We start from the raw sequence: 118739 nt of genomic DNA on the forward strand, positions 1-118739 counted from the left end.
CAAGTGCCGCTGGGGAAACAGCCCGAGAAGGGTGTGCGCGTGTCTCTGAGTGTGTGAGAGCCGCCCTGGGACGTTTTACTGAGTTTCAGGTACGGCTGTTGGGCACAAAAAATGCTTCCTCTCTTTTTCAGACCTTGCCTTGCAGATATCCTTGCAGCACTAGGACCACCACGTTGCTGTTCCTCAGATCCCAGCAGACAGAAACTGGCTTCCCAAAGACACCAGAGCCAGACTGTAGGGCCCTGATCCTCCAGGTCTCTAAAGGGGTGGCAGCATCCAGAAGGCCCAAGCAGGACACCTTTTGGACAAGTGGAGGAGAAAGTCCACTCTGTGCCTTGGGACTATCAGGAGATGAAGATGATTCCCAGAAATCTGCTGTCCTACACAGCAGCTGTGGGTTGCAGGGGACAGCTGAAGGCCCTATGAAGGCCCTGGTTGGAGTCAGCATGTAAGCTCTGACCTGAAGTGAAGCAGATTCAATGAATCAGGGGATGGGCAGTGTATCAAACTAAATATTAATGATGTAGCACTAGTGATGAGCTGTAGCTCTTGGTTGCCTTAAACTTCCTTCCTAGAGGAGGCTGTAGCATCTCTACTGCAGAAGTAAAACGCCCAAATGTTAGTTTTTTTTATATATATATATATATATATATATCTTCCTTTTTATTTTCCTATGCCTCTCTGCTAAATCTGTGATAATGTCAGGTTGAAAACACACACAAACATAACTGTAAATATATCTCTCTGCTTATAAGAAGATTCTGCTAGGTTCACCTTTTTGTATTCCAACTAGAGGCAGAATTTCCTAGCATTTTTCCTCGGGTGCTATCTTTCTTTCCATTATTGGAGGGTTGTAAAACAAAGATGGAAACAAGTTCTATGCACTGTAGTAACAAACTGCCCAACTATTTCTCAATAAAGAAAGCAAATACATTTTATGTGTCAGGAAAGCCAGCCAACTTAATGAGCTTGCAAACTGATAGAAAACTGCTAATCTAAATGAGGCCTTTCTATAACCTATTGCAATGGCTACAATTACAGCTTCAAATTTGATTATTGACTAAAATTATAATACATCTTGTCATGCTGAAATACTAACAATTTTATTCCCTGTGTATAATTGTGTTCAACTAAATAAATGTAAAAGCCCGTATCTGTATTAGATTTACTGGGTTTTTTTTAAATCATAACTTTCACAGTAGTTGAGAATATATTGTCTCTGTGGATCGTTTCTTTTTTTTTTATCATGACTCAGTGTCCCCATGTTGTTGTATACTATCATCCAGTGGAGTACAGTTGGACAGTGGCTATCAGAATAGCCTGAGGAAGTAAAACATGATTAAACGGCACCTTTCCAGCCAAGAACCAAATGGAATTTTTCACCCAAGTTTGAAGCAGGGAGACAACTGGTGCTGAAATTACATCTTTTGGTGACCAAAGAGCATGGAAACAAGAGCCAGGTTTTAGAAGAGGTTTTTTTTTTTTCAAATTTAACTGTAATTCAGTGACAAACATAGCCATGGTAGATTCCAGGAAAACAGGCTAGGTTGTGCCTGCTAGATGGACTTTGATCACACTTATCTAGAGACTGCGTGCTGCAAGCTAACTGACTAAGAGATGCTAGTTCCTTTTAGAAAAGCTGTCTACATCTCTACAACGACCTGTTCTCACAGTGTTTCTTTAGACATAAGCTCTCAATCAGCCAATTTTGCCCTACAGGAATAAATGCCTATGCTGGAATGGAAAGGGAAGTCCTGATTTGAGTTGCAGCATAATTTAGGATATTATACCTTGAATTGTTTTCTAAATGGAAGTTCAAGAAACTGTATGAAAGGGCTGGAGGCTGAGCAAAGTCTTGTAACTCTTCATGAAATATCACCTGGTTTGCAGCCAAGGAGATGGCCTCAGCCAAGGAAATGATGCTTAATTTTGGACTTTCAATTTTTTCACCTTTTTAAAATTTTGAACTTTTACAGCATAAACAGAAGGGCATTGTTTTCCATAGCTAGGCAGCTCACATGACAGTGGTTTTCTAAAGTCAGACTGAGTAAGCCATGGATACGGCGAGTCTGGTCCCTCAGCGCATACAGCAAGGAGAGTTCCAGGTAATTACTTCTCAGCTGAGAATTAGAATGCTCATGTTTTTATCTTCTTTTTTTTTTTTTTTTTTTTTTTTTGAATGTAGCTAAGTAGAAAGCAACTATTATTCTGTCTGGTAATCTTCTACACAGGGGCTAGAGCGCTCTCCACTATTCCTAAGAGTGTGCTACAATGAAACTAATAAATGAAATTATTTTTGTGTCTTTACCTTGGTGGTGATATCTTAAAAATAATTGGCCTTGAAAGGAAAAATACATAGTTTTCTGTAGCTTATTGGATTTAGTCTGAAAGTCTTAGCAAATGTGGATTCCCAGAAGAGCTTCTCAGAACTGACACTGATTGATAGAAAAGATAGATGATACTGCCATACTGATACATCTGAGCTGCCAAGGTATATTATTGTTGATTTCAACAATGACACATTAGGGACACCTTATTAAATGTTTCAACAGAGTAAATCAATGAATGTTAATGGAAGGAGTAGGACTATAGAGAAAGGGTGAAGAAAAGAAAGAATAAAATTAGTACACTTTTTGTTTAAAATATCACTTAAGAGTTGTAAGGAATATGGAACTGGAAATAAATCAACCAAAGCTGATATAACTGAAATCAACTGTAATTTAATGAACAAAATTATAAGAAAGTCATATATGCTGCCCACCTACTTACTCCTAGAAACAGGATCCAATTAAGGCCAGCGTGCAAAATGGGCAATGATAGCAAAGGGCTTAAGCAGTAACAAGAAAATAGTCTACTAGCAGTAAAAGGCAGCCCAACCAACGCTCAGTACAGAAAATTAAGTACTCAATACTTCTGTACTTCATCTTTCATTTGAAATTAAAGGGTCTCTGATGCCTAGCAAAATTAAACACTTCTGGCAACTTTGGCCAGAATTAGGAAAGACCAGGATACAGAATACTTTTATCAACTGAACGTTTTTGAATCCACGACACCTAATGAAATTATCCTTATCATATTAAATAACTATATAAAACAATCTTAAAGCTATTAGTAGACACCCATATTTTTTGCATCTGTTAAGACTGGGACCAAATCACCACCTGGACAGCCTTGCTTCGTGTCTCCCATCCCTGAGTATCTTTCTTCATCCAATCCAACATCTTTCTTTCCAGTAAAGGCAGGCGTTACAATCAAGCTGCCATCTTTTACGCAACTCTACTGTCCTTATATTTTGATGAAAACTGTCATTCTGTCACCAAGGCAAAAGGGTTTCTTTTGGAATTCATTCACTATTTCCCATCGGCAGGCCGGTGTTCAGCCATCCCCAGGAAAGCAGGGCTCCATCGCGCTAACGGTTACTTGGGAAGACAAACGCCATCACTCTGAACGTCCACCCTTCCTCCTTCTCCCCCCAGCTTTATATGCTGAGCATGATGCCATATGGCATGGGATATCCCTTTGGTCAGTTGGGGTCAGCTGTTCCTGCTGTGTCCCCTCCCAGCTTACTGTGCCCCCCCAGCCTCCTCGCTGGTGGGGCAGCCTGAGAAGAAGAAAAGGCCTTGATGCTGTGTGAGCACTGCTAAGCAATAACTAAAACATCCCTGTGTTATCAACACTTGTTTTCATCAGAAAACGTGATCAGCAGAAATGAGATCTTCCTGTTGCATGGTAAAGCAAACATTTGTTTGCCAGGATTGTAAAAAAAAAAGTAAAAGTCTTAAAAAGTAAAGGTATTCCAATGGGTAGAATGAGTAACGAGTGAAATTTCTCAGGCGAGCACAGTAATTTAGAGGAAGAGTTACATGAAGTTGTGGTGGGACTTAAAAATACGTTTCTGATGTGGCAATAATGGCGTGTGGCAGAAGACAAAGCAGTATTGGAATCGGAATTCAAAATGCAGGAATTGATGCGTGCATATTTAAACAACTGCAGAAAAGACTCACAAAAATGTTTTTTCCAGGAAATGAAGAAAATGGCTTAGAGTAAGACAGTTTTAGACTATTTTCTATGGATAAGAGCATGAGATGACCAGATTACAGCATGAGACTAGTTTTGCAGGTAGATAATATGGGGTACTAAAGAGCAATTAATCAAGTATAAAATCACTGATTGGATGCCAGAACCAGATGAAGAGCTATTGGCTCAGTCCTGGGGGAAATTAAAGGCTTCTGAAGTACATCAATCTGGGCAAAATCCAGTAGTTTACCCTGTAAGCTTAAACTTCATGGATTTAAAAATCTGTACAGCAACCTCTATTCCTACTACTTTTCCTTTTCTTTGAAGTCTGCAGCCATTTTTGCACATAACAAGAAGCTATCATCTTGATTTATGCATCCATCTACCTAGTGATCTTTTTTTGTTTTATTTGGGAATAGTTTCTTTACCAATTATTTTAAAATGTCTGGAACCAGATTCATTTTGTGTAAACTGGAGGGATGCAAGGGGACCATAGTGAAAGGGACTTTAGATTTTATTTTTTCTAATCTAATATATTTGTCCAGAGAGCTATCTCAGTCAGGTCTTCCTGATGGAGATACAGCCTATACTGGCAAAAGAATACTTTGGCTGATGATCACTTAGGACAGCATCCTAAATAGAACAAGTCATACTTACAGAATATACTTTCTCTTAGCTGGTTATACTTTTATGTAGGAATGGGGGGGGGGAGGCAATCAAATCTCTGCCAAATGGTGTCAAAATTTAAACGGATTAGATATAGGAGGAGATTAGATAGGATTAGAACAAGGAGACCGAAAACCTCCTTAGCCAGAGTTGATTTTTCATCCTGTCAAAGCCAGGGAAATAGGCAGCAGCAAGTCGTATCAGAGAACGGAGTCAGAAATTGCTCAATTAACTCAGAAACTGCTGCAAGATCGCCCTTTAAACGCAGACTTTGTGAAGACAACCTGCCCTCATGATTGGACAAGAGAAAAATAGAACATAGGTGGAATAAACTACCTACGAGAAAGATTACACAGGAAGAGATTGGGAGGAACCAGTTGTCATCATTGTATACAATGTGTTTGGGCTTGAATGGACAGAAATGGGTGACTTCCTGTCTAGCTGAGAGAATGGGAAACCTGGAAAAGCTAGGGAATAGATGCAGCCTTGATCTGAGTGTGGGCAGAGAAGTGCTGCAGCTGTGACTATCACATGGTCCCTCTGCAGTTCAGTGCAGGGTTACATCTATGCCCTTCCTCTGGTATTGCTGAAACATGTAGATTCCACCACTTTTTTGCAAGGCTAAAAGCTCTTTTTCAGCTCTCCTCAGTGTCATTTGACCCTTAGTCACATCTCAAGCTCTGGAACTTGTTTCTTTATATGACTTCTTCACAGGGCTGAATTTTGATCAAAACCAAACATAAGAGTCCATAGAGTATGGCTGCAACCAGAGGGGTTCACTGCCACATCCACCTGTGTGACCTGCCACTTCTTTCTGCTAGCATATTCTCTATTTGTATCTGTTTCTAGATCAGTCCACTGCACGCCATTGTTCCATAACAACTCAACACAGACATACCCCTCTCTCTTTGTACGTAGTCTGCCAGGCCAGCCCCATACCATCTTTGCTGTTTCTATTTAACTTTTCCACAGCCAAAACCCCACTCCTTTACCAGGTGATACCAGGCTAATTTCATTGGAACACGCCAGCTTTGCCAAATGTATTCTTAGCTGTAACTGAAAAATTGTATCTCTGTCCATCTTGTTTTCTTTTGTTTTGTCTCCTCTGGCTGGGCTTTATCTGCATCTGGCTCATGTCTGACCTCATTCTAGCTGCTGGAACAAGTTAGTACACTGCCATCCTCTTCCTTCCTAAACTACTGAACTGTGTACACCTTTCCCATTCTTCCTTACTGATTGCTATGTGACACCATTGCAAGACCACTGTATTATAGATTGTCCACAGATTTTACACTGTTCAGTTGATGTAATCTTAGCAGTAATAATAGCAATCTAAGAGGGTGGTGCCCCTAACCTTAAAAGCATAGGGGAACACCAACAACTTAGAACATTCAGGAGGGCTATGCCCCAGTCTTAGGAGGCCACTAAGAAATTCCCAAGCAAGCCCTGCCCCATGCAAAGAGGCTAATCCTGTGAGTCTGACCAAGAGGTCCGTACACCTTGACCCAAGCTACCAGGATGAACGTGGCAGTTCCTGGGGCAGCATTTGGGCTTTGCACTGTGCTGCAAGGTACAGGCAACATTGCACACAAAAAAGAGAACAAAAATGCCAATTTTGGGAGAATGTGTAGGTGGGGACCATAAGCGTGGGCAATTTGGTGCTGGCTAAGGAGTCTGCAAGCTTCTTAGCAGACTAGAAGCTGGGGGGGGGGGAGGGGAAGAGGGGATGGGGGAACAGTATCCTGCTGTGGTTCTGCTGCTAACTCCATGGCAAAAATGTCATTTGGGACATACATCCCTGTTTTCTGCATACACTTTATGTCATCAAAAACATAGCCCTTCCTTGCCTCTAGATTTTTAACATGGGCATGAAGCACAGGTGCTGGTTTAGATTACAGATCTATCCATAGCACATTCCACTCTTCTGGCCTTCACATCTGTGATGCTTTCCATGCAGGCTTTGCATTTCTCACAGAAAATCATAACCAAATAAACAATTTATTTTTCAATAGCCAGGGCCTTGTGCTTCTGCAAACATACCCAGACCTGCACATCAGTCTGCAGCTGGGGCATCGTACTCTTACATCCACGTTAACTTCACAGTTGTATGACAAGCAGAGCTGGCAATATGTACAGTCATGGACGTGATTACACCACCTATGACAAACACAGCACCAAAGCTTCTTGCCCTAAATAACTTTCTGACATCACTTTGATAAGCTTGATCATGTGAAAGGAGGAAGGGATATCTATGGTGATTGTTTGGCTTAAAAATACCCCAAATTTTTTTTCCCCTCAGAATGGAAGATGATGCATATATAACATGCAGCAGGTCTTCAGGCAAGGCAATATCACTCCGTATGACCTTCCTGTGCATAGACTTCCCCAGTTTGTGAGGCAGCTCTTCTGCACCAATTAACAATTGTACATTTGTCAGATCCCTCACTGCTCTAAGTCCTGTGAGACTCCCAGCAAAACAGAGGTTATAGTTACCATTATTTAGATCAATTAACTAGTACCAGTTTTTGTCTATGATTGTAGAATGGCAGATACAACTGTAGGGTTCTGTGTCCTATGCTCCCAACTGCTTTTATAGTAATGATAGCCAAGGAAAGTCTGATTAAAAACATAGCTCTTATTTACTCTGTAGGAGAGTACTGATGCAGTCTAAAATTCTCTCTGCTTTCATATTGCTTAAATTAATAGTGGGAGAATATAAAGGGTTGTGCATGCTGACAGTTTCAAGATGGAGCAAGGCATAATCACCAGGTTCAAACAGTTAGCATGAGTGGTTAAAACAAACATTTCATACAGTTCTTGTAGTGACACCTGGCCTAAATTAACAAATCTGTATTCTTCTACATATTGCCTAGCTCCAAACCCCTGGATGTGCCGTTACCATTGCTGCACATCCTCCATGGATGCCTCCCGCTTTACCTCCACTGCTACATTTGGGTGTAGAGGTAACACTGCACTTTCAAATGCCCCCTCAGAACTTGGGTGTGCTGCCAGTGGCCCCTCCTGGTAGATGTCCTTATTGTGAACTTGTTCACAACGGGCACAGCCCCTTGTTCTATAGGGTGAGTGCAGTATCAAGGATGTCGCATCCAGGGGATCCTCTTCTGTCCTAGCGGGACACATGTCCATTGCCCAGCAGACTCAGAAAAACAGTTTACACTTGCAGGACTTGTGGTTGCCATAAGCACTCTCTAGCAAGATGCTCATAATAATGCAGAAATTGTTTCACTTTACTAATGAGCAGTCTTTGTTGTAACAGTGTTTTCTGTTTTGCTCGGCCAAGACTTATCTGCAACACCAGCAATTTTATGCCCTCCACCTTGCCAGCTACTCCTCTGGACCCAATAATAACCATGGTCTTCAGCTCTGCAGAACCCCCAGTGTTTTTTTCTGGTACCCTTGGTCTTTCAGCCATAGCTGTGGTCTCTAAGATCACGTGTCTGTAGGCTGCATCCCAAAGCCTGGGTCTTGCTGCTTCCACAGTAATCACGGTCTAACAGCACAGTCTTTATTTCACTCTTAGTCTTCTGCTTTTCGTTTGTAACATCAGCCTAAGGATAAGGAAACACAAGCTTCCGACCCAACAATTAGTAGTTTTACAAGTTGCTGTAAGCTCCCGCACAGCTATGGGTAAAGGATGCTTCCCCGCAACCCACATTCTCCGAGTGAAACTTACCTTGAAATTCAGTTTACGGCCCGGCTCATGCGGTCTTTTACAAGAAGCCCTTCGGGCTCAGACTGCTCACTAGCGTCTCATAAGGGCTTCTCTACAACAGACAGTTCTCCTGCGACAGGCTGGCTTTTTCAGCCGGGGGAAGGCGCAGACTGCTGTCGTAGCAGGTTACTAGCGTTACTACCTAGCGTTACTACCCTTGGCAGCCAAACTAAAGCATTTCGCAGGATTGCTAGTTCAGTGCAACTGTCTCTCTTCTCTCATTCCAGTACTAAGAGTGAGGAATTTGTCCTGGGGCTTCCTGTGTCTTCAAACAATACAGCTGTCGTCTTTTCTGCTAGCAGGAATCTGCTGCCCTGTAAATGTCAGAAGTCCAGCCACAATCCTACTATGCTGCACAACAAATGGAAAGTCATTAGGACAATGCATGACACAGCAGTCTTTTGAATTTGTTCATTCTAGTATCGGGCTCATCTGCTTTGAAGACTGCACAAGCTGTTGAGCAGCCACTGTGCCTGGCCTTAGAACTTGAATCTCAATAGATTAAAATCACATGGGGTTTACCAGTAGTAGTTCAAAATGTTAAGTTAATATATTTTGTAAGCCATGTTCTACAACCACAGGAACATATCACTGAAGATGCTGAGCCAAAGAAACAATACCTCACAGAGCATAACAGAGAATCCATTGTGTCATCTCTAGCTGCTCTGCAAGAATAGAATAGAATAGAATATATACATACATAGAATAGAATAGAACAGAACATATACATGCAGTGTGGTGATCAAACAGGATTCACTGGTCCCTTTAATACTTATTGGTCTTAAGGATGAACAAAACTTCCCATCTAAGTGGCAAATTGTCATAGAATGGAGTGATTTATTTTTCCTGTCCCTTGATAAGTTGTAACTCCATGCTATTACCTGGCACCCTGTCCACCTTAAAACCAGGAAGCTTTCCGACGCTTAACCCAACAAGCACATCTCCTGGGCTAATCTGTCAAAAGAACTCAGTGCCCACTGCAAAATGAACTTCTCAAGTCTCCTGAGTCTTCAGTATATTGGCATTCCCATCCACTCCTCTGTGACTATGCTCACCCTTTAAAGCAGGCCAAACTCTGGTTGAGGGTCCACCTCACATTTGACAGGGAAGGGGAGGGAAGTTTCACCAATGCTGCCTTTTGAAAGTGTAGCAAACATTATATAAAGAGCCTGAAGGAACAGATCTCAATCTCCCCCCTCCCCACATTGCCTACCATGCAAAACTTCTTCACTTGTGAGCTTTGGTATAATCATGAGCTTCAGGCATAACCCACCTGTTTCTCCTTTGATCACTGTCTGCAGTCATTAGCTCATATTTGCCTAAATCTCCCACTCCTATTTCAAGCAGTTTTGTCCCTCAGTGTGCCATCAGAATGGTCTGCCCACACTTTCCAAACGCCTGGATCAGCTTCATTTGTTTTCAAAGAGTATTGCTGGTTGCTGTCCAGGTTGCAGTATGCTCAGGAATGCTGTTGAGTGTATGTGTCCCTTTCCTCATTTTGTCCTGCTCTGCTGCTCTTTTCCCATCACTGTGAGACTGTTTCCACCCATGTCTTATTCCAGAGCCTGATTTTCTGCCCTTTCAGCAGAAAATGCCCGAGCAACACCTTCTGCATTCCATGTCACTAGCTTCTCTGAGTACCTCATGATCGAAAGGCGTGCTAGAAGACTCTCCACACCTGGGCTGCTGGAGTGACAATCCCTTTGTTCCCCACCACATATACTAGCCCCCCCTGCTTTCTTCCTCCCATATCTCAGACAAACCTGCTGCTTCCTAGCTGTCTTATGCCTTTAGACCTGTCCTTGGGAAGCCAAGCTCAACAGCACAAGGCATATGACTCCAACCCAGTTTCCAGTGTCATTCATCTACAGTGGTAGATGTATGCTACCTTCCTTGCTACCTTCATGTCTTCAAGCATAAAGAAAGAAATCCTCCACATACCCCTCCAGTGTTCTCCATCTGTTTGGCACCCTTATGACAAAAGACTGCCAGCTGTAATACAATCTTCGAGAAACTCTGGAATGAAAATCCCCAGTCGTTACCCGAGTCCATGCCTTTTTCTCTCTCCTGCCCAATCTGCTTTTCCTAAAAGTCCTCCTGTCACAGATTCATATGGGGCTACTCTCCCACTCTGCACCTAGAATTGCCAAACCTCCCATCTAGTAACAATCTGGGGGTTTAGTACCTAGAGAGGGGAAAGATCATTACTGACTCGGCTGGAGGACTGAACTTGAACTGAACAACCTAACAGGGATCAGTAACTGACTGGAGCCAGTGGGCTATAGAGTAAATCCAAAATTGCACTCTTCAGCTGTGACCCTGGTGGGAAAAAAGGGAAGTCTTAGCTCTAAATGTGCATAATTCTAAAGTATTTTTTATTTATATTAGCTTCTTTCACATTAATATTTTCAATTTGTAGACCTGGATAATGTTTTGAAAAACATTTTACAGGGTGACTGGTTTTAGCTTATATTCACTTCAAGAGTAACACATCAGCCACTACTCAGCTAATTCTTTAAGGTATTTTTTGCAAATCCTTTTGCTTCTGAAAACAAACCTTTTCTATAAGTTTTTGATATAGCTGGTAAGATGTCCATTCGACAGAATCAACTGACTTTAATAAGTTTTTGATGATAGAAGCTGTTTGGCCATTAAAAGTATTTGCATCATTAAGGAATTAAATATCAGGTAATACTTAAAGAATGCTTTATTAATCTCAGAATAACAAGAGCTCTCTCTTCAAGGGTGGCAAGAAAAAGCCAATGCCTTTCTAAATTATTTTAATTTTAGGCATTCTTTGATGCAAAACAAAACTGTTACGAAGCACCGAAATATTTTCATTCACTTAAATCTCCTGTTAAAAATCTGCTGTTCTTAACATTATTATCCCCCAAATTAATATTTGAATTTAACTATAACCATCTTTGAATTTGCAAACACTGTAGTAACTGAAGGACTACAGCCGTATCATAAGTGAGTTACAAAATTGCATATACAGCTTATGGGATCCTAGGAAACCATGGAAATTTTATTTCCTTTCATTTAATCCATTCTGTTCTATCAGAAGATATTCTATTCATAAATGTGTAAAACTACCGAATGGTAGACATTAGAAAAGTGAAAAAGCTGTATCAGAATAAACAACAACAACAAAAGATTAATAACTATCAAATTTGGAACAAAACCACCATCAGAAGCCATAAGCATTGAACACTTCAATGTGACTGCAGAATTACCTCTTTTATCAATTAATCAATCATGATCTTTTTGAAAAAGTATAGCATAGATGTTAGTATATTGATAGAATTGGTCATGACTTCTGGACACTGTGTGCAACATTCAGAAAGATGAATAAAACAGACTAAGATAATAATGAGAATCAACAGCCTGTTCAAAAGGAAACTTAGGGAGGCCAAGACAGCCAAGAAGTCTTTGCCCAGCAAAGCAAAGACATGGAGAGAATTTGATTAACTGATCTCTATATACACTTTTGACAACTAACATTGTATGTAGAAAAAGAACTATTAAAGCTCAAGGAAAAAATTGAGTCAAGAGCATAGCTTGTTTAAGTCGACCATGAATTGTAGGATCATATTGGTTGGAAGGGACCTCAGGGAGGTGATCCAGTTCCATTACCTGCTCCAAGCACATCCAGAAGGTTGCTCAGGACCTCACATAGTTGAGTTTTTAATGTCTTCAGGGAAGAGGATTCTGTAACATTTCTGAGCAAACTCATCCTGTATTTTACCACCCTCATGGTAAAAGTTATTTTGCATGTATCAAGTGATAATTTCTCATGTTTCAACTTGTGTCTATTTCTTCTCATCCCTCTACAGTGCACTCTAGCTCTGTCTTCTCTATACCCTCCCATTAGGTAGTTGTGAACAGCGATAAGATCTCTTCTTAGTCTTCTCTCTTTGAGGCTGAACAAATCCAGTGCCTTCAACCTCTCCATGTCCGTCATGTACTCCTGCCTCCTGACCAACTTGGTGGTCCTCTGTTTGACTCAGTCCAGTCAGGTCTTTCTTGTACTGGGAGGCCCGCAGCTGGACCCGGTACTACAGAAGTCATCTCAAGTGCTGAACAGAGAGGAGTAATCACTTCTCTCGACCTGCTGTCTTCGTGCTTTCTAATACAGCACAGTAGGCGGGAGGCTGCCTTTGCCACAAGGGTGCACTAACTCACATTCAACTTGCTGCCCACCAGGACCCCCTGCCCCCCAGGTCTTTTTATACAAAGCTGCTGGTTATTCCATTCCAGGTGCATGGCTTTGTGTACATTTAGGCTGAAGACTAAAATAACTTCTCATAGTCAGGACTGGAGAAAATGGAAGAACCATGGGATAAAAATTTCATTGATTTCATATAGGTCTTTATCAGCTACTTCTTAGTAAATATATTACATTACTTACTGAGTACTTAGATGTCAGCTAACAGGTAAGATGTAGCACTTCTTAAATGCCTAATAAAGTTATCAGAAATACACCTTAAATAGAAATTCATTAATGAATTATTTCATTGATATTTCGGTGGCATCAATCTAATAGCTGTTTAATCACTGCCTACTTCAATAGAATATAATTAGAATTGCATAAGCCTTTGATTGAAAATGCTGAACTGTCCTTCCTGAGCAGTCACACAGACACATACTTAATTAGAAACTCTGGCACCTATTTATTTGATGCCAACATACTGAATTTAAACACCAACCTAAACCAGTACTTACCCCAGGAGTTACTGCACTGACTGAAGACTTTTAATTAATGCTTCCTGAAACAGCATTTATTAATATCTACTAAGAGGTCTCTAACTTATTGGGTAAGCAGTAAATTCTGAAATTCCTTAAATTGTTTGTTAGAAAAAGATAAGCTCTCTAGGTGCCTTGAATGGACAGAATGTACCTTCCTGACTGTATTGTTTGATAGGCAACTATCCAACACATCCCACTACTCAGTTTTCACCAGAGCCTTTTATTTCCTAGAACTTAGATTTATAAAAAAATGCTCCCTAGTGAAACATGTAAGCTTACCCTACATACACAATTTTGAAAGATAGCCCTTTAGTTCCTACCTAGTATATAAAAAGTGTTCTATTAAGACGAGTTTTTCTTTACAGTGATCATGATTTTTAGTTTAGTTTCTTACAGCTCCTTACAAGTGAAGCCCTCTAGTCCTTTGACTAGAATAAATTCCCTACACTTCAAGGGAATAAATGTGGATGTAGCAAGAAGACTGGACATTGGAATAAGCACACCTTAAATCCAGTAGAAAGCTGAATCATTTACTAGGTGGCAGCTCCTAGACATCATTTCACAAAAAGTAAAGTTGTGAGGGGCAAGCAAAGCAGACCTTCACACAACAGACACGTTTTGCCCCCCCCTTCCTCTCACTAAAGAGCTCCAGAGCAGGCAACAGTAGGTCATACAATGATGGAGCCTAAACCAGTTTACAGGATTGCCTGAAACACCAGAAAGGTGCTATGCCTTGGTCTGTGCTCTGAAAAAGATTCTTTCAGTGGCAAAAAACATTTTCTGTTGTGAAAGAGACCTGTATTTTCCACAGAAGTGTAAAATTGGACACCCTGACTTAAAAAAAAAATATACGGTGCTGGAAAAAGTAGTTCATGGGGTGGCAGAACAAGACTTAAGTCTAGACTGTAGAAGGGCACCTCACCCATACCACAGCCCTACTCTAGAAGGAAGCAAAGCATATTCAGCAGCAGATTTCACCCACTGAACATAAAGGCACACTCACCTATCCTTTGGCTGGAAGCTGAAAGGATCCACATTTTGCTACCTGCAACAGGGTCCTGTTAACACCAAAGTATTCCCAGGATCCTTCTGGGACCTGGCTTCTACCAGGATAGCAGCAACATGGTCTCCTTCCCTCTGCTTAAGAAGCTGCACTCCAAAAATCCTGACACAACTAAGACTAAGAAACCTAGTCTATAGCTCAGGAGCATCCAAAATACAGCCTTTCTAAAGATACCCTTTCTAATGTCTCTGGCATTCTGGTTCATGGCTAAATAACAAGTGTATAGACATAAAAATTTGCACATCAACCATCTTATGAATTCAGCATCTTAGTAAAGGATGAGAACAACATTTGTTAAGTAGCAAGGCTTCCGCTGGGAATTCAGCATCTACAAAGTCTAAAATACTCAAAACCCAACATTATTTGAACAGTAGTATCTATCTAAGCTTTTTTTTTTTTTTTTTTTTTAACCTAATAGGGGACTGTTGTGACCGTGTCATGATTTGAATGACTATTTCCAAATGCAGACAAGGTAAGTGAACAGAAAGCAAAACTGATTTGTCTCTTTTGCTGCCATTTGCACACACTGATAACAATGATGTTTGGTCACCTTCTAGTAAATGACAGTCCTGAACTGAATTGCAAGTATCTTTTTCAAGCAGGGATTTCCAGTTAAGATCTGATTTGCAATGCTTATATACCTGCAACATGCCATCTTCATCCTGCAAAATATCCTGAAAAGAAAGTCCAAACTTACTGGCAGTCGAGGTAGTAAGACAAAAGGTTTTCACCTGTCTTTCAAGAACTCTTCAATTTCAGATCATTTCTTGAATTTCATTGAGCCATCTTGCTCTCCATCTGAAATATCAGGTCAGGCCGTTGTAATTTTTTGCTGCTATTCTTCATTTCTGTGGCTTTTGCTGTTGGAGATGCATTACTTGGTATTATAAAAGTTTCAGGAGGAAGCAGTTCAAGTAATTTCAAACTTCTGATTTTCAGACTGTTTGCTTTTTGAGTCTCCTTGCCATCTACCGAACTGTGCTGGCAAATTTTTTTAACACCCCGCCCATAACATTTGTCATCCTGTATTTGTTAAATCTAATGCCTACAGGGACTTTTAAGTGACATTAGTCCTCATTTCCCCCCCACCCCACCTGCTGCTGCCCCCGCCCCATACCACTCTTCTTTACAGTCCCCATTACAGTTGAATAGTGGGCAAACAACAATGAAGGGACAATGAGTTAAAATCATACATTTTATTGCCAAGTAGCATTTAGGCTGACATAGTAAAGGGTTTTTCAGATAACCAAAATGTACATTTTTATTCAGATAATCATCTCTCCTGTATTTCTGAATCCCAAGAAGGGAGCAGATAATCCTTACTCTCCATTTCCTGGGGAGTCCCTCTTTACTTGCTTCATTTTCCTTACAGCATTCATTTAAAATCACTTCAAAAAGCAGGAAATCATACCTCATATTTCAAAATTTAATGAAAAGGACTCCCCAAACTTCCATTTAAATCTTTATTCTCTGTGATATCTCAGTCTTCCAACTTTGGAATACCAAGACAAAGCTTGCAAACAATTCCAAAGCACCGAACTTCCGACTTAGATTTATTTCAGGTTTATAAAGAAAGTAATTTTATACCAGTAACTTGAAAAAATCAAGTCAAATATAAAACTTACAACAAATAACTTAAGTGTTGTAGAACAATTTAACTTTGCTCATTTCATTATGCGGCAGATATTGTACAAAACTGCCACAGAAACAGTGGTATTGAAGTCTACTTACACATCTTACACAATTTTAGGTTAAATCCAAGCACTGAATATTCAGAGCACTTTAAACATGTTAAACAATATAGATAGGCAATAACACAGCCCAAATGCAAAAGTATCTGCCTATTTTATACACAATTGTAAAAGCACTTCATGAAGTTGCATGAATTCCAACTGACATTACATAATTTATTTCAAAAGATGCTTATTGCAGAGTACTTTTTTCAAATAAATTTACAAGAAACAATATTATTCTTAGGGCTGTGGAAAATGACTAGCATATCGAAGCTTAAGTCTTGGTTCCAGTGATGTCAATAGGATTTTTGCCACTGACTTCACTGATGCAAAGATTTCTTTTATCCACTCATTCTTCTATTAGATAAAAGGTGTAAAGGCCAGCTCAGATTTACAAAATAGCTACTTGAAAAATACTTCCATGAGGCACACGTGCAATATGAAGATGAGTTATCACAGATATCAAAACTACAGCCTTTAGTACTATTCCATATGAAAGTCACAGATTGCAGCAAAAGCAAACCAGAACAGGGAGGAGAGCACCACTGCTAAACGTTGCTGAGCTCCTTCTTAAGGCCATGTAACTGTGTTCTGGGAAGAAAGACATCAATACTTTCTTTTTGGTATCACTTTCCCAGGTAAATGTATGGTATCATGTTTTTAAACAAGTTATTAAAATGCATTTCAAAATAAATCTTTCTGTACATGTGACTTGCTTCATAACTACAGATACACTCCAACAGCCATGCTTTAGAGATATGTAACATACAGATCTATTAAATATTTTAACATTCATGTAGTGAAGAGGTTTAGGGATGAGAATTATGATTTCTCACTATGAAAAGATTCAGTAATAATTATTAGTCTCATCTTGAGAAGCTGAAGATTACTTGGGTTTTCTTATTAAAAGCACTAGCAGAATACTTGACTGCTGAAGTGCATCTCACCAAAGTTCATATTTTTAAACGTTAAAGCCATAATCTGATACAAATTCCAAAGAGCAGAGCTAAATATAATGCTATTAAAACCATTTAAGTTTTAAACTTCAAATTAGAGGTGCAAATGTGAAGTTTTAGCTATATTCATGTGAAACTGTGTGAAAAGTTAATAGGCTTCAGCTTTATTCTGTTTATTATCAACTAAATCACTTTGGTTTCCTGTAACGTTAGGTCTACCTATGGTATACCAACTGCATGTGCTCCAGTGTACGTGCATCTAACTTTGTACTCTCAGCTCACTGAACGTGTGTGCGAGGTCCTGTCCAGAACCTACTTTTGCAGTATAACTACGTACGTTCTCCCTAACAGGTGTTACTAGCTTGAAAACAGTGCTATATTAATGTAGTTCTGAGTTTCAAAACCAGAATTAGCCTTTGTCTGGCCACATTGAACTGGCACTTGTCTGCAAGCACTGGAATAGATACACTCCTCACAATGAAGGGATTGAAGAAATACTTTCCTGGAAAGATGCCAAGCAACTTACTTCTTCACCTGAACTTAGCAAAGCAGTACACCTTGTAGAATCAAACATTAATTTGCTTAGGAAATTAAAGGGCAATATAAGCTATGCTAATTTATATTTCATTTCTGTTCACAAAATATTACACAAAAAAGGTAAAACCAATTTAAACCACTACATGCAAATTAAAAGCCTGAACACTCTTGAGGGTTGAGAATCCTTCTGGTAACTGTTTTACCTGAAGCATATGCATTTCAAATGTTTAGAAACATGTAAGACTGCATTTTTTTTTTGAAGTGAAATAAGAAGCTCCTACAAAAATAGGCAACAGCATGCATTTTAATTTTCAAAACATTTTGGGGGACAGATATGGAAAAATAAATCAACAACAGATGACAAGCCTTCTGCTAGATTTGTTTCTTCACTATGCTAAACCCCTTTTAGCAGTAGCCGCTGATGCTGTACTCACCTCTAGTGCCACATGTAGCCAGCCACAAGGAACAAGAAACAGGGTGCATCAATGTCAGACTTATTAAAGTTATTAATTCAAAAAAATCTTCTCCTCAAGTGAACAGATATGACTCACAATTCAGAGCCGTGCCAACCTCGTCTGGTCAGACCTACAATCTCCTCTCCCAGATTGCTACTCACCTACCTTAACTCATCATCTGGAAACAATTCACCATCTATGAAAGCACTTCGGTGTCTTTCACTGTTTAAATCATCAACCCATTTTGTTTATCGCATTTCCCGTAAAACAAAGATCTTCCATTGCCAAACAGTTTAGACAGATGGTCTTATAAATTTTACAAATATTGTTCCAAATTCATAACATACTTAAACCAAACTTCACACATTCACCTTAAGCTTGCACAGCACAGAAAAAGATTATAAACCCCCAATAAAACCATGCAACCCCCCCACAGAAGACCATCAAGCTAACATATCTAAATACAAATTAAACCAAATAGAACAGCAAAATAATATATAAAGTCTGCTTTTGCTCAAGATCTTGAATAACTAAGGATTAATAATTTTCTTGTGTTGGTGGGGGTGGGGTTTTCAAGGTTTGGGTTTTTTTTTTTTTGCGGTTTTGGTTTGTTTTTTGTTTGGTTCCCCCCCCGCCCCCATCGAAATCTGAAATAAAGCAAATTAAGTTTTAATTCCCCACCTTCCCCAAATCCTGGTTCTTCAGATACCAAAGGAAGCCTGTGCTCTTAATGGGCACTTAGACTAAATTTTGTATTTCCTTCCATGTAGAAGAGTAACTCAAATTCCCAAATTTACCACATTAACACAAAAGTGAATTAATAAAATATGAAAACATTTTAAGAATATTCCCATCAGTCATTTTGACACAGATTATTTCTAGTCCATTTTAAGTTGTGTGAGATATGTCAAAATAAATCTTTGAGATTTATCGTTGTTCTTACTACCCCCAAAATATATTTGATTACCCGTTCTCTCACTTGAAAGGCATCAATGGAAATCTACATCATTCTGACAGCACATTAGATAAAAAATTGCACTAAACCCAGGTTTAAAAAGCTATACTACTGTTAGGTATTATGCAGTTACATAAACTGTAAAAATGCATAAATTCTTAAAGTATCACAATCAATCTAACTTTAGATGTTAAATCATGAATATGCTGAAAAACTGATCATTTGACAGATAACCAAAAAGCGTCTCACACAATAACTTAGTATCTTCACCTCTAAGCTTCTATATCATAATTCTCTATCAATCACTTCAGTCCTGGACATCAAAGTAGTCAATTACTGGCTCTTCTTTTAATGGTTTAGATAAACCACTGTTTCCAGTACTCCTGAAATTATAAGAATAGTAGATGTTACTCACCCACATGAAAAACAAGATACAAAGTAAACTGAAATCACAAACTCCCATTATGTCTGCATTGGTAAATGGCATGCATTTCTAAATTATGTTTTATGGAAGTACCTTAATGCTCCAGAAAGCCTTTGTTAACAGATTTTTGGAAAAAACATATACTTTATTAAATTAATGTACATCAATGTGTGGCTGAATTGATACAATTTGTTTTGGGGTTTTACTAGAAAATACCATTTACTGGTAATATTTATTACAAAAAAAATACTGTACTAATGTACAACTCTGCTAGATGTTGACTAAATGTTCAACATGCCTTTTTAAAAGAAATAGCAAAAGAAATACCAAATCCAAACACTGTAAAGATTTTTTCCATAAGATAGTATGAGATCTTCCAGAAGATTTTGTAGAATTAAGCACTTCTAAAGAAATTTCACTTCTAGTAATTAAAAATAAATGGGTAAAGCCCTTTTTTTTATTTAATTTTGCCACATAACCCCCTTTCATTAGGGTCACTGAAGGCAGGAATCCCACAGAAGTAAGTAGAAATAAAGAGTAATAAACTTTTTAAAATTCACATTGAGTTACATCGTAAACAGTCATTTTAGACATGTGTTTCGCTTAGTTCTGAAACAATTTAAATTTTCTCAGAACAGCCTACTTTGTATTTCAGCAGCACCTTAAACACCCAATAGCTACTGCAATAGTTACTGTAAAATTAAGCTGTCCCTTTCTGCAAATGGTACTTCACAGAACATGATTTCAAATGCTACTTTGGAAATAACTTGGGGGAAAAAAGTTCTGAAAGGTAAACCCGAACAAAGAAAATAAGCCATCCATTAAAAAAATTCATAACTATGAGATGACTACAGGTACCTGAAGCTGGCAGGTCATACAAAGTAAAGACTGTTCTATTAGACTATTCATCAAGAAGCCTTATATATCCTATCTTCAGTAGTTTTCACTATCTAAGAAAAATGGTAGTTCACGTTTAGTAAACTGCGTAGTCGTATCTACACAAGAAAAATACATTTACTACCTGTCTAAATAAATCATTTTATGCCAGTGAGACATTACCCTTTAACATAGAACAGTTAAAGGTAGAAAATATCCCCAAAACTCCAAAACAGCCACCTCTTCCCAACTATCTAATCCTTATTAAAAAATAATAAAAAAAAACCACTCCACAATATTTGTTATATTACTACTCCTATACCACATAGTCAATCCTACATTTTCTTAGAACTTCATTTCAGGTTTACTTCTGGGGAAATTAAATCTTAGTGCAGGCTGCAAGTTCCAAAGCTGTGTGTGGGCTGGGAAAACAAAGAAACAAGGAGAATAAAGTTGAAGCTCAGGAATACTCTCCTCAGGTAACTCAGCACAAAATTGAAGAATACGGTTTTAAAAACAAATTCCTTACTTATCTGTTTGTTTGTAATGAGGAATAGGAGGTGGAGGCCTGCTCTGCATTTCTTTATCGAGCACAGAAGTTAAGGTGTTGCTTGGACAAATAGATTTCCCTCTAGAGAAATAAAAGAAAAGTTATTCAACTCAATAGGAAATTATATTACTTAAGAAGTTAGGGCAAAAAAGGTTACATTTGTAAGTAGCAGTACTGGTGTCAGAGTTCATACTTGTATACTTAAATCACCTATTCAAATATTTAATTTTCCAACCATGGAGACCAAGTGTGCAAAGTCCATTTTCATTACCAAGAACAAGATATCCAGTATTCTAAATGTCTTGATCGCTGTCTATAAAAGATGCAGAAGCAGCTTACTGGATTTGAGTGTTGGTGCCCAGGCTCCTTCCTTTCTGCGTGTGAGGTGCACAACTCCTTTTTACTATGAAGTGCACAACATGATCAACTGTTAACATACCAAAAATGCAATACTTGCATTCTAGGGCAACATATATCTGATACAAGATCAGAAGCAACAACTTAATAGCTTAACTTGGCATCATGGGAACACAGTTCACTGCATCTTTACAACATGTTATCTAATGTTTTGGAAACATGTTCTTAAACTCTGGCAGTAATTCATGTTAAACTTGCTTATCACTCTGCACTGAAAGCAGGCCTGCTAAGCAGCACTCTCCCAGGAACAATGCAGCAACACTACCTCCTCCTTGTCAGCTAGCCCAGGTGAACAAGATCAGAAAAATAACATTATGCATTTGTGGGGCAGGGGAAATCAGCTCCTCCTGCCCTCCACACTAGTTACAATCTATTATGTGATCATGACCACACAATGAAGCATCCCACTTGTGCTTGTCCCATCTGCAATGCAAGGGCCACCCTGTGGCTGTGGTGCAGGGCAGTATTTTCTCTCTACAGGAGGACAAGTGTACTTTAGCATGTATATTTATATGCTTTAGGCATATATTGTCTGTGAATCACACTCAACTTCAGTATGGCAATCCATGTTCAAAGACTGCACTGGCTGGAGAAAGAGGAAGGATATAAAAAAAACCCCCACACCCAGAAAAAAAAACCTAGAAAGATTGTTCCAAAAAGGCATCTAATTAAAAAAAAAAAATCCAAATAGTTACCAAACATACTATATCTCTAACAGGCTGTGGAGATGTCTTAAAATTTCCTATCAATTCATGAGCCACTTTCATGAGTGAGCTTGCTTTATTTCAGCTTCCAGTCACTGTTATGATTTAACTGCAAGACTGAAAAACCTTCCACTATCAGCATCTTTTCCATTCACAGCTTCTTTTTGATCTTTTCTGGGGCAAATAAGCTGAATAAATTAAAATTCTTAAACCTTGTCAAGGTCAATTTCTTACCCTTCTTGCACTTTCCTATAAACCCATGCTACTGACATTTTAAGACCAAACTACTTCTGGTACACTAAACTGCATTGCTTTCCTATTTCTATCTGAATGGTTTATATTGGATATTAGGAAAAATTTATTCACTCAAAGAGTTGTCAAGCATTGGAACAGGCTGCCCAGGGAAGCGGTAGAGTCCCCATTCCTGGAGGTATTTAAAAGACATCTAGATGTGGCGCTTAGGGACATTGTTTAGTGGTGGACTTGGCAGTGCTAGATTAATAGTTGGACTCCATGATCTTAAGGGTCTTTTCCAACCATAACGATTCTGTAATTCTATGTCAATCACTAAATAATGTTTCCTCCTTGTTTGTTTTATTCATGAATTTTTAAATAAACTCCTCCCAGAGCAGAGTCCTCTAGACCATGAGATTCTCTGTTTACTAATCACATTAAATACCTACTTTCAAGTTCATCTTGTTCCTTTCAAAATTACATTTCGAATAGCAAAAAATGCTGCAAAACAATGGCTTGTGTATTGTTATAATATCAGAAATGTGTATGTGTTAAGAGTTCCATTCATTGTCACATACTTGGTAATTCATATTTTTTCCCCACCTCCCTCAGAGCTCTAAGCAGTTGAAATCTCACATCAGTACACAGATGAACACTAGTTCTATTTCAGAGCTTAAAAAAAATTAAGTATTCATCTTATTTCCATCATATTTGTCTTGTTTCCATCATTTCTGAAAATATAATGGCCAATTCCTGTGATATTGTGGCAACACAGATGAAAAACTCCACAACATTCTCAAGATAAGTCAGAAGTCCACTAAAATATGAAGTGATGATCCCTGACCCCATTTCAGTATTGTTTTAAACTGAGTACTGACAGTCTGTTCAAATGAATTGCAAAATCTTGCAAACATAGGTCACCAATTCAAAAACTGTCCCCATCTCCCCAACACTGAAAGTGTTCATTATTTGAAAAATAGTTACTTGTCACTGACCATAATTTTTTCAAGATTATATTACATTTACATGTACACTCTACAAGCAAGTATATTAGTGTCCTATCAGTTGACAACAGCTGATTTTCCCCTCTTGTATAAAATGGGTAAAAACTCCTTTAGCTCCAAGCCTGGCATATAAAGCCAAATGCTCCCACTATCATTTCAGTTACCTCTTAACTGTAGAGCTCTATCTGAAAAGACTAAAAGAGGACAAAGGTACATGGGAGAATATCTTGTTGTCTTCTTTCATTTTTATAAACTGTGGCGTGCAAAAACATAGAAACCCCATTGACTGGTGGTAAATAGGAAAAAAAAAAAAAGGCTAGGAAGACCTTCACCAAGTAAGGTGTCTGTCTTTACTCTAAAACATCAGGCTAAATCTCACTTGTGTGGTAAAAAAAAGAAAATAAATGACAGTTCTGGAACGCAGGAAAACAGAACACTTGGAAGAATACATGTGCACTTATTTCTCCAATTAGCTAAAAAAAAAAAATTCTTACTAGAAAAGAGAATGTTCCCAACTTCCAAGGAAGTAAATATAGCGGCTCTGCTCTGAAGTGAAATGTTCCCAGGATGTAGAGGGTTAATATATATAATAATATATACCTTTAAAAATGAGGGATCAAAGCCTTGTGGACAGTTAGAGGAGATCCTGGAACCAAATTTGCTTTGGTCACATCAAGGCCTAGCCCTGGTTTTGCTTTGACAAGATTTAGTGTGTCTCAAAAAAAAAAAGCACAAGAGAGATACAGTAGACTCTCCAGCCATGAAACCAGAGGCTTTAGAGACAAAAATCTATCAACTCACACTCAACCAAAATGTACACCACTTCCTGTATACCTTGGTGACACACAGGACAATACTAGACTGACTCCAATCTCCCCAAAATTCTGTGTATATTTCTATTAATTGGTTTAAAAAAAAGAAAAAAAAAAGAAATTAAACAGCCAATCATATTCAGCTCATCTGGAAGAAAACCAAACAACTGAATTCAACTAAATAGGTGTGCCATGGGAAAAAAGCAGACCCTCCCTTCCTGCTAATATAAATCTTGGTTATCTATGATCAGTTGTAATAGAACTGTGGAGATGGAACCAAAATGGCTCTGCAAGTACTTTGGACATTTTGATATGAAAGTTGCCATTCTTCATTCTATTAACTTATTCTCAAAGTAAGCAAAAAAGATAACTGCCTGCCCCAAGCAACAAAGATGAGATGACAGATTTTTAGCAGCACTCCAGAGAAAAGCAAGGAGAATATAAATAACTATCTGCTGACTATAAGGCACTGGTAGTGCTGACAGGATGGCCTGTTGTATAAAACCCAACTGTGGAAATCGTGACTCAAACTTATCTTCTCCTTAAAGACTGGAAGTTCAATTTTCATAACTCCAGGATGGATCAGCATTGATGTGAACTACTACAAAATTCTTTGCCCACTGATCTGTCCAGAACTGACTCCATGTAGCCTTGCAATAATGATCCATCAGCTTTCAGACAGAGCAGGTTTTTGTGAGAAGTGCCTCCAAAAGCTGATACAGTTTGGGTGGAATAATGAAGCAAGTGGCTCTCAAACAATCTCCTGGTTGTGTAGACTTCACACATCCTATGTCATAAGCTGTCAAGAGGCAACACATACTATTCTCAGGGCAAACGATGTCAAGATTGAAGGAAAAATAGCAAGAAAGATGTAGCTCTTTTCTGGAGCAGGACTGCTGTTAAAACCACCTTGGCTGGTGACATGTAGCATTATTTGTGCTTAAATTGCTCAAAAAGCCTTAGAGGTTAGAGGTGTTGAGAAGCAGTAATTGGAAAAGGCCTTTGTGACTGTAAACGGAGTGGGAAGAAAGTTAGCTTCTTCCTCATGGCAGAGGAGAAAATTCATAGAGAGTGAAAGGTAGAATAGAAGTCCTTAAAGCGATAGAGTACCTTCAGGAACTCATCCAAACTTCTGTCAAATTGGCAGTGAAGTTATTCCAGATATCAGAAAGGCTGCAGAGACAGTTAACTTATTAAGTAAAATGAACTTGTACCTGGAGATCAAATACTGAATGTGTCCAGAAAAACTTAAAGAAGCCAGAGAATAATTCTGTTTCCTGCTTAAACACTGGTCACTACATAACAAGCAGCAGACACCCCTTAACAGGCTCTGGCATCCAGAGTTATTCGTTGGAGGAGGAACTTCATATGAGTAAAAGACTTAAAGAAACCACTGACAGGTACAGTGAAGCACATGTGTCAACTTGGAGAGGAAAGCCTTCCCCTTTTCACCATACCAGCCTAGATGTTACCTTTCAACCTGGTTCAGAAGGTATTCACTGAAATAAGAAACATTGTTATGCAGCTGAAGAATATTCTTAGTAGACCACTCTGTTGGAGTGGCAGAGGTGAAATAGCAGCATGTGCATTCTGCACAGTATGCTGTTCCCTGAATAACACAAGGGAAGGAGCAAGTGTGTAATCTCTCCTAAAACCCCAGAGGAAGGCCTCCCATTGTCAAGTTGCAGGATACGTCTTTGTTTTTAAAGCACAGCCATCTGTCCTGCTCCTTTCTCTGACACTTTATCCTCTTCACTAATTTCTCATCCCGCCCCCCACCCCATCTATTTCTTTTTCTTAAATAAGCTTTTTCAAATATGATCTCTCTTCTCCCCTTCCTTTACTAGAAACAAAAAGAGTATCTTAAATCGTTTCATGGAAACAGAAAGGGGTATCAAAGTGGTGTTCCATCTCTCTATCAAGATTGTAGCTAAGCTACTAACCCATGAACAGGCTCAGGAGCAGCTCATGGCACTCTAGTAGAATGGATGGTGTCAGGTTTTTCTTTTTTTTATAACTACAGTCGATATCTACAGTTAAAAACAACTGGTTGTCAAAGAACCACAATTTGACAGTGCTAAACTAAATATGCTGCTCAGTGAGCAGCAGAATCAAGGAAGCCCTGATACCTGATTTGGGAAGCCTTCCCATACTATGTCTCCAGTGCAATCACCTTGCTCATCCCTCAGCTATATTCCCTGCATTTCTTTCTCTAACATGAACTGCCTTCTGTGGGTCTTCTGCAAATATTCCAGTTTTGCTTAGAAATCTCGTCAGTTTGCAGTAATTCCAGATCGCTCTTTGTCCATTAAAGAGGGAGTATACTCTGTGGCAGGTTCAGATAGATGGAGAACAAATAAGTTCCAATACCAGATTTTTTCAAAGAAGGTGCAAATTTAGGTATGACTTCTCAACCCAGCAATTAATTTTCACAAAATTTTATGACATTTATTATCTTTGATACCTCTATCAAATTTAGCTGATGCCAAAAGACAAAAAGGTACTGCTAAGATGTATGGAAAACAGCCTCGCAAAATCTTTTCTTAGCTTTTTAATTTCTAATTGCGTTTTCTTCTCTGAAGATTTACTTGACTAGTGGAAATAGAAGCCTATGAAATTATCAATTTAAAAACTGCTTTAAAAAAAATTTCTACTGGAAGTTACTGCATGTTGCAAATTACATTGTAAATAAACTCATTCAAGTAAGTGATAAAAACATCCGATTATTTAAACTAGAGTTAATAGATTTGAAAATAATAATGAATTACGTACTTCACTGCAGTGATAACAACATTACGCTTTGGTTCGTTGTCATAGCTCACACTTTCAATGCCATAAACCTGAGCTAATTCATGGATGATTCTGCGGTGATCTCTGTTCATTGGTGGGTAACAATGGCTCTTCTTTGTATGCTTGCCCTGAATTCAAGAGAAAAGGTTTAAAAAAAAGAAAAAAGAAAATAGAAAGGTAAAGTTTTCCTTGGGGGGGACAGGGGGAAGAAAAAAGGAAAAAAGTGCTTCTACCTCTAAGATTTTGCCACTATGACAAAATTAGTACCATAAATTGGTAATATCTCAATATTGACAGAAAACTCGTCTAAAAATGTCCATTTCCCAAAAATTAAAGTATGCATTCTCTATTGTTTCCATCACCTCAAAGTATACACACACACATATACAGGTATCTTTTAAATTTGAAAATACTGAATGTATCCATTCTTACATCCCAAAGAAGCAGTATAAAATGATTTTTTCTGAATTTTTATTTTTCAGAAAGATCTGCCAATTTTGAATCAGATCTAATTTTATTTTTCAGACTGGCTTTGCAATGCACATATTGCAGACAGCTACGAAGGTGTCAGATTTATTTACCACTTCCTTCTAACAAAGAAGCTATTTATCTGCAAAATCTGCCATGTAATGGCATCAATAGACTTTTTATTAAATAAAATTGTAGTTTTAATTTCAGTTAACAAAAACTGATAATGCTTGATTCAACACCGATTGCTAGATAAACAGTAAAAAAAACCAACAAACAAAAAAGCAGGGCCCTATGAGCCCTGTCCTAATGGGTTGGGTGACTTTGTAACAGCAAATGCAGATGAGGATGAGACACTCAGTGCTTCAGTCTGCTTCAGGGACTCAAGACACTGCTTCAGCTTTTGCCTTGGTTGTCACCAACAAAGTCTTTGGGTCTACAGACAGGGTTCAAGGGGAAGACAAACTACCAGTAGTAGAAAAAGTTTGAGCCAGGGCTTTCTAGAGAAATCCCAACCTACACAAGTTCCTGGGACTGCAGGCAGTGCATTTAAGGGCACTGAGAGGCCAGGACGATGGCCTCTATCATCTCTGAAAGATTGTAGAGAATGGGGTGGGAACCCAATGACTAGAGAAAGGTAATTGTTGCAACTATGTTTAAAAAAAAAAAAAAAAAAAAAACAAACAACCAAAAACCACAAAAAAAACCCCAAACAAAAAAACCCCGACAAAACACCACAACAGAAAAACAACCCAAGAACTACAGGTTGATCAGCCACACTTCAAAGCCTGGGGGAAAAATCATACAGCAAGTCCTTTTAGAAGCCGTTTTTAGGTACATGAAGGTGAAGGTCCCTGGGAGTAGTCAATGTGGATTTACAAAAGGTCAGTCACCTAAATTAAAGACCACCACATGTAATACAGTAAGATACACATCAGAGGTATATTGTAGCTACCCTGTAAATAGACGGTTAATATCTGTCTCCTCTTAGATTGCAAAATAGCTAAATTATTAATAGTAACTGGACCAGAAACTGTGGTCAATCATTTCCTTTCTTCAGGGAGATCACATGCTGTCAGGATATAATCTTTACTTAAAAATGAACAATAATAAACCTCCTACCTATTACAACACTTCCAGCATACAGACAAGCATTTGAATGATGAAAACTCTACAGATTCTGTACCTATTTATGATGACTAGTAACGTTTGCTTTAAAAATGTGGCAACAGTTCCACACTTAGAAAAACATCAGAATTTCTGCCCATATGCAGACAGAGCTGGATGATATGAATTGTTTCCTGTCTCGTCTGCTTACATATATCAACAATGACAACTCTGCTATGTTAGATGGATACATACTGATTAGTCTAGGGGAACAGATGTTCATGAGGCAAGCAAAGTCATATGAAGTCCTATACAGCTGAACCATATTGATGCTAAATCTTTTAAGTATCAAAATCCTTTTTATTACTCATTTATTCAGTTAAGCTGAAATATCTCCAAAGGTATCTCCAAAGGCATGGTGCAAAAAAAAAAAAAAAAAAAGTCAAAGTGAAATGTGTAACCATAAGTAACATGAAAGACATAGTAACTATGAAAGACATAATACTGATATAGGCAGAGCTACCTGAATGCTTGATAGACTGGCATGCAAAATACTTTTAATACAAATATACAGTAAAGCTCTACATCTAGAAACAAAGAAAATAAGCCACATCTTTAGTCAGAAAGGATTTAGGAGTCATGATAAACAGACAACTGAACACAGACTCAAGCATAAGAACGACTTAGCAATCACGGCAAAAGAACAACTAAAACCAGTCTCCTTGCATAATGCCATGTCAAACATATTAATCCAATCTTTGGCTACATAAAAAGGGGGAGTTGACTTGGTCAAGTTGGACATAGGCCTGAATGACCAACACTGATAACACTTACCAGGTAGAGAGACATGCCCAAGACAACATAAATACCTGTGGGCTGCAAGATGAAACATGACTCTTATAAGGGAGAAAATAAAGCCTCTTAGACTTCCAGAAATAAAAAAAGTATGCAAGAAGAAGAATTGAGTAAAAGAGAACAGGTCAACTTTACAGTGCAAGGGACATGTTCTCTTTCACACCATACACACCACCATTTTGAAGGAAAAGAAAGTCAGAGCATGGCTTCCACACATGCTGTCACTCCTATCTTCAAGACGGGCAAGGAGGACACACAGAACTACAGGCCAGTCAGCCTCACCTCGATCCCTGGGAAGGCAATGGAGCAGCTCATCCTGGAACCCATTTCCAGGCACATGAAGGACAAGAAACTCCTCAGGAGTGGTCAGCATGGCTTCACCAAGGGGAAGTCATGTTTGACCGACTTGATAAACTTCTACAATGAACTGACATGCCTGGTAGATGAGGGGAGAGCAGTGGCTAGAGTCTGCCAGGCCTTCAGTAAGGTCTCTGACACTGTCTCCCATAAGAGCCTCACAGCCCCTCAAGCTGTTTCTGCAGGGGCTGGATGAACAGACAGCAAGGTGGATTGAAAACTGGCTGAATGGCCAGGCCCTGAGGGTGGTGATGAGCGGCGCAAAGTCTGGTTGGAGGCCAGTAACTAGCGGCGTACCCTGCGGGGAGAGGAGAGGGACCGCGTACTCGGTTACTCAGTCCAGTCCTGTTTAACATCTTCGTGATGTTCACTTCGTGTTCTTCATTAGTGATCTGCACGACGGGGCAGAGCATACCCTCAGCGAGTTTGCCAATGACACAAAGTTGGGAGGAGTGGCTGATAGGCCAGAGGGGCGTGCTGCCATCCAGCGTGAGCTTGACAGTCTGGAGAAATGGGCTGACAGGAACCTCGGGAAGTTCCAACAAGAAGTGCAAAGTCCCGCACCTGGTGAGGAACACCACCACACAGCAGTATATGCTGGGGCCCACCCAGCTGGAGAGCAGCTTGGCAGAAAAGGACCTGGGGGTCCTGGTGGACACCAAGTTGGACACGAGGCAGCGATGTACCCAGGCAGCGAAGAAGGCTACTGGTATCCTGGGCTGCATTAGGCAAAGTATTGCCAGCGGGCTGAGGGAGGTGCTCCTTCCCCTCTACCCAGCGCTGGTGAGGCCTCCCCTGGAGTATTGTGTATTGGGGAGCCCACAATGGACAAGAGAGACATGGACACACTGGAGAGAGTCCAGTGAAGGGCCACAAAGATGATTAAGGGACTGAAGCATCTCTCCATTGAGTAAAGGCTAAGAGGGCTGGGACTGTTCAGCCTGGAGAAGAGAAGGCTCAGGAGGGATATTATCAATGTCTATAAATACCTGAAAGGAGGGTGTAAAGAAGATGGAGACAGCCTCTTTTCCATGGTGTGCAGTGACAAGAGGCAATGGTCACAAACTGAAACACAGGAGGCTCCTCTGAACATCAGGAAACACTTCTTTTACTGTGAGGGTGGCTGACCACTGGCACAGGCTGCCCAGGGAGGTTGTGGCCTCTCCATCCTTGGAGATACTCAGCAGCCATCTGGACATGGTCCTGGGCAACTGGCTCTAGATGGCCCTGTTTGAGTAGGGGGGGTTGTACAAGATGACCTCCAGAGGACCCTTCCAACCTCAAACATTCCGTGATTCTGTGAAACAACTACAGCCTCCTCGTGTAGCAGGGCACAAGTCAATCTACTGTTACTAAATGGGCTGATGTGCACAAGCACAGGAGTTTGTAAGCAACGTGAATAATGCAAATCTAGAATGGGCATCTAAACAGAAAACTGATAATCAGGAATATAAACATTTCAAGAAGGAATCTGACAGCCTTGTGAAAGTTAATATGTAATTAAATAGAGAATTTTTAGGGACAGAACGTTGAGATTGTCATGGAACTCCTCGGGTAACTGTTGGGTTTGCCTACTGAAAACTTCATGAAAGAAGAATGATTTCTTATCTACATTTGCATTATAACATATGGATACCAAGCTTCAAGGCTTCTGTCACTTGCCTTTGGTGTTTAGAAAGAAATCTCTTCCCCTTTGAAATATACTTTGACTTCTGGGGACTTCTTGTACCTTATGGAATAGCAATTCCCAACAGCCTGCGGGGCAGGATGGTGCAGAACTGATCCTTGAGATACTGAATTGTCATGTGGGCCTAACTCGTTCATCCTGACCATGATAAAAGCTTAAGTAACCACTGGGTAATTCTCCCTTTAGGTCAGACAGGGAAAATATTGTCACATCTGCTTTGTTTTCGTTTTTTCATTCTCTCCTGCAATGTAGATGCTCTTTAACAGACACCATTTGTCTGCTTTGTAGGATCATTTTTTAACAAATAGATGGTTACTGCTGAGAACTAAAGTACTGGTGATGCTGTTGAGCTCTATGGTTCTCTTGGTCTGTCATATTTCATGTCACTAATTCATTGTATATTGCAAAATCAAGACCTGTGGTTGCCCTTCTTTTTAATATATATTACATATCTTGGTTTGATATTAGTATAGGCATATACATGGGTATACACAGTTATATATATAGAAATATATATGTGTGCACACACTCATGTACATACGTGTGTACAATAAAGGCAATATATAAAGGTATATGTAAAATAGAATAACCACAGGCAACACAACACTGGGCAAATTATTTTTAGGCGATAACAACTGTTCTATGCATCTGTTACCACGTGTCAGAGGTTGGAGGGACCTGAACATAATTAGACACAGATGGCCCCCTTTTAGACTTTCATTCCAATGTGGAAAACAATGGGCAAGAACATTAGACAGGTGGACAAGGACAAAGATTGTTTAAGAAGCATCATACATAAGGAATAAAGTAAAGTAATTGTCCTCAGGGGGCAGAGGGAAGGAAATTAATGCTTTCTACACAAGGTTAAATCTTTCTAGAGCTAAGGGCAACTGAGGATAGTATTGTTTACACTGTCCTTCGAACCACATACACGAGGTCACGAATGGTGCAGCAGCAAGCCAGGAGTATGCTAACCTGACAGGCCTGAAGGCAGAATTCTACTTTCACTGAAAAACCTATGGTTGTGTCTATGGTGTCAACATCTCTAGGTGTATACTGGAGTCTGCCAAACAACTGTGGCTGAATCAGAGTCTCCTTATAGAAGGAGGAGGACTACCTCACACCCTGGCAAATGCAGGAAAGTATCCACAAATTTCTGAGCAAGTTCCACTACAGGGATCAGAAGAATCTAGGCTTTCCTCCTCAAAGTCTGAACCTTTAAACACCATCTTTGACAATTAATACGTTATTAATGGAGATCCAAAAATTAGTACTAATCCATTGATGCATTAAACCCTAGCACTGGGGGAATCTTTAAACAAAGCTTGGCTGTCACCAAAGTGATCCTGAACTACTATGTCTCCTAAAAATTTTGTTCTGTTTATAATTAAAATGTGCACTCTATTGGAGCCCAAACATATCTATTGTCAACTCATAACTATTAGTATTAATAAAGTTTAGTAACATCAAATTTCCCCCAAACTAAACTGTTTCTTATAATAAGTCATACAGAATATCTGAATACTGACCTTATTCACAGCTTCCACAAGCATTCTCATTTCCTTCTCAATGTCACTGACAAATTTTAAATCCTTCCTGCAAGAACAGCATTCTAGGTAAACGAGGCAAGAGAGTGTACAAAGATACAATATCTTCATCTTTTGTAACATTATTTTCAACAAGAACAAAATTAAAGAACTCAAATGACTGAAGCAAAAGCAGTAGTGAGAGCACACTTTGATTTACATATTACACTATTTACATTTTAAAAATGTTAGTATGTCATCACTATTACAAAAATCATGAATTATTTTCCCTTCAACTCTTGGAACCCAGCATAAAATTCTATGATACAACTCTACTGTCTGACAATATAATTCTACATTTTCAAATGGATAATGTGGATTTTAAAGTTGTCATTTCAGTGTTTTTAAATTAAGGCAATTCACTTAATCATTAAGGCATTTCACTTCACTGTCATTAAGGCAATTCACTTAATTAGAATACATGATTAGACACAAAAATGGGGATTGGGTAAACAGAGTGGAGTTCTTTTCCAAGACAGTATCTTTCAGAAATACTTAGAACGTCTCTCAGCTTCAAGAAATTCCAAGATAGTCAAGACTGGAGTACTCAAATAGGAAGACAGAACAGAAAGCGGGGGGTGGGGTGGCAGCAGAAATTAACTAATTAAATGTTATTTCCCTGTAGGAAAAGGTGAGATGAACTGGAGTAGATGAACTGTAGAGAAACTAATTTCATGGCCAACACCTAACATCCATAGTTCCAATGACTCTCTAAAGAGCAGAAACAGGATCTTACTCCCTTTTGCTTGTAACATACTACACGATGCCAGAGTTGTGACTACCCATATGTGTGTTCAAAGACGAGGCAAGTGTTTTATGTGCACTTTGTACCTCCAGAATCTTCCATATAGAAGAACTTCATGGAAGGGCAACCCTCAGCCACCTGATGATCTGAGTGAGCCCCAACTTACAGACTGTACAGACAAGAACAACAAAAGGCAGGCCAATGCAGTTGGTGGGAGAGACAGAACAATTGCTTTTTCTTTTTCTAGAATCATCAAGGAGATTCTAAGGGAGCATAATTTGGGTTGAGGAATCTTCAAGGAAATGGTGGACTTCAGTATTCCTTAATCTGAAAGTTTCCTTTGAAAGAGGTATCCTCAACAAACATCTGGATTGCCCTAGAGAGTTCTGGATGCATCAGTGAACAGCTAAGGCAATCCAACAGGAAGATGCATCTTCTGTATCTAGACGTTCAGAGTGAAGAATAGTACTTCAGGCTGTTTACTCCTCTGTCACTAAGGCTGACAAAGCACAAATAAGATTTTCTTTACAGTATCAAACTTTGATATCACCAGATGGGACAGTGAAGAAAAAACAAAGTCTCTTTTCAACAGTGTGCAGACTTTCCTTTCCAAATTTGGGAGCAAACCTCATTGGACTGCTATGACATAAGAGGAGGGGAGTGTCAGGTCAACATGCAAGGAAGAATACTCTTTATTCCTAGCCGTACAGAAGCATGAACCCACACTTCACTGAAGAGCAAAAAGAAGCCTGCAGTGGCAAGCTTCACTGTTAGCAAAGGTCTTGAAAGGCCAAGGGTAACAGAAACTATCTATTAAGATGAGGAAGAAAATTAAACCTGTTGTAAATCATTTCACAAGAAGATGAAAAAAAAAATCCTGCAGGTTCAGTAGTCTTCTCTGTATGATCCTGATCAGATACCTGGGTAAGTAGGGACAGTAAGAACTGGCTACTGCTTATTTCTCACCTGTACTTGTCTCTGGTTCAGGTCTTGCAGTTTTAGGTTGCTTGTTTTGGTGTCTCATCAGCTTGCTCATATCCTGTTTGGGGAATTTCATTTGTGGTCGTCCTGAACTGGAATTCGCTTGTATATTTATAAATTAACCAATGTACCATTCATACAATTCATGTCCTATCAAAAACCAAATGGAGTGTCTCCATTTCCCAGAATATCGATGCGTATCTATTACCTGACTGAAGTATTTTCTCAAATATTTTTAATTCTTTTGGGTTACTCATCTGAGCTCTTACAATCACAGTCCCTGGAAGTATTGAAAAAACATGTGGATGTGGTACTCAGGGACATGGTTTAGAGGTGGACCAGGCAGTTGGGTTAACAGGTTGGACTCGATGATCTCAGAGGTGCTTTCCAACATTAACAACTCTATGATTCTAATAAGTTTTCCAAGTTTTGCCAAGTGTGCTGTTTTGTTGTTGTTTTATTTTAAAAGGAATATCATTATTGCTTACTAGCACAGAAACCGTGATTTGCACACGATTACTTTCAATTAAGCTATTTATGACTGGTTATGGCTAAACAACCAGCAAACCGCCCATTGTGAGCTCCTATGTTCTAACCTGCAGGAGACACTGCATGAAAAACAATGTACAGTAAGGAAATGAAGTGGTTCTTTGAATGAACACATCTGATCTGCAGAATTTCAGTATACCCACTGTCAATGTGGGATTTAAAAGTCTCTTTTTCTGTGCAGTGTCTGTAAATGGTGTACATTAGGCTTCTCCTTACCTCCTTGCATTGCATGTAAGCAGGAGCAGGCCTACTGCCATTTCAGTTCCTCTCAACCACACTACTTAATAAGAATGTTCCGCATTGCTTGTTTTTTCACTGTAGTTCTTGCTGTATATTTTTTGCTTTCCCCAGATTTTGCTGCCTTGGCCAAGAATCTCCTTATTCTTGCAACACTTGACAGTGCAAGATTTTGCCTCCAAGTGACTGACATACCAGGCTTGCAGTTTGCCAGTCGCGTGCTTGAGAAGCTGCCCTCACTGCACCTTCCTGCAGGCTTCATTTCTTGTTTAAGAAAGCTACAAAGTTCTCCTACCCCTAAACCTGTACATTGCTCCTGTTGCCAGATCACACACAGGAGTGCTTGGCTCTGCCTTCATTGTCTACAACAGCATGTGGAGGGTTAACTCTTGGGAAGACTGGCTAAGACAACACTTACAAAGGACCCATCTCCCTCTGTGTCTCTCTAGACTTAACCATTTGATCCAAGATTTCCCTGGTCCATATAGCTGCTGTGGGGTCTTGCACAGCCAGTGACAAAATAAGAAAATTCTCTTCTGTGTAGCTCCATGGGGCCAGATATTCCAGATGTCCTCCTCTCCTTCTCCAGTAGTCTTAATTCATCAAATAGCAGCCTTAGCACCATCCTTGTCAAAGTGGGCATTGATACTTGTGCCAGTCTACCTTCCAGCTTCATGTCAATGGGCCAACTTGAGCATTTGCTTGCTCTCTATGTCTATTTCTGGAGCCTCTTAGAAAGGTCATTGCTGAAGTGTCCACCCAGTGGATCTGTACCCCCTGATATGTGCTCAGTTGTGCTGGTACAGTCATCTCCATGCTAGAAGATGGATTCCTCTTGGCAGCAGGATATCTCCTCATGTACAGCTGCACAATGTAGAGACTTTTCTTCTGACTCCTTGTCAGATTCTGACAAACATCAGCAAGATCAGCATTGAGCAGCATTACCATGCTATTCCTGGTGCTCCCTTCTCCTGTCACTCTCCCACAAAGAAGAAGTATTATCTTGGCATGCTTCCACTTACTCATCTTCTTCCTGTTACCTGGAGTTGTACTGCATCTTGGAGCTTTATGGTTCTGTAATTAAAGACTACAGCTCAAAATCAGGAGTTTTCTCACAGCTTTATCAAGTTTTCTCATTAATAGACACGCATTTTTTTCAGCCCTTGACAATGTGTCATCTTCACAGATCAATGGATTGCCTAAACAAGATAATATTGCAGCATTCTACTCATGGTTTTGGCAGCTGCTTTCTTCTTGAGGCATTGACCCTGCATGCACAGGAAGGCAGCTGTGGTATTTCTCATCATTCTCAGATCCCATACATAGAAGTATAACTTACGCTCTGCAGAAAACCACAAGCCCTGAACTCTTGCATTACTGGGGTGACCTGCTCAAGCAAGAACAAATGCACCTGTCAAAACTTATACAGGATGCTGAGCTACCTGAAAAAAATACTGTAACAGATACACTTTGTAGATCCTGCCATTATGAGGGAAACCCAGATCTTTTGCAAACTGCTGCGATAAAAGATCATCAAGAGCAGTCAAGGAAGTAAGTTCATAAAGCCATAGCTTTACAAATTGCAGACTGCTGCTCATGTAAGGAGAGACATGTTAATAGAGGGAGAAACTCATTTATCTTGAAGACTAGATAAATGAAAACCAGTAATTGAATGTGCAAAGTCATTGACTTGAGGACAAACAAAAAAAACCTTTTGCTTTAAGCTGTAAATCAGTAACAATAGCCTGGGTGTATTAGTTTATTGTGAGTTACCCATATACAGTGGCTACAAAGGAAATGCAAGTAAAATCACAGCACAACAGATTTTCAGAGAGAAGTTGTCCTGGTTTCAGCTGGGATAGAGTTAATTTTCTTCTTGGTAGCCGGAATGGGGCTGTGTTTTGGGTTTAGGATGAGAACAATGTCGATGATACACTGATGTTTTGGTTCTTGCTAAGCAGTGCTAAGCTGTTGCTAAATAGGTGCTAAGCGGTGCTCACACTGGTCAAGGACTTTTCAGCTTCCCCTGCTCTGCCGGGTACGGGGGGGGGGGGCGGGGGGGGGCGGGCTGGGAGGGAGCACAGCCAGGGGGAGCGCTGACCCAGACTGGCCAAAGGGCTGTTCCATACCATATGACGTCATGCTCAGTATGCATCAGCTGGGGGAAGAAGAAGGACGGGGGGACATTGGGCATGAGGACGTTCGTCTTCCCCAGTAACAGTTACACGTGATGGAGCCCTGCTTTCCTGGGGATGGCTGAACACCTGCCTGCCCATGGGAAGCAGTGAATGAATTCCTTGATTTGCTTTGTTTGCGTGCATGGTTTTTGCTTTGCCTATTTAACTGTTCTAATTTATTTTACTTCAATTATTAAACTGTTCTTATCTCAACCCACGAGTTTTCTCCCTTTTACCCTTCTGATTCTCTCCCCCATCCCACCGGTGGGGAGTGAGCGAGCGGCTGCATGGTGCTTAGTTGCTGGCTGGGGTTAAACCCCGACAGAAGTGTAGAAGCATTAAGGCTATTTTTCAAGGTATCTCTTAGATTATCTGGAATACAAGTGCATGATTCTGGTCAGTTCTGTTCATGAAAGATGAACTCTGCTCTATGGGTAGAGAATGGCTGACAGGAAGGTGAGATTGGACTATACTCCAAAAAAAGAGAAGGGACTACACACAAGATATTCAACACAGTAAGGAAGTGAAAATGTGTGTTTTGTTTTCTGAAAGAGGTAGAGCAAAACACATTCTATACACACTTAAGAAAATAGTCCTTATAAAGTACCACTTTTAAGTGTAAATACTAATAAAGCAGTACCGCCACAATGAAAACATTCAGTTCTTATCTTGCAGTAGGCTAATCAGTTGGAAGTAAAGCAAGAGGCGATTTACTCTTAAATTGTATGGCTATTTATGTAAAATTTTCACTTGTCTCAACATATCAGCAAATTAAATAAAGGATTTTCAAGTAGAAAGCATCCTCACAAAAATATGAAATTTATGTATCATTAGGATAGTGAAGCAAGAGCAAAACAGATTCAGCTGCTGTAAAAACTTAGAGCTGGTAAAAACTAATGTCATGCCTACAAACACACACACACACACAAGTAAAAACGTCTTAGGTGACACTTATCATTTAAGCATCTTTTTAAAAATGTGTCTGATCCCTCTTTGTCATTCCAGATTGTGTGGTATTTATTAGTGTCATGCTTTTGATATTAACTTGACTTTCTACTGCCTCATTTTCAGATGTTTCAGTCTAGCAGCCCTCTTTGCAGTCAGCACTGGCATAGGCTTAGCTCTGCATCAATCAAGTGTTTTATTAATTCCATTTCTTTATTTTTAAAATAAAGGCAGTAAGGCAAAAAAATAAATGAGATTATTTCCCTCTGCCAATGTCAGAATATAAGAGCATATTTCATTACTTAGCTATCACTTTTGTCTTTGTTTTGAAAAGTTTACAAAGAGCAACAAGATGGGGGTTGGTTATATATAAAAGCAGCAGAGATGTGAGAAGTACAGGTACTGATTTGCAGTGAGAAGAATGGTGGAAAATTATGTTCCCATTATAAATCTGGTCCTGTTACAGAACAAAGCAACCCGTCAGGCACTTTTTACTTTTCAGGTTCACATTCTGGAGGTCTTGAGAAGTGCACATCACCTCCTTTGCCTCAATCATCACCTATTGCCAAGGCTGGAGAAAAAAGAGTAAAGATGGGCATTTTTACAAGAGTAAATAGAACTATTCTGCATTTCCCATCTTGCCCTCAACGCTGTTTACTTATGACACCTGGCATCATTAGAACACATACCTCGCATCTTCTTTTAAAAGGTCACTGTACTTTGGTCCAGAAGAACGGATGTTAAAAGGATCAGAATTATCATCTATTTCAAGAGCCTCAGCAAGACGTCTAAATTTGAGGGTAGGAGGGAAAAAACAATACATAACAAAAAACAACTAAACAAAACTAAACACACAAATCCCCCCAGCCTCCCAAATACGTTGTCATTGAAGACTAAAAATATGGGTTACTAATACAGATGAACAGCTTGCAAAAGATACAGTCTGTACATTTGAAACTACTCATTTAGGAATAGAATATTCTAGTAAGATCTCGGATCACTCAATATAGATCTCTGCAACACAGGAATCATCTCCACATTTATCAGTTCTCTAGGTCATGCAGGAAAGGATTTTTTTCCACATAACATTAACTTTCTGAACCTGGACTACTTCTGAAAAAAAGCAAGCAAGTTCATTGCTCACCTGTTCCTCTGAAGAGCTAAGCATTCTTCATCACACTGCAACCTGAATGATGAAAGAAAAATACAATTGGAATCACTGCTGCTACTCATACTTTTCAAACTGTAGCTTTGTTGGTGTCATATCATTATCACAGCCTAAACAAGTAAGAGGAGTATGTGAGAATTGTTTATTATATTAGATCAGATAATACAGCTAAAACCAAACAAAACCCAATCAAAGATCTTTGAGCACACAAGCCTTTCTCCAGGTCTTGAACAGAAGCAGCAATTACCAAAGCCATATAAAAGCTGACAAAGACAGCTTCTGAATTAGATTTTATTATATTGGTAAATTAGATCATTTGAGAAAAAAATGCAGTTGATATCAGCATTGAGGGGATGCTATGAAGGACAGAAAGTTAGCAAAGGAAGACGTGACAAGGTCACTTACTGCTATGCATCAGAAAAAATTATCAGCCAGAGAAAACAGGAAAGTTAACAATGCATATGGAGGATTATGATGCACCATAAAAATCAGTATTTCAACTGAGCCCGTAAATTCATAACTCTACTGACACTAGAAGTGAAGTTTTCTGTCTCATCTTTGAAAGCTATTTTATAATTTTAAGGGATTAAAATGTCAGAGAAGGATCAAGAGTTCTCCAGAATTTCACAGTGGCAGTTACAAACTTCTGCCCCTTAGACTGCATACATGAATTGATTCTGTTGATAATAGTTCCTCGATTTCAAACAAATAATTTCTACAAGGGAAACTGGTTCATTCAGTGACATGTATTATGTTTGGAGACACACAGCTATAAGATTCAGAACTTCTGGTGGTTTTCTCAAAGGAGGCAGAAGAAAGCTAACGTACTTGCACTCTAAGATCAACCTGGTACTGTTTAAAGTCACTTGCTTGAAGAATAATTTTCTCCTCCTCTAAAAGAGGAATGTAGCCAATTTAGAGAAGCTACTCTAGGACTGACCAAATTTGTCACAAAAAAAACCCAAACCATAATAAGGAAACCAAACTAAAGTACAAAATGTCTACAGACAGGACCAGAGAGAGAAACAAAGAAAGGAAATCTCTGCACAGTTTACATAAAATATTCTCCTGTTGTAAATCAATGAAGCAGATTTGTAAGATACTTTGAAAATACTGGAGTTTGACAATAAACTAAAAATTTAAGAATAAGTATTTTATATGCCATCATCTCTTTCCTTCCCTGCTCTGGTATTTGGTAGATGAAGAGTGGGGAAGGGAGAATACTTCCTCTGACTGTCCTTGAATAAAGGCTACCTGCCACAGTTCAGATATCATATTAGGAAAGATTTGCACAAAGAAAAGTTCTCTCTGGTAATTTCAACTATTCAAGGACAGGACAGTGTAAGTCTGTCCACAAAGATGTGCAGCAGTGACTACAACACAATTTATATTACACATTGCAAAGGCTAAGACACCAACAGAGACACTGGTGTCTTATTTGCTCTCCTGGCAAGTATACAGCTGTTATGACAGACTTGCAGCTTCAGTAGCTGAAAAAGTCGTCCCTCCCTCCTCCTTCTACCAGCCCAGACTCCCATCCTCCCCACCGAGTTCTAGCACTGCCAAATGGTTGCTTTCTTTAAACAGTGACTCTTTTTTTGGAGAAGCTGAAGTTGGCTTCATATTGTTGAGTATATTTGTATCTGGTTGGCACTGTGATAAAATAGGAAGAAAGTAGTTAAGGCTCAATCTGGGTAAAGCAGAGATTATTCTACAGTAATTCTAGAGACAAAAATTAATTGTTATATTGTACATTTCTGAGCATTCAATTAATTGAAACAAACAGGGTAGGCTAAAAAAAGACTCAGTTACTGTTTCCTATTTGTGCCTTTCTTATACCATGCTTCTAACACCACGCTCTTTAAAGTTGCATGCAGGAATCAGTATGGCTCTCCCTCTTTCACCTTGCTTTTTACCTCAACTTTCTTCTGAAGTATGACACTGGCCCAACTAGAACAAAGCTGGAGAGTGGGATGAGCAGGTGCTCTCGTGTCATTTCTGGTGTTAGTTCATCTTGCACATGCATTCAGAGTTAAAATTATTTCAGTGTAGAAAATTATCCAAAGGGATTTGGTAATAATGTGCTCCAATTTCATAGACATTAAACAAATAAACAGAACAGAATGATTAGGAAAAGTTCTTGAAGTATGCTGGTATTAGCTTTTGATACAGGAAGTCATTAAGCAACTGTATGGGAAATTTCACTATTTTGACTTTACACAATATAAAGGAATATTAGATTTTAACACACAGACTGACTCGGAAATAATCAAATTCACAATTAAGAGAGGAGAGATGGTAATAGAAAATAAACTAAAAACAGAAATTAGAGACTTCAAGGGCAAAGACTTCAGGAAGTCAAGTTTCTGACAGAAGGCTGTTGGAGAAACTTGACAATTCCTTGAAGAAATGACGCTAAAAGTAAAAATATAAGCTATTCCAATCCTGAGGAACAGAAAATCACCAAACTTAAGTCATAAGTGTTTTTGTGACTTAAAAGCAGATTTGCAGTGCCAGCCAGTATGAGAACACAGAAGCGCCAATCAAACTGAGACAAAAATGTAAGAAATCTAAAAAGGGTAATAGAAAAATATTATAAATAGTAAGACTAGGGGAAAATATGCCCTATTAATCATCCAGGAAGGAATGCTGGATGCTGAAACAGAAGCAAAAAGTTATACTGTCTAGAAATCTGAAAAGATCCAGAGGAACTCTAAGGAGTTTGCTGGTAGAAAGAAACTCTGAAACCACAATTATATTGTTCCATACATAATTATAACAACAAACCAGCCAATGATAGAGAACTCATTCTACATGAAAGCAAAACCATGAACTGCTAAGGAACTGCAAAATACTCTTTTAGCAGTACTGTTACAGCAGAGTCAAGCTATTTTAAGTCTTCCTATTTTAGCTGGGATTTTGCTCACAATATTATGTGTTTTCCACATCGCCTATGTTTCAGGTACACACAAGGGTTTAAAACATGTTTCCACATGTATCTTCTTACCTGGCCTGCTTCATTTCTTTTTTCGTAATAAGCCTACTGATTTCCACTGAATCCCCAAGCTGTAGATCTGTTAACTTAGTGGCTATAGATATAGCAGCTATTCTGAAAAAGAAGAGCATTAGGATTTCATTTGAGGCAACACAAACCTTTGAAAAGGTGTATAAAGCTGCAGATTTAAACCTCCAGGTGGAAGAAGTAAGACAGACTGACCGTTTCCTCGTCAGATTACAAAATGGGTCTCTAGTTCAACATCACCTAGTTTTAGGAGTCTAATCTAGCTATCTAAACTAAGACGTTACTTTCTCTCATCTCCCTCAAGTGACTTGGAGCAAGACTAACAAATGGACATGCTTCTTCAGGGCATTTTTCAGAGCATCAATTCTAAGCAAGTCTAAACTAGGCAATGGGAATACTCTTCCTTCTCACCTGCTTAATATTCAAACTACAGCTGACGATATAGCTTTAATTGCCTTTTCAACTATCACGTGATTCTTCCTTAACTGTGTGCAACTAAAACCTGTAAAGTGAATTTATAAATTACTTAGAAATTTGCTTAGAAAATATGGGTGATACAAGCCATAAGGAAAGAGCAAAATGCCTACTGAGACTGTTACGATTTTCTTTATATTCTTCATCATTCCCTTCAATAACAAGCCCTCCCCTTCTCATTTTCTTGCTAAAATTTCTATAACTAAAATATACAGCAAGTTTTTAGTGAAATATCCCACACCATTCTCAAACAAAATCCTGAAAATGGAACATTCTATCCTCTGAACCATCTTTTCTGTTAAATTCAGGTAAAAGGATATGTTTGTCTCTATGTTTTGCATCACATTCAGAGAACTAATCACCTGTCAGGAAGGAAGATAATATTATATTACAATAATATAACATATTATAATGTACATATATTATATATAATGTATATGTATATTATAGATAATAATATAATATAATAGGATGATATATTATATAATAATAATATAATATGTAATAATATTACATAAAACCAAAAAGCACTGAGAGGCACCATTAGCTTCATATTTATCAGGTGGTGACAAAGTCTAGGTAATGGGCCATCAGATGATATGACATCATCATTTGTATCATGTGTATAGATACAGCAGCACACTCCCTTTCCTGCTCCCTTGGGCATTGTTTCACCAACATTCACTGACAAAGCTGTTTCATCACTCCTGTAACGTTTTTGAAAAAACTTCGATACCCCATTAACTGGCTGACCTTTCCACAGCAGTACTACAAGAGTTACTTTCTTGTGTTTGGGTTTTTTTTGTCTGGTTTTTTTTTTTTCTGTTTTATTTTTTTCCTCCCCAAGTGTGTAGACAGTGGAGAAAAAAGCCAAACCTAATGCATAAAAAATCAGAATATTTTAATCTTTCAGCAACCCGAAGAGTTGGAATTATCATAGAAACTTAGCTAGCATTAAATGCTGCTTTTGTTAATATCACACAGGCCAAGAGTAATTTGTAAACATCTATGAATACATTTGAACAAAGAGATACAAACACTTGCTTTAAACTCAATGTTTCTTTCCCCCCTTCTTGACTTGGGCTCTGACTAGATAAATAAATATACATGTGTTCAGCTTATGCATGCAAGGACTCCCACTGCCTTCAAAGAACCATTTTCTTTGCATGAATACTTTTGCAGTGCCTGAGCTACAGGAACAGTGGAGAAATAACAGCCTTCAAAAATTTGGACTTCTAATTACATTACTTTCCCAGCTTATCTTTAATGACAAGCATGTGTCAATTTAAACTGGTATTTCAAAGTTGAGTCAGTCTTCTGATTTGTATTCAAAGTGAGATAGATCTTAACAAAAAAACCCCCTTTTTTTCTAAAAAAGAAAAAGTGATCACCACTAAGTCTATCTTGCATTCAACTTAGTATTGACTACAACTGTTCTCAACTGTTTCTGATTAGCACATTTTTCTCCTCATTTTCATTAGGTAGTATTAAGCACCGACTGCATAGATGCTAAGCCATCTTCTGTCAGAATTTGAATCTGGGCAATGTTCAGTAGGAATAAAGCAGCATATCCTAAACTGGGGCAGTATCAGGCCCTCAAATAGCAGTTCCAAATAAAAACAATCATTAGGAAGCTTTCTTTGAAAGCCAAGAAGAATCTGTGACTGTGCTCTCCTATCAATTGAGCTGCAGAGCAGAACTCTGGCTGCATAACAACTCTCTAGATTAATTTTTTGACTCCCTCTCAATCACAGCCTCAGAATAATATTTTTTTATTCTTATTATTACTGTTTTGCTATTTTCAGTTTAAAAGTTCCAAAGCCCTACTTTTCTTCTTTTCCTTGTCCCTTCCTTGCCCTCTCTCATAAGAGAGAAAGAAAAATAAGTTTAGAAATAGGATCCGAAGACAAATCTATTGTAATAAATGGAATTGGGTAGGACTCAGTTTGCATATTAAGAATGAAGATTTAGATGCCAAAGCTCTCCTGCCTAAATTTAGCTATTTCAGAATGACTTTAAATCAATCTTTAGCTTCCATCATCTGTATTGACTAGGTCCCATTACACATTAAGGGAAACTTAGACAGCAACTCACACATGGACTGCTATATGTAATCACCTACATTAAGAAGCCTGAATCTGGACCTGCCCAATTAGTCTGTATCTAATTGCTCTGTGTGGGTAGAGCAGAATTCCACAGGTGGGAGATTTAGCCTTTGACACACCACCACAGTTAGACTAACAACAGTGAAAAGAGGAATATGTTCTAGTACAGCACAGCTGGTATGAAAGCTCAGGGGAATACAAAAAAAAGAAGCTGTACGTGAAAGTACAAAGCAAGTGTGAAAAAGCTTGTGAATTAAATATATTTAGTCAAGCCTGAAATTTAATCGAACTGCAAAGAAGTAAGTCCAGTAAGGAATTAAAATAATTATTACAGTACAAACCTTTGATATGTATTAGATGCTTCTGAGCAAATCATACTCTCCTTTCTTCTTCCACATTCACATTGAAGATCAACCTGTTGTACCACAAAAGAGAGCAGCTTTTTGAAACTTTTGTCTTTTTATGGCCATAGAGGGGTGTGAAAGAGGTAAATTTACTCCTTTAAAAAGTCCCATTTCAGTGGAATAATGACTAATTGAAAGTGAATAGTAGTTTTTTAAAAAAAATTCTATATTACAAGTTTACAGAAAAAATGTCATGCTATGAATTATACAAACATGCCATTTTTTGTCACAACTGTTACTGGCTGACAATTAAACCATACAATTCACCTGTGAATTTGCAGTGAATTTTCTTTGGGTATCTAACCTTTGCACAGCAGGATGTTGTCGGGCAGGGTGAAGAAGGATGACATGGAGCCATACAGGGATGATTACAATATAGCCTTGGAATAATACATGGCTGTTTACACTCTTCATCTATAAGACATTCTCCTTTATGACAGATTCTTTTACATTTGTGCATTCCACATTTTAACATTTGATTGCAGCGAAGTCCGCAGGAAATATCAGTGAGATGACAAGGAATATTACTTCGCAGCTGGAAGAGGGGAGGAAAAAGATGACAACTAAAAATGAAATATTATAAATGCAAACCTCAAAGTACTTTCACTGTTCACACCTTCATTTGGCACTGTCCATGCAAAAATTGTAATACTGAAATATCTTAGGACAATGACCGAGTTTTTATATCATAGTCCAATATAGCAGTTGCTGAATGCGTATGGCACAAGAGACATACTTTTCTAATTTAATCACATTACACTCAAACTCCAGTAACATACTGCATTCCAAAGAGGCCACAAAAATCTAAGCCTACAGTTCTAGAACATTATGTAGTATTCAAAAACATTAAGTGTCCAGACTTACTTCATGCTTGCCCATACACCATTTCTGAGTGAGATAGGTACAGGGTGGACATTTCTCCTCGCTATGACAGGAATGGTACACTGCAGTCACAAAATGATAAAAGCCAGCACAGTTTTATTAACATACTTCAGTCAAATGCATTAAAAGAGACAGTAAAGACTATTAAACATGAGTTTGCATTTCAGAACTACACAATTTATGGGAAGTATGACGCTTCATGCAAGGATAATTTGTTCTTTAAAGTACTCTTTAAAAATTATGATGGCAAGTTTTTAGGTGAATATTCTTCCATATTTTCTAAATTTAATAACAGAGAATTTTGTAACTTCTGAGCAGGGTTATACTACCAGGCAGAATTTGTCAGAAAGCATATCTGTTTGACCTGTGCTATATTTTTTGCAATCAGCCAACGTAATTCCAAGGTACACAGAAACTAACTGTTCATTAAATGATCCTACTGGTTTCAACAGAGCACTTAATCTTTGGAACACAGCATTTAACGTGCTGTGACTATTAATAATGATCAGAAAAAATCCAATGCTTTTACAAGTCAGAAGTACCACTACTAGTATTCATAGCAAGTTTTTAGTTGGTTGGCTTTTAAGTGTAGACTTTTGGAAATATTCACAAACTACTGAAAAAGCATCTAATAAAAAAGCAAATGTATGTTCAAACAGACCTATATACACTTTTCCACATTTTGATTAAAACAAAACAAAAAACCCAAGCAAAACTGAATGGCCTGACTTACCTGGATGATCACAGTCATGGGGCCTGGTGCATGTTTTTTTACACTCTGGTGGCTGAGTGCCACAGGGGACAGGGGGGTAAATGACAGATTCACCACAATAACAAGTTAACTCATCAAAACCTGAAAAAACAAGTCAAATATATCCCAATGGGTACATGTATTTGCACTTCTCCACAATGAGAAATCTTTAAATAACATGCAAATGTTTTACTCCAGCTTTGTTCTTCAATATTAAGCACCACTGTAGTGAATTTATTAGCTTTTACGGCTCCTACAAGAAAACTGGACTATGATCACTTCATTAGGCATTATGCTTGCTTTTAGAGAGTAGTTCTTTGATGGCAACATTTTGAATTGGAGCAAGAGAAATGCTCATGTCAAGTTGAAAGCTGTTGCTGTTCTATCCTTGACTTAAAAATTGGGAGATATCTCTTGAATTCCCTTCCAGAAAGCACATCATCCAAATCTTGTGCTCCAAACTTCGCCCCACCATCACTTTTTCAGATCAGTGGTTAGATTTTGTCCTTTTGCCAAGCCCTGCACATGGTACTGGGAAGATTCCAGAGAAAATGACCAAAAGGCCACCAGTCTGTAGACTTCTTCCTATAATTTCTTCTGTATAGTTTTTTTATGTCATTTAGTATTACGTGGATCTTCATATGCAGCTTATGAACCTGTCCAAATACTTCAAAGCCAACTTTGCATGTCTTGGAAGTTCTCTGTCTCAGGCAGTATACTTTCCTTCCCCGCCCCCCACCTCCTTCCACATCTGGGAAACAGATTTTAAACTCTTATCACAAGATTCCAAATCCCGGTGATAAAATAAACAAAGGAATAGAAATACTTACATACACCATCCCAACTAAAACTTAACACTGCACAAAAATTAATACAGTTCACTGCTGTTTTTCAGACTCTAAAGAAACTGGGAGGGAACTGATTGGAATGCAAATTACAGTTCAAACAGGTAAATCCTTAGAAAAATAGGATACTAAGAGAAAAATATTAACATCAGAAGTAATATAGAAGGAGATCTGACAACAAAAAGAGAATATGATTGGTCTATAAACCAATAAAGAGATAGTGGATCAGGAAGAACAAGAGAGAATGATGGAGGAGGTAAGAGAATAATGAGGCAATAAAAATACAATACAACAATTCCAACTTGAAAAGATGATGAGTGTGTTAAGGGAGCTGCTGAATTCAGCAAGTTCTCTGAATCTGGGAATCACAGGATTCCTCCCTTCCTAGTCTACCAAAGCAAAATCTGTTGAACTCTAAAACCCCAAAGGGTCCTACTGTCCCACTTCCATGGATATGATGGCTGCTGGACTAATATGCAGGTCCGGCCAGTAGCAAGTCTGAACACATATTCCAGAGAGACAAGACACACAATACACATGATAACAACATGACCGGACACACAGACTAACACAGAGCCAACTGAACAAGATTCACGTACATAGGAATACCAATAGCCAAGTCCTCTTCCTCCTCTCCAGCTCATCAGGATTGAAGTTCACACACACACACGCATACACTCTAGATTCACAGGCACACCACATTCATGGATCTCAAATATTAGCATAGGCACTGTCTAATATCCACACCTGGACAGACCCCTCACCCAGTCACTGGCTAAAACCTTGCATATTTCCAGAGGCAGATCTCCTCTACCAGCCAGCCAGTCCACCTTTGAAGCAAGTTCATTAGCAAACTATCTAGACATACACAGGCACACACAGGACTGAAATTAACAAGGGAATCACACCCCACCCCCGATCTCTCCAGGTGCCCCCCCCGGACCAAGGGGCACCTGTAACTTGTGATCCCATTCTCCAGCTGCTGGCATACAATTTAAGTCTGCCTGGTCTCTCCAGCTGCTAGCATAGAGACTATGTGCTCCCATGATCTACAGCCAAGTCTCCAGTTGCTGGCACTTAAACCTCTCATACACAGAACAGAGAATGAGATTACACTGAAAGATACTAAATCTTAACTAGGACAGGATAGATAGTTGTCGTCAGGTGCACACAGATCTACCAGAGAAGTACACTGACCAGCAGCTTCATTTGTGCAAGTGGTGCCTTTCATCTCTCCTCCTCTCCATTTTCCCATGCATCCACCTTGATTCCTCCCAAATAATCTACAGAAATACATTTCTCCTCATTGGTCCCAGTTTAGCTACATCTGTACCCAAATCTGCTATTTCTGGTGTCATTAGCTAGGTCATCCCAGCATCACACAACTACTTAAGTTCTCTTGGCCTTGCAATATTCCACTCCCAAAAACATTCCCAATACCTTCCTCCACCAATTATCTGGGAAGCTCAGTCATCTCTCACCCTTAACATCTGTGAAATCCATTCATTCCTCATGGCACTACCTTGAAACTTTTGTCAGCTTTTCACTGTGCTTTTTGTTATGTTCAGAAATTTCTCATGTCCAGTTGTTTTTTGTGGTCTGTTCAGTCAGTTAAATCTCAGGCCAGGTCCTAGTCATTTGCCCGTGTATCTTAGAGTGCAGCAGTTAGTAGAAAGGATCATAATTTTTGTCTAAGGAGACTTAGTTACAATAAATTCCAGCAAACAAGAATGCTCGGGAGAACAAAACTTTGAGGGTTAGAAGAAAGAAGTAGAAAAAGCTGAGAAGTTTCAGAATGCCCATCGATTTTCTGTGGAAAGCAAGCATGGGAAAGTGTAGGGCTTTTGTCATCCCTCACTAAAGGTCTTGAAACTACCTATAACCCTCCAGGCTTCAAAGCCACAAGTCTTCCTTGGTCCAGGAAGATGAAAGACCAGAGACCAAGGTCCCTGGAAGATCTGAGTGTTAGACAGCTACGCTGGCTGCTTGTTGTTGATGAGAAGCGATAGGTGAAGAATCTGAACTGTAATGAAGGTTCCTTAAGTAGCACTAATCAGGATAACAGGGAGGGAGTGCAGAGAGGTCTGATCTAAAGAGTAGAAATACAACTTAAAAAAAAAAAAAAAGGCAGCTGTCTAATGCTGACATCATTTATTTTTCCCAAGAGATGTATTGCTGTCTTGAAGTAGACCAGGTGTGTATAAAGAGACCCCAGCATAGAAAGGAACCTCACCTCTCATCACGGAGGAAATGACACTGGAAAGGTACAGTACCTGGGAAGCACACAGAACCACAGAGGTGAAGATGCACAGGAGTATTGCATCTTGATGCCAGCGCTCACCATTCCCAGCAAAAACAGTAGTGGAGATGAAAGCAGGGGCAAGAAATCCAATCTAATGAGACCATGCCATGGCCCATGATACCATGGCTGATGCAGCCCAACTGCAAAGTGGTGGCTAGACAAGTGGATCAGAGGCAAGGATGGACTTCTTAGTGCTGAGAAGCACTCCCCATCAACTACAGGGTCAGAATCACACAATGATCTGAAATCTCAACTAGCAGCATCCAGAGAAAGCAGGTAAGAAGTCTCTGAAGATGCTGCTTAGCTGATTTACCTCTGGACAGATTCAGAACGGGAGACTTCAGGGACACAAAGATTTAAGCCAGATCATCATAAGTATCTGGTTCCTTGAATAGGTAGCTGCTTTTCCTGTGCTCAGAAAAGGGCCTCACTGCAAAATTTCAGCAGTGAAGTTTGACCTCTCAATTGCATCACATCCAACAGTGGAACAATTTACAGGGGAGGCAATCATTAGGTCTCTCCAGGCTAAGACAGGCATCCGAATCTTAGGTCTGAGAGTGAAATATAATCGTCAAAAATACTACAGCAATGTGGAGAAGTTTAATGATCTTGAAGATCAAACCCATGAAATCCAGTGAAGAAAAACAACCGCTCAGAAAAATCTGTGCATTCTGACTCAACTAGACCAGAAGTTACTAACAGGACCTTTGAGACGGTCAGATTACTATTTTGCTTTGTCGACATTTATTTTTTTAAAGAGAGGTACAGTCAGCATGCATGTCATACTCATAGGCTATTAAAACAGATTACAACTATTTCAACCACAGTGAGCTTTAGAGACTCAGGAACTGGCACAGCTTTTAATAGAGTACATACCTGTCTAGCTATTGAACCAGCTTAAGTCTTTTGTTCAGCTGTCCTAAGAAAATTAATACCTGCTGGCTGTCAATCTATTTCTAGCAATTCAGTACTAATTTTCACCATCCAGAATGTGACCAGAAGGCCTAAGACACACATGACTGACATCTCTTATTTCTTCAGATTGTCCTGTCCAGAGAAAAATCACTAGTGTTCCAAGTTGGGAAAGTCTGAATTCTAAGCAGCTAAACAAATTCTGCTACATACCTCAATATCTTTAACAGTTACTACATTGTTAAACAAGAGTTCCCTTAACTTAGAAATTATCTTTCTAAACTGCTTTTTTTTCCTTGCATGATTCCTCAAATTCTTTAAGTGATTGCAGATCAACAAATATAACTGAATATATTTCACTATAATTCAATTTTAACTATTAAAATCCAACACTTAGTAAACTCATCTAAAATGAAATAACTTTCTCTTTCATGAAAAAAAACATACAATCAAAATCAACTGCATATTCTTCAGGTTCTGGTCAATTTGGATCACATTCTCTGTCCAACTCTGGCCAGTTAAGTGAATAAATTTCTATAATACATAAGAAATAATGTACTCTTGCACGTAACTCACTTGTTTGCCAGCATGTCTGACAACTGCCCCGATGACAGGGTTCTTCACATCTGTGAAGCCCACAGTTGAGTTTACGACCACAAACCAAAGAACACTTATGTTCTGTGTCCTAGGGGAAGGCAAAAAAGAAAAGGAGAATTAAACTATAAACCCCATTTGTTTATTTTTCTCTGTGAGGTCACAAGCTACTAACGGACAAAACTGTATAGTGCAAAAAAATAGCTTAGGCCTGATCTATACAGTCGCTGTATGGATACACAACTTTTAAAGTGGATTCTGTTAAGACCTCTGTTGCAGACATAGCTACATCGCAGCTTATGCTTCTTGTATTAAGTATCTTGTATTAAGTATTCTATTAAGTACCTTGCTTCTTGTATCCTTCCCCTCCCCATTCACCCTGGAATCACTGCGTTGACAAAAAGCACCTTTACACTGATTTAATTGCATTTAGGCTGGAACATGGTTTTACATTTATAATGATACCCATAAAAACAAATGCTGCAAAATAAATGCACACACATGAACTTTTTGAGCTCGACCAATACTGCAAATAGAGACTGAAGATGCACAAAAATGGAAAGATACAAAAACAAAAAAATCTTTTAACATCACAACGAAAACCAAACACACACCACAATGAATAGTTTTATAAAACCACACATAAACTTACCACACAGCAAACTTCATTACACTTGTGTCGTCCACATGATCTTTTCTTGTTGCATCGCTTGTCACACATGAATGTAATAGCAGCTATTAAAAACAAAACAAAAAAACCAAAACCAGTCACAACTCGTACAGCTTTGCTTATGCTGAGAACAAAAGCTGTGGTCACAATATTATGCTAAGGCTGTTGCAGAGCATGGTCTAGAAGAGACTAATACAGAGTAAGTCAGCAAACTTAATTTACTTGCTCTTCCACATTTAACTCCCCATGTGAACACTTGGCTTCCATTAAACAAACGTTTGCTCAGAAGGATTTTGGAGAGCAGAATACATGAAACTAGTTTATTTCACATTAGTCTTTACACCATAAACTCTGCACAACAGAACACAGAAAACAGGATATCCTGATACACCGGAGTACCACAAACATCCAATTTAAGACTGCTCAAATTAGTAAGGCAGTAAAAGTCAGCTAAATACAACTACTGCTGATATGCTCATGAAACTAGTGCTAACAAAGAACATCCTTATCACCATCCACAGGTAACAAAAGCAATCACTTCTGGATTCTGAAAAGGAAAGTCTTCATAGAGAAAAGCTCAAATTAGGAAATATGCCTATTACTACCTTATATATCTTGTAAATAAGTACCTCAGTATGACAGGGGTCCATCAAGTAAACATGTCACTGAGGTGAATTTTGAAATGCTACATCCAGAATACCAAGAACTGCCGAATGGGAACACTCGGCCAGGCTCAGATGCAAAGACCAGCAGCATACAACTGTGAAGCACAATCAAAGCTTGTATTTCCCCAGGAACTTAGATAAGAGCAGAGCAAAAGCATTACTTTGCATCTGAGCTGTGCAAGCTGACCCAAAGGCATGCAGGATGCCAGGGGGTAACCCACTGAATATGGCAGGTGGCATAAGAAACTGTTCAAATTGAAACAGACAGCTTGTCTGGAATCTTCGAGATCAAATGCTGAATAAGTCTTTCCTTATATAAAAGATGGATAGAAATCAAAAAGGTTTATTTCAAACCTCTTCCCAAAAGTAGCAGCATCTCAAGAAATGACCAACTTGGCACAGAAGTATGGATAAAAGAAGCAGTACAGATCAGAAGTTCCCCAACTTCATTAATCAACCCCAAAATTAATATGAGCTGTGTATCATTTTTAAAACAATTTCACATTATATATGTAACATAATATTGTACCTTTATTTCTGAGGAGAGCACATGGGACTTCCTAGGAAGCAAACAGGGAGCCATTAGGTTAAAACAGATAAAACAACTGAAACTTACTTATCTAGAAAACACCTAGTCACATGATACAGAAAGAAGCAGCACTCTCAGTTTTCATGTGTATAACACTTCTGTATACAGAAGTGAAACAAAAGCTGGGAAAAAATCCTCAAATCTTTTAAACGCAATACTTTTTCCTTAGAGGTTCAATACCAATAAAAAAAAATTGTAGCTTTGTGTTCCCCACTTAATTCAGCAGATAATGCTGTGAAGTGACAGAAACATGTTTGTCCTAAGAAACCAGAAACTTGCATGGCAGAAACCAAAAAAGAGAGAAAGTGAAGTCAAATCTCATGATCAAAGACGTTTTACCTAGATTAAAGACCTCAACATGAAAATAAAAGGTGATGTATGGAAAGAACATTGTTGATCGACTACATTAATCTTCAGTCATCACAACTTTACATTCTGAGTTGTCATTTCTGAGCATCACATTTTTTATGACTGATTTAAATTATCACTGTAGTTCACTCATACTTTTTCAAGCAGCAGCTTTCTGGTGTCCAAGAAGCTGATTAACTAAACCCCAAATCTCACTACTTCGTTTCAGGCCTCAAAATGAAAGATAATCTGAAGCCTTCTACCCCATAACTACCTTCAGCAAACTTGCAGGAGAAATCTGTTCCAACCTCAAGCAAAGCTTCAGTCATTTCTATGAACTCATAGACATATATTCAGAAGCCATCTCTGCTTATAGATGATATATAATAGGTCAGAAAAGTCATTAAGGCTCCTGCGAGAGTAGCCAAAGATTTCAAAGCTATGATCACAGAAAGTAGCATAGTTGAAAAATATACTAATTATTATATAACAATTGCTGAGAATCTGCTGGGTCACTATATAAATGTATGAAGAATGGCGATGAGTGAAAACTTCATATTCTCCCCAAAAAATTCTACAACAAATCTACAAGCTATTACTATAAAATTTTAGTTAGCTTTTTATGTTAGGCTACCTTTCTTCTCTCAGTTTACATAACTCTTGGTAAAACTACCATTCTTTGTGCTATATAAATACTGCAGGATAATACAGGACTTTGCAGCCAGCATAAACAAACAGAATTCTGTGTAAACTCTGCAAAAACACTTCAAAAAATTGCCTTCACAGTAAGTAGCCTATGTTAGCACTTCACAGTATAATCTAGTTAGCATCTATCAGTTAGTATACAATGGAGGTTCTTGCAACTAAGGAGCACAGCACTTCTTATACTTCTTAGCTTTCTTTTCATCAACTACTTCAGCTCCTTTTTCTCCACAGCTTTAAAAAACAACAAAGATTACCTGTTTCCATGGTCAAGCTTCATAAACTCACCTTTTTTTTGAAGCCACACCTACAATAAATATTTGATGTGTGAGAACATGGTCTACAGTCTCCTTCATGGCAAAGGCTTTCACATGTATGAATGAACTCTACCAAAATGAAAATACAAAGATTAACAATTAATTAAAAAAAAAAAAAAAAAAAAAATCCATGACCTGGAACTTCATATTTATTAGGAGCACCACCGGTCAAAGATTATGTGTAGCTGGGTTTCCAAACAAATTAACTATTTTAAGTTAAATGTGCATTAGATTTTGCTATTATTTTCAACTTTGTAATCCTGAATCTATAGACCAGAGTTTCAGGTCTACAATTAACTTTGAAAATGCATACATTTTAAATATTTTTTGCATTAACATATGGGGGGGGGGGAAGAGATTTTGTGTGATACTATCTTACCCAAATTCCAGGAATTTTAAGTAATTTTTTCTTCCTTTTCAGCCCAAAAGAATGCCTTACTATGCATATCTTCATATTTCACTTAACTAGGTTAACTGAAATTCAACTAAAAGCAGAATTACTCATTCCCTTTCTACTTGTTGACCTTGGAGTGACAGAATGCATCAGTCATTAATAAGAAGCCCTCATCTTGACAGCATTGGTCTCTCTCCTCTCTAAAGTCTAACAAATCACAATTAAATATGTTGTCTGTAAAACTGGAGCTTCACACAATCTCACAGTTAAATACACTTCAGTTACCTAATGTACTTATTGCAGTGTCAAATTGCTTCTGCTCATAACTTTCTCCAACCTTCCAATGCTACTTTTTACTTCATGACCCTCTTACCTTCAGTAAATACTCATTTTCTGCTGCTGTATCTGAACAAAGTCATTTATCTCTACCAGTCTCCACATGAAAGCCAAAAATCTAGGTGGGCTTTTAAAAGACATCAGTACCTACTACTCTCTGGAAATTCCTACAGCTCTATTGCTCTGCTGATATAGGAAACATGCATGCAAACAAAATTTAAAAGGCTAGCTAGTGTTAGTGCTTTCTAGACAAATATATTTCCTCATTTTAAGGTATCATTATAAACAAACGACCAGACTGCAGGCTCTGCAGTGGCTTTTACACTCAGTTTGGTTAAAACCCAAAATCACTGATCAAATATTTATTTCTTGAAATGAAACAGTTAAGGATCACTTTTTTTTTAAAAACAATGAGATAATTTGAATACTCTGATGCAGAAAGTTCTAATTACCATAGCTACCACAAGAAAGGGGTTTGCCACATGTTTTTCCACACGATGGGATAGGGTCTGTGCATATTTTACGTTCAACACATCCTAGTTCCAGTAACTTGCTGAGAGGAGTCTGACCACAGGGACAGCGATACACTACTTGTGGAAGTCGTGGACAGAGCTGGCAAGGTTGAGGATGGCATACTTGTGTACAGTTGTGCCTCCCACAATTTAATTTTCTGGAAAAAAAAGAAACAAAAAACAAAACAAAACAAAGAAAAAGGGGAGTTATCTAAGAGTATCATGATCACTGAGTGTGAATAAAATGACCTTTTTCTTTTCAGAAGCCTAAATTATAGTGACCTTACTTGCCACATATATTCTGACATGAGAAATTCCCAAATCCATCTGAGAATTCTTCCTTTGTCCCACACAATACTTCTTTAAAGCTGCTTCCACAGTAACACACTGAAAGAAAGCAATATTCCACAGAAAACACAAGAGAATATCAGTGAGAAAAATCCTCCAGCAGTACAGCAATTATAAAAAGGTAAAATGTGAAAAATTGTTACAGTCAGTTGTTAGAAGGATAATTAAGTTGCTCTTTAGATTTATTTCAGCAATAGAGGTTTCTCAGTCCTACAGAAGCTGGAATACCTGTTTTATTTGTTTTGATAAGGAGATAAAAACTAATCTGGACAAAAAGCTTACTTATTAAAGCAGTATACATAACAAGTTAATTATTACCTTAAAAGTTGAGAAAATTAACTTGCAGTTTTCTATATAAGCTGTTCAACAAAAATGTGTTCGTATACTGGCACACATACTTGGACAATTTAATTTCCATTCAAGACCAAGTTTAGAAAATTTTAACAGAATCCGTGAGTAGCTTGTTGAAATGTGCTTTCCTTTAACTCTTTCTATTCTTCTTCCATGTGCTGTTTAATCAAGTCTCAGAATTATAGTAAAAGATTAAATAGGATCATGAGACAATTCAGGTCAGAAGGGCCCTCAGGCGATCAGCTAGTCCAAGCCCTTACTTAAAGCACAGTCAGCAATGAGATCAGACCACATTACTCAGTATTTTATTCAGCTGGGTCTTGAAAACCTTCAAGTTTCCAAGAGAGTTTTTCCTTATACCTAGTTATAACATTTCCACTTAGGCTCACTGTCTCTCATCCTCCCCCCATGCACAGCCTGTCTCTGTCTTCTTGATTATCTCCAATTAGCTACTGAAATGCCACTACTCAGCCTTCTCAAGCTAACAAAGCCCATTACCACCAGCCTGTCCTAATAGGGCACATGCTCCAACAGCGTAATCATCTTGGCAGGACTCTTTCTAGTCATGTTTATATTCTTATTTAAATATATAGTGATGCTGACACATTTTCAATTTTTTAAATATTCTAGCAATAGATTTTGGTTTTGTTAAGTAAAAATAAAGCACTTGCCTCTTGGTACTGTTTTTTTTCACCCTCTTGTTTTCATAGTGTAGAGTGGATATACATAAGGCATTCCAATACTTACCTTGCTGTGCTGTTAATTGGCAAGGTGAACATTTTCCTGCATGGCACACTTGAGTACAGCTGTGCTTACCACAGTTTAAAGTATTTCCACATACATTAGAACAATGAATTTTTGTTGATTGGCCACAGCGAACTGAATGACTGTAGAGAAACGACACCATAGTCTGTCAGCTACCGTAATATCTACAGAGCATTTATTCAAAAGGAAAATACTTTTTCAGTAAAATGCCAAAGCCTTTGAAAGGAAGCATAACTTACTAATTAAAGAGTTTTTAGGAAATAACTCCCCCTATCTTTCCTTCTGCTTCCCATCTCCCACTCCCTAAAATAGGACACTTATCACAGTAGTGAGTCTATGTGATCTTACTATGTAAAATAAAATTCAGTAATCTACAACCAATCTATTTTTCTACTGAAGACAAAGTGCTTTCAATGACAAATACTGCCACAGAAGTAGCTGTACCTTTTTGAAAAATTAAGATCACTTAATATTACATTCAAACTTTCAGAAATAATTGTAAAAGTCTGAAAACCTTTTTTCTAGAGCAAGAATGCTAACACTGAAACCGGGTTTTGGTTTGTTTTGGTTCTGGAAATGAGCACAGGCAAACATTTTATTACACAGAATCAGTTCTAGGTAGCTAGAACAGGGACTCTAAACTCAGAACAACTGAATATGAGAGATCACAGATAGTATGGGCAGCACAGTCTTGCTGTTGGCAATGACACTATATGCATCAAACATGCAAGGAAAAGACAGCCTTCAGTCTGGCATATACTACAGACTTCTCTCTTGCTAGGGGTAGAGCTTCCCAGAAATGTATGTGTTATTTTTGAAATCATTATTTCTGGAATGGAGTAACTCAACATTACATTCCATTCAGACAGAAAAGGTGTGAACTTTTTTCTACTTCTTCCTCCGTCTCTTCTACAAAATAAAATAAAGAAATACTAGAATAGGATTTCAAAATCAAATCAATTCAGACTACTTGGACAATTCAGCTACATGTATCATAAATTGATTTTAATACAGACAACTTTTTAAATTATTTTTATTTTCTTAAAAGATTAAAAGTAATTGCATTTTTTTAAAATATAAAATTCTCCAAATTATTTTAGCACACAAATAAAAGTTACAGCTCAGAATAAACTTTGTTCTGTAAACTTTTAATAAACTATAAGAAAGTAAAAATTTATTATATAAACTTTTAATAAACTATTCTTATATAAATTTTGTTTGTATAATAGAAGCGTTCTCACCTTGTTTGTCCACATTCACATGTTTTTGTCACAAAGGCTGGGCACGAAGGGCAAGGTCCTGGATGGCACAGGCTTAAAAAAGTCAAAAAGGCAAACAAAATCGTAAAGTTAACTTTAGCTTTGCTACAGTCCCAGAGAAACAATCCACCATGACCCAATCCGCAGTGCATTATCAGAACATTATACAAGCCACCTACACTGCTGCAGGGTATGAAAGCATTATTAACACAAGGAAAAAAAAAATATTAGATTATTACAGTTGCATCAGTCTCAAATGTCACTGATGTTGAAGGAAAAGCAGTATTCCTGCTGCTGTCAAATCAATAGTAACAGTGCTACTAACACATTTCATATTTTGCATTTCACCAGCAGACATGCATCAACTCAAGTGTGTTCATCACTGGTAACACTCAAAACAAATATCACATGTCCAAACCATTAATACATTTCTTTCTTCAGTGATCTTAAATAAATTAGAGACAAAAATTTCTCTATGAATGTCTTCTTTTGAGTTGGTGGCTTTATCTTTGAACTCAGCATTTCTAGCGCCACCAGTAAGAGCTGTTGCTCCTCTTCCTGTAAGGTAATGCATGGCAGATGCAGCAAGTCTGCCTCAGTTTTCTTTCTTACCACCAAGTACAATTCCCTGTGAGTGTCATCAATGCCAGTCCTCTACTCGATCATCAGATCTCACCTCCTACTTCAAGAAACACTAGATGGTCCCTATCTGCATATAGGACCTCTGCTGGGCACAGACAAGCCCAGGTTTGTGAAATTACATTTAACTTGTCTGCACTCTTTCTTAGCTAGCTCCCAGTTCCTTTCATTTGCAAATACAGCAACTCTCCTGTGGAGCAATTCTTATTGTTCAGGACTGACTAGCCCAGATGTCCTAGCCAAAAGAAAAAAAAAAAAGGAAAAAAAAAAACCATAAACACAGACTACCCAATCACATGGTAATTACTAAATTCCCCAAGTACAGTCGCTACACAAGTACTAATTAGTACACCAGTTACTACAGTCATATGCAATATAATTGAGTCATGTCAGCAGTTTGTCAACAGTGGTCAGGCTCCCTTTTCCTCTGCCACTCCTCCCAGTTGACAACAAGGCCTAATTTACCACCCAACTTATGTCAGCTGTACCAGTAAAGCCAAACCAGTACACGATAAACCAATTCACCACCAAAAAAAAAAACCACACCACCAAAAAACCCACAATCCTCCCTCTTTGATAAATCAGTTTTATGGCATAATGAAGAGTTAAATAAGCACCAGAGCAGGGACAAGGAAAGGGAGAAAAAAGCAAAACTGGATGGAGCACGGAAAATATGATACAGAGGGAAACAGGAAGAAAGCAAAAGCACTAAATGAATTAAAACTGTACTGTGGAACTTCAGACAATGAGAATTAACTTATGCATTCTGCAACAGAAAACCTCTTGTAAAAGGACAGCACTATATATTTCACTGTCCTGGATTCAATTCTCACAGACCCATGTAGGATTCTAAAGGCTGGATGCCAGCTTATAAACTTAAAAAATCAGATTAAAAGTAGATATAAACTCAAAATACTACGATCTAGGTTACAACCTGGAAAAGGGAGAAGACACATCATCTTCAGAAATCTTGTCATGTTACATTTTCTACCTGGTATATTATTTTCCTCAACACCGTCATATTCAAGCAATGTTAACATTGCTTCCATAAGCCCAGTCTTGGCACGCTTTCTGATGATACTATACCACACAACAGCAATTTATACTGATCACAGATATTTTTAAGTTGTAAATACCTGTAATAGTAGACTGCAGTCTTACAGCAAGATTCCTTCTGTTAGAAGAGTATCACACAATTGATTTCCAGACATCTCTAAGTTTTGATAATGTGTGTTTCTGAGACTGTTTTAAGTAAGCTTGTGTCACTTTGTTAACATGAACAGAAAAATTCTAGTAATGCAAAAAACTAACCTTTTGAAACCGAACTTCTGTATTTAAAAATAAGTATTCTTTATGCATCCCCCTCAGATACACTCACTTGCATGCTACTTATTTAGCAAGTGTCTCTGGTATAATTTGGTTTATGCAGAAGCTATAGTATATCTACAGTTCCAGGATTCACTTGATCAATACAACAACAGTTAAGACAGAAATTCAAATTTCATTCAGCACACAGAAACACACAGAAAGTGCGGAAAATTCTCCTTAGATGATAAAGATGGGTGATACTGTAGAGTTTTAGTCTGTTTTAAGGGACTAAGAAAAAAGTTAAAGTTAAATGACTTAACAGTGTTACAAACTAAACTCAAAAAGACAGGCTGAAGACTTCAGTACTAACTTCTGTTCAGTGAACAAAGTCTTATTTTTACTGAAACTCCATTACCTATCATTAGCATGGAGGATTTAGCTCACAATTTACTGCTGCTGCTCTAGAGAACTGGCATACAAGAAAGGTTGTGATGATAGATACATCCAGACGTAGGAAAAATTAAACTCCATTTGCCTGACAGTGAAAATACTAGATACTGTAAGACAGCCCAAAGGGACTTCCAGTAACTGCTGTGGAAAAGATTACAGCATCAAAGATGTATGAAGGAAGACCAGACACTAAAATTTAAACTAGTAGAGAGAAAATTTCATTTGCTGCCTTTGTAAGACCTTTTTCAAACGCTCTCAAGGCCTTGCGTGATTCCAGTTGGCAGGGAGATCTTCAGAGTTCTTCAGAGTTCACTTGAGAGTTTGAACTTTGGAGTTCATTGTCATGAAGTTTATTATCCGGAACATTTTCTTGAAAGCTAAGCTAGATGTTTCTTTGATGTAGAACCTAACAGAGTGAAATGAATTTCAGTGTATTTAAACTAAAAATGCGAAGAGAACCCACTTTGTGAAGGGCTATGCACGCCACAACTTACACTAGCAAAAGGCTTGCAAAGCACTCTCTTCAAACAGCTGCTTGCCTGTTCCTCAGCTCTGCCAAGACAGCTGTTTATATAAATGGCTACTAACCCATTTCAATAAATCTGAGCAAATATTAAAGATTTGTTATTAAAACCGTATAAAGTAGTCTCACTCATTTTCACCAAAATGGGCTAGCTAGTGCCACACTTAAGCATCCAACTAAACTCTACACCACGGAAAGAAGATTAACACAATGATATCTACATTTAAAAAAAAAAAAAAGTCAGATTCAGGAAATACAGTTGGGAATTGGCCAACCATTAAAATATGTATACGCGAGGCGGGGGGAGGAAGGGAGTAAACCCCCAAACCCCAAAATATAAATGAATAACCAAAATACCACTTCAGTAGAAAATCATTTGTTCTGGTGGTATAAAGGGGATCAACACATAGGTGTAAGCTGGTAGGCTGAAGAATTCCTGTATCTCTCTAAACTCTTTTTTTAAATTTGAACACCAATTTCAGACATTCCTTACAAGTGTAAAAGAGATGCCAAATAATTTGAAAGCCATAACCACCAGGGTCATAAAACCTAAGGAAACATAGCTCTGATTCAAACTGAAAATATGTAGGATGCATACATCTTATTACAAAATTTTAGACAGTGCTTAAAGACAAAGGCCTCAAAAACAATGGTCTAACACTGCAAAGTAGACAACTATGATCAATTAGACCCCTCCCACATACAACACACTTCTTGCCTGAACCTTGCTGTCATCCTAATCTCTCAACCAGGATATGAGCTTTAATATCCTTTCCAAAAGCGTTTATGTGATGCTGAGAGCTCTAGACATTCTTATTACCCACATCAGGATCTGTTCTCTTTTGAAACTTAATTATTTGCATCAATTTCTTGCAAGGAGATATCCTGCCTAGCAGAATGCATTTGATGCATTCTGAATTTGCCACCTTCTGATTTAATTGAAGGTCTCATTTCCTACTCAGGGAACACAGCAGGGGGAAAATCCCTGTATTTTTAATGTTTTCTTGATAAAACTAATCACTTTACAAAGTATTAAAGTAAAAGGATCCAAATCTTTTCCCATGACTTTTAATCCGATTCTTTCTCCTCAGCCACAAGAGTCTGATGCTTACTCAGTTTTAAAGGGAAAACAGATTCTCAAGTAACTTAATCCATTTTGATCCACTTCGACTTGCTACTTCATATTACATTAAGAATAATGTAACCACCTAAGCAGCACTTGGAATAGCACAACTGCCACCACCAAAAGATTACGTCACCAGTCACATCACTCTCAGAGCTGCTCATTCCACAGGGGACAATCGTTCGCACAAGGCTAGCATATAGCATAACACAATGTATACACAAGGCAGGCAGCAGGAGGGAGGCTGAAGGTTAGACCACCACCAACTATTACAATGGCTTACTTACACCACCTCCTGTACTTGCACATTTCATCTATGTGGCAGAGGGAGCAAATACAAGTATCCCAATGCAAAGCAATGAGAACAATGTTCCTGTGATGTCACATATGAGGAGAAAAGGGGATGATGTTTGTTTGATCCTGGTAACATCACATCAGATAGCTGCAGTGTAGATACATGGTGTGTGGTTTCTGAAAACTGATCGACAATACTGCAATTCAGATTCTGTTGCTAGGCACTGCATAAGTAATTCTGATATAAAGAGCAGAGGATAGCTATAAGCATCTCAATCTCCCATACTGTGATTGTTGATGTAATAGCCACAAAGATAAGAAACTAAGCAAGAATCCCATGACTCATAAAGCAGGTTCCCTAAGACTCAGATTCAAGTCCCACCAATAAATAGTGTTCATAACAGGATTCATCCAGATTAGCTCTGTCACAGGCTCACGGACTGCAGATACAGAGGTCTGCTCAACTGGAAGACAATGGATGGAGCTGGACTTTAAATGACAGTCCCACGTACTTCAACTACAAAAGGCTTCCCAGAATAGACAGTATTAAATACTGGAGAAAGGGCAACATCAGGAACGCCACACCAAGACTCAGACACCACGCCAGACTCAGTCCACTGCCCATAACAATGGACACAGCCATACTATTAACTAAAGTCACACAGACTTGAGAAGAGCATGAATAGTTTACTCCAGAGAATTCATTGTCCAGTCACACTGTGAGGCAGAAGGTCTTGACAATGACACGAAATGTTTGACTGGCGGGGGGGGGGGGGGGGGGGGGGGGGGCGCTTTTAGGATCCCAGTGAGCAGAATGGCATTTCTGGTTCAAACCTTATCACCTTATGGGAACCTGTGGGAGCAAGGGAAAAAGGTACACAGCAGATCCACAATCCAAAGAAACAAGTGCTTGCAAGAAAGAGTTCTGAGATCATCTAAACTCAAGCAAGAACCACAGAACAGACTCCTGGTCCCGAGGGCAACAAGTCCACCTTTGAGTACTCTCTCGAGGGAAAACTCTGCCCAGATACAGATCATGATTCGGACTTCTAGATCAGTTGAGGTTGTCCAGTGGAGAGGAGGTGGTAAGATAGACTGCGAAAGATGCATTCAGATGATAAAGCTCCGCATTTCTAACTCCACCACTTCCTGATACAGCAAGAGGGAACCAGGTTTCTACTTGCTTTTTGATACAGCAGATAGAGGCAGAGTGTGTCTTCATAAATACCTAAGATTCCCACACGGGAGGAAGAAGTGTCCAACATATACTGAGCAATGTCCAAAACTGGGTAACACTGATGCTGAAAGTACATTCCTCTCCAGATCACTATCACAAATCAGAGAGTGCCAAAACCACCCATTATCTTGATCTGCACTCTTGCTGTTTCCTTACCTCCAGGGTTGGATGATCTCAGCATGGTTTTACTCATGTGGAACAATGCTGAATGATAACACTTTCAAATTTGCTACAACTTAAACTGGTAGCAAATTGGGACTTTAAAAAGTCACAATTTTCAAAGCTCTTGATGCAGATCAGACTACCAGGGACTATGAATTTGTAGCTTTCAATAGGCACAATACTGCCACCACTGTTGAGAAGACTTCCCAGAAGAGAATGCCAGAGACTGAACCTCTGCTGTAGAGTGCCACAGGAAAGAAGAGGAAAAGAACAGCTGTTTCTTCCAAGCACTATAGGAAAGTTTGTCAGGTAGCAAACTGCAGTCGGGGAGTTCTCAAAGTAGCCAAGGAGTCTACTTATTTCTGACTGGGCAAAGAAGTTCTCCACGGACACATGCCTCTCCTGAGATGGAGGCCAGAAGCTGGCCTCCAAGAGAATCAGTGTTCTGCTGAGTCAGGATATCAGCTACATCAAGCAAAGTCTGAAAGCTGATCTGTGTTTCAGTTTTACTCTGCAAACCACAGTGAGGAGGATCTAGTATGACGATGAATTAAGAAAACAGCTATAGCACTGAAATGACAGTCTGAAAAGAAATCAAATATAATATTTTCATGTGTGGGAAAGAAGTATTAAAGAGTAAAGAAATATTCTTTCATTCAACAAGATGTTGAAATACGTTTGAGAGAACGCATTAAAGAAAAAGTTTGGAGTAAAGTTCTAGTAAAGTTCTAAGTTTTAGTAAACCTTGGAAAAAGTGTAAGATGACAATCTATTTGTTGGAATGACTGAAGTTTTTGATTGTGTACCAAGAGCAGAAACAATTGCTTCTGACTATTAAAAACTTCTCAAAACAGAAATATCAACAGGCATTATGGACCAACTGCCACACATGGAAAATGAAGCTAGATACACTAGGAACAACATATGATTTATTTTTCTGACTAGCAAGCACATTTATACATTGAAAAAGCTTGCCTAATGCTGTTAACCTTATCAATATAATACTACCACACTGCTAAAAAAAGATCTAAAGGAAAACATCCAAAACTGAAAATAGAACTGGTCTTCTTTGCCTCTCTTCATTGAATTATACTAATAAATGTTAGCAAAACCAATCCGAATTATGTATACTGATTAAGATCTCCATGAGGGATTCTGGTTCAACCATCTGGTGGTCTCAACAAATAGATAAATACATATAATGCCCTCTTAACAGTTTACAAGCCAAAGAAAAGAAAAAGAAACAAAGGACAGAAGTAAGCGGTTCTTTAGTTTAACCAAGTACCACTGCTCTTAGATTAAGATAGACAAAGACTATTACAGGAAAAGCAGCACCTAAAATGTCTGGTGGACCACTGGACACACATTTAAAATTACTTCTATTCACTATTATTTCTCTACTTCAATGAAAGTTCTTGAAACGCAGTCAGGCAGCTGGTTCAGTTCCTAAAATATAATGGAAATGTTGCTACAACTGTTGTTGCTGACCTCCTGTTCATCCTCTCTGATGAACTCACTTTAGACATACAAATAGCCTCTATTTCTTCCAGGCTTCAGTTGAGCTATAAGCCAAATACACCTCTAACCATATCCTATAGTCAAAAAATACCCAGATACAGTCTTCAGAAATTTTCTCTGGATCATTTCAATATTCCCATAATAAACATTTACTTACATGTTACAAAGATGTGGACAGTCCAAACACTGTCTCTTCTTTCCACAAAGTTCCCCACAGCTATGTGGGATTTCATTTCTATTCCATTCAGGATTGTGCACCTTACCTAAACCATGACAAAGACAAAAACATATTTATTGCCTTGAATACAATACTGAATTTGAGAAAAATATCACACCAAAAAGAAAAAGCTGTATTTTCAATACTGGCAGTAGTCTTTGAAAAACAAAATGACACAAGATGTTTTATGTTTTTCTCAGCTTTCAGTGTTAATATATACTCAACTTCTTTAAAAGTAAGTGCCACTGAAATATCAAGCTCTAGAAGATTCTTTCCTTCTATGCTCTCAGCAGGCACTTAGGTAGCTAGTATTTTACATTAAATTAAACTGATAAAATAGAAGAAAATTAAAAGTCCCCTTTAGTTAGTCAGGGTGCATAGTAGGTAAGAAAATTAAAGGGTGAAACTCCCTTGCTGCCTCAACACAGAAGAAAACAAGCAAACAAACAAAGAGACACTATTGCCAGAAAGTAAGATCTAGCTGGTAAGGTGATGGGGAATAGGGGCAGAATGAAATGACTGGGCAAATTATAAAAGTCACTTCTCTCAAAAGAAGCAGACTCTACATAAATCTAAACATTAAAGGTTGACATTTTTATGAATGCGGCAGGAAGTCTTGAACAAGAACTGATAAATCCCGTATGTTAGTTTCAAGTATTCTCTATTTCAGATAAGTACTCAAACCATATTTTAATTGATCTGAAATGCTGTTAGCAGATCTTATAGCTCTGAGTGCATGAGATGATCATCAAGGTTAAAGTTAATTGCCATGGTTAACACAAGCAAACCTAATTTGGCTCTCTGCAAGAGGGGAATGAAATTAACAATGAAGCAACTGAGCCAATGTTACAAATCTGAGTTGCAACAATTAAAAACACCAAGAAAATGTGTTTTTGGTGACACAGTTATATAATTTTAACACTTTTAGGACATTTTTGTGTATTCTACAAGTAGCAAGTTAGTAAAATACAAGTAAACACCACATTTGGCATTTATTCACTGGAGTTTCAATTAAACTAGTTGAATACCCCAGTAAACCCTGAAAATTAGAAGATTAAGAAGAAAACTAAACTAGGAATATCCTCATGGAATAGTGAGAAAAAAAAAAAACCCCACACTTAACCATACTCAACAAATAGGTAGTATTTTGCATCAAATAGAAGATAGCTTTGCATAAGCAACTGGTGATGTCCAAATGCTGTATCATTAATGTAAAGTTACCTATAGAAGATTAAAGTCTTATGTTCCAACACAGTGCTCTGCTAGTATTAACCCTGTGGGCAACTTGAGGTTCCTATTGTACATCTCCCAAAACTGTGAAACAGTCTTTAAGCTTAGGCAGAATTTCTTTCCTATTTAACAGATGGATGACCTGTCTTAAAAGTGTAATTTTCATTTGGAATCAAAACATTAATGGTAACTGAATTATTATCCCTGTAATTGTAATATTTCACACATTGTCATATAAAAACTCTGTCTTACCTGCATTGCACTGTTCTTAACTGATGCACTGACACATTTAGATAAAGAGAACTTTAGATAAAATTGTTACCTATTACAGCATAAGTCTAGTTTCTTTAGGGCAAGTTCACTGACTCCCAGTTCCTGTCTCAATTCCAGAATATTCTGTTTTGTAGAAAGCAAGGTGAAACTGTCCAGTGACTCTGACTTAAGGAAGGGAAAGCTACATGAAATCAACACAAATTTCAAAGTGTAAATCCGAAACAAAGTTTATTTGCATGTATGCAACTAAGTAACATCATTCATTTCTCCCTTTTTGTCGTACACTTAGAGCTTAGTGAATGTCGTACTCCCAACTCAAGAAAGACATGACACATGCAGGTTATTTCAGTCCTTCTACAGAAAGCAAGCTTGTAGGATAGCAGCCCAATTCTATTATTATTTTATAAAAATCACTATTTTTACACAGTGATATGAAAATATTTATCACTTATGATTTAATATTTCATTTTTAAATGTTTTAAGCAACATGTGTGTGATTCTCTGCACAGCCACCTTCCAGTGTCAACAAAGTTTTAAACAAGGTTAAACTTCAGGGATGTAGGCAAACAAGCAGCAATATCGGAATTCAAATTAAGAAAAAGAATTAAAGTGACAAAATTGTTTTTCTTTGCAAAAGCAAGCAAGAAACTCACCACAGAAACACGTGTAAGTTTTAGGAACTTGCGTAGAAGCATTCTGACAAGCTGGACATCTCCAACCACTATTACCATCTGTAGATAAAAAAAATAAAGATAAAAATGACTTGAAGTAAATAAAGGAGCTAATTTGCAAACCTAGAATAAGTGCTCTCACTGGGTTTCTTACCACAGCTGCAACCAAACTAAGTTTTCCATTTACTCAGAAGTGGTGAGAAAGCATGTTAATAAAAATGCATTTTATACAGTATCAAGATACACACAGAAGTGGTACTTCATCTGATCAGGCTCCAACTTTATATAGAGGCAAGAACAAATTTTAAAATCGCACTTTTTCTATTATCACATACCCTGTTATAAGACATTCTACTAGAATATAGACAGTCTTCACCATATCTAAAGATGCGAGAGAAAAAAAGCATTAAAGTGTTGGAAATTGGTGAGAAATATATAATTACCTACAGTCTTAAGCACAACCTGTATTTTCCTTTTCGTTATCGTCTCATGTTATGAGTTTGTGTCTTGTAGAAGACCAAGTTAGTATTGCTTCATGTCCAGAATAAATCAGTGCTATATAAATCAGAATAATCTACTTCAATTAATTTAAAGGTGACAATACCTAGCTATTGACTAGGACATTATTCTCCAAGTTGTTATTTTATTAAATAGTAGTTTTCTTGCTTCTGCATTTCAGAAGGGTGTTGGTTAGCAGTAAAGGAAGAACTTCAGTGTAAGGAAAACGACATTCATGAAGATGTTTCCCAAATTCAGTACATATCTGGCTATGAAGAATACCAGTGTGAGAGCACTACTGAACACAAAGCAGGGCAGGGAGGAGAGAGAGAGATTTTTTTTTTTTTTAGAGAGAGAAAGAGAGAGATTAAAAATATATATATATACACACACATATAAATTGATTAGTTCTTACTGTCTCTCTTAACCAATCAATTTAGTGTGCTGGTAAATTAATAAAGCTATGATTTTAGAACTGTTCTTTGTGATTAAGAAACGTGACCAGATTTATGATATTTTCACATTATGAATACAGGAGGGATTGCAAACAGGAAACCCTATGTGTGACACAACAACTGCACTGTTGTGCAGGTTGACAGGTGTTGACAGGCACACCTAGGTTCGCTATCAATTGGATACGAGACTTCTTACATTAGCCATCATAATGCACGACGGCAATGATTTTCACAAACTGGAAATGATACAGATTATAGACTACTTGGACACTCTTGAAATGCAAATCTAAAGCATGTCTATTCTTTTCAATACTTGATGCCTATTCATACCCCTCGTTATCCTGGTTCATTTCATTGTGCCACCAAGACTGCTGCAGAGAGCTGTACAATTATGAGCTGAGCACCCGTATGACAGTGGCACAAGGAGTATACTCTCATATTCATGCTCAAGACCAACTTGCATTTCCTGACCACGATTTTTTTTTATTTGACTGTTACAAACTGAAGCATCTCAGAGAGAAGTGTTAAAAGCTACAGGTAAAAACTGGCAGTGGGGGACTGAAAGGGGACAAAGCTTATGTGGCCCCTCCCAAAGGTAGGATACTCAACCCTAAGGGATTCCCTATAGAATTACTTTGTACAGTATACTTAACTATTACGTTAAAAATATAATTTCTTTCATTGTTATTCCATGTTATGTTTTTCAAAAGCTGTGAAGGTAAGCCTATCATCAAAGCTTCAGGAAGCCAGCAGAAGGCCTCTCCTATCAACACCTCTCCCCGAGCAGGATGCCGAGTCTTCTACAAGCAACAGTTTCTCTAGAGTATAGTGAAGGTCCTTGTAAAACAGGAAGGTTTTACCAAGGAAAACAGCTTTTCAAGATAAATTTTGTTCTTCTTAATCATTGATTATCCTTTGCTCCTCTAAGACATAACTACATTCATGTGGGTCCACCCACAAGGAACATGCACGGTTACTTTCCTCCAAAAATTCACGAAATAAAAGTTTTCTTCCTGGATTCAGATGCAAGTACAGTAGGATTGAATAACAGTAGGATGATTATTGACACCCACATTTGTAAGGAGTGGTCCTGTAATGACTCTTTACAAGTCCTGATTACTGAAGAAAGTAAGAATGAGGATGACTCTACTGAATGAACATTCCAGTCTCATGAATCCTCTAATGAACAGGAGCGAAGCAGGCAAAATTCCAACCAAAGACACCAAAAGGACAGTTGTCTACGGAAAAATCAACACACCTCACTCCCGTTTATTACAGATTGTTTTAGAATTTGCTATCCTCTCCTTCCTTCTGGGACAAAAGGATTCCTTACTTGTGATTATTTACCAAAATTTTTTCTATACACTTTCATATTGCAAGCATCCCTATCTGTAGCACTTTCAGCCACAAAAATCTTTATGTGTGGTACCATGCTCAGAACCCTGCCCCTTCCTATTGCATTCCTGTTGTCATAAAGGCACAGTGAATGATCTCCTGTTTCCAGAATCCTAAAGGATTAAAGGGCTCAAAAGATCCTTGAGTAGGAAGAACTGGAAATTATATATACAGACTACGGATCTTTACATGTAGTTTCAAACAAGCAACTTTTCTCTTTACATGTTTGCCTACGATGAGTCATAGGTGATTACATAAGAAAGGATCCAAACACATCTGCTGGAATAAAGAGTGAATGCTAAAAGGCCACATTGCCAAAGGCAGCAGTACAGCAGGAATTTTCAACATGTATACAATGCTAGGTACATGAAAAGAACTCCAAACAAGATTTCAGTCACTTCAACTGTAGCAGAATATACTAGAATCAACATTGGCAGTTTCAAGTTACCATTTCTAAGAGGTCTTATGCAGTTCTCCAATGAGATAATTTGTATCAGAATAAATTATTGCTTTGACTTCTCAGCTAGACACAATCAAAAGCATTTGTCCCAGTAACAAAAAAGTGACAACATTTGTCTAATAGCCAAAGCACACAGAATGGCTTCAGCTCTTGAACAGCGTGGCTTAAGAAAAAAAAAAAAAAAAAAAAAAGGAAAAAAGGAAAAAAGAAAAAAGGCAAGTAGATTCATATTCTGACCACTGAAACAAGGAAGCCATCTTAGAGGGCAATATTGGATTGGTACAGACCACTAGCTCATCTGGAAGTGCAGGACAGGGGCAGCAGAGAGACAGTCAGTTGTGATAACTCAAATAACTCCAATCCTTCCAGCCAAAATAAAAATACCAGTAAAACTACCTTTCCTGCAAAGAAGGGACCAAATGACTTAAACTTTTGTTCCATCAATGCAAGGAGATAAGTCAAACACCACTGAAGCATCAGTTTTTAAAAGAAGTATAAGAAGGAAGGGGACAAGAGACAACAAATTCCCCTTTATAAGCATAACAAAGTAAAAGATCTTGTATGCAATGAAGGTATTTTTGTCAGATTGACCTTAGCTGTGCAATATCTAAAGGTCACATTCCTCCAAGACATAATTCAAAATGTTAGTAAAAATGCTTGCTAAGGAGAAAGTTATGTTCTTCCTTATAGAAAAGAATCTTTCCACATGATGACAAAGTGATGCCTAGCAGAGCTGCTCCTCCTCCTGATCAGGACATCTCTAATACACAACGAAAATTCATTCTCTAGTTCTGAGTGCCACTGACAGTCTACGCAGACCAAGAATGCGCAATGCCCTATGACTCCTCACAGGTAATCAGGAAATTCTTTCACCTGGCTTGGCCAAACTAAAAATCATTTTTCAGATGACCCTCAAGACAACAGAAGGCAAAAAGCCTCTGAGGGAAGACACCTTTAGTAAAACACATCTGAAAGAGTCCCTGAGAAGAGAGATGCTGTAGGGTGCGAGAAGACTTTGTTACTGTAACCTAGGATAGTTCTTTGCTTCTTCCCACCCATGTACATAAGAGTCCCAAGCATGTTTTATCTCATTGACACGGTAACCCAGGATACTTCATTTCCCCCACCTATGCATGGGTGCCAACCTGACAGCCAGCTGCAGATCTCAGAATTCAGATAACAGCACCTGCATTACATCAGCAAGTGCACTAATGAGCAAAACAGGACACTGCATATGGACCACATGTTAATCAGCACAAGTTTTATCCCTGTGGTGCATTCCTTTGCGCTTCACTCCTGAGCAGGGTTCCATTGCATTGGGTCCCCATGTGATTAGCATTGGTGTCCCGGGGCTCCCACCATGGTAATGCTACACTTCCATTAAAGCCAAAGCTTTCACTTGCTGAGTGTTGTGCCTAGTCCCCGAGGGATCCACACCTGCTTTTTCCTCATAACAGATACCCATTACTGGAAGATCTGGAAGATGGAACTACATGAGAAGATACCCAAGGATGTTATCTACCTCATCCAAGTATTCAGGGTTTCTCTGACAGAAGGCTGTGATCACAAAAATTGTGAGAAATTATGTACGCATACATACTTTCAGCCTCCTGCTATGTGTCATAGAAATAAGAGCTGCTGTAAGGCCCCAAGTGGAGGGACATTCTCACTGAAACATTCAGTTGCTTCAAAAACATAAAGGAATGAACACTCAAAACTGATCTTATGAACAAAACATTCTCAGTAGGCTGAAAGTGAAATGTAGTAGTGAAAAGTTTGGGTGCTGAGATTAGGTAAGTTTTCCTGTAATTCATTGTAACATTTGCAGAATGGAGCAGATTTAAAGTAAATTGTGTCAAAAAAACCCCATTTTTTTTTCCTCTTCCGGAAAAACAGCGAATAACTGAGTTAGGTAGATTACACTGTCCTATTTCTCTTCTGGTAGACAATAATTACTGCCAGGGTTCTAGTGAATTCCTCAACATTATACAAATCCTGAAAAGTAGAATCTACACTGAAACAACCTACCATAAAACAAGTACACTCTGAAGTACAAGTTCTAATCAAGATAGGGTAGCAGGGCCTTGCAGGTTAAGAAATATGCATCAGTGTCCTTACTGGAACTATGGAATCAGTGCTACTGAGGCTACCACCTTTAATTTCAATTAATGATTAGCTCAAGGTCTCTCATACACATGATACAGTAGCGTATTTAGTCCACAAATTCTTATAAGAAAAGCTAATGGCCAAAAGATACAGCTATCTGAAATGCTGTCAGGATTCAAGCATCTAAGGTCACTGTCTTGACAGATAAGCAAAACCTCCCTTACACAAGCAGCTACTCTTGGATCAAGGAACAAGCCGTTTCAGGGAGATAAATCAGCTCCAAAGAAGGTGACAGAAAAACAGCCAGGAGATAAAGGTTCTCAGTAGCCACTCTCAGTTTGGCTTAGGATCTCAGTCTTACCCCAAAATCTGTTCCCTTCTCAAACATTGCAATGCCTTTATGTTTCAAATCTTGTGCTGATATTTTAACTTCCTTTCTACTGTCAGTATGAAGCATGACCAGCCCTACCCAGAAGTCTGTCTATGCATCTTCAGAAATCCAAGAACTCTGCAACCAATCCTTTCTGCAAGAGATTTACAGTCTGTAAGAACTTCTCTCAAACATTTGGAAGTAGCTGACAGACCATACTTCCTCGGTCTGCCCAGAGAGAGACAGAAAAACACATGAAGAATGGCAAATGCTAAATAAGCATGGTACAGAAAAAATTAACCCTACTTCAAGATTAACATCACAGTCTTCAGAGCCTCACATCACACAACTGAACACAGCAGAGAGGCTGCAATTCAGCCTTAACTTGCACCAAAGCATTCAAAGGGCAGAATGAAGTGGTAAAAGAGTTTCAAAAAGTGGTATAACACAAAGAATCTGAAACAGTTAAGCTAATGACAAAGGCAGAAGCTTTCACTCTTCTTTGAATTTCACTTCACTGCATGGCATTGGTGACAGATTTCAGGAGTACATGATCTGAGAACAGAACTAAGAAGTGGTTGAGAAAAAGCAGACAACTAATGCTTGGAGTGCTGCTTCTGTTTGACTGCTGAGCCAAGCACAGATGACAGAAGATGAGAGATTTCTTGGTGTATAAAAACAGCCACAGAGCTTTCCATCTTGATACACTGATTTCACTAAGTGATCTTATACTTATGTATCCAAACCTGGAAATTAATTTTAGCTAGAATACTAGAAAGAATCAAAACAGTTAGGAGGATTATACAAATAATAAAAAAATGGGTTTTTTTCAGGGTTCTTTGGATGCTTTTATATTTTTTTTTTTATTTAAAACTTGATTTGTTTACAGCTTACTGGTTACCTTAGACAATATTTATAAGTAGCTTTCCAGCATAAGAAACACATTAACTTTGCTATTACATATATTTGAGAAAGTGTGTGCAAGAGAGAATACCAACCTTCAGCTTGCGAAGCTGGTGATCGTGCCCACTTCTTAATGCAATTCAGGTGGAATACATGGTAACAATTCTGACAGCTCCACACTGGGGCTACTATTCGGACCACCTCACAGCATACCATGCACTCATACTTCTCTGTGGTCAGCTGTTCAATCAACGACCCTGCAAAGAAAATGCATTACCTGTGCATGAAGCATCAGCTAGCTGAGAAAATTAAAGTGAAATTCCAAGATTTCATTTAAATTATAACAGAACTTATTTTTCCTGTGTGGCTATAAGAAAGGTATTAGTTTACTCCTGGAAGATTCCGGTTTGATACTTAGTATGCATTTCTCTAGTTTCAGAGAAGGAAGGAGTATGAGATTCCCACAAAAGTGGCAACAATAATTTCTGTTGATGAATAGCAATCATTCTGATCTTACAAATCAGTTAGTAGTTTTAAGCTTGGCAGAAGTTTGAGATTTTACTCATCGCTTTACATGGGAAATTTATCTTCGCATAAAGTTTAAACCAAAAAGCTTAAAGCTCTTAACTACAGAAGTTTCAGCCAAAATTGAATTTCATTCCCATCCTCAAGTATTCCTGTAAGACCACACAAAAAATATTAACAGTGAAGTACCTGGATTAAGGAAACAAGCCCCTCATAAACTGCCTGCTTTAGGAGCGGAATTACTGGGAAACAATAGTCAAAGTACAAGGCCTTTTGAGTCATATGAAAGAACATGAAAATAAAAAAACTTTGCAAATAAGAAAAGAACTCCACAGGAAAGACAAAACAGCCTGAAAACATAGTTAGATGTGTAACCATAAAAAAGGCACCACATCAGTTCTGCCAGATTAACTCTCCCATCAAGGTAAGGCTACCAAATACACCTTAGAAATGCTATTTGATCTATGCCCAAAGAATTTTAAAATATCTTAATTACAAGTGTAAAGTGTAAAAATGTACCATTTTTAGATGGTGCCAATACAAGGGACATTAGAACTCATAATGAAGGACAAAAAATGAAAATAACAAAAGAAAAATTACTATCAATTCAAAATGTACCACACATGACTGAAAGCAAGCCCATGGCTGCCTGCAAACTTCGAAGTGTTAACACTGTTTGCCCTCCTTAATAGGATACAAGCACTTTCAAGCTTCTCTTCCAGCTCTCCTGCATCAAGCACCACAAGATTTAAAATTAACAGTCATTTCTGCTTTTGGTACCCCATGAATATTACCCACTGCAAAGAAAGCATTCCCACCTAAAACATACTACTTTTCTCCAGAAGATTAAAGCTATACTCTACTCAAAAGATAGCGGTCCCATAAATAGTTAAAAAGCACAGACTCACTTCACTGTAAACAGTGGCAGATACTGTTTCCAAAACAGCGCCCAACTAAAGCCTGCAAAGAAAGACTGCCATTTTGGAGGAAGAAGTTCCTTAAGTTCCCTGTAAAAGATTACTACTTCTCTTCCTGCTTATTGCACATGATGTTTTTCATTTAATAATAGTGCTGGGAGAAAGACTGAGGTATCTTTAATTTTACAATTCAAGTAGAACCCAGGAGCATGAAAGTCAATGTATTTGTTAGAAGGGATCAAGGAGGATCTTGATCCTTGAGCTTCTCCTAAGGGAACAAAGTTTCTGACTGGAACTATCTTATGCTTCCTGATTATGCTACTACTTTCTCAGCTCTGAAAAAGAAGAGACACTGAGAAGCAAAACCTTCAAAAGATTCAATACCACAGTTAAGATAACAAGAACTAGCCTACCTGTCTCTATCATTCTGGGCAGCAGGAGATCAGGTTGAGATGCTTTGTAAAAACCAACTAAATATAATTCTTAGTGTTTGTTCAACTGGAAAGGGACCAAAAAAAAAAAAAAAAGGAGGAAAATCTCTCTCCTTATTGCTTCTGAAAGAAAACAGGACTTCTGCTGGGTGCTATGAATAACATGAGACTTTTCTCAGTGCACACTTAAGCTTATGTGAAACAGTAAGAAAAAGCTACCTAGGTTGTCTAGAGACAGAAGCCAGTACTGTGGCATTGAAGAGATTTAGCTGATTTCCATTTAATGTTTTCAGTCCCTAATGGTGTGAGTTGGCACAAAATTCACTCAGACAGCGAAAATATGTGGGTCTGCTTTACACTGTCAATGGCACATGTTCCTATTCTCAACTTCCAAAAATAGTATCCAAAGATTTTCTCTAATTACCTTTTGATATCACCGTTGAAAAATAACAGAAAAAATCCAGTTAGGAGCAGAATACAGTTCCTCTATCTGGCATTTTCCTACTTCTACATAAAACATGAGAAAACTTATTCTGCAAAAATCAGTTTTAGGATTGTCCCTCTCAAGTCCTATTGTTCAAAATGCTCAGAATTTACTCCCTGCTCCCACAATATACGTGTTTTAACATGGTGCCTGACCAGGCCATCATTTGCAGTTTGGTAGTAAAACAAACAAACAAACAAACTTTAAACAAAATCTGTTCTTCCTTAGTAAACTTACAGAACACCTCCCCACTCAGAAGCCACATATTTACATTTAGTTCTATCCTCTGAAACCCATGCTGACCTAATGTGAAATAATAAGCCTCTTCAGCTAGTCAAATGTGATGGCAGTTTAAACTATTCACGATCATATCTTTTATACAGGAGTACAGGACAGTCTAGAAAGCTTACCTGTATGAGTTTCTTTGTTTTTTGGTACATCGCTTTGCTTTTTCCAGTACTGGGTCCAGCTGAAATGAAGTGCAGGTGCCTGATCCCCTTTTAGCAGGAACTTTCTTCCATTACATCTGACAGAATCAGACAATTGATGCCTGATTTCACTGGTCAAGTTTTCATCATTTTTGTGCACAGAGAGTTCTTTCTTCCTCTCATTCTTATCTTTTGAAGTATATGCAGGAGAAGACTTCTTACCTACTTTTGTATTTTTACTACGGTGAGAATCATGTCTTTTCTGACACTCCTTTTCTACCGGGGGTTTATTCCACACAGGCTTCCGGGGATATCTTTTGTGTACATAATTGTAGCCTTTCTGCTCATCCCCACTACCAACAGGAGCATCACAGAATGCCTTTCCAACAGATGATTCTGAAGAGTCAGACTGAGTCAAATCCAAAGATGGAACATTTTCAAACAGCTCCACTTTCTGTTTAGAGCTCACTCTCTTTTCCCGGTCATGTACTTGCTTTCCCTTCTCCCTGAAACCTCTTCCAGATGCATGCATCAGATGTGTTTTCTTTGGCTTCGCCCCTCTGCTATCTGCATTAGGTACCTCCCTGTCACTCTCGGAGGAGAGAAAGTCATTGTACCCTCTAGGAGGTGCTCTTCTCCCAGGCACTATTGCAGCATCTGAAATTCCTGGACCTGCAGCAGCATCAACAGTACTTTGCTTTATCTTACTTCTAGTACACGTACTATCATTTCTTGATCTGTGCCACCTCTGGCTTTGCAAGCTGCGATTCTTCAAGCTTTTACTGGTACCAAAATATTGGTGGAAGTCTTCAGAATTCCCATACTGACTTTCTGGATTACAAAAGCCATGATGCTTTGTGGAAGAGCTTTCATAATCTGTACCTCTTTCAGAAGACAGCCTAGGAAATGGTAAATTACTTCTATTCTGATTACTGTTAGAGTCTTTCCTATCTTTATTTACCCAGTTTATATCTGTAGGTTGTCTTTCTCCTGGAATGGAATCAGCAGCATCAGGAGTGAAATTCAATGCACCTAAAAAGTGAAAAAATAAAAACGCACATGTAAGTATTAAATAAATATTTCTTTTCAGCAAAATTACCATACATGCAAAGGTCCAGAAGTTCAATCAACCCCACGCTTGACAGAACAACTGCAAACAAGTTTCCAGAAACTAGTGTTGAATCATACAGCGCTTTGTAAAGTTACCTTCTCTTGTCATCATTAGAAAAAGACTAAATGACCCAGAGTTAAGATAAGAATACAAAATTGTAAGGTGAAGAAAAACATTTCAAGCAGCACTGTATGTATACAAGACACACAAGTATAATAATTGGTGTTTAACATGTGCTGAAGTTTTTCCTACCATGTTTATATGCACACACAAAGGGGTCCTTTAAATACATCTACATCTGAGATTTTAATATTACACAGAACTTTGAATATAAATTAAAATCCATCAGCCAAAGAGTAGCAACAGTAAATGCTTGCACGAACTCTGATTACGCTGTTCCACACTTAGACGTATTAAATGGTAGAGGGACTACCCAGGACAGCTTTGCAAAATTATTTTGCTGTTATGAGGCCATCAACGTGAACCATGCTTCTACATGAGAGGTCTCCTGTCATTTTAATGTCTCTACATAAAAGGAAGACATGCATGTTAGAAATCCTATGTTGCTCAATTTCATATCACATCATGCCAGCGGGGCTTGCCTGCAACAGGAATTATCAGGTGAATATCAGGGACAGTTTAATGGGATGTGGCACATTGGTTAAGTCTTACACAGTAGTGTAAAAAAAAAAAAAAAAAAAAAAAAAAAAAAGAGGCGGCTTCTAAAATCTCATGGAATTAGTGTCAATTTTACAAGTTAGGTAGGTTACCTCTGACAATAGGGCATGTGCAGTTTATTCCTGGTTCAGGACAATTCAAAGCACTTGGGCTATGAACACAAGAGACTCTCCAAAAGGCTAACGCTATCTGGGTCTCTCAACTACCTATTATTTTAACTTTTCAATAAAGATTGTGGAAATAAACATTTTGCAGGGAAGAAAAAGCCAGAACACTTCAAAGCATTAACGTATCTTTTTCAGTGAATTTCATTTACTTTCAAATGTAACAGGTGTTTTTAAACCTTTAGGAATGGTCATAACTACTATGAGAGATTTGGTGGCCAAAGAAAAAATATAACATACAACTTCATAGAAGTGAAGCTTTAAGCTTACTAAAAATTAGGAATTTAAAAATACATTTAAGGAAGTTTTTAACCACGTAACATAATTCATACTTGTTTTTAAAAAGAGACTCAGTTGAAATCACTGGTTTTTTTTCTCTTTGCAAAGACAATATATATATAATTATATATTATCATATATTATATTTAATATATTAAGATGTTAATATTATAATATGGTATTGTTATATTATTATATGCTATGCTATATAATATTATATGGTATTATTACACTAGACATAAATGCCAAATACAAAGTGTTTGGGGTTTTGTTTGGGTTTTTTTTAAGCTGTAATGCTAACCTGATTTTGAGACAACAGAGTCAGAACACCAGACAGAGGTCTTCCAAAACAGCTGGGGATTGAGTTAAGAGTCAATCTTAACTCAAGATTAACTCAATCTTAACTCAATTGAGTTAAGAGTCAATCTTAACTCAAGAGGAGGGGAAGTGGAGAGGGAGGTGCTGATCTCTTCTCGCTGGTACGCAGTGCCAGGACACATGGGAATGGCTCAAACCTGCATCTGTCATCGGAGGTTCGGACTTGACATCAGGAAACATTTCTTTACTAAGAGGGTGGTCAAACCCTGGGACAGGCTTCCAAGACGGGTCGTCGATGCCCCATGCCTGTCAGTGTCTAAGAGGCATTTGGACAACGCTCTGAATAATATGCTTTAACTTTTTGGTCAGCCCTGAAGTGGTCAGGCAGTTGGACTCGATGATCACTGTAGGTCCCTTCCACCTGAACTATTCTATTCTATCATTAGGACTGCAGACCCTAGTAGGTACGAAGTATTAGACTTGTACATCTGAAAGAATCTGGACTGCAAGCAGCTTCCCTGGAAACATTCTATGTTTCTCATCTTAGCACATGTATCCTGTGTAAAGAACTCAAAATCTGAATTTCTCCTTTTCACTTTCTACAACAACACTTACTTTCAGTTTTTCCAATGTTTTGCCAGTTTCTTTCCTATCCCTAATAAAGATGACTACAAACATTAAATGTAGTCCTTTTACATTACAATGTAAACAGCAGTCATTCAGTATAGATCACTTAGAGTTTCACATATTTTGATTTGAAGACAGGATGCAATCCTGTAATTACATACTAACCTTATTTGAAACCACCCATTTTATGAGTTGGTTTAAGATTTCTTTTGTATACCCTAAAATTTAAAGTCTGATAGGTAGATATAACAAGGTAAACCAAATAGCTTCTTAATGTTTAAAAAACCCATGTTTTTCAAAAATCACACAGCTTGCCTCTAAAAAGTATATTCTATTGTTAAAGACCATTGTTTCTTTGGTTATGAGATGTGATATGTAAAATGTATGCATGAATTATAAACAGATTGCTGCAGAGGGCTTGCAAATGAATGCAGTAAATAAGCTCGAGTAAGTATGTTTTGTAGATCAGTAAAACATACTATCTTATACTGACATAAAAAGCACGCTGGACATGGCTTTAAAATGCTGTTTTTCTAAAATACAGTCAAATTGACTTTTGAGCATGGCCTCCAAGAAGCATAACCAGTACTTGAAATGTAGCTGTGGAAGTGATATTTTTGAAAGCACTTTCCAAATAATCTATTAAGTTTGAAGAAACAGATGGGAAACCAGGATTCAGATATTTAAAAGCACCTCCAAAATATGAATAATTCATTAGGACTTTTTATATCACCCATGAATAGGATTCCTACTGCCTGCTTTTACATTATAAAAAAATTTCCAAAGGAGTGGTAAATTCTACTAAAACTGATATATGTCTGCCAAGACAAGAAACAGCAAAATACGTATACAAGTGTAATAATCAGTAGCTAACAGTGGCTTGAATTTCCTCTGACATGTTTACATGTACATACACACAAAAAAAAAAAACAAACACCAAGAAACAGGGAACCTCCAAAGCTAGATTCCAGCCTGTATTTCTAGAAAATAAAGAAAACAACAGTACATTTAGAAACAACCTCTGCATTGAAGACTTTAATATCCTTAAGAGCTTAAATATGAATTAAAAACAAGCATATGAAGCTCTCATGATTTCATGCCTGTTCTGCCATAACATTACACATTACACCAATTCAGCATTAACTGTGGACAGAGCCAGAATGCCCTGGCAAAGTTAGGTAGTCTGTGTGAACTATCCTTCAGAAAAATAATTTGATAAGGACACTTCTAAAAATATGAAGCAAATTAGTAAGTACATGTCTCATTTTAATAAGTACAAGCTCTGCTTCAAAAAGAGTTTATTTTGGGGACTAGTACAGCCATCAAACTTAATAACTTAGGTACTTTTTTTTATGAAGACATCAATAATGACATTTGAAGTTGCCACTTAAAGACATCATACCTAAGTGACATTTCTTAGCACAGTTTCAGCAAGCTAAATTCAATTAGATTTTGAAGAGCCATTAAACAATGTATTTTAATTAGGCAGAGACTGTATGAAGTTGATAATTAAGAATAAATATAAGAAAGAAAAAAAACATTTAAGAAGTCCAGACAGAAAAAAATATAAAGGGTACAAGAGTCCACAGGATAGCCCCTTAGGTGTCAGAGGTAGTACTTCTTTATTCTTAAATAAATTCAGCTCTGTCGCCTAGATAGGAAGAACTGCAATTTTCCTTCTGAAGCTTCAGATCAATACAAAACTAGAACTAAATAAACAACACTGATTAGTACCAGTCTTTCTGACTGCTTCTGACAAGCACTTATTTTTTAATTGACCACTTCTTATTGAGACACCCACAAATTCAACCAAAAATAGTGCCACCTTGAGTACTGTGTGCAGTTTTGGGCTCCTCGATACAAGAAGGATATAAAAATACCAGAATGTGTCCAAAGGAGGGCAACAAAGATGGTGAAAGGACTAGAGGACATGACTGATGGGGAGCAGCTGACGATACTAGCTTTGTTCAGCCTGGAGAAGAGGAGACTGAGGGGTGACCTCATTGCTGTATACAGCTTCCTCACAAGGGGGAGTGGAGAGGGAGGTGCTGATCTCTTCTCCCTGGTGGCCAGTGATAGGACACGAGGGAATGGCTTAAAGCTGCATCAAGGGAAGTATTAGGAAAAAGTTCTTCAATGAGAGGGTGGTTGAGCACTGGAAAAAGCTTCTCGGGAAAGTGGTCATGGCCCCAAGTCTTTCAGTGTTCAAGAAGTGTTTGGATATGCTCTTAGACATCTGGTTTAACTTTTAGGTTGCCCTGTGTGGAATTAGGAGTTGGACTAAATGACCCTTGTGAGTCCCTTCCAACTCAGGATATTCTACGATTATATGCTCTGTTTATATACTAGCTCCCAGTAGAAGATAAAGGTAATTTCACGGCAGATGCCTTCAGTTTTAAAGCAATAAAAGGAATTCTTTCACCTGAAGACAGATGTACAGAGTACATGCACAACAATCTATTTGTGTCAGCACTGCATATATCCAGACAAGAAATGGTCCAGTCAGCTGAACAGAAAGCACAAGTTACAGGGAAGACACTCCCTGCAGGTCTTATGGTACTTATATTACACTGCAGCACAAAAGAACCCAGGAATGGTGCATTATGGAAATCTGAGGCTTTCCCCATAGCATGGAAGCTGTAAACCTCTTCCACACAGAACACCAAGCTGGATCTTTTCTGTCTTCTCTTATCATTTTATATATTCACCTACAGCATCCTACCATTTCCAGATATGACATAAATTTACAAAAGGTTGGATTTCTTCCTAAACAGGAGTTACACTGTTTCAGGCTTAAAGACTCAGGCAGTGCAACCCATTTTCATGCAAAACAATCTGCCTACCCAAAACTTATTGTTTATTCCAACTGTAATAGCTCATCTAATAAAAGATATGCTTCCTTCCCGCAACTCTTGCCAGAAATTATTAGAGAAAGATTAACACGCAAAATCACCATTACCATAGAATCACAGAATGGCTGAGGTTGGAAGGGACCTCTTGAGATCATCTACTCCAAATACCCTGCTCAAACAGGGTCAGCTAGAGCAAGTTGCCCACAACTGTGTCCAGCTGGGTTTTGAATACCTCCAAGGACGGAGAGGCCACGACCTCTCTGAACATCCTGTTCCAGTGTATGACCATCCTCACAGCAAAAAGGCTTCTTCTTGTGTTCAGATGGAATTTCATGTGTTTTATTTGTACCTGTTACTTCTTGTCCTTTCACTTAATACCACTGAGAAGAATCTGGCTCCATATTGTTTACTCCCTCCCATCAGGTATTTGTACACAGCACTAAGATCTCCCTGAGACTTCTTTTGTCCAGACTGAACTCCAGTTCCAGCTCTCTCAGCCTCTCCTCATGTGAGGGATGCTCCAATCCCTTAATCATCTTCATGGCCCTTTGCTGGACTCACTCCAGTATGTCCATGTCTTCCTCATACAGGGAAGCCCAGAACTGGACACAGTGCTCCAGGGGTGGTCTCACCCGTGCTGAGCAGAGAGGAAGGTGCACCTCCCTTGACAAACTGGCAACGCTCTTCCTAATACAGCCTAGGATACTGCTGGCCTTCCTTGCAGAGACGGTGCATTGCTGACTCATGGTCTGCTTATAATCCACCAAGGACCCCAAGGTCTCTGCCTGCAGAGGTGCCTTCCAGCCAGTTAGCCCCCTCTGTATATTAGTGCACAGTGTTATGTTTTCATCTTTTTACGCTACTGTCCAAATTCACTGCATCCACATTCTAAACAAAACATGAAGTTTTAGCTAGCCCATTTCAAGATGACATAGGAGAAACATAAAAGTAGGGAAAGAAATATAACTTCGCCACAGGTAGCTTCATCATCCTAAGAGAAGTATCTACTACAGAATGGATTTTGCATAAGGAGAATAAATGTATTATAACTTTTTACTTTCCTGTTCACCCTTACAGTAGGCTACTCAATGCTTTATAGCAACTCCCTGATGTCTTCAGTTTAATGATGCACTGTACCATGTATAATGACCCAGCTGTTCATTGTGAAGGCAAAAACCCAAAACTACATTCAACAGCAATTATGGCAAATGATGGGGGGAAAAAAAAAAAAATCCATTAATAGCTATTAAATACAAATACCACACGTCCCTTCTCGGTGCACAGGGCTGGAAATGAGAAAGGTATATCAATATGAATAAATATTTAACAATTGCCTTGTTTCTTATATTCTTCCCCTTTGTCTCTCATACTCATTCCCTGGGTCTCAGTAATTGTTCACTATTGGCAAAATATCCTTGATGGGCCGCACACCTGCGGTGACTCTAAAATGTCATTCTTCAACCTCAACTGCTTCCCCTGATCTACCCTGAGAGCAGAAATACCTTTCATATTTAAGCTCTCAAAATCATACAGTCAGTCTGTCCATGAAGTTGCAGGGCAAAAGCCAGTTCCCATCCTAATATTGCACAAGCACAATTTGAAACTTACCTATGAGATTGTTCTTGACCTATGAGATGGTTCTTGATAACATAGTATGTATTACCATAACAAGGAATGAACTCCAGAACTTAATGCCATGTGACAATATCTGTGTTAGCTTAAGTATTATGAAGAAAATGTAGAAATGGTGTACCATCCAGACTAATCTACTGCTTTTCAGTAAAGCTATTTTTAGCTCAGTATACCTATTTAAGACCCTTTATTCCAATACATATACACCGTACAAAAGGTTTCAGGACCAGAGCTGACTTGCAGCCTGACAGCATGGAACATAAACAGACAAGCAGATATTTGCCTGCACCAGCTCCTCTTTACTGAAACCATCAGCCTCTGCTTTCTGAACCATGTCCCAGACTATTCCACTTCCCACAAGGCAGCTGTGGACCCATCTTCATCCCATCAGAAAATAAATAACTTTCCTGTCATGATAGCCAGGCTGCCAAGAACAGAGGAGAAGAGACAGAGGATGCTATTTAGGATATAGGCTAGTAATAACCTTAATCTGAATTAACATCAGGGTGCTGCAAAAGTAGCGATTCATATTTTCTTCTTCACCCCAGCCACAAAAGTCCAGGATTTTTCCTGGCAGAAATCTAACAACTCTATAAACAATGAAATGAGTTAGCTCATCAAGTGACCCCAAAGTGACATTGATTACCTGAGAAGTCTACCCAGACTGCAAGAAAATCAAGAGACGTGATGAACACACTAAATATCATGAATGACTCTGGGCAACAGTGTTATTTCTAGTTACGTGCTCAAGACACAATTACATAAGGGTTCTTCTATCGTTAAGTGCCCATAATACATGATAAATCATTAAATGCAAGGCTGGAATATGGATCTTGAAGGGCTATTCCCCCTCCTCGTCAGCAGCCACACCCAGTAAAACGAAAGGTAATCTGAACCTGCATCATAAAAGCCAGAAGGGAAAAACAAACAAACAAACAAATCTTTTCTTGCACTTGTGGCGTTCAATCCCACTCCAGGTCGGGTCCCCAAGCCGCTCTCCACCCGCGAGCCCTTGCCTAGATCGCTCTGGACGCCCCTCGCCTCCCGCACGCCCCGGACCTCTGCTCCTAGACCCCAGCGAGACCCCACGAAACGCCGCAATTTTCCAGCAGCCCGTGGCGCTGGGACAGGTCAGGCTGCCCTGCGCAGGCAGCACCGCCCTCTACCGGGTCTCGCCGGCACGGGTGGGCAGAGAGCAGCAAGTTTTCCACAAACCAACCGCCTCTTCGTATATTTTTCTGCCGCTCCCGTTCGTTTGTCACACGTTCCTCCTCAGGCAAAGTTTCCCTAGCACGCCCTGCGGCAAAGCCGAGCCCAGCCATTTTGAGCGCCACAGGCGCCGCAAAGTTGCGGCGGGCGGGGGCGGGGCGGCGGCAACAGGTGGTGCCGCAGCCCGCGCTGCTCGACACGCCAGCGCCCGGCCGCGACCGCCACAGCGCGGCCCTCTGCCCCACAGCATCGCTGCGGAGCGATGACTGCTCCTCCCCTCTACGCCCAGCCCAGCCCACCGGCCCCCTCCCCAGCTCTCCTCCCGAGCACAGCAGCCGCGCTTACCTGCGCCGGGCCGCGCCTCCGCCATGCCAGCGCACCCCCGCCCCGCTCCGAGGCCCGGCTTCCTGGCCGCCGCGCACGCGCACAGCCCGTGCCCACTCCCCCCGGCGGAGCGCGGCTATGCGCGCGCAGCCGCACTGGCGCTGCCAGCGCGAGCGGGAGAGCAGAGGCGGGTACGAGGCGGGAGGGGCGGGGCCGGGGGCGGGCGGGGCGCGGGCGCAGGGCCGCGTGCTCAGCCGGGGTCCCGGGGCGGGCGGTGCTGCGCTTCCCGGGGCCGGAATAAGCGGGGAATCGGGAGCCTTGTCCGATGCTGCAAAGGAGGAGGAAAGGAAGACTAACAGCGACAAAGAAATGCTGTCTCTGGCAATAAATTGGCCATTTGCATGACAATCAGCTTGCCTGCTGCGGCCTTTTCCTGAAATGGGCTTACTGTACTGGCTGCGCTTCAGGGCCTGGCTAAGCGGGCCCAGATGGGTACAGGACAGCTCGTCGCTCTGTCTCAGTGCGTAGAAGAGGTGCTTTCTTTAGGGACAGGGTAGAAAGCAGGGGTGTGTCCTCAGGCTATCTATTGCATCCTGCATGCGCTGCTCTGGGGAGGTGGCAGAGCCACACACTTGTCATCCCAAATGAATGCTGGAACTTAAGCTTCTGTTGGAAAGCCCACACAAAGATTCCCATACTACAGCTGGTGCTGCAGCCAAATCTTATCATTCTCCAGCTACAAATACTCGGTAGAACAGCACGCTTTGTCATACTGCGGGTTTCAGCACCAGTGTTTAGCCATTGTATGATTCACACCTCCCTGCAGAGGTTTGCAGTGCCATGGTTACAGTACATTTACAGAACAGTTCTATGCTTTCACTGCTGCAGCATGGCTCTAGAGTCCTTAAAGAGCTGCTGATCTTTTCAGACACTGCAGAGTAAGTTCAGAGTTCCATGGCAACTGCAGCTCTGAAGAATGGCATCTCAGGAACACTGCTGCACACAGTCTCTGCATTCTGCCCGCCACATCCTCCTAGTGAAATTCTCAGATCAAAGTTCCATTTGCTGCATAGTCCTTCCCCTCCTAGTGGGCAGAGTTCATGGTTCCAAAGCCCTTAAAGAACCACTGGGCTTATTGCAGAAACACTAGCTGTTGAAATGCACCCCAGACTCCTGCCCCTGCTGCAAAGGAAGCTTGCAAACCAGTATGGCAACAGCCTTATAAAGATGCTACATGCTTTGCCGTGGATTTTGAGTGTGTTTGAAGTGCTTTGCTGTATGCAAACACTGTGACCATCTGAGGTTGCAAAGAAAGGTATGTGGCAGTGGCATCCTTTCAGAGGTTTTCCTGCTGCTGTCAAGAAACTTGCAATAGTCCTCTGGTTCCCATAGACTTCTCTGTCACTACTGTAGAGATGTGACCATACCATTCACATAGAACTACTGCAAATTTTTAACACTTTTACATGAATACCACAGCACTACCACTTCAGTGTCCACACTCTTTTTTGCTACCACCAGAAAACCAGTTGTGGTACGGAAAGCACTACAGGGATTTGCACCTGTATGTGCTGCCAATGATTAGGTCTATACAGCTTTTCCTTTGTTCCCCCTTTTCCCGTTTTATCTAAACAGTTCTGCTTTTTTCCCTTTCTTGTCTTAAATTTGCATTGGGCCAATCCCATCCACTCCTGATAGCCTAACTTATTTGCCCAGCATTTCTGCACAGGCGATTTTATTCTCTTCTTTAGCTTGGCCAAAATAGTCTTTTTATCTTTTCCTCATCATTTTTCCTTCTCAGCACAGGGATAGGGGCAAGGATCTCCCCACTATATCATATGCCGTCTCTTAAAACATATTTTTGTTTCTACTTTGTCATGCTTGAATATTTATCTCCCCATCCATTTGCCATTTATCACTCATTTCTTTTCTCAGTGGCTGCTTTTTTCCATCTGACGGCTATGACAGTCAGGAAGCAGCAGGGACAGACTGCTCCGTATGGAAACTAGAGCTGCGAGCTGAGAGTCAGCAACTTCCACAACACCTGAGCAAGAAGAGCAGAGCAGGTTCACCAACACTTCAGGCAACAGGCCAGGTTGCCAGGCAAGCCTGTAGTGACAGGGCAGCTCAAGCCAGAAGTCAAGCCAGGGGGTAAGTATCAGAGAGGGTAGGCACAAGCATACCTGCAGTGTAGTTCAGGAAGACACTAAGGACGAGAACATGAATTTTAAAGCAGTGTGGGAAAGAATGAGGGGCAGGCACCCATTGAGGCTTCTTGAGGCCTGACAGCTACTTATAAAAGTTGGTGCTGAACCCATCCAGACAGCCCCAGGGTGGTGGGAAGGGGCACGGGGGAGATGTACACAGATCTCTCCTATATGCAGCAGGGAAGCTGATAAACAGCCTTGCCTTCAAGGGAGAGGGGAGATGAGGTAGGGAAGCAGAAGGAAGGGAATCCCTAGCCATAACCGTCAGTGCCAGCATACTAACATACTAACTCCTGAGCTGGCATCATGGTACAGTCATTTTTAAGAACCAGTCAGCCCATGGTGGGGTCAGTGACTGCTCAGGAGATGCCGTGACATGAAGAGAGCAAGGTTGCCATGATGCTGAGATTCTGTTGAGGAAGGTGAAATGGACACAGCCAATCAACTGCAAGCCTAGGTGTTCAGCATGAGTCTCCTGCATACACACAATACCCTTTTGTGCAAAGGATTTCCTGGAGTTCCTGATTTATAAAGAAGTTTCCAAATGCCATTGGGGTTACAATACCTGCAGCCAGAAGCAATAGTTTAATATAGTACTGTGTACCCCTCCACAAGGCAAAGGAAGAGTTATAAGGTGCTGTGAGCACAGTGCATTGCAGGACACAGTGATGTTCTGTCTCTTTTGTCCTTTCCTTTCTTACAGAAAGCCCTTAGAGACAAGCAAAATGTGGACACCAATATGTGCTTTCATTTAAAAAAAAAAAAAAAAAAAAAAAAGAAACTACCTGAAAATGAAGAAGCTTGTTAAAAATGGAGGCGCAGCTAAAATAATTATGTCTTTGAGGGTTACATGGAGACTTTAAGGATACCCTACTGGAGGCTCAGGGCAAATGCCTATAAGGGGAAAAAGGAACCTGCTGTGGTTAAGCAGAAGACACAAGGGAGCCTGTTGCTGGGGGCAGCTTTTCAGAAGCAGCTTTCCAAAAGCTAAATTTGGGCCTAAAATTGAAAATAGAATCCGAACCTGTGAGAGATGAAAAGTAAACTACACCATGAGACAGGCCAAAAGGGTTTGAGGAACAACTTGCATAAGGCATAAAATCTAATAATAAATCCCTTTTCAAACACTTCATGCTCTGGAAGCCTGCCAGACAGTCTGCAGCACCAGGAAAACTAAAAGAAATTTAAAGGAGCATACAGAGAAAATAACAGAAAATTTAAATTAGTTCTTTACATCTCTCTTCACTACAGCAGAGCTGAATGAGGTTCCCAAGCCATCTCTTCTTCTTTATGGGGGGACTCACCAGGGGCTGTGTCTTGAAAAAGTCAGTATGGACCATATTGGTTATGGAACATATAGGCAAAATTAATAGTAACAAATCACAAGGATCAGATGGTATATAACCAGCAATTCTAAAAGAATTCGAGGGTAAACTACAAACTGTCCTGTACAACCTCTAGTATAAAACTGCTTTGGTAGCAGGAGACAGGGATGTGTCAGCTGTGATGTCAATTTTTTAAAAGGATGCTATAAGAAATCTAGAAAAATACAGGCCTGATGTCTGTAGCAGGCAATTTAATGGAAACTGTACGATAGATTAGAATTAGCAAGCATATGCGTAAAGATGCTGTAATAGGGGGTGAGTCAAAATGACTTTTGTAAAGGGAAGAACTGCCTCACGATCCTACTGAAATGTTGATGAGTCAACAAGCTTGTGGCTGAGATAGATCCTGGAATCCTGACCATGGATTTCTGGAAGGTATTTGGGGAGGTCACTCATCAAAAGCTCTTAAAAGTTACACTGCCAAGAAATAAATAACTGCAGGGGTAAATAACTGGTTGAAAGACAGGAAATAAGACAGTAGGAGTCAATAGTCCATTTTCACAGTAAAAGGAGGTCACCAGGAGAGTCCCACAAGGATTCAGGTTCTGGAACCTGATCTGTGCAACATATTTCTCAAGAATCTGGAAATGGCAGTGTCAGTCTGCTGCTGGTACAATGTTATTTAGGGAAATATAGGCAATGGCAGGCTGAGAAGAACTGCAAGCAGAAGAGTTTGAGGATACTGAGTCTATGGGCAAAAAATGGCAGATGGAATTTAGGGAAGTAGTGCATATGGGAATAAACTGTTCTATCTTCACATTTGAAAGGAAAAGCCCTGAGCTGTTGCAACCGTTATAACAGGTAGTTGTATGAAAATGTCTTCTCTGTGCCCAGTAGTGTGAAAGAAAGCAAATCAATTATTAAATATTGCTAAGAAAGGAGTAAAAAATAAAACAGAGAAAACATCAAGACATTGTATAAATTGATAAATATTGTATACAAATCTGGGTCCTCCATCTCAAAAGGAGTACAAAGGCATGGGCAAATATTCAGAAAAGGGCAAGGAAAAAGGGATCATAAGCATGCAATGGCTTCTGTACAAAAAATGACTTAGATAAACTTTCTGGGAAAAAAGTGTGTCTGTGTGGATATGATAGAGGTCTGCAAAATCTAGAGCAGCACAGAGGGAGGAAACAGACTGAACACTGACCTTTGACGCGTGCTGTCAAATTAAAGATCATTTGCAGTCCTGGCCAGGCAGCACTGAAAGAAGGTAAAATGTCAAGATTAAGCTGCACTTGACCTAACAAGTATGGGTGCCCTGATGATCTAAACAAGCCAAAAGAAAACATAGTGGTGGGGTACCGATACTAATAACATGATAGTAGTAACAGAATGGCTAGTCTGGTTTGAAAAATCTGAGTGTCCATCCCAAAGCACTGCACAGGAAAATTAAGGCCATAGGTGCATCAATAGACCTTACTTGCCCTGACCAGCCTCACCTGGGGCTTCCACCCACACCCCCTGCCCCATGGGCCCAGGAGCTCCATTTAAGTTCAGAACTGGGTCCCTGACTCTTGCCTGAACTGCATCATAGGTGTACCACAGGTATACTTGTGTCCACTTCTGTCTCCTGTTGCTTGTTCTGTCTCCTGGATTTCAGGATTGACCTCAGATCTGACTTACCACCTTGCCTTTGTCTGATGATCACTGGACTGTTGATGAAGACTGTTACTATCACCAACCCTGCTTGGGTACTGTAGGACTGCACCTTGAGTGGTGAGATCACTGCTCCTGCCTGTTTTATGGTCAGTCCTGACTTGTCTTCCCCTGTGGAGCAGTCCCCACTCCTCCCTGAGAGGTCAAGACTCCTTGAACTCTGAGCTAGGCACCGCAGGGCCAGGCCCTCAGGCTGTGCAGGGGCTAGCCCCCATGGCTCCCCACAGCTCCAAGCTAATCTCCAAACCCTGGCCAGAAAGCAGAGATATGTCACAGCCCTGCAGGATTCTTTAACATCCCCTGTGCCCAGAGTCACCCCTGCCCCCAGCTTTGCCAAACCCCCTTCAGCGGGGATCCGGTGAGGGTTCAGGGATTTATTAGGCACACATGGCTCATCTTTACAGCCAAGGCAATAGATACTAGCTGCTCTGCAGTCATAATCTCCTGGCTTTCAGGATGGCCCTGGATTGAGTCACCTCTATAAGAAATGCAATGACTGTGTTCCAGAACCCTGGAGCGTTATTCACTGATTTGAAGTGGTGCCTTTGGGGACCATCGATGTGCAGCTGTGGCTGTGATTGCCAGCTCCAGCAGGGAAGCCAGGTGGCTGCTGACAATCCAGTTTATGCATTGGCTGTGGAAAACTGGCTGGGAAGAATGGGTCCTTAATGCCCACTACAGATTACCGCCTACTCAAATTCATTCCTTTGGTGAGGCAATGGGCAGTGCAAGAGGTTGGAGTAATTTGCGTAATGATTTCTTTCTGCTGCTCCTTGCTTTTTACTCATTTTCTTCTGCTCTGCTATGGCTCACTCATGGGCTGCAGTCCCCTTCGGGGTGTTACCTCCACAGGTATAGAGCACCCATTTTCAGGAGTGCCTCCCCAGCTGTATCCTCAACAATGTCTCCTTCTATGTGTTTCCTCCATTTCTCCTTTCATGTCTCCTCTGCTTCTTCTCAGTGTCTTTTCCTCTTTTCCTCCCTAGGTGGCTGCTGCTATCTCTTACATATGTGTGAGCTGGGGTGCCATGTGCTCTTCTGAAGTTTTGGGGTGTAGTGGGTTGTTTACATTGATTTCAGAGTTATCTGGTACTGGCTGTGACTGTCACGGGGCAATACTTGATCTTCTTCTGCACATGTCACCTCTGCAACCTGCTGCTGAAGCCCTGCAATTTATGTCTAGTCCATTGTGTTACAGAAGCACAACCTTCTCATTAACCAGCAATTGGGTTTCTTGTGTTGCCCTGCAGGAAAGGAATACCCAGATCCTGAGGGCAAAAATCTGCCCTGGGATCTTCTCTGGGCTGTCTTCCCCATTTCAGCACCCCATGAGGGTTGGTCTGGACTCCCATGTTTCTCGTTTTACACTGTGTGAGGCACCACAGCGCTGGCTCAGCCCAATACTCCTACAGCACTGCAGCTCTGTCTTGCCAGATGCCAAGACTGTACCTCTACCTCAGCCTCTGCTCCCCACCCCTTATGCTCCCAGATAAATAGAGTGATCCTGTGGATGTCTGTGGGAAGGAGGCAGAAAACACTACTATCCTATTACTCATGACTGCCACATTGACCTGGCACCAGGAATGGGGATGCCCTTCAGGTACATCTTTGCCTTAAAGCACCCTGAATTAGCAGCCTGCAAGGAGGACCTCAAGGACTGTCTGGCATGTAGGTTTATCCACCCCTCCCATGTCCCTGCTGGGGCCCCTATTTTTTTTTTACTTCCTAAAAAAAAAAAAGTCTCTGTGTAGATTGCAGTGGACTGAATGTCACCACAGTAAAGAACTGGCACCCTCTGCCTCTTGCCCTGGAGTTCTATGAACATCTGCAGGGAACTTGCTGGGTCACAAAGCTAGACCTGTGAGAGCCCTGGCAGGAGAATGAATGGAAAACTGCTTTTCACACCACATACAGCCACTAAGAGTATGTTGTGATGCCATCTGCTCTCTGCAATGCTCCAGCCAACTTCCAGCATATTGTAAATGATGTTGTGAAGGACCTGCTTCATTACTACATAGCAGCATGTCCAGATGACATCTTTGATATTCTGCACCACTTAAGAGGCATGGTCTACATGACCAGGTCTGGGAGGTCTTGAGTTTCCTGTGGCAGCACAGAATTCTATGCCAAACTCGAGAAATGGTCCTTTGACCAGCAGAGGGTGGAGTTCCTGAGGCCCCAACGTCTTGCACGTGGACCCCAAAAGAAGTTGAAGCCATCACTTTCTGGTGTGCAGGCAGTGCACACGATCTTAGGATTTGCCAACATCCGTTGACAATTCATGAAGGGTTTTTCTTCTGGTATTGTGGTTCCTAGAGGAGCATTCACCTGAAGTGGGCTTCCTTTTGGTGAATGCCTGACATACAAGTGGCTTTTGAGAAAATGAAATGAGCATTCAGCAGAGGTACTAATCTACTCTACCAAGACCCCAGTTGGCTTTAAGTTGTGGAAGCAGATGCCTCAAACCAAGCCACAGTGACCATCCTCCCCCAGAAGGCTGGCCTTACACAGGAGTGCTACCCTTTTTTCTCTTAGCAGCAACTCCCCGCTGAGAGGAATTAGAAGCTTATCTGGGATAAGGAGTATCTTGCCAATCAAAGCTGCCTTTGAGAAATGGCAGCAATTCCTTGAGAGGGGAAAAAACACAACAGTGTTGCTGACCAACCATCAGAACATGGAAGAGTAACAATAGGTGAAGCGTTTCTCTCTCCATCTTGCCTCCTTTACATGGTTCCCCTTCACTTTCACATTATGTCCAGGAAAGCAGAACAGCAAGGCAGATGCCTTGGCATGGAAGGAAGATTCAGATTTGGATGCACACCTTCTGCATGCACCCCAACACTCTTTTCTCCAAGACATTTCATTACAGCCATGGCAGAGGATGAATCACTGCAGAATTTTTCCAGGCCACTGGAAGTAACCTAAGCCTAACACAGCATCCCATTGGTACGACTGCCTTCAGCCTGCAAGAACAGGATGGTTGCCTGTACCATGGCAGGCAGCTGTACATCCTACAGAGACCACTGCAAACACAAGTCTTCTGCTGATGCCATCATGTTCCTACACCCAGACACAGGGACTGCTGGATGATGCAGTACCTGATTACCTGATGGCCCACATGTCAGGGAGATGTGGCTGACTATGTCCAGGCCCATAACAGCTGTGCTTGCACCAAAAGATCACAGGGTCCCTAACAGCTCCTCCCTGCTGCCAAATAGCCTTGGCTATTTGTGAGTATGGATTTAATAGCAGACCTGCCCCCCTTGGAGTGGAATGCAGTGGTTGTGATTGTGGACCTGTTCACCAACATAGTTTACTTCATCCCCCTCAGAAAGTTGCCCGTAGCCCCACAGACTGCCTCACCCTTCCTATAGCATGTTTTATGATGCCATGGTCTCCCAGACAGCATAATTAGTGACCAAGGGGCCCATTTAACAGCCAGATTTTTAAAGGAACTTGTGGGTCTTCTCCAAGTGCAAACCCGCCTCTCCTTCTTGTACCATCTCCCAGACAAGTCATCAGACGGATCATCAATCAAATCCTGGACCAATACATCCAGTGTTACAGTAACTTTCTCCAAAGATGAAAGGGTCACCATCTTCCTATTGGTAGTATTTGCCCATGCTAACAACATCCATATATTTACACAGCAGATCCCATTCTTTGCTTACTTTGCTTTCCTGCCATGAAGTCATCCAGCCACACCAGCTGCTTCATGCTTAATTGCAAGTTGGAGATCTGCTCACACAAGTCCGGCAGGGTTCTAACCCCCTCATAACTCAGGTGGACAAGGCCAAAAGGGCCCACAAAAGATGAGTCTTGGCTGGTTCTTGGCAGTTCTCCTGGGACATGTTCTGCAGAGGAACAAGCCTAGCTCAGGCCTCCTCCAGCTCTGTTGCAAGCTGAAGGCTTGGAATACTGGTGTCTACAGGGAGGAAGAATATGGGCAATGCTGTGCTGTAGTGTGTATCTCCAGACAACACCATGAAACATGTCTCTCCCAATATTCTTTCTCCACAGGGGCATCGGAGATTGGAAACCACAGGAGTCAGGATGAGGCTAGAGGTTGCCCCGATCAAGGTGGCAGGAGTGAAGATGATGGCTCTTCACCTGTTTCCTGGAAAGGCTCTTACAAGGGGAGGGGCAAGACCAAGAGCAGGCATTACCTCAGGAGCACCTGGGACACAATGCAGACGTGCTGTGGCATTGTGTGCTCTCAACTCTACGCTAGCAGAATTACTCAATTCTCAACAGCCAGCTCTTCTAGTAGATGGAACAGCTCAAGCCACAGATAGACAAGCAGCTCCTTCGAAGATCTCTTTTTGTTCAAACACTGCAGAGCAGCACTACCTCCTGCAGCCTCAGTTCAGGAAGGCCCAACTCTTGGGAGCAGTCAGCCACTCAGCACCAAAGCCCTGTATGACTTGGCAGAGGAAAGACATCAGCAGTCTCAGCAGGAATTGGAAGTGGATACATCCTGTGAGATTGCTACTGTGGACATAAATCGTGGTTGCCTGCACATGCGCTGGGGAGGCAGACACAGAAAGAAGAGATTGAATGTGTTTGTGGAGAATGCAGCTAGGGAAGGGAGCTGGGGGAAACTTGCAGAACTTGACAGCATATGGATACATATTGAGAGAGAGAAATCAGAGCTTTTTTTTTTTTTTTTTGGCTACAGTCTAGGTAGGCCAAAAGGCCTATGCAGCCCTATTAACGTGGCCACAACAGACCAGACATGGTTCATGTCTATCGTGAGCTGGCCAACCCCTAGTAGTCTTCTCACAGAGTGTTAAGAGTCATAGAATCATAGAATTATTTAGGTTGGAAAAGACCCTTAAGATCATCGAGTCCAACCGTTTAGAGTATTAACTGACAGAGGAAAGATCCAGATCTGTCATCCCAACTAAGGGATATTCTGGTTTTATTGCATAAACTGCTGAATAAAAACAGAAAAATAAAGCAATCTGAAATAAATAAGTAAATAAATAAAATCAAGGCTCGACCAGACATAAGAAGGCTCCAGGGACTTCTTTTCTTTCTAGAGTGATGTGCTCACACAAGACAGTGGCCCAGCAAGGAGTCTCAGAGATGACTTTTCACATGTTGAAATTCTGTACCCACTTCTGATTTCTGAGGTGCACAGCACAAGCTGATCCTACCTTTGGTCCCGCTGTCCCAGGTCCCAACACTGCTTTCCCCAATGAACAGCTTGTGGAGGACAAGTTCCGAAGTCCCCACACAGCCCTTTTACCCAGACAAAAAGAGATGGCCTACAGCAACTGTTCCCTTTTACACATTGCTGAGATACTGGACCAGCCTCACAGGCTCCACAGAGCTTGCATCTTGGTTTGGAGCCTCCAGCAAGCAGCAGCTCTGCTGTCCTAGGTGGAAGAAAGAGGCAGGTCCCCCCACAGGCCTAAGCAGGCAGTGAAAGCTGTCTGGCATGAACACAAACAGCAAATGAAGTAGGAACATGCATCACCCGCATGTTGTGTTACCAGGAACTAAGCACAGATCAGTCTGCAGTATAAGTAAGTAAGTATCATGTTAGAATGGCATCCATAGGGAGGTAAGGAAAGGCAGATGTGCATGGCATACTAGAAAGACACGCTGGCAATTAGAACCAAAGGCCTTTATGCTAAAGGACTCCTGGCAAGAAGAAGAATTTAGCTGTATAAACGTAAACTATATCTTGTTACAAAGTTTCTGAGCATCCATGGTTCTATCTGGAAAATCTCTATGAGTAGTATTATGTGCTGCTGAGATGCCCAGTATGAACACAAAGCATCTCCAATGCTCATGCAAAATCCAACATATTGAGCTTACTATGCATATATTTCTCAGTTAACTACACTTCTAGCCAGAACACAAGGCACTTGCTCCACGTGCATCTGTCACCTGTACAGCTGACATGCAGTGGATATGTAAGCACTGAATAGTCACATCCCTGGGATTTCTAGTCAACCTTTCCTCCTATATGTAATTTCAAGGAAAAGAATACAAGAGCATTCTACCCATGTGTCACCCAATTTACTACAATAAGTTTAATCTTTTTTTTAAAGAAAGATCTTAAAATTCAGACATGGTGGATTTCAAATAGATCCTTGTAACCAGTATGCTCTCCTTCCTCTACCACTTACCATTCAAATATCAGATGCAAACAAATAAAAGAATTCACTGCACACAGTAAAAGCATACAGGAGGACCATGCCAGATAATTCACCACCTGGATGTTCTCCCAATACTGAGAAGAGGCACTAAGAATGATACTTCAGGAATAGTACAGAAAAAAATCTTTGATGTCATGGTAACAGAACAAAGAAGCAGAGCCCCTCTCAGAGTTATTTTCATAATCAGAAGAAACTGTACCTCTAAATTGATGAGCAGCCTATGGCAACAGATCTGCTTTCCAACATCTGACAAATGAGAGGAAAAGAAAAAAATAAGATCTAAAAAGAGGCTTTGCAGTACTGAAGAAATATGCACAAAGCACTCAGAAAATAGGATAATGAAGGAGAAAGCCTGAGAAGGGAGATAAGAATATGACACATCATTTTCACCCTGAACTAGGAGTTGACTCACGCAGATTCCTACACAATGTCCATGAGACTATAAGAAACAGGAGCTTTTTGTGTCCTGTAGTACACTCACCTGAAAAAGCTCCTATATATTTATTCTCAGGACTCTGAGTACTATGCAGTGATAACACAGCAGACGAGTCTGCAGTGCTGAGTGTACTGTTCAACTTGTGTGTCTGGGTTTGTCTTACACTAGAGGAAGAACCTGAAAAAGCAGGTGAAAATCGAGCCATTCAGAAGAGCAAAAAATAGCGTATTCTGTCTCAAATTCCTTTACTGTCAATTTATGTAACAGAAACTCGCGATTCTGCAGAACGTGTGTGCACATACCTGTACAGAGAGTGAGGGAGAGAAAGGGAGAGAAGAAAAATAGGAAGAGAAGTTTGGATATACCAGAGAGACAAAAGGTAAAGGAGTCCTCTGTGACTAACTGCCAGTGATCATCTAGCTGGCAGCCTAATTAAATAGCATTTCTTAAGGGTCAACACTGAGGCTGATATACTGTTTAACATCTTTACCAATGACCTGGAAAAGGGGACAGAAAGACCCTGAGGAAGTTTGCATATGACCCAAGATTGCAGGGAGCACATCATATGCTCAAAGGCAGGCCTGTCATTCAGACTGACCTTGACAAGTTGGAGGAATGGGAGTTCATAGAGAAAAGTGAGCCAAGCTCTTCTCTGAGATGCACAGCTAAACAAGAAGCAACAGACTGAAACTGAAGCAACAGAAATTCTGACTGGAGAGGAGAAAAAGACTCTTCACTCTTAGAACAGTTAAGCAGGTTGGCCAGAGAGCTGGTAGGATCTACATCTACAGATTTTTAAAAATCACCTGGACAGGGCCTTGAGCAACCTGATCTAGCCTATAGTTAAATCCACGTTGAGCAGGTTGGACTACGGAACTTCAGAGGTCCCTTGCAAGCTTATTTTTTTCTATGGTGCTGTAATATTATTTATAATAATAAAATCATAATATCCTTGCCTGTTAACGTCTAAATAAAATAGGTGTTTCAAGTCCATCTTAAATGAGTTGTTTCCTTACCATTATTGCATCCCAGGGTATGGGGTATAGGAAGCAAGAAAAGGTGAAGTTGCACTTCCATCCGAAGGTGTTGTCTCTTTAGTGAGAACAGTGGGATCCTATTTGTCTGCATTTCCATTCTGGAGATGTGAAGTACTTCAGAGACCTTGTACATTAGACTGTAAATAGGGGAACACCACAAGAATCTGAAATCGGCAAGAGCAGCTGAAACAAGAGATTCTGCTGAAAGACTGCATAGAAATTCTGCATAGGAAGTACCTCTGCATATCATCACATCTGGGATAGGTGGAAGTGGCAGGTCTCCATGGAGTAATATTACTCATTTGATATTTTTGTTCAACATCAGGTAAGACATTTGGATGCCAGTAAAGCCTTTGAAAGAGTTTAATGTAGGCAAAGTATTAGTTATACTAGTGAAAATTCATATTGGTACAAGAACTGTACAGGTGTAAGGTTAAAGGGAAAAAAAACAAAATCAGGTGAGAGGAATCAGGCCAAGGAACTTCATTTATATAAATTCTTAATAATCAGTCCAATATATATCAGCCTGATAATATTTCTTATTTTTATTAATGTATTTCACATGAGATTAAGTCCATGATAATAGAATTTTCTGAGGACACTAAGCATTGTCCATGGGGAACTGCAACAGCATACAGAACTACTTGGATATTATAGAGAATGAAGTGATAGCATCTCAGTGAAAGGTGAGATGCACAACGTTTAGAAACTCAAGAAGGCAGCAAGTAGGATCTTCAGTTGCAAGAGGAGATAAGCTGTCTGCAAAGTTAAAGAAATTGAGTTGCCATTATCCAAAGCACAAGTAAAACTCATCTGGCATTTCCTCATCTGGAATTTAATTCATGTACCTCCCCAGTCACTTACTTATGTTTAAGAAAATGTGATCCACAATTCAGGGAATAGAAGATTTCTCCTAAGAGATAAAGCAAAACCCGCTCAGATTGCTTAGCTTATCAGAGGCCAAAACAAAACAGGACAAGGTCAAGAGAAGCCAAGATAGAGTTTGGTTTTGTTCTTTGTAAATACAGCATAGGGGTACAGAGTTGGAAGTGAAGAGTACTATTTAAGGTAACAGAAGCATTGGCAGACGAACAAAAAGATATTAATTGGCTATGACTAAATTTAAACTGGAAATTGAAAATGGGAGTGACATTCTGGACCAGCTCCCAATAAACATAGACAGAATAAGAAATCTAAACAGCTGGTGATCACAGATTACATGTGACTGCAAGATGCTTGGCTCAATGATTCAACAGATTTCTTCCAGCTCCCATGCTCCTAATTTCTATATAAATTATGAATATATAGTGGTGTCATAAACTACCCCCAATATATCTCTCAATGACATTGTCTTCATCACCTTATCAAGAGTTTAGTAATAAAATTCAGTACTGTATGATGACCTGGAAGCAGTAATATGTCACTGAAACATGAAGCATGAGCAGAGATGTCCTCCGCCACTGCCCAAAATAAATTTTAACACTTAACGCTACTCAAGAAAATTTTCGCAGAACATCTTGTTGATCAGGTCTGATCACTGTGCTAACCTGTAATGTTCCCACTGCTTGTTGACAGATTGCAACTGGCATAACTAGTCATGGGAATACAAAAAAAAAAAACACGGGTCTAGTAACTGTATTGATGATCCTTGTGTTGGCTGAGTGATAAAATTTACATAAGCATTTCATGCTGCTGATAATTTGGAGGCAGAAGGACAATACAGTTTTTACTCCTCCGTGGTAATAACTTTGAAAAGATGACATGCAAGCTAGCAGAGTGAGAAAGTAAGACCTTTCAAATGCCATATGCCAAAAGCATCAAAGCTGACAACAATACTTCATTGCTGACTGCAACAGAGTTATCCTGATTGAAGTTTTGGAATGTCAAACCAAGGCATCTGCAAGAAGGGAAAACTATTCACATTTTGAATAGCTGACCTTACTTAAGGTCAATCAAGTAATATTTTTTTTTCTGTGACTAAAATTTTCTTTGCAGATAGATTTTATAAAATGTTTTTTTAAATAATTGACAGTTGTATGTATATTTGATTAAAATAAACAACTTGTTCTTTCAGGTATATGAATGTTACTTTCATGGACCTCACTGGGATTTACTGCATGATAAATGTGTGCATTAATATGTTTCAAAGTCAAGCCAAGACACGTAAATCACACAAGACTTTTAAAGAGAAGTTGCCTGACAACAAAACTATAGCTGCTCAGCCTCTCTGAAGGTAAAGTTACCTGGAGATGAACAATAAACAACAGAATTATAGGATTATCAATCAATTAACTAAAGGTGAAAATACCAAATATAGCTTTACACTATCCAGACAAAAGTTCTGATTAAGCAGTTACAACTTTGTGTTATTTTACCTGTGTGTTTAGAGCTGCTCTCCCTTCTTCTTCTGGAACATGGAACAAATGACAGATGTAGGTGACACAATTTAAAACATTGTTCCCCATTCTGGAAAAGGAATAAGTCACCATTTGATACCCCAGACTGGACTTGGTACCAAAATAGATGAAATCTCCTTAAGACAGATGAATCTGTCATTGTGAGTCACTCTCACATTCTCTTCACTGTGGAATCACTTGGTGGGACTGAATGAGCTGGATGCCAGGATACATTTTTGATCTCAGGCCGGGGCTTTTGTTTCCTGCCCAAGCGATGTCACAGGAGTACCAGTCTCCAGCTCTGTCACAGCCATGCCTGTGTCTGGCCATGGACTTCATTGATCTGGACCCTGGCCTGTAGACTTCTTTTCCCAGCTTGACCTCAGACCTGCCTCGTCACCATGATCTGGACTCTTGGCTGTACCCAGCTGCCAACCCTGGGTCTGCCCTGCTTGCTTGGCTGGTAAGGACCCTGCCCTGCCAGTCTTGTTATCATGCTCAACCCCTGGCTCCCATCCCCTGGGGAGCAACTGGCCCTCGCTGCACCCTGACATTCACTAATTTTAGCCAGGAAAAAACTTTTATGTAAGAGTTACACCCCCTCATCCTACAAAAATATTTGTTTCCTTGTATTGCCTGCAAGCAGCGGAGCTTTAAGCAACTACTTTTCCGTAAAGACAATCTCAATTACACTGAAAATCTCAACAAGTTTTAACAGCTTGTGACTGGAAGGCTGTAGAGAACTGCTATTGCAAAACAACGAGATGTCTCAAACAGCCTGGGTGCTAAAACCACAATGCAGAGTGACGGTCGCTAGGACCAGGACCGGACGGTGCCCTGGAGTGAGGGGGAGGGAGGAGGGCGGCCTGGCCTCGGCCCCATCCCCCCCGGGCTGTGAAGCCTCTTATTCCCACACACCCCCCACCGCCTGGGGGAGGGTCCTGGTATCACTTCTCTTGGTCTGACTGGTCGCCCCTCTTAATTTGACAGGTATCTCTACCACTCCTGGAATGGGGACGAGAGAAGGGTCCAGAAGTCCAGAGACTGAAATCTATAAATAGGGCCTCTCGCTCTCTCTCAGGGGCTCTCTCCACATATGGCAGGTCCAATGCTGGATTCAGGAGTGGTGATTCTCTTCTTCCTTCTTTCTCTCTCCCTTTCTCTCTTTTTCACTTCTAAGGTAATTAAGTCATCAAAGTTGATAAATTGTAGTTAAGAGTACTGCATGGCCTACCTCGATTTTCCATAAAGCCACATAGCTTAGCCGCATAGCTGGGGTAGAGATAATCATGAGAGGGTTGGTGGGTATTGAATATTAGTACTCCATCTCTGTCTCTATAAAAGCTTTCTACTGAAGCTGGTGTTTGTGTACGGACCTTGAGTGTTGGCCCACTTCAATTCACACCGAGAGGATTTGCGAATCGTAGTGACTCCTCCCCCCTCCTCCCCAGGTGGGACGTGACAAAGGCCATAGAGGAAACTTACAGAAATCCTAGCCCCCTCTTACAAAGGATGCATTTCTAATGATAGTATGAACCTTGTGCTTATTCTAAAATGAAGATTTAAGAACATCCTCACATGCAAGTAGGAACATTCTGTTCTAAAATTGAGTAGAAGTAACTCATGAAGAACATTGGTTATTCATGTATCAGTTTTTCATCCGATGAAAATTTAGGTTTCTTTTCTGATTGCTATAGAAAAAAAAAATTGGTAAGTTTGATGCTGTCTTCTGAGCTTCATAGGAATTGGTATGCACAAAACAATTTTACTCTTCTCTTTTCAGTAGTCAAGTCTGACTGGTAGCCTTCTTACGTGAAGCTCAGGACTGAGATATTTAATTCAGATCACGCTAAGTTTAATTTACAATTGCTGGGTGATACAAGATAATAAGTTGTGGATTAGTCAGCAGCTTCAGAATAAAGTGTCTCAATCTTCAGTTTTTCCCTACTAACCTCATCAGAACTAGTGTCTTATTTCTAGCACTAAATTCAAAATGAGGGCTTTTTTACTTGTCTAGTTTCAGAAATTTGCAGAAGTAAAACCAGATTCAGGACCAATATCTTTAACGTGAGCAATGAAATTTTCTTTTCTGTTTTCTGTCAGTGAATTGAACTAAAAAATCATAGTATCATAGAATTGTTTAGGTTGGAAAAGACCTTTAAGATCATCAAGTCCAACCATTAACCTAGCACTGCCAAGTCCACCACTAAACCATGTCCCCGAGCATCAGATCTACACATCTTTTAAATACCTCCAGGGATGGGGACTCAACCACTTCCCTGGGCAGCCTGTTCCAATGCTTGACTACCCTTTCAGTAAAGAAATTTTTCCTAATATCCAATGTAAACCTCCCCTGGTGCAACTTGAGGCCATTTCCTTTTGTCCTATTGCTTATTACTTGGGAGAAGAGAGTGACCCCCACCTCACTACAACCTCCTTTCAGGTAGTTGTGGAGAGCGATAAGGTCTCCCCTGAGCCTCCTTTGTTCCAGGCTAAACAACCCAATTTAATGGGAATTTACTTTTCTGATAGATTCCTGCACTTAAATTTAATGACGAAATCATCCTGGCAATCCTTTTTGATTTTCTGTTTAAAGCCTTCCTCTCACCTTGTTTAGTTCAAAATGTTTTTTTAGTTTTGTGAAACATTTATAAACAAAAGCATGCATACGTTACAATTTTTACTTTTTTCCCCTGACAAATATAGTCAAAGTACGATCATCTGAACAGGCATTAATTTCTAAGTTTGTGATCCATTTGTCTTTGCCTGCAAAGATGGGATCTAACATGAGATTTCCTCCCATTGGACACATTTTTTGCAGTATGAAATTGTCATTCATAATAGAGACAGCTGTAAAATCAATTCAGCAAGCAACCTGGTATGACCCTTTGGAAGAGTAAACTTTCAGCATCTGTAGTATCCTGTGTCAAGGATTTCCATAGTTTAACGGAATCTTACGTGAAGAAGAATTTTTGTTTGTTTGTTTTGAAATGGTTACTCAGCAACTTTATTTGATGTTCTCAGTTCTAATATCAGAAGGCAAAGTAAACAGTCCTTCACACAACTCAAGTTCTGATAGGCTTTTATAAAAATCCCTTGGTCACCTCTCTTCTGTCAGAGTTCTTGCATGTTTTTGCGTGTATTACCTACCTTTGTTTCTCCTTTACACCCTTCTCTGAATCCTTCTGATTGTGGTATATCAATTTTTTAGACTGCTGAAGTGAGAAGAGGGAAAAAAGAACAACTTACAACATAAAAGATGCAGGCATGTGGTGGGTTTATACAGTGGCTCTAGTGATAATTTATTTTCTCTGCTTACTACCACCAAATATGATTTCAAATAATTAATAGATTCAAAAATATTTCAGGGATGAGGGAATGGATGACACACACAATGGAACTGCCTATCTTTCATTTCTCCAGGAAACAAAGTTAAAATGACTTAAGAGAATCATGTTAAGATTTCCATAGAGGATGCTTTTTTACCTGTTGTAGCAATATTTCCAGCTGTAGTATAGGTAGTCTTGGATGTCTGCAAACTCATGTTGGAGGATACATGAGAAAAATTCTTTTGATGGCAGACCACCCATTCACTTATCTAGTTTACAGATTGTCATTACTCTGACATCGAATGAAGCAATAAAGTTGAATTTCCTTCAAAATGCAGGTAACTTGTTTTATCATAACTAGATTTTTATTGGTAACTGGCAAAGTTCACAAACTGAATCATCTAGGATTCAAAGGACAGAAGTTACTTCTGTCTTTGCATAAAACAATACATATCTCTATTGAACAACTGAGGTTCCACTCCTGCTCCTTAATATTCTGCATAATTTCCAATATTATCTAATACAACATAATATACTAAGGCTTACTAAGGCAAAACAAATAAATGATAGCCCTACAGTTTACAAAGCTGGCACTGGTCTCTTCAGCGGTATTAGTTTCTGCTGATTATTTTAGCATCTGGAATCCCATGGTTTATGTTAGAGCCACTTCCTCCTGCCTAGATTACTCTTTGGGATTCACTTCCTACCATTCACTAAAGAGTTGTCATTTTGGCACCACAGCTTTTCTTACACTTGGTCCATGGGACACCACATAGATGCTATAGGAAGACTGAAAGCTGGATCCAAATTTTCGTACGGAGGGTTCAAACAGATAAAACTTGGAATATACTCTTTCTTGCGATTTCCCTTGACAAAAATCAGCTCTGAAGCCCATACACTACCAAGGGGAAGATCACAATTTCCACAGGAGCCCCTCTCTTACAATTACACATAGCTCATTCAAAGAGAGGAGACCCACATTTGAGCTTAAATGCAGTTCCTGGGTCCATGGGCAGAGGGCGTGTATAGAGGTCTCAAGTGAGGCTGCTCAGAGCAGTCAAATCCTGCTTGTGCCCTTGGGGCTCTGCCAGCAGTCTCCTCTTACATCCTCCTGCCTTACTGTCACATAGAGACTCCAGACAAGGAATAAGGGGCTTTTTCATAGCCTCTGCAAGTGGGTTCCTGTGCTGTTTTATTGATGGTACATCTGGCATGTCCTAGGTATGTTGTGTAACAGGATGTATGTGTGTTGGATCCCAGACCATGCCAAGAGGACGGTACTTGCCAAAACAGCACACACTTGTCCGCATCGCTACCTAAGTCCTGTCCCAATAGCTATCCAATAGTTGGCCAAGGCATGTTGGGAAGAATGTTGGCTAATACAGCCCCAAAGCATTGTGCAAACAGTTAAACAACTGGGATGATCATATGCCCTAATTACTCCTATAGCAGATGATTATACTGACTCCTCATCCAAATGGTACTGGAGTGGATTACTTAAGAGGGAGAAGCAATTAGATTTGGTGGATCCTCTCTAACGGAGGCTATCTGTGGTCAGTTGACCTTGGTTGGCCACCAGGTGCCCACCAAGCTGTTCTATCACTCCTCCTCCTTAACAGGACAGAGGGAGAAAATGAGATTAAAAATCTCGTGAGTGGAGAAAAGGACAGGGAGATCATTCAGCAATTACTGTCACAGGCAAAACAATCGACTTGACTTGGGGAAATTAATTTAATTTATTGCCAATTAATAAGAGAGTAGGATAATGAGAAATAAGAACAAATCTAGAAACACCTCTCCCCACCCCTCCCTTCTTCCCAGGCTCAACTTCACTCCCAACTTCTCCACTTCCTCCCCCCGAGTGGCACAGGGGGTTCAGGAATGGGGGTTGTGGTCAGTTCATAACATGTTGTCTCCACTGTTCCTTCCTCCTCATGCTCTTCCCCTGCTCCAGCATAGGGTCCCACCCACAGGAGACAGTCCTTCATGACCTTCTCCAATGTGGGTCCTTCGCATAGGCTGCAGTTCTTCAAGAACTGCTCCAGCATGGGTCCTTTCCATGGGGTCACCAGTCTTTCAGGAATGGACTGCTCCAGCGTGGGTCCCCCACGAGGTCACACGTCCTGCCAGAAAACCTGCTCCTGCATGGGCTTCTCTCCATGGGGGCCACAGTTCCTGCCAGGAGCCCACTCCAGTGTGGCTTCTCCATGGGCTGCAGCTTCCTTCAGGGCACATCCACCTGCTGCAGTGTGGGGTCCTCCATGGGCTGCAGCGCGGGTATCTGCTGTACCATGGACCTCCATGGGCTGCAGGGGGAAAACCTGCATCACCATGGTCTCTACCCACGGGCTGCAGGGGAATCTGCTCCGATGCCTGGAGCACCTCCTCCCCCTCCTTCTTCGCTGACCTTGGTGTCTGCAGGACTGTTTCTCTCACATATTCTCACGCCTCTCTCTCACACCTGCTGTGCAGCATTTTTTCCCCTTCTTAAATATGTTATCACAGGGGCACCACCCTGGGCTCAGTTTTGGCCAGCGGCGGGTCCATCTTGGAGCTGGCTGGAACTGGCTCTGTTGGACATGGGGGCAGCTCCCCGTCTATTCTCTCAGCAGCCGTCCCTGCAGCGCCCCCTGCCCCCACGCCCTTGCTACACAAACCCAAGACACTACAAATAGAGACCTGTTGAATGCCAATTGTAAACAATAAGCATTATTGTAACTTAGCTATGACAGGACTGAACCAAAACCCAAGTTCTAAGTACAAAACAACTGCAATTCAAAACACTGACTAAATCAATCTACTTTTAATGTTTATTTTCTTGCTATTGCTGAAAAGATTTGTAGCATAGTCAATACCTAGTCATTGGCATGAGAGCGCTGGCTGGGAATACTGAAATGAAACCAAGATTCCAACTATAAAATAAAAACTTATCTTTCAAAATGCTTACTAAATAAATAATTTTGCAGCTTACATAACACAGTTTGAATATTTTATTTTCTATTTTCTTGAAAATATTTATAAAAGAATCAAGGCTTCCTTGCCTACTAATGAAAGTATTTAACCCAGGAATAATATGTAACTGAAGCCTTACTGCGGGAAAATTTTCTGTTTGCCAAGAGAATTTGAACTGTCTATAAAAACCCACAATTTGTTGGTTGAAAATATTCTAGTTATTTGAAATGTTCCACTTTTTGAGCTATTCCTCCGGAAAACTACAAAGCAGAAGTGTAACGTGCAAGGATCAATATCCACTGAAATAAGCAGGAGTCTTTCATTAACTTCACTTCGATGAAACCCTAAAACTATCTAGGAAGAAGGTATGAGTGACACAGGATATTGAAATACTTTCTACTTCCTTGCACAGAACCCAAGACAGGAGCAGTTCAGAGACTGCTGGCCTAATCTAGAATAGAATCATAGAATCATTTAGGTTGGAAAGACCTTTAAGATCATCGAGTCCAATGGTAAACCTAACACTGCCAAGTCCAATGCTAAACCGTGTCCCTAAGTGCCACATCTAACCTCCAGGGATGGTGACTCAACCACTTCCCTGGGCAGCCTGTTCCAATGCTTGATAACCTGTTTGGTGAAGAAATTTTTCCTAATAGCCAATCTAAACCGTCCCTGGCACAACTTGAGCCCATTTCCTCTTGTTCTATCACTTGTTACTTGGGAGAAGAGACCGACCCCCACCTCACTACAGCCTCCTTTCAGGTAGTTGTACAGAGCAATAAGGTCTCCCCTCAGCCTCCTCTTCTCCAGACTAAACAACCCCAGCTTCCTCAGCCTCTCTTCATAAGACTTGTGCTCCAGACCCTTCACCAGCTTTGTTGCCCTTCTTTGGACACGCTCCAGCACCTCAGTGTCCTTCTTGTAGTGAGGGGCCCACAGTATTTGAGGTGTGGCCTCACCAGTGCTGAGTACAAAGGGCCAATCACTTCCCTAGTCCTGCTGGCCACACTATTTCTGATACAAGCCAGGATGCCATTGGCCTTCTTGGCCACCTGGGCACACTGCTGGCTCATGTTCAGGCGGCTGTCAACCAGCACCCCCAGGTCCTTTTCCGCCAGGCAGCTCTCCAGCCACTCCTCCCCCGGCCTGTAGCGTTGCATGGGGTTGTTGTGACCCAAGCACAGGACCCGGCACTGAGCCTTGTTGAACCTCATACAGTTGGCCCCGGCCCAACGATCCAGCCTGTCCAGGTCCCTCTGCAGGGCCTTCCTACCCTCCAGCAGATCGACACTTCCACCCAACTTGGTGTCACCTGCAAACTTACTGAGGGTGCACTCAATCCCCTCACTCAGATCATTGATGAAGATACTAAACAGGACTGGCCCCAACACTGAGCCCTGGGGAACACCACTTGTGACTGGCCGCCAACTGGATTTAACTCCTTACACCACAACTCTTTGGGCCCGGCCATCCAGCCAGGTACCCAGTGTCGTGGTTTAACCCCAGCCAGCAACTAAGCACCACACAGCCGTTCGCTCCCTCCCCCACCGGTGGGATGGGGGAGAGAATCGGAAGGGCAAAAGGGGAAAACTCGTAGGTTGAGATAAGAACAGTTTAATAACTAAACTAAAGTAAAAAATAGAACAGTAGTAATAGCAATAATAACAATAATAATAAAAACAAATAATAATGATAATACAATAGTAATACAAAGCAAGTGATACACTACAATTGCTCACCACCCGCCGAGCTGACTGATGCCCAGCATGTCCCCCAAGCAGCGATCATTGCTCCCCGGCCAACTCCCCCAGCTTATATGCTGAGCATGACGCCCTGTGGTATGGCATAGCCCTTTGGCCGGTCTGGGTCAGCTGTCCTGGCTGTGCCCCCTCCCAGCTTCTTGTGCACCTGGCAGAGCATGGGAAGCTGAAAAGTCCTTGACCAGTGTGAGCGCCACTTAGCAACTACTTAGCAACAGCTTAGCAAGAACCAAAACATCAGTGTGTTATCGACATTGTTCTCATCCTAAACCCAAAACACAGCCCCATACTGGCTACCAAGAAGAAAATTAACTCTATCCCAGCTGAAACCAGGACAGCCAGCAAAGAGTACACCCATCCAAGCCGTGAGAAGCCAGTTTTCCAGGAGAATGCTGTGGGAAACTGTGTAAAAGGCCTTACTAAAGTCGAGGTAAGCAACACCCACAGCCTCTCCATCATCCACTAAGTGGGTCACCTTGTCACAGAAGGAGATCAGGTCAGTCAAGCAGGACCTGCCTTTCATAAACCCATGCTGACTGGGCCCGATGACCTGGTTGTCCTGTACCTGCCACATGATGGTACTCAAGATGATTTACTCCATAACCTTCCCTGGCTCCTTCCAGCCCTTCTTGTAGGTGAGCATCACATTTGCTAACCTCCAGTCATCTGGGACCTCCCCAGTTAGCTGGCACTGCTGACATGATTGAAAGTGGCTTCCACCAGCTCCCTCTACCCTTGGGTGGATCCCATCCAGCCCCATAGACTTGTGTGTGTCTAAGTGGTGTAGCAGGTCGCTAGCCATTTCCCCTTGCATTTTGCGGGCTTCATTCTGCTCCTCATCCCTGTCTTCCAGCTCAGGGGGCTGGGTACCTTGAGAACCTTTGGTCTTACTATTAAAGACCAAAGCAAAGAAGACATTAAGTACCTCAGCCTCTTCCTCATCCTTTGTCACTATGTTTCCCCTGCACGTCTAATAAAGGATGGAGATTCTCCTTAGCCCTGCTTTTGTTGCTAATGTATTTATAGAAACTTTTAAAATTGTCTTTTACTGCAGTAGCCAAGTTAAGCTCTAGTTTGGCTTTGGCCCTTCTAATTTTCTCCCTGCATAAAGTCATGACACCCTTGTAGTCCTCCTGAGTTGCCTGCCCCTTCTTCCAAAGGTCATAAATTCTCTTTTTTTTTTTTCCTGCGTTCCAGCCAAACCTCTCTGTTCAGCCAGGTCGGTCTTGGGGACAGCCTGCTCCTGCGCCTTTAAGATTTCCTTCTTGAAGAATGTCCAGCCTTCCTGGGCTCTTTTGCCCTTCAGGACTGCCTCCCTCTGCAAGCAGTGGCCTCCTATCAGTCAAGCACCTTTGAGTCAGAGGTGCTTGAAATCCAACATGGAGATTTTTTGGTTTTGATTTGCTCATAATGTGACGTTCTAACCTCTGACTGCTATTTCTGGCTAGCAGCAGGTATTTCTGTCTGCTTCATTCTGCTAGTTCACATCTTGATTTTATGTAAATGGTAGTACTTCTCTACTGCTCTCTTTCAGCACTTACGCATTTTTTTAATGAAATAGAACTTCTTACTCAGAGTTCTTCACTACTGTAAAAAAAAAAAAAAGAAAGTGGTATTATTCAGGAGTAATGACAGTCACTAATAATCTCTTCAATTAATAAACTAATGATGAAAATCAGGCTTAAGTTTGCCCCAACTGGAGGCTGCGTTAGGATGCTTCAAACACTAAATCCAACGACATCTCAAACATCATCCAGTCCTTGAAGTCTTTGTTTATGCAAGAGCTCTCTGGGAAGCATGTGGGAATAAAACTACAGTACTGGATTAATACCAGTCTCTTTCACACTTACTGTAGTTAATAAACTTTTATGCTATAAAGCCGAGTGTCCTGATCCAATGTCGGGGGAGGTTTTGATACGATCCCAAGGACAAGATTAAGGTGCTGGAATCGGTCAGATGTCGTACAACCTTTCACTTTTATTTGAGGGGAGAAGAGGACGGAGGGAGGAGGGAGGGCAAGGGAGGAGAGGAAAAGAATGGGGGGGAGAGAGAGAAAGAGAAGGAGAAGTTTGTCACCTCCACTTCGAGTCCGATGATCTTCCGCGGGGTCTTCGCTGGCCTCAGGCTTCGTCGGGGACCAAAGGGGGGTGGGGGTGGGGGGGAGCCTTGAGGGTGCACGAACGGAAGGAGCGGTCTCGCGCGCGCCGCCGCCGCCCCCGCCGAGGGCCACGTGCGCTCCTTATGTAGGGGCTCCCACGCATGCGCGGATCACAAATGCGCACGTGCGGTTCGCCACGGACGCGCTGCCCCTGCCTCCGCTCTTTTCGCGCCTTTTGTCCCTGCGCAGGCGCACGAGGCTGTTTTTCTCAACACTGTGGAGAAGAGGGTTTTCTCGAAGCGCGACGCTGGATGGAGCTACAGCGGCAATGTCGAGACAAGACCGCATTTGGTACCGGTTCTCTACACCACCCCGTGGCTCGACATTGCAGCTTGGTGGCATAAGGGAGAGAGAGAGAGAGAAAACAAGGGAGAAAGAAACGCAGAGTTGAGAGAGTTGGGGATAAGCATGGAGTAAAATTGTGGGAAGGAAAAAGGGAATAACATTGTTTCGGGTGAAGGAATGTCTTAACACAGATTAACTGAGGTATTGCTCAATGCAAGCTCATTCTTGAACGACTCTTCAACTCTGAAGGGTAAACATTGGAAATGGGGTTAACAATAACTGGCAGTATGCAATTTCTTCCTTTAGAAGGAATTGGGGACGGGTTTAAATGATGGGTACTGAGGTTGGTTGTGGCTGATGGATGGTACAGACTTTTGTTACACCATCAGGTGGAGCGTTAGGAACAAATTGCGTATTTGACCCAACGTGTCGAATTAATTGAATAAAACATGGAATTATACAGGGTAGGAACAGTAAGGTGGCAGTTGCACATAGCAAATACAATATTAATTGTTTGACCCATGGTGCCCCTGGTAACCAGGACCACAAATCGCCGTTCCAACCGCTCCAGGTTTCAACAGGGACATGGGCTATTTTCCTGGTATCTTGGATCAATTGGAGAACTACTTCGCCTGCGTCATCATTTCTAGACAGCAGTTAGAGATATTTGATTTTCCACACACCTCTCCCTCCTCGGCCAACAAACAATCTAAAACCATACGGTGCTGAAGGATTGCCGCGCGCACCCGTTGAGACCGTCGAGTTAATAGGTCTATGGCATCAGCAGTTTTGTTGGTGATAATTTCTAGGGCCGCTTGTAGTCTGATTATTCGATTTAGATTGTAGATTGGTTCTCTTGCCCCTGCAATGGGCTCATTAGGATTCCAGGTTGCTGGCCCATAATGGTCAATTATTCGCTCGGGGGGCCATTCGTCATTTCCCCATTTTTATGTCCCACCTAAATTTACCTTGGTAGACCGCGTCTTACGGGCAATACTTCTATCCCCGAGGTTATCATACACTTTTACGCCTCGTTGGGGTCCACTGGTTTCCGGCAAGAGGAGAAATAGGGGCCTTATGATTCCTATATAACAAACTCCCGACCACCCCGCGGGTTAAGAATTTATATGCCATATTCCCACAGATCCAATAATGCCCTTTTTTGGCTTTATTTCCCTGAGCGAACGGCCCGTCTTTCCCTGGTGGAAATTGAAAGTAAGTTGTGTCTTTGTCGCCCGGAGGGCTGAAAAAGGTGGTTGCCCCATCCCTTATTCGGCCGGTACAGTACCAAGCCCCATAAGTAGTGAACATGTAATATTTACTTTTTGCAAAGAAGACTAAACAGTTACATTTTCCAAGCAAGCACAACATCTCATGTTACTTGGCTATTAAATTTTCCCATATACAGGGCTATTTAATGATGAAAATAGAGGAAGATCAAAAAAGTAAGAATTATATACATAGTAAATCATAGGTTGAAATCCCTGAGATGTCTAACATAAACAGGTATCATTGGAAAGTTATTGTGTATTTTTTCTTAAAGAAGCACACACACATATATATGCTTAAGTATGCACCAGACAATTAGATGTCTTTGTACTATTGCATAAAGACTGTAGTGTACTGAAACATCTAATATTTAGCCTGTTTGCCATAAATATTAAATCTTGATTTATTCGTAGAGCTGCAATTAAGTACAATCATGTATGCGCATACATGTACCACCAATTATAAAAACTGATATACACAGTGGAATATTCTAATGGGTCGGTGTCCCTGAGTTAAAATGATCCAAAGTAGCAGGTGCATCGCGGTCATATCGCCGCCCTTAAAAAACAAATAGGAACAAACTCGCTCCTTGGGTTAGAAGGAGGGAATAATCCACTTGGTGTGGATTTTGTCGGTTCTCCCACTGGTATCTTTCGCTTTCCATGTATATTTGTTTAGGGGGGTATCTAATATGAGAGGCACAGCTCCCACGGTGGGAAGCTCGACCAGAACCGGCTGGCTGGGGGAGTAAGATGATGCACCAGGGCAATTGGGGTTTCGAGAGACATGTGCCATGGTTGGCGCCTGTGGACAAAATGCTGCAATTTTCGGGCACCTGTTTGTACCCCAGCGATTACTGACATTGGCCACTGCCTCCCCCACCCGCTCGGCCCATCCCAGTTGGTGGGGTTTAGCAGATCTCCCTTATTATTACAAGTGAGTTGTCTGATAAACATCTGCCCTCCGCCTCCCTCCTCACCCTGAGGGGGCGGAGGTTTTAGTTTCCCGCCACTCTTTTCGTCCTTCTTAAACCCTTCCTCCCTGTCCAATGCTGGCGCAGAAGGTGGGTTCGGTTTGGGAGGGGGTCCTTGCCCGGACCACCTCCGCACCAAGAGCTTCAACTTTTTGGTGGGGAGCCCATCCATCAAGTCTCGGGGCACACCCTTTTGCAGTCCCATTTGCCACAATCCTTGTCGGAATGGGGGTTTCTCCCTTTGTGTTAGGTCGGGGCTTCTCCCCCGAAAAAGCCAGCGGTTTATTTGCTGGCTCCGCTGCCTGCACGGCCCTAGTTTCTACCTTTTGGTAAGTCCTGCCTACTGGCCCATATTGCCTCCCGTAGTTTATTAGTTCCTGAGCTATCTCCCCCCAGGTCCACACCTTCCTCCCCCACTGCCGCTGTTCCGGTGTTACTGTTCCCTCCAGGGCAGCTGCGATTCGCTCCTCGCGAGGCACATTTTGGATTCTCCCCTGTAACTGGATCCTGATAGGTTTTAGCGAGTCGGGGAGTCCTCTTATTAGCGGCGTCAGCCGCTCGGGGTCTACCAGTAGTAACATCGGAGAGCTTAGGTTTGGTTTAAGTTCCCAGTCATACATCATTTGCAGGCATGCCGCCTTCTCTACATTTTCTAATAGTTGATCGATGGAACCAGTTATAGCTAGGGGATCCCCCCTCTCTAATGGGTTCAGCCCCCCCGCCCAATACACAGCCCTCTGCGTCAGAGACCATGGGGCTCGGCGATCGTCCCGTCCCCCCCCGACAGGGATACCCTCCACACGTATTCAGTTTCAGACTCCCTTGCCGTCCTAGGAAAATTCTTTCGGAGTTTAGCCAGTTCGGTGGCGGTAAAAGGGATTTCTTTGGTTTCAGCCTGGGGACGGTTGTCGCTATTGTCCTCATATGTGTATTCTGTCTTTACCAGCGGGCACATATGGGGGGGGTTATCCACAGTCTCCCTTAATCGCTTTAAATCTTTCTGGGGATAAATTTGGCATACCCCTTTCTCCTCCAGCATTACCTCCGCCTCAGCGGGGGTGCCTGCCTCCCTCAGGAGCTGAACCCTCAGCTCCTCCTTCAAAATCATATTTTGGCGCTTCTCCTCCTCTAGCGCCCGTTTGGTCTCTAGTAGTTGTTCTTGCAGCGGTGCTATTGCCGCTTGCAATGCGGTGGCCACAGCCTCCGATTGGCAGGGCGCTCGTTTCTCGTCCTCCACCGCCGATGCCAGGCACGCTCCTAGCACAGCACAAACGATGGCTTTCCCTTTCCCCTTCTTCACTCTAGCTTCTTTATGCAAAACCACTATCCGGTCCATAACACTTTGCAGTTGGAACCAGTGGTCCCGTGCCCAATCTCGTCCCAGGGGTGAGGGGTGAGAGCAGTATGTTTCTAAAAACTCATATAATTTCTCCGTCTCTTCACAAGAATCACCTGCCTTTTGGGCGGCCATGTCCTACAAAGGGGAGTTCGTCCCGGGAGGGTCAAGCCTTAGAAAAACCAAGTTCCCCCTATACGCTCCCAGAAGGCCAATCCATGCACTACTACAAGACAGAGCAGAGCCTACAAAGGGGATATCGTCCTGAGGGGGTCACACCATAGAATTCAAGTCTCCCCTATACGCCCTCAGGAGCTCAAATCACAAACCGCTACGCGCGTTTCAGTGCAAAGGTTTCAACACCCACTCCTTCCTTGCGCTTCGTTCGTCTCTGGCTGCTTCCCTCGCGGGAGAGCAGAGCCGCGGATCGGAACTCCGCACTCGCTTCGTACTTATTTGTACGTCTCGTTCACACACACTCGCTCAGCACACCGTAACGTTGTGTGGCACTCTCGTCTCAATGGATCCTGTCCGTGACGCCAATTAAATGCCCCGATCCAATGTCGGGGGAGGTTTCAATACGATCCCAAGGACGAGATTGTCGTTACCACCTTTCACTTTCATTTGAGGGGAGAAGAGAATGGGGGGAGGAGGGAGGGCAAGGGAGGAGAGGAAAAGAATGGGGGAGGGAGCCTTGAGGGTGCACGAACGGAAGGAGCGGTCTCGCGCGCGCCGCCGCCGCCGCCCCCGCCGAGGGCCACGTGCGCTCCTTATGTAGGGGCTCCCACGCATGCGCGGATCACAAATGCGTACGTGCTGTTCGCCACGGACGCGCTGCCCCCGCCTCGGCTCTTTTCGCGCCTTTTGTCCCTGCGCAGGCGCACGAGGCTGTTTTTCTCAGAACTGTGGAGAAGAGGGTTTTCTCGAAGCGCGACGCTGGATGGCGCTACAGCGGCAATGTCGAGACAAAACCGCATTTGGTACCGGTTCTCTACACTGAGACTACCAGAAACCATCGTCCTGTCACGTTGACAAGCTGTGAAGATGGTTAGGCATCTTCATTTCCTCTGCAGAGCCTCTCTATCTATCATCATCAATGTTGCCTTCAGTTACCAGAGGTGAAAGGATGACACTTTTGTGCTATGAACGACCACCTGAGTGTTGTTTGTGCAGAACTTCTTTGGGAACATCAGTGATTGATGCTGTTCTGTATTCTTTGGGAACATCTGATTCTTTCTGTTCTTCATTTGTGAGAAACAGGAGGGACAGTTTATGTTGTCTCTATGAGCAACAGTAAATAAATCATGTTTATGGGCTGCTGGCTATTTCAGTTCTGCTAAATAAATGCAATAATCCTGCAGAAATCGTTTCATTCTTTCTAATTGGTGCCATTCAGCAATGAGGCAATTCACAGCTATCAACAGTGGCCAATTTTCTGTTTTATCATCAACAAAAGAGACCAAAGTCTCTGTGGCTCAGACCTCATGGAACACACATCTTAGCCCTGTATAAGTCTACTGTTGAACTCACAATGCTTTTTAAATTCCAGATTTATAACCCTCCTCTTTTAGATCCTGTCTGCCCTTCCTAGTGCCCTCCCATCCCCATGCATCCTCTCTGAACTCTGATGTGCTCATCACCTGAGATATAATGAAGCAGAACTTCAGAACTCCAAGCCCTATCATCTCCCATCTTCTTGGCCTAATCAAGTTAAGTGCAATTAAAAAAAAAAGCATATAGTTTATGTTATTATTTCATAGTCTTTGTTTTAAATTAAAAAATCTCTTAATTTTTTGAAGGAAATGCTTTTAATAACTAGTTTTTATAGGGTGTGTTAAAACAGTTTTAAAATATTTTCTTCTTGTCAAGGAATGGGAACTTAACAAAAAATAAAATAGCAATACTGAATTTTCATAAGTTTACTTGCCTAGTTCTGCATGTATTCAGAATCTGAAGCATTGAAACTTATGACCTTTCATGGAAGAAGTATAAACAACTAGAAAATTTGGGCATCTTCAATGTTAAAACAAAATTTTGAGGATAACATTTTCACTTCAGCACGAATATTCACAAGAAACACTGAACTCTTCTGAAAACATCTTATCTATTCACTTCTTTCTGATACAGTGCAGTTTGTTTCTGCAGAACCCTGCCCTTAACTGTTTCACCTAGTAAAGTGCCTTGTTACCTGACCTAACCATGGCACGAGCCTCTCAAATCTAAAACGAGTAGCGCTCAACTCTGTTCCCTAGGAGGGGCACTTCACACGGGAAATTCAGAGGGAGTGATTCATTCCAGTGACACTGTCACTTAAACTCTACTCCTGCTCTAATGAATAAATATCTTATTATATTGATGTAAAGCTCTCAAAGTAGAAAGATTGAGAGAGTCGGAAGTATTCTGTTTGATCCGAGCACTTATACAGGAGTTACAAGTTTCAATATTTTAATCAAGGTCCGGTTAACCACGGAGCTGTACGCACTATTGTTAGT

The 118739-nt window shown here is 40.4% G+C and overlaps 1 protein-coding gene across 13 annotated transcripts; it reads right to left on the reverse strand.

Annotated features, from left to right (window-relative positions):
• Positions 1 to 15450: 15450 nt before the first annotated feature.
• Positions 15451 to 87009, reverse strand: NFX1 (nuclear transcription factor, X-box binding 1). 13 transcript variants are annotated; one of them, XM_082325013.1, is made up of 25 exons: positions 86917 to 87009; positions 77684 to 78733; positions 75012 to 75173; positions 68712 to 68789; positions 66496 to 66601; positions 59067 to 59138; positions 57808 to 57947; positions 56649 to 56748; positions 56302 to 56519; positions 55091 to 55188; positions 53693 to 53723; positions 52481 to 52563; positions 51811 to 51919; positions 47158 to 47277; positions 46407 to 46486; positions 45847 to 46077; positions 45480 to 45553; positions 42545 to 42646; positions 39514 to 39555; positions 39059 to 39157; positions 32679 to 32745; positions 26658 to 26803; positions 20694 to 20795; positions 19135 to 19247; positions 15451 to 16552 (listed from the first exon to the last, which is right to left on the reverse strand). In XM_082325013.1, exons 1-24 carry the CDS (start codon positions 86939 to 86941, stop codon positions 19172 to 19174), a joined length of 3411 nt encoding a protein of 1136 aa, XP_082181139.1. In that variant the 5' UTR covers positions 86942 to 87009; the 3' UTR covers positions 15451 to 16552; positions 19135 to 19171. The 13 variants fall into 13 exon arrangements, 10 of the variants coding, with proteins under 10 accessions (XP_082181139.1, XP_082181134.1, XP_082181142.1 ...); XM_082325014.1 differs by lacking the exon at positions 15451 to 16552 and adding an exon at positions 20504 to 20586 and having other exon boundaries at positions 19163 to 19247; XM_082325008.1 differs by having other exon boundaries at positions 15451 to 19247.
• Between the last annotated feature and the right edge of the window lie 31730 nt (positions 87010 to 118739).

The sequence above is a fragment of the Platalea leucorodia genome, assembly GCF_965183815.1.
Source record: "Platalea leucorodia genome assembly, chromosome: 1".
Taxonomy (NCBI): Eukaryota; Metazoa; Chordata; class Aves; order Pelecaniformes; family Threskiornithidae; genus Platalea; species Platalea leucorodia.

Excerpts from the sequence above, each read along its gene's own strand:
- NFX1 (XM_082325013.1), bottom strand. The coding sequence starts at position 86,941 with ATGGCGGAGGCGCGGCCCGGCGCAG. Across the intron at positions 51,920-52,480 it reads GTAATGAAGTTTGCTGTGTG|GACACAGAACATAAGTGTTC; the intron begins GTAAGTTTATGT and ends GCCTTCCCCTAG. Across the intron at positions 19,248-20,693 it reads CATTACAAACAAACAGATAA|GAGTACTGGAAACAGTGGTT; the intron begins GTAAGGAATTTG and ends TTATAATTTCAG.